The following is a 121,896-nucleotide window of genomic DNA, read 5'->3' as shown; positions in this document are numbered from 1 at the left end:
TTTATGTTTATTGTGATATATAATTTATATTTTTGTACTTTAATGCGTTGTTCTATGTAAAAAAAAAAACTTTAATGCGTTGTTCTATGTAAAAAATATATTTATGAATTCAATATTCATATTAAATGCACATTAATTCTGTCACTAAACCTTAAAATCAAGTTGAAATTTTTGGAAATAATTAAATTTACTTGTAGTAATATATTTTTAGTAATATTTACCAGTTTGCTAATAATGTTTGTAACATTTATACATTATCGCTGGCGAATCTTATGTAACCTAAAACGCCAGCGACTTCCTGTTAACTCGGTGCAGTACATTATGGTTTTTATTTTTGTACTATCTCAGTATGTTTCTCCATAACGTAAGAAAAAGGTGTATACTTCCGTTTGTGTTGTAAGATCTTAGCGTGTCCTGTAAAAAAAATATTTAACATTCCAAATTTAACATCAAGTTTTAGCATTTGCTAGAAACAGCTTACTCATTCTGATAAAGATGGCCGCCATGTACAAAGTTAGTAGAGCGTGAAGTAAAAGAAAAAAAGCAACAAGTTACGCTTGTAACCAGACTTTTTATTTTGAGGAAATTTTTATAACACTAAAAAATAATCATCATTTTAACTTTTAATTTTTTTTTGTTGCTTTTAGGTAATAAACCTTATGTTAAAAAGTAGTTTTTTTTTAACTTAATTTTTTTTTAATTGATTGACTTTTGACTGATTTTTTCTTAGGGGTCTGAAAAATCATATGAACAAACATAATAGTCCTGAGACATAAAAAGTTTGGGAATCTTTGTCTGTCAAAAGGCAATTTTATTTCAAGACTAGCAGTTTGGGTGTGGTTTAAGCAGACAGCTGTAAATGAGATGGAAGACTGTTCATGTTCGTGTGTGTGTGGGGGGGGGGGACTCTTAACCACTAACTCTACAGGTGCAGACTTGGCGCGGATGAGCCGAGGACCCCGAGATGGCCGCGCTTGGGAAGTACAGTGCAGTCATCCATAAAGTAGAAAGCACTACTAAACCCCTCGCCACAGTGTAGTGTTTCCTACTTTATGGATGAGTGTACTGTTGGCTACTGGGAGCACGTTCTCACACTTTACTGACTCAACATGGTGGACGGAGAAAAGAGGAACTGGCTTTGTTTCATAAGACTGTGCACAGCTCACTGTGTAATTTATAGGCCACATGAGCTGCTGAACATGAAGGAACAAAGCCAAGCTAGTTGCTGTTAACATTTTTGATTTGTTCTGGACATATAAGTGTTTGAAACCTGACATTGTTGAATCTGCTTTTACTTTTCATTAATAAAACAAAAATATACATATATTATTTGTTGTGGGATTTTTTTACTTTGTCTCCATGCATACACTGTTTTCACTGAAATTATCATTATTAATTTACACACACACACACACAAAACTTTTCTGTAAAAATAGATTTTATTTCTGTAAAAAGGTCAAACTAAATGACAATGGCCCCTTCAATGAGCAATAATGATCTTACTAGTCATCACTCAAAACTTCACCATGCAAAGAAAAAAAAAAAGACAAAAGAAAAATGTGGAAAAAAAATGACTTATTTACAAGTTTCAAAAAATTGATTACAAAAACCTCAGATTTACAAAACAGGTTCCTGTTCTCTATATGACACTTACAGTATTTCTGAGAGAATGATGAGAGAATTAAAGCTTCTCGCACTGGTTGAAAATACCATACGTTGAAAAGCACAGGCAAAGTGCAAACCATTGACCTGAACACTGTACATCACACATAGACCAAAAGTTCTCAAGATTTTAGGTGATAGCCTCCAGCTTGGCCTTCGCTGTATCCAGTGAAAAAAAAAAAAAAAGAAGTCCTACAAATATATTGTAGAAGTAAAGAAATTTAAGATTTAATATAATAAATATTTCAATATCGATAAATAAGGCCGTGTCTGGGTGCGACACCTTCATGCATGCAGTCAGCAGAAGTAAAGTTAAAGTAAACATTGTAACAAATAAGACTTTTAAAAAAAAGGTTTCGTAAGGCTAGTACTTTACTAGAGTCTAGCTCTGGGTGCAGATTGGCAGAAAGTAGCTTAGCTCTAACGATAGCGCTGGGATCAAAGTCGTGATATAAGCGTGCGATCTATAGTAGCTGGTTGAAAAGCAAGTTTTAGGATTATAACACAGTTTCGCGTCCATTGCTTGCCTATAAACCAGACTTATTTAAAGGCTACAGAGAGAGAAATAGTTTGTTTTATTATACAGAGCTGTTTGTATATATTAAAGATGAATACAGTCAACATTTAGCTTAAAAATATCTTTTGGTTGAATGTGAGCAGAGACCTACAGTAGGCCTGGACTTCAGGTCTGGTGCCAGAACCTCTGCTCTATCATTAACTCCATACTGTCATAGTAACGCAAAGAGCACCAAAAGGTTTGGTAAGAGCGTGTCATGCTCTGGTCTGCAACGTCCACCATGTCCTAGAAGCTGAAGCATGCCATGTTAAGCCAGTTTAAATTTCAGTATCATATATGTCACACTGTATGAAATGATATGAAGTCAATCTAAGCTGTGGAATTTCGATTAGTAATTCCAACGGCTAAGGCTTCTGACTTCAGGACAGGGTTAAGGTTTGGGCAGCGGAGGCTCAATCATTTAAGGCTCTGGGTTACTGATTCAAGCCCCAGCACTGCAAAATTGCCAATGTTGGGCCCTGGAGCAAGGAATCTTCTCCAGTGGTGCTGTATCCTGGCTCACCCTGTGCTATGACCCCAAGCTTTATGACGACATTTTAAGACAAATAATTGAATCTTAAGTGTTTACTCGTTCTAAGCATTTACTAAAATAGAGTATAACTTTTTAGACATGCGCAAAGTGGTTCTTTCCTCTGAGGAGTGGTAATTTGTGAGATATATAAAAGAAAAAGAAGAACTTTCCTCCAACTTAGAGGTTAGGTTAGGCTTCCAATCTTTACTGATAAATCCCACCTTCTGTGGTATGACTGGTTACAAGAATGCTGTGATTAATTTTGTAATCTCATCTGTAATTAGTTGTATATTTATACATGCTGTATGTGATATAGTGTATATAATGGCAAGCCAACCATTGCCCCAGGAAAATACTTTTGTGATTGAGGTATTTACACATTATTAGTTCAATATTAGGGTCCATGTAAACACACTTATTGTAAAATGGCCTGGAAGTGTAACTTTATATGAAGTAATTTAAGAAAGTCAGTAATTTTTTTTTTTTTACATTGCGACTATTGTAGCTGTCGCTGTCTGTTAGCTTTATATAATTCGATGTTGTTTTGATAAACACTGTAGCACAGCTCACATTTTAAGATCCTAACAAAATCATTTCTGTCAGTCTCTGTCTTTGGTTGCAGTGGTACGAAACTGGTCACATTATGCATTCTAAGACCATCACTTTCATCTCACGACTGCAGAATTCTTGCACGTGTACTTTTGCAGCCTGAGAAAGAAAAAAAACAGCCTTCGCCATCATGTGACACAGGAAACAAGATCGTTCTATGCTTTATACTTGAAAGCACAGCTAGATGATAACTGCATATTGGACAAGACTTACTCTGTGTAATGTGAATCTATCTTTACACTCATTTTTTAAAAATGTTATTTAGACAAGCAGGAATCATGAAATCCCCTGTTACACTGACACACACACACACACCTTTTGGTGCTACTTGAGTCATATGAGCAAGGCAAAGACTGGAAACCAGAGGAAACCTCCAGCACCAACATTTGTCCATAGGTGCTGAAGGAACTTACACACTGTACACACAGCAGCTGAGTGATGTGCCAGTACAAACACAAAATGTTACATAACTTCATGCCTAATACGTAACTGGATTTAACCTTATTGCCATATAATACACGTACAGCAATGAGACAAGCTTAAAGGCTGAAAGCGAAAAAAAAAAAAGAACACATCTACCTGATCTAATCTGATCTAATGATTTTACTCAGGGACTGATAAAAATCATTTTACGTCATTATTTGCGGTCTTATAGTGCATTGGAATGGCAATAATTACAAGATGACTCCTCTGACATTCTACTCTGAGCTGTTTTGATTTCCAGACTTGGAAGATGACACAGACAACCTTTTAATGTCTTTTAGATAAATATTTTTCTTGTGGTCAGTATCAGGAAACGATAAATAAGGTCTGATAGACATTCGGGCATATCGAAGTATGACGGATTGCCAGTTATTGTAGATATAAGCTCAGTAGCATGTCTCGTCTGAGTCTGGAGTTTAATGATTATGCAAGTTGTGGCATTTTTATGTACAAGTGCACTACAAGGAAAAGTCAATGCAAATCGATTTATATGGTGTCTTTGATATTTGCAAAAGTCATCGCAGGGACTCGGTTTATATGCGTAAACTAACACTTGAATGTCATTCATGGAAGCGTCCTTAGAACTTTTTTTTTTTAACCATATAATTGTTTTTTTTTTTTAGCTGCCGTTGAACTTTACGTATGCGCATACTAGCAACGTTTACAGCTGACATTTAGTGTTCCACTTTACACATGATGTACAGTAATTTACACAATTATTCCTGGTGTGTAAATCATGACTATTTGGAAACATTTATTTATGCCATATCTAAGTTAGTGCATGTATTTTTGAATCCTAATAACTCTGGTCTGTCCAGTTAAAGCCTGAACAAATATTTTACCTTAAAAGGCAACTTTTTTTGGTTTAGACTTTGTTTCTAATTTGATGTCACCCACTGTTAAGTCAGAGCTTTCAGGATATGTTGTGTATTTCTCACTTTGAAGAAGATGTGAATGTTTTTTTTTACATGTCAGAAGATATACTCTTTGTAGCAAAGTATCATAGTGGAAAAGTGAGACAAAACAAGGAAAATAAGCATCAAATGGTCACAGAGCATGACACCTGTGTCACACACTAAATCTACCAATGAAATCACGAAATGCATGCAGACAGCTTAACATCGACATGGAGAAAGTGCAATCAGCGTATTAGTCAACGTAACAGTCTTCGGGTTTTATTCCTTCTTGCTGGAGCCCAGCTTCTTGAAAAGCTTCTTTCCTTTTGAGAAGAAGCCTTTTTTCTTTTTGCCAGGTGGAGAGGCATCAGTGACAGCATGGTCCTCTGGGGGATGAACGGCAGGAGGAGGAGCAGGAGGAGGAGCAGGATTGCCTGAGAATGGAGAGGGACCCGGCTGGAGTTCAGGCTGCTGGTGTAGAAGGTGGTTCTTGTGTGAATCGGGTTCAGACCGGGTCTCGTCTGGGGGGCTTGCCGTTAGGGGTTCCGTCTGCTCTACAGACGCAGCGTGACTCACCTTTTGGGCAAAACATGCAAGTGTCTGTGAGGGCTTTTCAATGAAATAGATGACTGAAATGTCTAAGCCACCAGACTAGATTGCAATGTATTAATGAAGATGTTTTATATATTTATTTCAGTAGACAAAGAAGATGGTGGTTTTGTAGCTCAGGTCGCTTGACCCATACAAAAGGAACAGAAGTCAATGATAAATCGTGCACGTTAGAGACTTTACTAGGACTAGTTTTTAAGGGCTTTAGGTAGTTAAGGAAGAAGCGTGAGGGCCGTCTGGGGGACGGTTGGGTATAAAAAGGAAAACAAAGACGGAGTCAACATGAGACTTACTGTTTACTGTTTAAAGTGCACACCTCGCCTGTGCCTCTGTACACAGACATGCGGGAATAAACACACACAAAACAGAAAAAACACTAAGCCATTAACATGCATTAATAAAGGACAGGACAGGACAGGACAGGCAAAGACAAGATGTGATGTGCGTAAACCGAGAAGTGAATCATGATAAGATGGAGAACAGCATGCTGTGGTGTAGTGTCTCGTGCTGGGACGTTGTGTAGGGAAAAAAAAAAACATTCTTTATTTATCATGTGACACTGGTTGATATAAAGGGCACAGTTGTGCACACGCATACAGTCACGTACACTTCGCCAACAAACCGTTTTAATACGCCCCCACATGCACGCTTCTACCTGTGAGTCTCTCCGGGTGCTGGCTGTAGTTTGTTCGGGTTCTGCTGACTCATTTCTGTTCTCTGGAACAGCCTGAAGGAAGTTGGAAGGTACCAACCCTTTCTGTCCATTTAAATCCCCCTGTTGTGGAAGGAACAACAAATCCCATCATGTAGCAAAGTTCAGAAAGTAAGTCTTGACTATACCCTTAACTATAACCTATATACTATACTATATTACAACAATAATAAGAACGAGTAGAGAGAAAACGCCCGGTTTAAAAATGCATGTGAACATCTATACATCTTTAACCTCATTAGAGCAGAAAAACAACTGAATTTATGAATTATGCAAAACAGAAACACCCACATGTTCCCTTTTCATCCTGCTAGTTACTGTAGCTAACCAGAGGTGGAAGTTGTAACTGGTATCTACTGTAAGTCTTAATGTGCACTGTTACAGTATATTCTCAGTCATTTATATAGTGAAATAAATCCCCAGCACGTGCTGTTAGCTTACACACAATTTTAGCGGATGATTGTTATCAGGTACTATGATATCCCCCGTAAACAGATATGATCATTATTATAAAGCCATTGAACATTTTTGGTGTCATTACTAACCAGCCTCATACCTATACGAATCTCTCCCCAAATCAGAGTAATTCAAGAATACTGATACAGACGTCTCTGTGGTGAATGGAAAATAGTCAACCAAGCTGACTAATAAACTGACCTATATCATCTGAATCAGTAATCCAGGAATTATAACCCTTCATAAAGCATGGTTTAGAATTCAGACGGCAAAACAAAAAGTCCAGTCCTTAAGGTCTCACGTTTCTTTTTTTTTTTTTAAGTTGACTACTCACATAAAAGAAGCCATCGTCATCCATGTCTCCAAACACATAGATGATGTCCCCGGCGTTAAAAGTCAGCTCAGCCTGAGGAAGGCAAGAAAAGGAGCATTTACACAAATCTCTGTGTTAACAATGCTACACTGGGTCATGTTTATCAAAGTGGAGATGAACCCTTTTATTTTTTGCAATTTGGCAGCATTGCTGGGTGATAGGAGCAATCAATCAATATCAAAACTAATGGAACTTTTTTTTTTTATTATGATTAATGAACTATCACTTTGTTTTTGTTTTTTGCCCTCATTGTTCACGAATAAAATAAAATCAAGAAAAAAAATATTCCAGCTTTAATAAGGATCTTTTTTCTAATAAAAGACTAATCCTTCATAATGCTTCAATATCGCAAGCTGGAGTCATGTGACTACACATGCAGTAGTTTAATTCAAATTATTTGTATAGCGTTTTTAACATTGGTCATTGTCACAAAGCAGCTTCACAGAACTAAAAGAACAAGTAGTATGTTTTTAAGGACACATAATAAGGGAGGGTAGTAACAGATTTGGTATAAAAAATGACCTGGGTAAGATTCCGCTGTTTAGAAATTTGTCAGTTTTAATTAGTTTTTGATGAACTGCCCAGGCCTATTTGGTATCTTTGAAAATCTTGTTAATTGTGTAAATTAATGATGAGCCGCACTAACATAATACTGTACTTGGCTCATTTGTTTATTTATTTCGATTCAAAATGCTACAGTTAAAAGCAAACCAATATGGAGATATACACTGTATAGACATAAAAATGTATTTGGCCCAAACTGCAATGAGATATTATCCTAATACATATTGTATACTCCAATGTGGAGTTGGTTCCCCCTTTTGCAAGCTTCCACCCTTCTTGGAAGGCTGTCCGTAAAATTTTGGAGTGTTCGTGCGGGAATGCATTCATTCTGTAGAGCAATTGTAAGGTCAGGCGTTGACGTTGGATAAGAAGGCCTGGCTCGCAATTTCTGTTCCAGCTCATCTCAAAGGTGTTTGATGGGGTTGCGGTTAGGCCAGGCAAGTTGTACCACACCGAATTCATCAAACTATGTCTTTATAGTCGTTGCTTTGTGCATTGGGCCACAGTCATGTTGGAATAGAAAAGGGCTTTCCCCAAACTGTTCCCACAACTTTGGAGGCATAGCATTGTCCAAGATGTCTTGGTTTGCTGAACCATTAAGGTTGCCCTTCATTTGGGTTAAGGGAACTGATAGAAACACCTGAATTCAATAATTAACAAGCTTGGCCGATTACATAGAGTGGGGCAAAAAAGTATTTAGTCAGCCACTAATTGTGCAAGTTTTCCCACTTAAAAAGATGAGAGAGGCCTGTAATATTCATCATAGGTATGCTATGAGAGACAAAATAAGAAAAATGAAATCCAAAAAAAAATCACATTGTAGGAATTTTAAAGAATTTATATGCAAATTATTGTGGAAAATAAGTACTTGGTCAATAACAAAATTTCATCTCAATACTTTGTTACATACCCTTTTTTGGTAAAGACAGAGGTCAAACCTTTTCTGTAAGTCTTCACAAGGTTTTCACACACTGTTGCTGGTATTTTGGCCCATTCCTCCATGCGGATCTCCTCTAGAGCAGTAATGTTTTGGGGCTGTTGCAGGACAACACGGACTTTCAATTCCTTCCAAAGATTTTCTATCGGGTTGAGATCTGGGGACTGGCTAGGCCACTCCAGGACCCTAAAATGCTTCTTAGGAAGCCACTCCTTCATTGCCTGGGTGGTGTGTTTGGGATTGTTGTCATGCTGAAAGACCCAGCCACGTTTCATCTTCAATGCCCTTGCTGATGGAAGGAGGTTTTCACTCAAACTCTCACGATGGAATGGCCTCATTCACTCTTTTCTTTACACGGATCAGTCGTCCTGGTCCTTTTGCAGAAAACCCCAAAGAGTTACGTTTCCACCCCCATGCTCCTCCAAACACGACAAGTTGAGTTTTTACCAAAAAGTTTTATTGTGGTTTCATTTGATATGACATTCTCCCAATCCTCTTTTGGATCATCCTAAAGTTCTCTAGCAAACTTCAGACGGCCTGGACAGAAACCGTCTTAAGCAGGGGGACACGTCTGGCATTGCAGGATTTGAGTCCCTGGCGGCGCAGTGTGTTATTGATGGTAGCCTTTGTTACTTTGGTCCCAGCTCTCTGTAGGTCTATCACTACAGTAGGTCCCCCGTGTGGTTTTGGGATTTTTGCTCACAGTTCTTGTGATCATTTTGTCCCCACAGGGTGAGATCTTGCATGGAGCCCAATATGGAGGGAGATTATCAGTGGTCTTGTATGTCTTCCATTTTCTAATAATTGCTCAGTTGACTTGTACACACAAAGCTGCTTACTTATTGCAGATTCAGTCTTTCCAGCCTGGTGCAGGTCTACAATATTGTTTCTGGTGTCCTTTGACAGCTCTTTGGTCTTGGCCATAGTGGAGTTTGGAGTGTGACTGTTTGAGGTTGTGGACAGGTGTCTTTTATACTGATAACAGATGGCATTAATACAGGTAACGAGTGGAGGACAGAGGAGCCTCTTAAAGAAGAAGTTAGAGGTCTGTGAGAGCCAGGAATCTTGCTTATTTGTAGGTGATCAAATACTTACAGTATTTTACCGAGGAATTTACCAATTAATTCATAAAAAATCCTACACTGTGATTTTCTGGATTTTTTTTCTTATTTTCTCTTTCATAGTTGAGGTATACCTACTGTATGATGAAGATTACAGGCCTCTTTCATCTTTTTAAGTGGGAGAACTTGCACAATTGGTGGCTGACTAAATACTTTTTTGCCCCATAGTATAGTGTAGGTACAAGTACAATATATAAGATAAAATCTGATTTAGAAATTCTGTATGCCATGGCATCTTCTTTTAAAGGCCCCATGTTTTACTATTTCCCTCAACGGTCCCCCAAAATGTGTTCTTTAATGGTGCAGCATGCTACCCCAAACTCCCTTTACTTCACTCCTCCTCTAAACACTTCATTTCAGTGTCTATGTATAAGAACTGATGCTGGGCCATGCACCAATCAGGGAAAAGAAAACCCGAGTAACAAGCTAGGGAAGGGTATCTATTGCGTGTAACAATATGGGAAAGAGCTTGTTTAAGTCCTGGCCAATACTATAATGGAAAAAAGGACAACGTCAAAGTGCTGGTACACACTGGAGACTGAATGTCTAACTAACTGAATTTAGCATAACAGATTCCCTTTAATGTTGGGCAGATTTGTTAAGGGGCAAGCAATTATTTGATTGACAAGATGATTTTGTGTCATTCATGTTATACCCGAGTTTTGTCAGTGCCTGAATTTCTTGTAACTGACACTTTTGAAAGAAAGCTGAATAATTTATCTGATACGTCTAACCAACAGCGAGTTGTTTATTCCCTAGTGAGTTTTTTCTCAAACACAGCAGGTTTCCCCTTGACACATGCCATCCTGTTTTGCAACATGGCACAGGGGAGGGTTTACTGATGTGCGACGGCATGTGACCCTAAAAGACTGAAGGGCCTACAGTGACAGACACCCTTAAACACATAAACAATACAGTTTGACTGGGTAACATTTTCTGCGGAGACGTGACTCAAAATACAGTAACTTCCACTTCTACAAATGAAAAAGTTCTTTCAATGGCTAAATGCAAATCAGCTGCAGTACAAACAATTTAAAACATGCATGTAAGAATAAATAAGGCCTGATGCAAGTATAGATTGAGTGTGAATATGATATAATCTTACCTCGATGTCAGCATTAGGTGAGCTTTCTCTTGGGTCGTAATCAAAAACGGCAACCATCCTGCGAGGTACAGCGTTTTCCATGCCAGCGGCTGAGTGTTGCGCTTTATCTGCCAAAAACAGCAATGTACTGTACTTATTCGCTCTTCTTCTAATTGTGCTGTGATAGACTTTTAACATTTAACATGCTCAGTGGTCTGCAGGGTCTGGGATATAGCTCTTGCGTTTTTTTGTGTGTGTATTTTTATAAGCACTGCACGGTCTGAGTTTGTTGTAAATGTGCTGGGATGTCCACGGCTGGGATTGGCACGTCTCGATATGGAAACTATAACCCTGTGTATTATTATTATAATCGTTTCCCACATGTTTTGTTTTCATCGTATTAAATAAATAATGATTTATTTTTCTTTACAATTATTGTGGTTTTACACAAAAAAAACTCCCACAGAATTAACATTTATGGCATTTGGCAGATTCCATTATCCAGAGCAAATAATAAAAAAAATAATAATCTCATTATACATAAAGAGCCTAAAAGTGGTAACTTGGTAGTATTGGGGTTTGAACCGGTGACCTTCCAATGAGTAGTTACTAACTTTTTAAACATGACTGTATTGTAACATCATATTATTACATACTATTGCTCCAAACTGATATGATAAAAAGCTATTGACAGTAAACAAACCACAGAATGGAAAACATGAAGTACACCAAATTCTTTTGGAAATGATGCCCGCTGTGATAGACAAACACACAGCAGACACCAAACATATGGTTATAAAAACACAAGATAAAAGTTCTCAGTTCCAGCTGCAGTGCTTGAATGGGACATTTTTCATGAACTGATGGTGTTAAAGGGGTAAGGAACAATTAATTTGTTTAAAAAAAGCAAAAAACAGAAGAATGCCTATATCTTTACATTCAATCCAAGTGTCAATCCAAATCTAGAATCTATAAAAAAGGAAATTTACTCTGCCTGCAGTTTACAGACAAAGCCACTTCTTGGTAAACCAGCTATACATACTTTAGGTGGAATTTATATTGGCATATTGGGATTTAATTGGCTCTTACATTTTATGATGTAACAGCACTTATTTATCAACAAAGAGAGTAAAAATGCATGAAAATAACATTGCACATTTTTCGCAAAAGTGGAACTGAGAATTGTTGTTAATTCAATTCATAAATCATGCCTGGAACTTGACTGAAATGAAATGGTTAACATGCCAATTCCTGCATCTGTGCACCATGCAAAGCTTAAATCAGTAATGTAGCAGGAAAAAGACGAGGTGAACCATGCATATACAATACATAGACACTTTTGAAAATCATGCAGTCAGCAGGTCACACAAACACTTCAAAAGACTGATTAATGAAATGTCATCTCCAATTCTGCTGAGAAAAAAAAAGACAAAATAAAACAGATTGCGACTGCACACCTTGGTTGGAGAACTCGGTGATGGAAACGTTCTCCAAAACTCCAGCAGATTCCACTGAGGAAGAGGAAGAAATGAAGGATTAGAGTTAATCTTCTGGAGCTGTCATTATTTTAAATTAAGCAAAAAGTGGGTTAGGACACAGGGTGAACAAATCCACCTCAAATGGAACTAAAATGTAAAAAATGATTAGTAAAGCACAGGAGCGTGTACACACACACACACACACACACACACATGTACACACGCACACATGCACAATGATACATGCAGCACTGGAACAGACTGATGGTGGATTCTGTAATCAATCATGGCTATGAATTGTGATAACAGTTATATATAAAATATAAATCTTTAACCCTTTTCTTGCTTACAATGTGCAGAATTTTTGGCACCCTTCACGAACATGGGACAACCATTTTTCCAGTGCAGCTACTTTTTTAAAATGCTAGTTTCAAAATTATTGGCACCCCTAGTTGCCAGTAATTTTAGCGCGATCATGGATTTCAAGCTGATTAATGATGGATGAATGAAGGCCTTTTTTTTTTTTTTTAGCTCAAGAAACACTTGTTTAAAATGTTCTAATGGGAATTATACTGTATGGTTGAAAAAAATACAAAAAATACTATTTGATACATATGACACATTCAAATACATTTGACTCATGTGTTTGAGTTCATTTTATAAATGAAATAATTTTGCTAGTTTTACTAAATGACGATATTAACTCATTGATTTTATTTATACCACAGCAATGCTAAATGTTTGATTCGCATTGGTCAGATGGTGTTGAATGATTGTCAGGCAGGTCTGATATAAATTTTGGCATTAAAGCAAGGTCCTACTTTATATTAGTGTGATTGTCTATAGCAACACAGATTCTTCTAGTGAATGTACCACATTTATTATTATTTTTTGTTATGTAAATATAATTGAATAAAAGCATGACTTGTCATTGTTAATTAATAAAACAAGATAACTGTTGATGAATTGTAACAAACTGACTTTTTGGTAAAAATGTCATTAGTAAACTATATCAGAGGATAGGATTCCCATTGGGTTAGAATTAGAATTCAGTTTCTTTATAAAATAGAAATAAATTAACAAATGAGATGGTTAGAACAAAAGATGGAAAGGGGGGCAACGAAGAGACACGAGACACACCTTTCTTGGAGCGTCTAGGTTTGGGTGGTGGAGCCGGACGGTGCGGAAGCTGAGCGAGTGAGCGTGTGCCTTGATGGAGGTCAAACAGGAAAATGTGGTTTGAAAATGAAACCAGACAACAAGCAGACAGAAAACGAGCATGAAGCCTGGTATAAAGCAGGAAAAAACAACAATAGCACCACCAAGAACAAAAGTCGTGAGAGGACGGGGACTGAATAGAGCAGCAACAGTCAACCAGCACAGTCAGCTAGTGTGAACTGGAAAGAGTTAACCAACTGCTGACAGAGAGCATTCTGGGAAATGGGACCTCAGCTGATGTAGGTTAACTGTAACACGGCTCCTTTTCCTGGGTCACTGCTGAAACTCCATGAATTAAAAATGATGACATAGAGGCAACATCATCATAATCATCAACAACAACAACACAAATCCCATTAATGCGTCGTTTTTGGCACTTCTTTGCACTGTTGTGAATAACACAAACACAAATGTGGTCATGAATGTTTCAGAAAAAAAAAAAGCACACACAGCCAACACATAATAATGCCAAAGCCATGACATGGTGCATAAATAGACCTTAAACACCAGACATACATACTCTCTTATCTTTGGAAACTTAGATGACTGGCTTCCACTCTTACAGAAATCTGGATGTTTTAATTGTGTAAATATTACTGTATTATATACTGTACAGTACCGTACCAGTCACAAGTTTGGACACAAGTTTGGTTTTATTTTCTGCATTCTAGTAACTATAAAATAACACATATGGCATTAGGTAATTAAGTAACAACAACAACAACAGTCAGTTTTTATTTTAAGACATAAAGGTCAGCCTTTCTGGAATAGTTCTTGCAAGAACAGTATTGTTAAGTGCATTTGCAAAACCCATCAAGCACCATGATGAAACTGTCTCTCATGAAGACCTTCCCAGGAAAGCAAGACCAAAACTTACCTCTGCTCCAGAGAAAAATCACCAATTAACAAACAGCACCTCAGATTATAGCTGTTATGAAGGCTTTATTGGGTATAAGTAGCAGATACATCTTTATATCAAAGGAGATTATTGCATATTTTGGACGCCCTTAGCATTGTTTTACAACATCAAAAGAAATTTAATCAGCAAAGACCATGGAATTAGTCCAGTGTCCAAACTGACTGTATATGGATTAAGAACTTATGCATTTAGGAAAAGGATTAGAGTCACCATAAAAAGTTAAAATTCTGTCTTTCTAGAATTCCAGACTTTTTGTTCCAGAGAATTCTGACTTTCTCGACTTGGAAAGTCTAATCACTTTAAACTTTTTCTTCTTCTTCTTTGTCTTTCGGCTATTCCCTTTCAGGGGTCGCATCCATCTAACCCTATCCTCTGCATCCTCTTCTCTAACTCCAACCCCAACTGTAACTTCATGTCCTCTCTCACTGCATCCATAAATCTCCTCCTTGATCTTCCTTTAGACCTCCTGCCTGGAGGTTCCAACCTTAGCCTCCTTCTACCAATGTGCTTACAATCTCTCCTCTGAACACATCCAAACCACCTCAATCTGGCCTCTCTGACTTTATCTCCAAAACATCTAACATGGGTTGTCCCTCTGATGAACTCATTCTTCCTAGATCCTATCTATCCCTGTCACTCCCAAAGAGAACCTCAACATCTTCATCTCTGTTACCTCCAACTCTGCCTCCTGTCTTTTCTTCAGTGCCACTGTCACTTTAAACTAAAGTCTAAATTCTCTGGAACTTTAGTCAGCGCTGTCTGAGACTTATTTCTCAGAATTCTGATATTTTTCTCAGAATTCTGACTCTAATCTCAGGTTAATCACTTTTAACTAAACTTAGAATTTAGAGGAAAAAGTCAGTATTCAGAGGCTTAGAGTAAAGCCTATAAAAATATTATAATAATAGCCTATTAAAAGTATAGCCTATGAAAAAAATATTATAATAACTAAAATTTTTATTTGTGAAATTGGAATATGCAAATTAAAAACGCCCCGATTTCTTTACAGTCTATCCTGTTTCATTGAAACTGATGCTTCTTTAAAAGATTATGCAAATTAAAACTTAACAGGCTTTTTGGAATAAATTGAATAGAATAGAAGAAAAGGAAAAAAAAAATCAGCTGAGATATATTTTCTGTTGTACTAGATATCTGATCTACAGGATGTCCTGCTTCCTGTCACACTGTACACACAACAAGATTAAGCAGCAAATATGCCAAAATTAAACTTAATGATAGCCCGTTACAGATCCAGAACTGCATCTATTCCCCATACCGAGCCCCTGAACAAATGAAGCAGCCGCTCACTTGCTGAGTGTTGAGGAATACCTGGAAAATGAAAAAACGGAGGAATACAGGAAAACATACCCATCTTCTCTATAGATGATTCGGTGGACAGGAAACCCTGCTGTAGCAGCTGATCTCTGGTCTCCTCATCATCCACCTGAATCTCAGAGACCATGTTACAGGGCACATAACCATGACGGCCAGCCGACTCTCCCCGGTAAAACCCATCCGCGTCCTTATCACCATAGACCTGAAAAGAGGTGTAAAAAAAAGAGTAAAAAGGCCTGTTAGATCAAAATATATATAGTGTTTTTTGTAAGTGTTCTGTTGAAAGTTTGCAACTTAAAATCAGGTTTATAAAGGGAAAGGTATGTGTATTCAGAGATGAGTTACATGTGTGTATAAATCGATGCATTCTCTGGATTTTTCTCTAATTTTCTTCCCAATTTAGTCGTGTTCAATTCCTCCGCTATGAGAATTAGGAGGACACTAGGGGGCTCCCACATTAATGCTACTACTACCACTTAGTCGGGATCATGAAGACTATCATGTGTTTCCTCCGAACCCCGTGACACCGGCCACTGCATCTTTTTGAACTGCTTGCCCACGCGGCGTAACACACTCTTAGGACAGCGCTATCTGCTCCTTCCGCTTGCATGAGCTCACAGACACCCCTGATTGGCTGTAGAGCCGTGATTAATGTGGGAGTGGGAGCACTAAGTACCTCTTATCCCTCCCCTCTGAGAGATCGGCCAACTATCCCAGTAAAATTGGTCTTGGTGTCATGTTTAACTAAGACAGGCCTCAGGTTTTCTCCTATTGTGCCTAAATCTTACGCAGGCATCAGAAAAATGCTAAATTTGTAGTTAAATCTGACGTCTGAACATTAATTTTACTCTAGTCTAGTTTGAAACTTGCGCTGCTTCCTTATCTTAACTCTAAACATAAATCGGAAGCTAGACCAGTCTCATGATGAACTTGCCGAAGAACTTTAGAATAAGCTGAAAACTGGGAGAGCTTCAGACATCCAACTGTCAATTTGGGAATGCTAACCAGCCTTATCTGCATGTCTTTGGACTGTGGGAGGAAACCCACCAAGCACGAGGAGAGCATGCAAATTCAGAGACGGAAATCGAATCTGGCCGGGAATAATCAAACCCAGACATTGGAGGTGCAAGGCATCAGTGCTAACCACTACACCACAGTGCAGCCCAATAAACAATGTTGTGTGGGTTAATTACTTTAAAATGCATTTGCATGTTTACATTCACACTGTTGAGAAAAATTGTGAAAAAAAACCACCTTGTGGGTCAGTTCCTAAAACTACAGCATGGCTATAGTTTTTCACATTCCAGAATGTTTTGTACCTTAATGATCTGTCCCTCCATGAAGGGAAGCTCCTCTTCTGCTGCGTCACGATTGGGTGACATTGTTGAAGGATCGTATGGGAAGAGGGCAACGAAAATCCGTACTTCACTGTCACCTCTTGGCCTTGGCTCTGCAACATTGGTACATGCACACACACACATACACATGCACACAGTGTGAGGTCTCTTTCACTGAGGTCAATCCATTAATCGCATGTGACCCAGTCCTAATGACCTATTAAAGCTTCTAATGTGACAGATTGTGAATGCAGGCATCAGGATATAGGTCTCTGTGAGAGTTTCACCAAAGCTCACGCATGTTCCTGATTCGCTGAGGAAAAGGAATAGGAAGTTGAAGCAGGAACTGTGATTGTCCAGGAACCAGCTGGCCCACTGGTTACTGTACTGTTAAAGAAATCATATAACTTTAAAGTTTGCACCAATCGGTTAATCATTCACGGTTAAACGCTAGCTGCTCACACCGGTGTGTCCGATTTTTACTACTGTATATTTGCCGGCTGAGGAATCCCCTCCAAACTAATCAACAATAATTACACTGTATTTGATTAATACAATTTTGGCTGGTTGTGCTCCTCTCATAAAATGTGACTATTTCATCAGGTACTGCTGCATTAACAGAGACCTGATGGTTGCACTGAGGTGTGCTGCCTCTCATTACACAGGATCATGAACATTTTCACTTCCCTCGCACACAGCACACGTGTGGGCATCGTGTACCCTAAATAGATGCTCTGCTGAGACACAGATGCGTGTGAAGGCAGAATGAGAGTGAAGAGTATATATTCGCAAATGAGATACAGACAGTAAGAGACGGAATCCTAGGGATCAATATACAATATGCATTTGTTTTTAAAATATTAATATTACGAAATGTAGTTGTGTGTTTGATTACTTTCTACACTTATGGCATTAGACATAATTTATAGATCTACTATCAACAATCACTACAAATAATATCAATAAGATAAGCAAATGCCATACTATAAGCAGCCATAGCAAGCACATGATGCCAACCATAAACCTTTTGTTTTTAATCTTGAGAAATGCATAACCTGGAGACTGGACGTGAGCGTGGATTGCTGTGAGTTTTAAATGGGTTTAAAGACATCTCCAGAGTAAGTTCTTGATGGTTAAGCGAAACATACATTGCTTACCAAGCCATCTAAGCCTAGACAACCATTTAAATGTAGATGTAATTGAAACCTAGCTACTCTTTTTGCCCCATACATTAAATATGAGTATGGGTTTGAGAAAGTATAATATGAGGAGACCAAATAAGTTACAAGACTAAAGACATAAAAAAAATCAACACAACATAATTAAGAAGAAATTAAAATAGGGGTGATTCTAAGAAAGCATGTGAAGAAGTCAGAGTCAAAAAAAAAAAGACAATGCATGAGAGATGCAGGGGGATGATGCAAACTATGAGAATTACTCAAGAGTGGTTTCATGGAAGGCTAATCTGGGTTACTTGCTGTCATAACCAGACATTTATGGTCTTTCTACATTTATCAAGAAGTTAGAAGGGGGGAGAAGATTAACTTTACCTCGACTCAAGGATGAATATTGATGATGCAGAAGTGAGAAGCAAACGACCCTGAGTGATATTTCTTTATTCATCATAGGACTTAGTTTGCTATTACTAAACTAGCAGGAAGTACTAATTTGGCAACATTATGGACATAGGATAGATATGACGCCAATACAATGTTGACTAGATGACTACATGACCCAAATGTTGACTAGATGACTAAATGACTCCAATATAATGCTGACAAGATGATTACATGACCCCAATACACTTCTGACAAGATGATTACATGACCCCAATACAATGTTGACTAGATGACTACATGACCCCAATATTGACTAGATGACTACATGACCCCAATACAATGTTGACTAGATGACTACATGACCCCAACACAATGTTGACTAGTTGACTACATGACCCCAACACAATGTTGACTAGATGACTACATGACCCCAACATAATGTTGACTAGTTGACTACATGACCCCAACATAATGTTGACTAGTTGACTACATGACCCCAACATAATGTTGACTAGATGACTACATGACCCCAACATGATGTTGACTAGTTGACTACATGACCCCAACATAATGTTGACTAGATGACTACATGACCCCAACATAATGTTGACTAGATGACTACATGACCCCAACATGATGTTGACTAGTTGACTACATGACCCCAACATAATGTTGACTAGATGACTACATGACCCCAACATAATGTTGACTAGATGACTACATGACCCCAACATAATGTTGACTAGTTGACTACATGACCCCAACATAATGTTGACTAGTTGACTACATGACCCCAACATAATGTTGACTAGTTGACTACATGACCCCAACATAATGTTGACTAGATGACTACATGACCCCAACATAATGTTGACTAGTTGACTACATGACCCCAACATAATGTTGACTAGATGACTACATGACCCCAACATGATGTTGACTAGTTGACTACATGACCCCAACATAATGTTGACTAGTTGACTACATGACCCCAACACAATGTTGACTAGTTGACTACATGACCCCAACACAATGTTGACTAGATGACTACATGACCCCAACATAATGTTGACTAGTTGACTACATGACCCCAACATAATGTTGACTAGTTGACTACATGACCCCAACATAATGTTGACTAGATGACTACATGACCCCAACATGATGTTGACTAGTTGACTACATGACCCCAACATAATGTTGACTAGATGACTACATGACCCCAACATAATGTTGACTAGATGACTACATGACCCCAACATAATGTTGACTAGATAACTACATGACCCCAACATAATGACTAGATGATTACATGATCTAATACAACATTGACTAGATGATTACATGACCCCAATACAATGTTAACTAGATGAATACATGACCCCAATATAATGACTAGATGACTACGGGACCCCAACACACTGTTGACTAGATGACTACATGACCTCAACACTATATTGACTACATGACCCCAACATACTATTGACTACATGACTCCAACACAGTGTTGACTACATGACTCCAATATAATGTTGACGACATAACTACATGACTCCAGTGCTGACTATATGAATATATGACCCCAACACAATGTTGACTACACTGCATTGTGATATAGTTGAACCCCAACCCAAGTTTGTAAGTTTAGTGGTACATTTATATTTCTCACCTAAAATACATCTTCAAAAAACTTACTACTACTTACTTTCTACTACTGATGCTATTTTTTTTTTTTTTTTTGGGCTTAAGGTGACGCCCTAACCAGGACTTGAACCCAGGCCCTGGGGTAGGACTGCTAAAGCTACCCTCCAGTCTTTCAGGACCCTGTTGCTAGAAAATGCACATATGAATGCTCTGTCAGACCAAGAGGAGCAGAAAATATCTCTTACAAGTCATCAAACAAACAATCAAATAAATAATTTCCAATTTTTTTTCTAGATTTATCAAAGTAATTTGTACTAATGTGTAATTAAAACTGTTGAGGTTTGGGTAAATGACATGGCAATCTAATTACAACTATTGGTGTTCTACACCTTTGACATGAATATACAGTGTAAAGATGGTGTTATGGCTCCATATTATACTCTGGCGATACGGCGCCTCCAAAACGCGAGGGGAATCCCTGTGCCACAGCGGGGTCAGCTGACCTCGTTTATAGGGAGCCCGGGAAGACGCCGGGGGAAGAGAATGCTACATGGTGTTTACTGTGTGCTAGAACGGACCCCTTTTTGTCTTATGAATGCTTTGTCTCGTTGTGGATTTTTGCAAATTATGATTATTCACCATCGGGATAGTTTTACTGGGGAGCCATTTTCTCCCATTGTGCTCCCAGACTGATTCATTCTGATGAACGAATCTCCACATGCACAAACAACATACGGGACAATATACAATATACCGGACTTTGGACATTTTATACATTTACTTACACACCGAAAATACGGCATATGTGAAAGTTGCCAAAACAAAAACAGACCCACATGCACCAATTATGGTTCACATACAACACATACATGTATATTCACTATATAACCTTGGATTCTTGACAAAGTTTTATTTCAAACCAATTATATCTTTAACACTCAAGTAAAGCAAATATACTAATAAATCAGCAAGACTCTTCTCAAATGTTGGCTGAGTTTATGGCAAACAGAAGGCAGACGCAAGAAGAATTGCGAGCACCCTACCTTTAGGCAATCTGGTCTCCAATTGATTTAATTTAGGAGAGTTGTCTCTGGGGCAGCACCAGGCCGTTCCTGAGTCCGCTAGACCTTCAGCATCCTGAAGCAAGCCATACACATCGATATATATGGTTAGTACTTCACATAGGGTAAATTCAGACTCTTACGGACACTACAAACATGCCGCAGTACAAGGACACACATTTCACGCAAGTGCCTGCACGTACTGCACATAATGACAGGTTGTCTAACAGTTTCAAGCACAACAAAAGCAGCAGTTGGGGTTATTCTGACTAGAGACACATGCAGACCGACACAGCCTTCAAAAGGATGGTAGTCTTTCCATCAGATTAATTAACCAAACAACCTCATAAGACTCTGAGGCTTTAAAAAACAGGACAAGTTGTCAACTTTCTTGGGAAGACAAGAGGAACAACAAGGACACTACAGCAGAGTAAGTCATATATACCGTAGGGGCTCAAACACTGGATGGCTCACAATATGGTTTAAAAGACTGCTTTCCCATTTAAGACACAATACAGACACAGCGCTGGGGACATGGCTGACTATGGGATGAGACGGAGGAAAAAGTATAGGCCTAAACCTTTTGCATAGAATGATCCATGATGGGTAATTGGTAATATCTGCACTACTAAACTACTTAAAATAGTTAAAGCTGCCATAAGAATTTGGGTTTGCCATCACTTTGGGATGCAAAAGGTTTCAGCCATCTCCATAAAGATGGTTTGATCCCAAGCTGAGCTACAGTTGCAGGACAAGTGATGCAACACACCCACTGGTGGTGACCGGATGCCATGATGTTAATTGAATCCAGTTTACATTGTCGTGGAGATAAAGAGTGGTGGTAATCTTGGTTTCCACCCTCCACCCACCACTCGGAGCTCATCTGCTCCACTACGACTTCTCCAGGGTCAAACTGTGAGGAGTCATCATCATTATCTGTCCCGTATTCCACATCTATCTCCATGGCGGGTGTCTTGACGTGACGAACTGTCCTGCTGAGCATGTAAGGCTCATGTGCTTTCTCCCCGGAAGTGTTAATGTGGGAGGTCATGTGGTTGCGAAGTAGGGCTTCTCTACGGAGTCTGTCTCGTTCCTGGCGTGCCCGAAGCGACCGTTGAGGTGTGACGTCCTTGCTGCTGGGACCCAAGTACAGGCTGCTTTCTGAATCAAGGTCCGTCTCTTCATCTTCCTCGTAGTTGCTGGTGTCCACTGTATCAATGTAAGTCAGGCCATGTTGAGGCCGGACCTGCGTGCTCCCTCTGTTCCATGCTACTTTGGCTTTGTCACGGCATGGCTGACACTGTCCAGAGGCAGTCGGACACAGAAAGCACCCTTTGCTTTTAGACAGCATGGAGACAGCCTGGAGCTCTGATTCACTATTATCCTCTTCTTCAGTCACCTCAGGGATACTGAACAGCTGTTTATTAGCAAAAACCTGGGGATGGAGTTTCAGGATCTTCTCCAAGACTTCCTCATCACTGTCTGCCTCCCACCCCTCTGTCTGAGGAGCAGGTCCAGAGCCAAAAACAATCAGGGAGGCAGCATGAGAGAAGAGTGTTTGAGTGTGCAGGCCACATACAGAAACACAGATAGAAAAAGTTGGCATTGGAGAACGTCAAGAGAGAAAATATAGACAAAAAGAAAGCAGAAAAGAAAATTAGAGCAGAAGAATGGAAAGAAGATAAAGATACGGCACAGTAAAGGCTACATAACTGAGATTGCAACTTTCTTTCTAGAGGATTAAATGAGAATGCGCTGTCATTATGTTGTGTGCATGTTTGGATTTCTGCTCACCCTGCCTTCAGGTACAGAGTTCTTCTTGGGTGATACATCAGTGTTAGACTCAGAGTACAGATCTTCTTCCTCCTCTTCCAGGATATCGGATAGGTCTGATCGGCTGCTCTCAACATGGTAGTCAGGAGGAGGGTCCATCACACCTCCTGCATATACCTGCACCAACCCAGAAGATAACATGAATACAGTTACAAACAGACATTTCTAAGTAAAGTTTAAATAGAGTTTTAGCACCAAAACACAGAGCAAAAACTAGCATTAAAGCATTCCTTGTATTTGGCATTTTATTTACAGCCTTTAAACTGCTCATGTCTAGCAGACAAACCTTTGTTCTGGGAACAGGGTCAGGTCGAAGGAAATCTTCAATGGAAACCAAACGAGTGTTCTCTCTGTCCCCCTCCGGCTCCGACTCTACAGGTGAGGAGTTGGGCGGCCGCAGGGGATGTGTATCGGGCATGTCGAGGAGATCTGTTTCAGGGACGATGACTCTGGGTACACTGGGGGTGGGTGATGACTTGTGTGGCAAGGGTGCATCCAGGAAATCAGAGACAGAAGGAACGGAACGTTGCGGACCTGAGTTCCCTGTCTCTTTACTAGGCTCTGGCGTTGTTGCAAGCACTGCATTGGGCTGTGCTGGAGGTACAAGGTCCTTGGTTGTGGGCATGGGCAGTAGGACTGGCACAGGATTGGACACAACTTTTGGTGCAGGCATAGTTTCCTGCCAGAAGAGATGTTTGAAAACATTTAAAAATGGCCTGAATAAATGAAAAAAAGATATACTGTACCTTTGTACTTCATACCCACCTGCGGGTTGGCAATGATTCCAGGAAGTGGCCGTGCCTCCTGTGCAGCCACAGCTGGATTCGCCCATGCTTCTACATATGAGGCAGTGGGCAGAGGGGCATCATTGGTGGCAGCTTTGAGTGTGTTGGCATAATTATCCCTGATGGGAGAAGAAGGGCTTGCATTTATCATGGAGCTGAATGGTATTGTGGACGTTTTGGCAGCAGACAAAGAGGCGGCACGGACACTGGGCTCCTTGTTGGTGGCACTGGCGGTTAGGACACTGGTGTAGGTTGGCACTGGCTGGCAGGGAGGCATGGACGCACCTGCCATGATGGCAGGTAGCTTGGCAGGCACATTCACAGGCGTCGAGTCGGCTGACTCACCATGAGGAGACATGGTGCGCACGGTAAGCTCACGAGCCTCTTGAAGCATTTCCATCTGAGAAAGACCAATAAGAGCACTACCCGCTGTGGGCGACGACACTTCCAGCATCTAGAAGGAGGAAGAAAAGTGTATTTAAACCATTTATCCATTATATTTATACATATTATTTATCCATCTGTTGATTTATTCTATATAATTTCTTATATGTCTATATTCATTCATCCCTGTTCCGCTGTGTATAAATATGCATCATTAGTTAGAACGTTATATACAACTTATCTGATTGAAGAACCTTCTCTTAGCTTATTCAAGACATATACATTTAAAATGTGAATCACCTTCTTTTTGTCAGCATAAATGGTGTAGCCTGTGACACGGACTCCGTTGGAGGTCCCGGCAGCATCAATAGTGACAGGGAGCCAGCTGATCTGAGCGATCCCTGGACTTGGCCCCTGTTCCAGTTGCACATCCAGAGGAGCATCAGGAGGACCTTGAGGGACAAAAGTCAGAGTCAGTGTCAAGTAACGCTTGTTGTTGTTTATTTGACATTTACCCCTCTTGCTATTCCTGTGCCTTACCTGCGATTAGCGTGGTGAAAGAGGTGACAGCACATTTGCGCTCCCTCCGCTCCGACGGCACCTGCGCCTCCACCTCCACATGGTAATGCACACCAGGAATAAGGTCACCAAGGCGCAGTGAGTATTTGCCGGCCTGAACCACCTCGCGCACCTTACCATTTAAAGAGACTGCATGTGCGTAACTGCTGTTGCTAGGCAGCCAGGTAAGACGGGCTGAAGTGGCCATGATGCGTTCTACACGCAGCTCAGTGGGTGCAGCAGACACGTCTTTCCCCACCAGCATGCAGCAGCGCAATGGGTCAGAGGTACCGTGTTCCATCACAGTCTGCACAGCCAAACGGTGAGCCTTGTGGCTCGTATCCATCCGCTCTAGCACAGCCTTGGTCGGGTTTCCTGTGGGGACATTGAGACGGAGTTCCTGGTCCACGTATACGTTGTAGCTCCGCACTATGGCTCCTCCTGGCGGGGCGTCCCAGCCCAGCACTATGCTCTTAGCTAGCTGTTTGATGAGAGTCACCTTGTGGGGAGGTGGCACAATGTAAGCTTCCGTGTCATCCTCTAAGTCCAGATCCATGTCCAAGCCATTCACAAGTGGCACTGTACCAGCTTTGCTTATGTCACCGGCAGCCGAGGCATCTGTCCTGTCTGTAATGCTGTGGCCTAACCGCATGTGGTGTTGGTGCTGATGTGGTCTCTCCGAGGCGCTCTGAAAGCTGCCTTCCAGGAAGGAATTGTGGGAAAAGTCAGCAGCTTCATGTGCCTCATCATCTGAGACACGCTCAACAAAGTTGGATGGAACCAGGCCTCGACGGCCGTCCATCAGTTCACCTACAGCACATCATCGCAGATATCAACATCATAAATGAGTTAAAAATATGTGGACCTCAAAAAAAAAAAAAGGCTATTGTCAGTTCTTACTCAAAAGAAAACCAGCACTATATGCAACATTTAATAGTCTGAATAAGCATTATATACGGTATACACGTGAATGGAAATGTGAGATGTAAAGTCACCTTCATAGAAGCCGTCATCGTCCATGTCTCCGTATACGTAGATGTATTCCCCAGCTGTGAGAGGCAGCTCCACCTCTGGGTTATCGTTTGGACCATCATAAGGGTTGTAACTACATTAGAGGGGAGTTTTTTGGGTTTATCATTAATACATCAGAAACAGAACTAATATACAGCTCAAACTGGTTTCATTGCAATAAAAACCAAAAACGATAAAACAAAATTCCTGCACTGGAACTAAAAAGAACATCATGCAACATATAGCAGGAGAAGCATACCTGTAACGGGCAATAAAAACCTGGAGTTTGGCAGCTCCTCGACTCGCTGGGAAGGGAACAGGGGATACATCGATGTCCAGCTCCTCAACCTCACTGGCAGTGTCCACCTAAAACAAAGACAAAATATATAATATAATAAACGTTTTTAACAGTGCACTTGGTAATAGTTTACCTTTCAACGATATTTTTATTGATTTTAAACAGGGATATAACAGGGTAAACATGTAATGTTTCAATAAACTGTAAATTTTACAACCCCCTTATAACCCCTATAGCATCCACCCACCCCTCCCTGACTCTAAGCCAGCTTTACATGCATAAGAAAGGCTAGACGCCAGGCATTTAAAAAATGGTAGTAGTTTACTATACTAATATCATAAGCCATGTTTAACACTTGGTGATATGAAACTTTTTTGTGCTTTTGAGCACATCGAATGATGGGTTCCATTGATTCTATGCTTAATCATTTATTGAACTCATCAGCGTTCGCTGACGACGGACAAGAGTGCTTTCACTGACAACTCTGGTCTTGTTGCCTTGTGCTGGAATAATCAACCGAGGATCAGATGCTGCAGCTGTGCGTGCTCTGTATTTGCTCAAAGACACAATCATCATGGGAGATTTTCCGTCAGACTCTACTTCCGTTTTTTTTTGCCATGCCGTCTACATCATCATTCAAGCCCCTCGTGCAGAATGTTTGAGCAAAATGTCGACAGTGTGGTCAAAAGTATGCGGACATGCATTATCAAGCAAGATCACAACACCCTTGGATAGCAGTCCTGTGTGTTTAACCCAAAGTTTAGGCTTTAGCTCTTCAATAAGCATCTCACTATAACGAACACTGTTGATGGTTGAATCTTTTCCTGATAATGTTAGAATACTGGCCCTTGAGAATCCCAGAAAACTATTTTTTTAAGTTACATTTTTTTGTGCAGACCACTAGTAAGGGCATTCCCCAAATGATAAATGAACTACTGTAACACGTTCACATCGGCACAGCAGTGACTAGGGGGACAGTAGCCTCAAACGGAAACTACAACAGGAGTTTTAATATAACTGGAACCCTCGTATTAGCCCAAGAGTTCATATACTGTACCACAATATCCAGGTAAAAACCACACCATTATACAACAATAAACAACCGATCATTGACATGAAAGCACAAATTCAGACTGAGATCAGTTGGAGGTTCACCAATATTCTTATCAACAAAACCCAACTGTACAAAACCAAACAAAAACGATTCAACAATGATTGGCAAAATATCATGAGTGTGGGGCGATGACATTGTGTGTGTATGGCTGTGTGTACAGAAAACACAAGCCCTTACAAATGATTGAGGTGTGTGTGAAGCATCAATTCAGACACAGCAAATGAGAATTACTAAAAATAAGCGAGGATGGTTTGTATTCTCTCTACAAACACACTACATGAGCAAAGTTAACCAGAATGTTTGTGTTGGCCATCTGATCCGCACTACTTGGCACAGGTTTTACACCAGAAGTCCTGCCTGATGCAACCCTATGATTTTATCCAGGTTTGGGACCGCCACTACATCTAGTGGCTGGGGTTTGAACATTGGGTGGGAAACGAACCCAGGCCTTCCGCGTGTTAGCCGAGAAACCTCCCATTGGGCCCCCAATGCCCTGTTAGCAAAGATAACCAGAATTTTACATAACCCAAGTAGCTCAAAGCAAACACAGATGTGTCCATGTGAAGGCACATGGATATTTTACAACCTGTGCAAAAGACTAGTCAGACGATCTTCCTTAGATAAGTTTTGGAAAGACTTCCAAAAGACTTCCAGCCTTCCAAAGCCTGTCTCATCCCAGCACCATTACTCTTCTCTGTGGTCATTCAGAAATATTAGAAACATGTTGAAAAACTAACATGCTGTCTCTCTCACCTCGTGAGTGGGGCTGGCTTTGTGCGAGTTTCTGGCAGATTTCGGCGACAGGTGTGTGTTTTCAGATTTGGGTGGAGACGTGCTGGAGGTGGAGGCTGATTTGGGATTTAGGCTGGGGAGCTCGCGGTGTTTGGTGCCGGGCGAGCGCTCGGCTTGAGACGGACCTCCTGAGCACGGCGCCGAGCTGGTCCGGAGCACGGCGGATAAATCTGTCAGGATGTAGATAGGGATAATGAGGAGAAAGAACAGAAGAAAAAGTAGATTGCTGCCACAGATCACCACAGGCTTACATGCTTTTGTAGGGAAAAAAATATTAATATAAATAAAAAGCTTAAAAAAGAAATAGGCGAATAATGGCTACACAAATTGAGCAGCTTTTATTGCATGTGACGTGGAAAATTGGGCACCAAAGCGCTGAATGGCGTTCTTTTTGGACTAACAGTGGATAAAAGAATTGCATTTATTGCATTTAGATATTAAGAATTCTCTAATTTTAGAACTTTATATACTATAGAAGGCAAAAGTTGTGTGAATTATTCAAGAAAATCCAGAAGAGCAGTTTCTTTTTTTAGTCACCTTGGACATACTGTAATTAAGCTTACAGTACAACACAATCCATATACTGTAGCTCACTAGAACAAGATTAGATATTTACTTGGGATGTACGCTCTGACTCAATAGTTTTACTAAGATAAAAGTATTGGCACCCTCTGGATCATGTTGGTAAGCAACAACAAAGTCATAAGGCTTCAGTTCATGCTTGAGAGTTATCCTAATAGTTATTAATCCTAATAGATGCTCTAATACAAGCAAAGAAGGGTTGGTTTGCAAATATTAGGCACCACTAAACGCTGAAAGGGGGTCATACTGCACAACAAGTCCACTGGTGTTCTTCGCTGGTTCTAATCCTATTAAGGACTGAATAGCTGTGACAAAATCATTTTCCTATATTAAAAGATCACAGTTAAGCCAGCTAGTCATCTACTATGACAAACTGTGTATACAAGTGCGTGTGTGTGTGTGTGTGTGAGATAGAGAGAGCAGCAAAGAAAGCATGAGAGAGGTATTGCGCACAAGTTAGGATGCATGTGAGTACAGATGCGTGCGAGAGATGGAGAGATGAGAGAGATGTGTGGCTTAACCCTATAGGTGAACTCACACTCGTGTGGGAGGCAGCGGGTGCGATAAGCGGTAGGTCAAGACAACTACATATTAAATAAACGTCATCTTCTATCCATCTCTTTTAACAGGTCATCCAATAGATGAGTCTCTCACTCTCACTGATCTCTTCTTGAGAAACATTTATTCTCACTGGAGCCATAGTGCATGCGTCTACTGGATGAGCCTTCCATTACCGCATCGCTGATTAGCGGACAGTTGAACGGTGGAATGGAAACTAGACGTCTACAAGCGATATTAGTAGCAGTCGCCCACAAGAGATAAAAACCACAAGGTACACGAGTTACTGGTCGCTTGCTAGTGTGACCACAGTATGAATGCTGACTTCATAGACTTTACTCATTACTCACTCATCTTCTTTACCGCTTTATCCTGTATTCATGGTCGCGGGGACCTGGAGCCTATCCCAGGAGGCTTAGAGCACAAGGCGGGGAACACGCTGGACAGGGTGCCAATCTATTGCAGGGCACACACATACACACACTACGGGCAATTAGGGAACGCCAATTAGCCTAACCTGCATATCTTTGGACTGTGGGAGGAAACCGGAGTACCCGGAGGAAACCCACCAAGCACGGGGAGAACATGCAAAATCCAGGCACACAGACGGGAATCAAGCCTTGGTGAAAACTGAACCTGGACCCTGGAGGTGCAAGGCGACAGTGCTAACCACTGCACCACCGCCTGAAACAATAATATTAGCGCTTGCATCGTTATTACGACTCATGAAGTCAACCTTTATCAGGGTGATCGATTTTAAGCACATGGTAATATACTTTCCACCACATGTTCAAAAAAAAGAAATAATAATAGCATGAACAGCTTAAACAGGAAAGCATCAAATGGTGCGTCTAGACGTATTCCCACATGCAGATGAATGCTTTCAGTGAGGGACAACGTGTACATATCCAAAGCAACAAAAAATGTAAGCCATTTAATCAAAAAAAACAAATTTCTAATTTCTGTGCTGGATGTTTCATTGGAAGCTGAAAGCATCATTGGATTGCAGTGTTAAATGAAAAAAGAAGCGTAAAAGCAGAACCACGATTAATAAATAATAATCCATGATCTAAACAGCCATGCAGGAGTTACAGCCTCCTGGTGAAAAAAAAATGTGGCCATGAGCGGGTACCCTGCTCAGAGACGTCACACAGGGCCTCGTTACCCTCCAGGCTCCAGAAGGCGATGTCATCCCATGAGGCACTATTGCCTGGAGAGTAGAAGAGTCGATGATGGACAGAAAAAAGGAATAAAGAGAGGAGCATACAGTAAGGACAGAGACAGAGAGAAAGAGAGAGAAAGAGACAGCACAGCAGAATCCATTTGCAGGATAAATATAAACACAAGCTCAGAAGAATCGCGACTGAGGAGTCAGTGAGTGTCTAAGGCAACAGCATGTTGCTTAAACACTCACTGATTGAGAGAGAGAAAATGGCGAGAGATTGGGAAAATGTTGAGCGGTTTCAGAAAAGTATAATCAAATGATTATGATCACTGTAGTAATATTTATTACTTTTAGTTCCACTGTCACAATATAACTATAACTACTGTAGCATTTAGTTTTAATTAAGTAAAAACTGAAGTAGCTCAAATTTACATGATTTCCCATGAGTGGTTTAGTCACATGACCAAACGCAGTTATTTCCTGATTAGAAAAAAAACAAAAACACATCTACATCAGATCATTGATGCAAAACATAACGTAATGTATTAATTAATATGGATATAGGACTAGGACTTTATGAACTGGTATATCTTGTATGTTCTAAAATAATTTACTATCATTTTTCCTTAGTAGCTTTGAATGGCAATAGTGTCAAAAGAGGACATTGATCATTTTGTTTTTTCACGAGTGCTTGTGGGCAAAACACCAACATTTAAATTCAACCTAAAATAAACTGTAGCTAATTAAATAGGCCAAGCTGACCCTGGAGTTTCCTATCAGACACGACCAAGAATACAGAATTCATCGTTTTTTTTTAATGTTGCTTGAATTATTTATTTTAATAACAGCACAACGCTGTCAAATATGCTATAGTTTCTACAATAACAATATACACAAAGACTTGTATATAATAACTTGCCATGTAGGCTGATAACATGAGTGAAAATAGGGCAGTATGGTCAGGTGTTATGCTCTAAAATGCCCCCCTGCCACGAATTGCCCCCCCCCTACATAATCTCTTTCAAATAATATATTGGAACTTAAATTTATAGGTTTATGGTTTACAAATGACAAAGTATAACAAACGAATTTAATTATAAAATCAATATACATTTTTTAAAATAAATTATATATTTTTTTCATATACAACATATTTATTTTCATACTACTTATTTTATTTTATTGTCTTATTTAATATGTAAACCATTAACCCAGAAATTTATGTTCTAATACAATATTTGATTGGGATTATGTTGGAGGGGCAATCCATTGCAGGGGGGCATTTTAGCGCATAACACCGGCACCGAGTGTCTGGGTAAGGCTAGCCCACCGGAGCACACCTCTTCTGCGCTTCATGTGTCCAACAGGTTTGCTCTCCTCAGTGATGCACCCACTGAGAAATCTGAAAGAGCTCTAGTTATAGGAGACTCTATACTGAGGCACGTGAAATTAGCTATTTCAAATAGCATGAAAGGAGAGCATCCTGAAATATAGAAAAGCTCTTAGTGTAGCTAGATCAACGTATCTCTCCACTCTTTTAGAAAATAACAAAAATAATCCTAGATTTTTATTTAATACTGTAGCCAAATTAACCAGAAATAAGACCACTGCAGAAATCTCCACAACAACATTGTGTAATACTGAGGACTACATGAACTTTTTTAATAATAAAATTGTAAATATTTGAAGCTTTGAAACCAAACAATGTAAGTTATGCAGATGTTAAACTAGCCATGTCAGATCAGAACCTAAAATACTTTACTCCCCATCTCTTTTGCAAATTTATCAACCTGTATATTAGATTCTGCACCAACACATTTTCTTAAACAGATAGTACCAGCAATAACAGAACCCCTTTTGAGAATAATTAATTTTTCACTCAGCATTGGGTATGTTCCAAAATCTTTTAAATTAGCAGTTATTAAATCAATTATTAAGAAACCTGACCTTGACCCCTGTCAGCTGTCCAATTACAGGCCAATATCAAACCTCCCCTTTATCTTTAAGATTCTGGAAAAGATAGTAGCGGAGCAGCTATGCTCATATCTACATAGAAATAGCATACATGAACTGTATCAGTCAGGATTTAGGCCTCATCACAGTACAGAGACAGCACTCGTTAAAGTAGTAAATGACCTCCTACTGGCCTCTGATCAGGGTTGTGTAACCATGCTTGTATTACTCAACCTCAGTGCAGCTTTTGACACCATTGATCATAGTATTCTTCTTCACAGATTAGAAAATGTAGTAGGAATTAAAGGTACAGCACTCTCCTGGCTCAGATCCTATTTGACCGATCGGTATCAGTATGTAGACTTAAATGGTGATTATTCTGAATGTTCTCTAGTGAAGTTAGGTGTTCCACAGGGTTTAGTTTTAGGCCCACTGCTTTTTTCCCTTTACATGCTTCCTCTGGGCAACATAATCTGTAAGCATGGTATTAGTTTTCACTGTTATGCTGACGACACACAGTTATATGTCTCAGCAAAACCTAATGAGATAAACCAGCTTACTAAAGTTGAGCAATGTGTGCAGGACATAAGAAATTGGATGCTAATTAAGTTCCTTCTGCTTAATCCAGATAAGACAGAAGTTCTAGTCATAGGACCGCATACACCTAGAAATAAGATTCTAGGTCACTCTGTAACTTTAGATGGCCTTTTTGTTCCATCAAGTGCAACAGTAAAAGACCTCAGTGTGATTATAGATTCCAGCCTTTTATTTGAAGCACATGTGGATAATATTACCAGGATAGCATTTTTTCACCTCTTGGAAAGATAATAAATGTATTGTCGCTTAACGATGCAGAAAAACTAGTTCATGCTTTTATCACCTCTAGGTTGGACTATTGTAATGCCTTACTGTCTGGTTGTTCAACTAGGTGCATAAACAAGCTTCAGCTAGTCCAGAATGCAGCAGTGAGAGTCCTTACTAAAACCAGAAGATACGAGCACATCACCCCTATCTTATCTTCACTTCATTGGCTCTACTACTTTTGACATATAAAGCATTAAATGGTCTCGCACCGCAGTATCTAAGTGAACTGCTAGTGTCTTACGATCCGCCACGCCTACTTCGATCAAAGGATGCAGGCTGCTTATCAGTACCACGTATTATGAAACTACAGCTGGGGGCAGAGCTTTTTCTTACAAAGCCCCAAAATTATGGAATAGTCTTCCAAATCAGTGCTTAAGTCCAGGCTAAAAACCTAAGTATTTAATCAAGCATTTTTATAAATAGATTTGCCTTAGGTAAAGGAGCAGATCTGGGGGACTGATGGACGTAGAGTATTATGGGGAAATGTTTAGATGCTGTCCTCCTCACTCTCATTGATCACTCAGGTTTGTTGATGGTGAGGTGATTGGTTGCTTTACATCTCAGAGAGCCCTCATGTCTGTGTTTCCTTCTGGCCCTCCCTTTTAGTTATGCTGTCATAGTTAGTCCTGCCGGAGTCTCTGCTTGCACTCTACAGTAAATATACATTCACATTATACATTATATGATGTGACCAGACCTTACTGTTATCTCTTCTCTTCTGCTCTCTCTCCTGCTCTTTCTTTTCCCTCTCTCCCCCTCTCCCTCCTTCCCTCTCTCTGTTGAGCTACACATGTCGTTCCTAAGCTGCCAGTGATCCAGAATCCCTCTGCCCTCCGAAACCAGTCTGACTCATCCTGGTGCTTGCTCACCAGGGACTATCTGACCATTTTGATTCATACACATTCAAATTCCATACAAACTTAAATAATTCTTTTGATTGTGTAAAGCTGCTTTGGGACAATGCCAATTGTTAAAAGCGCTATACAAATAAAATTGAATTGAATTGAACTTGTCTCCTAATTGTTTACTAGCTTCTAACACATGGCTGATTCCCAAATCTCTCTTATCAAGGGAACTTACTACCAGTAGCTTTCCAATTAATGATATTTGGGATTCAACCTGGAAAATTTAGTTAGCTGAGACTATTTTAAAGCGGAATAGCATTAAAAGAATCCTACGACGTTTATAGGACAAATACCAAATAACAAATACCAAAAACAAATTTATTAAAAAAAAATAAAAAAAAACTACTACTTTTACTCCTGGTTACAACAGATAATAATAATAATAATAATAATAATAATAATAATAATAAACTTTGGATATTTACAATTATTATTAAAAACGTATAATTGGTGATTTGTTGCAATATTCCAGTGCCAGTGTTTGGTAAAAGCCACTAAGGTGGTATTTGTGGTTTTATTAACTTTCAGAGAAGGAAAATGGGAGGGTGACGAGGACCTGACTGTTTACAGCTGCTATAGTATAAGTCATAAAAGCAGCCAACTTGCTTTGTGGATCTTTCCACAACATCAAATGTAACTTAAGTACAACTTTAGGCTGGAAACAGTGACTCCCCTTGCATTGATGATTTTCCTACAACAGCACACCCTGTGATTATACCCTACATATACTATATAAAGTATATAAAGAAAGAAGAAGTGCCAAGTGATGAGATTGCAGCTTTATACAGCTGGTAAATGCCCGAGAGAAAGAATTGTACCTTATTGTCATGCTATGAGCAGCAGTGCTGTGTGTGAACTCCATTAGAATAATGTCATGTTACCGGTGTCTGTGGGCAGACTGAGACCGTTGGGAAGTTGTGTGAAGCCTGAGCACAGCAGTCCAGGAGCCGACAAGTCGATCTTCGAGGCCTGTTGTCGGAATTTGTCCAGCTCCTGAGACAGAAGGCCAAACTGCTCGCTTTGATTACGGCACTTCTGCTCCAGGTCCCGTACCTTTGCCTATAAGGTACACACGACAAAGCGGGAAAAATTAGCCACTCAAATTAATTATGAGATTAAAAATACACCGGAAATTAAGCATTGAGTAAAGTTAGTGACGGTGTGTTGTCGGGGTCTGAGGAAATTAGTCATTTAAAAAAAAACACACAAAAAAAACTGCCATATCTGATCCAAGTAATATTATATAATAATGTAAGTAATATTATGTTCTAAAATGACTGATTGCCAGATGAAAAAGTAGTTTTCATGTGTACAATTATAAAAAAATGTGTTAATTTAGTAATAATAATAATAATAATACTAATAATAATTAGTTAACCGAATCATTTTTTTTAACCTGAGGAGAGAGTTATTAAATATTCATTAGTATAACCTTAAACAGCTTTTAACTATATTAACCATCAGGTTATCAGTAAAATGGGAGCACAAAGAACAGGCCGAAAGTTCTGGGTAGATAATGAACTAAAACAGATGTTGACAAGAATGAATTCTCAGTTAGTGAACTAATCATAAACATTTCTCAGAGATTACTGGGAGAGAGAGAGAGAGAGGTCGAAAGGCGAAGCGGGAAAAACAGGGAGAGGTTTTACAGCCATTTTGCCTTTTTGCTGAGTTTGTATTACGGGGACATAGCAAGTGCGGATATCTCAGACCGAGAGAAACTACAGCTAGTTTCACTTCCGGGACTGCGGTTCAGCTTCCTGGCAGACACTGAGCAAACAGGGCCTCATCACACATATACATACACACGCATGTACGCTTTTACACACAGTTCTAAAAAAACAGCCAGTTTCCTGTAAAATATCACACCTAAGTGCGTCTCACTACGAAAAAGACATCATCACAAAGAAACCATTTTAATGTGTAGTAGAAACAGAAGTAACGATAGTTAACTTTTAGCTAAAAAAAATTATAGTCATAAAAAAATGAAAATCCCGTAGTAACTTAATTTTGCACGTCTATTTTGCAAATTTACTTTGCAAATTTACAAGAACAAAGCTCTTCCTTTCCCATTATAAGCCCAAATGAATACAATGTTGTTACAGTATATCCATGTTCCTGTAACAGCTTTTAATTCCCCCACTGCCAAAAAAACCCTCTTTTTAAAAATCTGTTTAGAACTGTTCAAAAATGATATTCTTTTATGACTTACACAATCCCACATCATACTTTTTATGCATCTATAGTTTGCTATAATGACGTGGAATGTCTGTGAAACAGTTTAGTTCAGGATATCACTTATGCATTAGCAGCTATGAATGTTATTTTTATGTTTAGAAGCCTCTCTTTATCTCTGTCCAGAAATTAAGACAAAAGTCATTAAATAAATAAATAGCGTTGACACGTTACTGACAACTTAAAAACCGCTAGACTTTCCCATAGAGGAAAACGTGTGCTTTTCATCTATTACATTTATATTTACATTTAGGCATTTGGCAGACGCTCTTATCCAGAGCGACTTACAAAAAGTGCTTTAAAGTTATCTATTAAGGTCTGACCCGGGAGACTCCTTCCATAAATGTTAAATAAAAGTCTCCTTTAAAAAAAAAAAAAAACTGATCATGCGCTTTTATTTGTTAAACAGTGGCATATTTTTAAACAGTTTATTAGGCGACTTAGATTACACGCGCATTCGCTATTCTGTCCCCTGTTCAAATTGTTACTGTAAAAATGATAATATATAATCTTATCATTTTCATTCATACACATTTAAATTTCATACAAACTTAGTTAATTCTTTTGATTGATTCTTTTGATTGATGGTGTAAAGCTGCTTTGCGACAATGTTAATTGTTTAAAACGCTATACAAATAAAATTGAACTAAGTTAAATTGAATGTTACAATCAGCACGTTCATGTAAATAATGCTTTACTTTCAAAGCTCCTGTTATAGAAAATCTGTGATAGTGTAAATAACAACCTGCAAAAAGTGTATCGGCTCAGGCTTTCTTTCTTATTTGACGAGACACATATAAAGTTACATAGACATGACTAGGAAGCTAAGGATTAAGAAGGCATTGCTTAGTATCAATACCTGCATGCAGTCCAATGTGTTCTGCTTGGCACACATCAGACAGAGAGAAAAAGAAGGGGGGGAGAGAGAGAGAGAGGGGGGAAGGGAGAGAGGCAGAGATTCAGAATCCACATGCATGAACAGTATGTCATGTCAAAGGTCAACCATATAAAAATGGCTTATGGTTAGTAGACACTGCAATCAGATTCCAACTTTTGAAAACAGACCTGCTGAGTAATAAGTTTATGTACAGTATCAAAATCTCTCCAGAAAGCCACGTCAGACATCTGTATCAATCCTTTCCAGTCAAAAATCGATTATGGTTTTGGACAACCGTGAGTCAGTTTGCTTGTTCTTTTTTTCTTATAAAGATTAGCCAAATTTATAGAGAGACAGAGCCCTCTGGAGGGGAGAGATACTACACTCAGTCATTTAGTTTACAGCAAGAAAGTAGATATGAAAGAAAACGAGAGAGAGAGAGAGAGAGAGAGAGAGAGAGAGAGATAGAATGATGGAGAACGATTACCAGCTCTCTCAGCTTTACAAACTGGATCAAGCCCTACATAGGACACAAACCTTATTTAGACAATGAACAATAACAAGGTTTACATCATGCACAGTATTCCAACATGTACACACATCATGTGCATACAGGGTTTCCCCTAAAATATTCAATTCGACTCTGAATCTTATTAAACAGACTAGCTGACTAAATCCAAGCATGTGATACTGTATTCCCTTAAGATTTAGCCATACTTACATCAAGTTACTTACTCATACTGTATACTGTATATGCGGGCTTGGTACACGTTCACGAATAAAACAACATTATTACTCCCTTTACTCATAGTTTGACTCATAGATTATTAAATCAAACATAAATTATTTAATAAAACATGACTGTTTTTATTTACATAATGAATTTCTACTTTTTTTAGAAAAGAAAAAGTAGTTGAAATTTTGGTTCATAAAAAAAAAGAAAAAATCATCTTTTTCATAAGAGAAGGAAACCCAAGCTGTGGTACATTTTTATATTGGACAGTTAAGGGTGTTTGTCAAAAAAACATTTAAGAGCCCAACTCTCAACATAAAACTACTACCACCACCATGCTTCACTGTTTCACTAATGAATTATTGTGGTCTACATTAAAGCCAGGCGTTTCAGTTTCATTGTCCAACCACTGTATCTACACAGTGTATATACACCCACTACACAAGTGACACTTGGAAATATTTTAGAGTCGTCAATGTGCATGAGCCATTATTGTTAAAAAATAGCTGGCAACAAAGGTGAGCGACCTAAGTGATAAGACTGATAAGAGCTGTACATCTTTAACCATGCAAAGTCACACGTCTTATAACAGGAATAACATGGATTTTGTGTAATTGTAGGAGAAACACTGTGTACAAAACTGTTTTATTCAACAACACATAAACTAAAAATCCTATGATTTTTTTGACAGCACGGCCACAATACAAAATTTGACACATATAGATGGTCACAATACAAGCAATCAATTATGCTTATGAACTGATATAGAACTGGCTGCAAGAAAAGTCTTTCATGTGTGAAATACCGTGTACAACAGAAGAAAGAATACATTAACTCTGTATATACTTTCTGCATACCGAAATATAGTGAAAATTGAGAAAGATCATTTGATCCTTTATTCATCAGCAGAAATAATAATGTCATTTATACAAACAGACACACATTTCAAAATCTAAACATTGAGATCTGGAAAAAAAACAGGGTTTGGAGTTTAAATTCTCACCTCCAGCATTTGCACAACTCCTTCATGTTCCCTTTTTGCAAATAACTGAGCCTGATGGAAAAAGGGAGCACTCAATATTAATAAAGAAGAACAACAAAAAAAGGAAAAGTATAAAGTGTTAGGATGTCGAAAATGTACAGGCTAATGATGAGTGAAGGCTGTTTTCATACAGATAATTAAACCAGATTATTTGGGCCATTTGACATGAATTGCATAAAATGTATTTGGATCACATCTGATTCATTTCTTATCATTTTGTGACAATAAAAACAGCATGGAGAGAAAATGGTGAAGCTCAGACTGAAGTGACATACTGTAAATGGTGAAAATGCATTGTCTCCTATTATTTATTTATGACTTTTTATTATTATTATTATTATTAATATTAAGTGTAGTGTGGGATATTTTGTGACAGACCCGCTGAAGTCGTTTGATTTCATCTTGTTTGAACTTGAGAATAGCCAGTGCCTGCTCATGTTCCAGTTCCAGCTGCTGCCTGCGCTCAGCGACCTCTCGCATATGCTGCACACACACACACACACACACACACACACACACACACACACACACACACACACACATAGTTAAAGGCTAATGCAGGCCAAAATTGAAAGACACCAGAACCACCCACTGCACCACAGCCCACCATACAAGTGCATAGTAGGTAAAGAGCCCAAGGTGGCATAATGGGACCCCAGAACTAGGTGGTTTTAATGTTAATGGTTTTAATGTTATGGCTGATCAGTGTAAAGTACTGTATGTATACTGTATATATAGATAATTCTATATAATCAACAGTGGTTACATTTACTGTATATGCAAACATGTTACATGTACCATAAACTCCTTTAATTTACGCACATACGTACATGCCATGTGTGATATAAACCAAAGTTCACAGTTTGTGATGTCATTTACGTTGGTATTAATATTGTTTGTGTCTTAAATGATTTTCAGCTAAATTTCTATTGAACCAAACTTTTATTCTGGTGTTGAAATATCACTAGGATGTAATTAAAATGATATCATAGGCATTAAACCTTTATAGCACAGACATTGCCAGGTTGTCATACCCAGTCAGGTGGTGATAATTTACTGTTACTAAATATTTAACAGATGGCGAAAGTGATTATTCGCCTTCAATCAGACTGGTTTACTGAATTTGATTTAAACATTAAACTCAGGGGAGGGGGCCAATCGCATCGCAGGGCACAAACACGTACTGTACACACACATACACACACTATGGGCAATTTGGAAACGCCAATTACCACCAAGCACGAGAAGAACATGCAAACTCCATGCACACAGAGGCGGGAATCGAACACGGACCCTGGAGGTGCAAGGTGACATTGCAGACCACTTAGCCACCAGCCTTTAAACACTACGTGCTTTACTTGCTTCATTTCAGCTCTTAGCACTTCGTTGTAATTTTTTATTAACAGATTATTAGGCTGTAAGGAAATATAGGTTAGGATTCCAACTCACAACTTTCTCATCCTACCTGCCAACCACTAAGATTTACCTTTAGGACCTGCTCTAGGTTCTCCAGCTTGGCACGGAGTCTCTGGTTCTCCTCGAGAACTGAACTATACCGAGCGCTCACTGCAGAGAGCTCCTGCTTCAGCTCTTCATTCTCAACCTGCGACTGGACACGACGGGGAAAGAGATATAAAAAGAAAGACAGACAGAAGAAGTATAAAACATAAGTGTGATGTTAATGGTTTTAGTGATACACAGCATTCATGATGTGGATGTAAGGACACGCATTAGCCCTAACACTGACCTGCTCAAGCAGCTGAGCCTTCCTCCTGAGGAGTTCCGCTTCATCTGTTAAGCGCTCATTTTTGCTGCGCTCATCCTCAAGCTGGCTCTCCTGCATACACACGCAGACACACGAAATGATCAGCCGGCTATTGGGAAATAGTGTCATTTAATGTGAAAATTTTACTGATGTTTCTTAAAACCTAATACAAATTCTATAAGGAATTCTAGCTTGTACTGTACTTTTGAATAAGCTCACTGTAACGGGTTTGACACATAAACACAGACACAAGGCGAGGTCTTATGGAAAACAGGTAATTTTATTGGAATAATGGGGAAGGAAAGAGTTAAATGGGGGGAGGAAGGTAAAAAAAAGGCAAGAAAAGATGCACATGCAGATATGTGGGAAATGCCCCGCTGGCATATGGGCACAGGCTGGTGAGAAGAGTGGCAGAGTACAACCACGTGGGCAGCAGCTCCTACAGCAGCTCCTGATATAATGTGGGAAGAAGCCCGAGATCTATTAGTGCGGATTAACCACCAGCCGGTGCCCATTCCCGCGGCCCCGCCCCCTTCGCACACCTGCAGAAAGGGGAGGCTGTCTACCTAGTGAACTCCGGAGTGAGCGAGGAGCGATAGGAGATTTAGGCGCACACCACACTCACCAAATCGAGACATCTCTTCTGCCTCTTTCTTACTTCATGCTCGAGACCCTCACATTCTTTTCTCTTCCTGCTTAACTCACTTTCCTGTAGCAACAATAAAAGTACCTTAACATAAGGCATACTGTATAAAATCATATCATAAATAAAAAAATTAACACGTCATCAAATCATTTTTAAATCATATGCTTATTTGTCGCATTTTTTCACGTTGATGAAACATTTGCTTAATTTCCAGTGGCATGAATTGAAATGATTGACAGGTACATTGCAATATGGACAAATTCAAGTGGATAAATAAAGCTTTTAATTCTCTACCTCTAATTTATACACTGACCCTCGAGCTTAGCCGTGTTTAATTATCCTAATTGCAGCTTACACGGTACTGGGTATTGGGAAACTCGGATTGTAGGAACAGTCCAACAGTTTGGACATATTATATGACCTAACCTTGTCAAACGTACTCTCGTAACCTTGTCCTCTCCCTCTCTCTCTTTCCCTCTACCTGTCTCTCTGTCGAGATATACATGTCGCTCCTGAGCTGCCAGTGATCCAGACCCCCTCTGCCCCCTGGAGCTGTCTGACTTGTCCTCTTGTCCTGCTTCTGGTTGGAGATCTGGTCACATGGATGCCTGGGATGTGTGTGGTGACTGGGGACAGTTTCACTTTTCCACGAAGACGATCCTGTCCTCGGCTGATGCTGACAGCTGTTTTCTAAGGACTTGTAACTTCAGTCGCTCGATTGTTCAGGACTGGGGTTTCCTACAATCTACCTGAACCTACAATAACGAACTGGACTTCATTTTAACTTTAACACATCTCCTGTTATACTGAACTTCCAGTCTCACACAGTATGATGTAGATCAATCCCTGCTATCTGTTTTCATCCATGAAGTTGATGGTTCAGCACTATGCTTCTCGGTTTTATTAGTGCATTGGACAGTTCTTAACCCAGTTCCAGTAATTTTAACATTTTCTTTGCTTGATATGGGCAAATAATTTGTCCCTTTTGAAAAAGCAACTTTTTTTGGTCAGGCAGTGCATATTATTAGAATCGGCCATGCAAGCTAAGGAAACTGCTTTTTACTAAGTACAGGATATTTTTAAACCCGTGCTCCACATTTCTCTTACCAGAAAGTCTATACGATGCTTTTGTGTGTCTTCTTCCTGGCGGGGTGAGCTTCTGTCTTGCTCTGTGGTTATTTGCGCTCTGGACTCCTCCTCTTCTCCATGAGGTTCTTTCCCCTTAACATGAACTTCATTAACTACAGGCTGTGGGGTTTCACATATGACCTAGGAGAAATAAAAACATTAAAAAAAAAAGAAAAGAAAAATCCAAAAGCTATAAAAGATAGAATACAAGAACACAATAGTTTCTTGGAATCAGAGTCATACTGGAGGTCATCTGATGACCAGCACTGATTGGGGGGGAAAAAGTAAAGGGACCTTCCCATACCAAAGCAATTCCAGTACTGATTTTAGCAAATCATAGGAGGCATGTATTGACTAAAAAGTGGTTTAGCCATAATAGATCCTTTTCGATAAAGAAAATTGCATATAACATGCAATACACAACTGAAATGCATTAGTTCTGACTGAGTAATCTGATTGGACGAGAGGCATTCAAACGAGTGGTGATATAGACCATAACAGTAGTGTGACTTTAACTATACAAATAACCATAGGTGATCATTCCATGTCTAACCAGCATGAGCTGCAAGCATGGGTGAAAGTAGGTCGGAACTGTCCATAGTACTGGAAAGAGGGAAAAACGGCTGCCTGCCAAAAACACACATTCAAAATCAATCATGGAAGCACTTTCAGCAAGAAAACTCATCTGACAATGTTATGCCATCCTAAATAACACTTTGTCTCATTAGTATTTGCTTCTAAGTCATTCCGAGTCGCCTTTGAACCGTCCATGTTTTTCAATTCATGCTAACACAAGCTAAAAAGTCAGCAATTCCAACGGCTGCATTCCAAAACCCACTCCAGCCCCTGTTCAAGGGCACTATTTGGTGTGTGGAAGAAGGTATTATACCATATACAGTACCAGCACACTACATTTCTAGTGTACATTCCCATAGAAAAGCCAGTGCAGTAGAATCCACCAAAATGTAAATGCTGGCCATTTCAGAAAGGCATCAGAACATCGAACACAAAACAGCCTCTATTGCGCCAGCTGACCAGGCTGATTTCAATCCAAACCATGCACCTGTGAGATGTGCTCGACCAAGCATCTCAAAACATTTAAAGGATCCACTGCTATTGCAAACCACCCGCAGGCTCGTGAAGCCACGCCCTGATGGCACACCTAAAATCTGGGTTGTTTTAACGTTAATGGTTTAAAAGTTAAGGCTGGTTAATTACTATTTGCAAAGGTTATTTCTGTCTTAACAAAAACTATTTACTGCTTTTTCAATTCCGTTTTTTTCTTTTCTCTCTCTCTCTCTCTCTCTCTCACACACACACACATAATGGAAGCGTTATATAGAGCTAAAGCTAAACTCAAGGATCATGCATTAAACTATTATGAGATGGTTGGATAATAGAGAAGCTAAATGCTTTCACTTTCAACTCCAGCTCACAGTTTAGCCTCCCAAACATCCAGTTTCACAGCTAACGCATTTCTAAGAGTTTAGGATAATTGTGTAGCGACATCATTAGCTGTGCTAGCTAACATTACGCTGAGTAATGCTAAGGCCAGTAGATCAGGTGCAGTAGGCCTTGTTTGCCATAAGTACATTGCTGTAATCCCTGTAGACTAACGAAACGGGTAACTGGATCATTTCCTTTAAAAGCACCTTAATGGATTGGCCCGAGTGCTGTTTCCTTTTTTAAATACATATTGATGTGCTGATACTGAGTGCCACATGTGTGCCTGTTGTTGATTGTTGTCACGACCTGGTGTACAAATTCCTCAGACCTGTCTAAGCTTAAAATCTCGGAGGGTTACAAAGCAGAGATTCAGATCTTCCCTGCTGAATTTAACATATGGTACTTTCCAGAGAACACGTACTGTACACATGTAGATAACCTTACTAGTCACAAGTGTCTGTGCAGAGAATCATAAATCTATAAGAACTGAAAGATACTGTAAATCCATTAAGAGAAGAGCAGATAACTAAACAACAAGGTTTAAGAACACACACTATTAGCACATCATTCATACATATGCATCCTGGCTTACTTGCAAAAACCTGACTAGCATGCAGAACACCAATTACGCATAAACACATGTAACCTGCAATGCAACCATGCAAACCAGTGACACATGCAATCCACACATACCCCTTATCCGCGTGCTGAGAATGCTGGGAGTACAGTAAGTTAGACCCTGAGCACGTACAGTATAGTTGATGAAATCTTTAGTCTGTGCACCAGTTCCGAGTCCAAGCCATCCAAAACCCTATCACCGCTACCACTGCAACAACCAGGGGATTACTGGACCGTACCATTCCCCTGTCACAGGGGATTAAAGTACATGCAACCTGGCCCCTTTCTGCACAGGGCATAAGTGTGTGTGTGTGCCTGTCACAGATGACCAGATTACCAGTTCTGTCATTCTCATCCAGGCTTTACAGCAACACTAGGGACATGCCTACAGTATTTAAAAAGGAAAGTCATTAAATTGGGGAGCCCACGATTACTTGTAAACATTCAACCCCTAAAGCATGTGCTGGATGTTATCAGAGTGAAAGCCTCAGGGTTTTTAACAAGGGAAGGGAAGTAAATTGTATATGTCTAAATCATCATGTTACATAAGACTTGAAACACTATATGGACAAAAGTATTTGGCCAAACCTGCAATGATGCAGTGACATTGTATCCATGGTGTTGGTCCCCTTGTTGCAGCTATAACAGCTTCCACTTTCTTGGAAGGCTCTCCAGAAGATTTTGAAAAGTTTCTGTGGAAATTCATGCCCATTCAATCCGTAGAGCATTAAGGTCAGGCACTGATGTTGGCCCACTGGAGCATGGTATGCTGAAGCATTATGATTGCCCCTTTGCTGGGGATGAGGGGACTGACTGAAACACCTGAATTCAATAATTAACAGGTTTGGCCAAACTACTTTTTAGTATTATACACTCACTCACTAACTTATCATCTTTACCGCTTTATCCTGTATTCAGAGTTACAGAGACCTGGAGCCTATCCCAGGAGGCTTAGGGCACGAGGCAGGGTACACCCTGGACAGGGTGCCAATCCATCTCAGGGCACACACACATACTCACATTAGCCTAACCTGAATATCTTTGGACTGTGGGAGGAAACCGGAGTACCCAGAGGAAACACACTAAGCCGGGGAGAACATGCAAACTACATGCACACGGAGACGGGAATCGAGCCTGGCCGGGATTGAACCCGGACCCTGGAGGTGCAAGGCGACAGTGCTAACCACTACACCACCATATAGTCCATATAGTGTATATTCAATCGCTGTGAATTACAGTCGCATTTCATTGCTCAGATTTGGTTGGAGGTGTTAAAATCTAGGGTTAAAACGGCAAATAAAAAATTATCCAATTATATTAAAGAAGGCTTTGAGACTCTTTGGTTGTAGTGATGGGAATTTTGAATTATTTTAGTGACTCGGTTCTTTGAATCTCGTTCATCAAAATTAACGATTTTTTTTTGGAGTCATTTTTTCAATAAACAGTCCCCCAATACAGCTACATACACAAATTTTGGCTATAGTTTTATTAATAAAACTATTACAATGCAGCTAAGGACATATTATAATAAACAGAATGTTACATAATGTTCACCTCTTATATCTTCCAGTCCAAATCGTTCGTTCTTTTGGATCTATTGCACCGCATAGCGTCTAAGGGAGTCACGTGACAAAAGAATGAACGACTATGACTATGAAGAATGAAGACTCGTTGTGAACCGTTTAATTCTGTTTCCTGTACATAACCTACAGAGGTTTTGCTACGAGACTACTCGTTCTTCTGAGTCACGTTAAGACTCGATCAAAAAGAAGAAATCGGTCATGAACGACCCATCACTACTTAGTTGCTGGCTGTGGCACAACATCTGATCATTGGCTGTTATCAATCACAAATTATTTTTATTAGTGTTTTTTTTGTGCTTTATTAAACTGTGTTCCTGCTTTATTTAACATTTAATGCTTCGTAATAATCCAAGCTTATCATTACGTCTATATAAGTATAGAATAGTATCCACAGTAGTATTGACAGCAGAGACTTAAACAGATGATTTACCAATGAAATACAGTACACATCCAATTTTATTCTAATGCTCTTACTCTAACACATTATCATTGTATAAGTAACAGCTAATTCAAAGAGACTTCGAATAAACTCTGTAATAAGAAACATAAAATAATGCGCTGTTATTTAATTAATTGCTTATATGGTGACGTTTTCTCTAAAAAGATGTCTATTCCACATTTTTTGTGGAAGGCTGTTATACCTTAAATAAAAATGATAGCACTGTTTAATATTATAATGTGCCATTCTGTAGTTAATACATGTTGGCAAGTCGATGTGTTATAAACAAGAGAAACAGGAAAACAATGAACATTTCCAGTTATAACAGTACCTCCACCTTATTTCAGGTCACACCGCACTACCTTGTCATTACCTTGTATTTTCCTATAACTGCACACCCTGTTGTGTTTATTTTCCACATTTAGTGAATGCGAGTACAGCTAGTTTCCAGTCTCATAATTTGTGGTTTATAAATGTCACCTGACAAGCATATGGAAAAAAAATAACAATGTATATGCATGCTGTGGTTAAAACTGTGGTAAGATCGTGTTTTTAACAGTTATGTAGCGAATCTCAATTCTTTTACTTTAGCCCACACACCTCTTTATCATCTCTGTCGTTCTCTGGCTTAAGTTCAACAGTCAGCTCATTAGGTGGGGTAGCAGAAGATGGCCCAGTCCGTTATGTAAAAACAGCATGCAGCATTTATGTATATCAGTTTAAACACACTAAGCTCTAAACCCGCTGCCACACACACACACATGCTTTATGACTGTCGCGTGCTCATTAACACTGACTCATTAATACTAAGAACAAACATGCTGTGAAATAATCGCACTGTAAAGGTGTGAGACTTTATCGTTAGGGTAAAACTGCTTGGTAATAATCACATTATTATTGGGAATTTATACAACATTCACATACTGTACACACATCAAACCGGGACTTGTAATGAAAGGCATAAAATAGAATTACAGAAGAATTCAAGCACGGTTATGAGACTCTTAGCTGCAGTAAAACATTTAAATGGTGTAAACATTATTATATCATATATAGTTTATTATTATTGCCACACTCCCTGTGTAGTCCTGACCTCGCTCCAAGCCATTTCCACATGTTTGGACCATTAAAGGAGATCCTGGGAGGCCAGCGTTTCAGCCGTGAGTCCGATCATTATGGCTCCAGCATATTGAGAAAATGTTCTATCTATCTATCTATCTATCTATCTATCTATCTATCTATGTAATGTTCACAACTTGTGAAAGATCAATATTTTAAATGGCATTCCAATAACTGTCCAAAACACAATTTAAATTATATACATTAACAGATGCAATCCCGTCAGCTTAATATTTGATTACATTTATTTTTATTAGTAAAGATGTACAAACTATAAATTCACTATGTAACTTCTGTTCCAAAAGCAAATGAGCTAACAGGAGATGATGGAGAAACCCAAAACTCCCTGAGTTGATAAATAAGAAACCTTGAAAAAAAAAACACATACACGTCATACTTTATAGCGTGACCATAAACTTTCCATGACTTCCCTAATAATTCCGGGACATTACATCCCTTTTTGACGGTTTTTTGTTTCCCAGTGACTCATGAAACTACCCCTCCTTCCAAAAGTTGTTTCCAGATAAACTGATAACACTGAGGGCTACGTACAGTACAGTAGGACTAAAACAGTGCTATGAGAAGCCACATGGGGGAGCTGGAAAGTAAGAAACCGCTCTTACTGGTGCTTCTTTTTGTTCTCGCTCTTTCTCGGCTCCTCCAGCTCCAGAGTTCTGATCCTGAGCTGAGCTGACGGAGAGCTGCCTCTGCAGACGCAGCACCTCTTTCTGAGATTCCTTTAGCAGCCGCTCAAACTCCACTGCTCCTGAAGGACCATGAGCTCCCTGCTGAGAGAGAGAGACGGAGAGAGACAGAGAAAGAGACAGATGGTTACAGACAGACAGATAATCAGACACAACAGAGACATAGATAGATAGATAGATATATAGATAGATAGATAGATAGATAGATAGATAGATAGATAGATAGGGGGAGGGAGGGAAGGAAAAATCATTGCACTACTAAATCAATGCACTAATTAGTGTCATACTGATACAGAACCATATAGTGTAACTCAAAAAGTGAAATCATTTTCTACTTTCACAAAACATTGTTTATAGGCATGTGCTTGTGAACTCCAGACAAAACGTTCTAAATTATATGAATCATATAAGTCCGATTAAGCTGTCCTTAGATTGACACAGTGTTTATTTTTTAAACCTATTTCCTGTAAAATAAGTTTTATCTCTAAAACTCTCGCCATCTTGTGGTCACAATTCTCTTTATCCCTCTGAGGTCATGCAGCCTGGGAACTTCAAAAACCTTTTCATAAAATTAACAGGAGTCAGAATAAGTTCAAGTTTTGTTACAGATATATATATATAATGTATATGGAAATGCATGTCGGAAGTGATCGCAAATAGCTTGAAATCTTTATTGCCACCTTTAACAGGATCGATAATGTGGAACATACTGTACAGCCTCACACAGTATGGTAGAGTATGTGTAGTGCCAAATAATGCCACCAGGGGGCAAAGTTAAGCCAGGCCATAGAATAAAGGTTAGAAATTACTGTAAAAAAGAATTACAATATATAAAAATAACTATGCTAAAGATTAATATATTGTATAGTGCATAGTGGCAAAAGTAGTTATAGTAACACTATGAAACGTTACCATGATGACCAAACAAACAGGTTCATTTCCATACAGGCTGTGTGAAGGAATTATCTACATGACATACTTTGTCCTGTCCTATTCTGGCCTCTAGCTGTCGACACTCGTTCTGCAGTGCGGCGATCTCCTTGTCTTTGGAAAGGAGTGTGTCTGCGTGCTGTGCCAAGTCTCGTGCCCTCTGCCGTGCAAACGCTCTCTTATATTGCTCAACTGTGCCAGGCTTTATGGGGATTGGGGCATTTACCTGCACACACAAACAAAGACAGAGAGAAAGAGACAGAGAAATTAAAACAGGTCTGCATCATGTCAATACAGTGTCACTAAAATATTTTAACAAATGATTTAAACAACTACTTTTATTCATTGAGCTAACATCTATGAGCATAAAAACTGTCCTACTTCCGACATTTAAAGCATCCCAGAGGACCTAATCACAACCTAGTCCTTGAGCCAGGTTTTTAAAACTAAAGACTCACTAAAGATTTCATATTTTACCATTTCTGTAGCGAGTTTACACCAGGTTAGGGCTCCTCCAAAGAGTTCAGCTGAAATACCCATGACAAAATGTTTTTTTATACCTAGACTCCCTCTGTTTCACCCCCTTTCCAAGCATGCTGTTTCAGTGCTTATGTAAATGACCTCTTTAGGTAAATGAAAAGCAGTCAGAGAAAAGCAGCAGAGCTGAACAACAAGCCAAGGGAGTGTTGCCCTTATATGATGTCACATTAGGGGGAAAATCTCTCTCACTTTCAGTCATTCTCTATGACCCCGGTCAAAAAGCAGGGATAACAGCATAGAGATGCCTTAGGTAAAATTGACTAATTGTTTACACTGTAAAAAAAAAAAAATCCAACTAGATAAATGTTAAATGAATTAATACTGTATAATTGGCCAAACTACTTACAGTGGTATATATTGGGACAACAGGAAACACTGTGTTTTTTAAAAAAAGGTTTAAAGACACAGAATGAATAAATGTAAAAAAAAAAATTCTAGGTGAGCGTGAATCTACGTGATTTATAAAAAATCAGACTAGAAGAACGCGTATAAAGCCATCCGAACGATTATTATTGGACTTGGAGAGACACAATTCACATTCTGGGAAACAAACTTTTGTTGCCTTAGAGACTCTTTTTTGTGTTTGATGCATTGGGAAAAATAGTCTTCAGAAGTCAAATGTTAGCTAGTTCATGTAAAAGTATCAGTAAGATACCGATAAGCATCTGGTGGTCTCCAGGTATTTTGTTGACATTTTAAGCCAAATAGATATAAAAATGTGTATTCCACTGTTTTATGTAGATCACTGTTTTAACTTTTTGTTTTAAAGGAATAAAGTTTTTTAAAGTAATGTTTGTGCGTTGTAATTGTCGGAGTATTGTTAGGCCAACCTGTTTTGATAGAAAAACAATTACTTTAACAAACTATATCAATGGGAGACAACTTACAGTAACTTTTAGAGTAGATGAAAAGTTGGGCAAAGTCAAACCCAGAGAAATATAATTAATCGAGTCCACAAACAATACTACTTGAGCTGACTTTAATATATAAAATCCAAGTTGAGTCAACTTTTTTAAAGATTTTGAACTGGGTACACAATGCCAACTAAACAGCAATGGGAAATATTTAGTCCCCCACATACTTAAGTTTAATAGACTAATTGTTTAAGTTTAAGTGTAAATGTTTAACTAAGTGTTTAAGTGTTTATACAGAAAGTCCCCTAAATACGAACATTCAAGTATACAAACATGCGTTTATGCATGTTCAAATGCACACGTCCGGCGTACATTGTCACGTGCGTGCAGCCTCCACCCCAAAACGTCCTGGAGCAAACGTAAAAGCAGCGGCGATGAAGCTGGTCCTGCTAAGAAGTGCCAAGCAATAATGATAAGGACAAAACTGAAAATAATTGAGAGAATGGAGCGGGATAAAAAGATGGAAAAAAATTCCTCGTTCTTTTAACATGAATCGTTCAACCATCGGCACGGGGACGAGATAATGGAACCTGTTAGTTTTATACCGTGTCTTGCCAATTGTGTTAGTATCCTAGTACCTACTCTAGATAATGTTTGCTGGACTTACGAACGAATTGGATTCTCGGAACGAAAATCGTTCGTATGTAGGAGACGTACTGTACTGGATGTGAATATTGGTGATCTAAATATTTATCAGAAATATATGTGAAGAAACAAAAGAAGGAAATCAGCTAGCTAGCTAATCTTATATAAAGCTATAACTCAATTTTAGTACCACATACAGTCAAACTTCACAAATAAATACATGCATCAGCTGGGTCACACAACTGCTAAAGATTTTTACTTTACTAAGTTAAAGGGTTTAACGTAAAAGGGTTATTAGAATTATTACCCCTTGACTGTTGCTGAAGCTAACAGTCAAATTAGACGAGTGTGTGTGTGTGTGTGTAACAGGTGCTGTGTGATAACAGGCCACTAATCTGCACGGCCACCAGAGAGTAGACAGGTGGCCATTCAGGACAAGAGGCCTTTTGGAACACACACACACACACACACACACACACACACACACACACACACACACACACACACACACAGCCTGTCTCATTCACGCCATCTCCTGTACCTGTCTCTGTCTTTCATCACATTTCTCTCCTTTCCCACACACACACACACACACACACACAATGGCGCAGATGTCCGTCCCCTGCAGAGAAGGCAGGTGATGACATCTGACAGGAAGCCAACCTCTAACATTGACAATAATTCTATTAGGGTTGATCAGTATATAAAAATAATAAATCGTAAATGATTACATGCGTTCAGTAATAAATGCATGTAAACAAATGGCCTGAAAAATATCCACCTTATTAAAAGAGCAAACTGATGGGGGTATTTCACTGTTTCATGACTGCAGGAATCTTCAGGCTGGGCTAGAAAGGAATCAGCCAAAAGATTACCTCACCTCTTCATTCCATTATGTGTAGTTTATGTTCCAACCACTAGCAGTGCTGTTGAGCTGGTTTTCGTTTTGGACTGCAAATAATCTGATTTGTATAGCAAAAATTAAAGTGAATATTGCTGTATTTATACAGTATTTTAACCCGTCCAACCCTAAGTCTCTAGTCTCCTCTGAAATTGGGCTGTGTGAAATAACAGCTAATATTAACTCACAGCAGCAGACCTTTACTTGGCTGTTAGAAATTACTCAACAACCATATGAAATGACTGTATAGCCGGCCCTATAACTAGCAAGGAATTAATAAATGACTGCTTTTGGAAATAAGCAGTTGTTTTTCGGCTCAACGAGCACAACTCTCTGAACAATCAAGTTGAGCACATAAATGACTCAATAACCACTGCACTATTGCACTCTCGTTATGTACAGTATACAGTATTACACTGCTTTGTCCACTGTGCATCTTTGCACCAGCCATAATGCATAATGCTTTCACTTGCACTACTGGCAAAAAAAAAAAAAAAAAAAAGTATGTGCATATGGCAAGGTTTTATTGACCGCATTTAGCTTTGATTACGGTTCCCAGTGTGGTGCCGAATTCATGTAGGAAAATCACTTCTCATGGTCCGGGAACCAGACTTTTACATCAGGAAAGAAAAACTCCATTGATGTGATAACCTGGTTATTTAGTACGTTCAGCTCATCACGTGACTTTATTTTTTTGACATATAAAGTTGCTGACCCCAGACCTGACCAACTGAAGCAAATCAAACATCTAATCTAATCTAATCTAATCTAATCTAATCTAATGAAGAACAGTGCAGGCGTTTGGATGGTTGTGCAATTATTTTAATAATTTAAAATAGTTTGTATTTTTAATTGCCTCTTGCTTAATTTGATTGCAGTCCCAGTCCAAAACACATTGCTCTTGTGTTCAGTCTTAATTGTTTGAATTAGTAGATTGTACGTATCTTTCTGGATGTGATCATAACAAATGGTAACGTCATAATGATTTCACAACCTTACTCTGTGCAGAGCTTCACATTTTGTCCGCATGTCCGTGTAGTTGTCCTCAGGGTTCTTCTTAGGAAGGGTGAATTATACAAAATTCACTTGATTATTTTGGACAGGCTTATGAATCTCTATTGTGTATATACCTCCAAAAATATAACCTACAAAAAATACATCTTCTCCTTAAAATTCTTCGTTTTCTTGTATTTGCCTTTTTTTAAATCCAGTTTTATATCACCGAAACTCAAAAATATACAAAGAAATAAATCAGTAGTTACTGAAAATCCCTTTTCCATGTTAGTTTGTCAGATTACGCTGTTGGAATTGGCTTATAATGTCCCTAACATAAGTAGGTAAAAGGGGGTATTTTAGTCTCAGCCGCCATTTCACGTTTTTGCATTTGGATTGGCTAGAAAAATGCACTTTGTCAATATCATTATCAGAGCGGTATCGTGAACAGGGCCTCCTGAAAAACCTTATTAAAAAGCTGCAGCTTCTTTAGAACAAGTGAAGAGACAGATCAAGACATGAATCTGAATTTGGATCCTTAGAATGGTTTCCAGTTAGGGCATTGGTGGCTCAGTGGTAGGTTTCTCGCCTGCCATGCAGGTTCGATTTCCAGCCAGTGCCCAAACTGCAGTCACTGAATGCAGTGCCGGTCCCAAGCCCAGATAAAAAGGGTTTGAGGGTTGCGTCAGGAATGGCATCCGGCGTACGCCAAGCTCGTGTGCGGTGGCGATTCCTCCAACATCCCTAAATTCCTATACTGTATTTATTCTAGTTATTTATATTTATTTTTTAATAAATAATCTTTTATATGTGTTTTAATCTAAGCTTGACGGATTCCTTTTGTATTAAACAGTTTAGGGTTCTAAGACAGGTATCTTAGAGTTACAGCACAGGCGCTTGTGTGTATGTGTACTGTATGTGTGTGTATACCACTTTAAGATTGGCCTCCTGCAGTTTGTGTGCCCTTTCTTCCAGACGCTTAGCGATGACAGCCAGCTCGGCATTTTTCCGCCTCAGCCTCTTCACCTTGTCCTCCGTCTCGGGACAACTGCTCCTACGCTATAAGAGTGAGAGAGAAAGAGAGAAACAGGAAGAGAACGAGAAGACAGCAGACATAGCGAGGACAAAACAATCAAACAAAAAAATCTATTTATTTGTGCTTTGTCTAAGATAGGCTAAGAAAGGCTAAACATCCATTCTGACTAAACTGTCCAAACTTCCCGGAGATCAGCAGACGCTTACCAGGAGGCTGTTCTCCTCTCGGAGTGTGGAGACGGTCTTCTCCAAATCCTCCAGTGCTCTCAGGAGCTCTGAGTTCTGCCGCACTAGATAGTCATAATCTGCTCCGTTCTGGATGAGAAAAGAAAAGACAATGCACTTAAGTCATTTTATGCAAAGCTGTACCAGCTTTTACATGTTACTTACTTGCTTGCTGACAGTTTTAATACCTTTTTTTTCCCTCCACTTTGTTCTACTAAAGCATTTGTAAGATTTACATCAATAAATTGGACAGCTATCACACTTCTGCTTCCAGAACCATGGTGTGTATGCATCTGTGTGTCTGTTTACATGTTCATGTGTACTGTATATTAGCCAGTGCCAGCTGGACCAGAGGGATACCCCTGCCCTCTATCTCCCCAGCGGGCAACGAAATGGAGAATGAACTTACCCAGATACATTTACACACTTTAGAGCAGCCCAGCCAAAAAAAGGGCTATTGGGACACATTTAAGTGTTGAAATATAGCACTGTTTGTAATATATACACATAAAAATATATAATAATAATAATAATAATAAAACATTTTTAAGCTTTTGTGCATCTACACATTCATGCACTTTGTACACTATGTGGTCATTCCTATTTAACTCTACTACAATCCAGTTCTTCTTCAGTGTATAGTACAATCCATTTTTCCCTCCTCAATGTACATAATGTGTATACTTACTGTATATTTACAACAAAGTTTAAATTAAACTAGTATAAGGTATTCCATAGTTTTCTATATTTCAAACTATATTGTATAGCTAAGTTTTCTATATTTTATTTTTTTATACACTTTGTTCTAATTTTAATAGTTATGTTTTTTTATAGCTACATTTCTTATTTTATTCCATAATTTATTCTTTATTTGAACCTTTATATTTTAAAGTCACGGGTGATTATATAAGCATTTCACTGCATATCATACTGTGTATGTGACACAAATGTTCCTCAGTACCATTGAATATCACAAACTCATCAAGTTTTTATTTTTCGTATACTTTGGGAGCCTGAGGTTTAAAAATAAATAAATAAAATAAAATAAACTCCAGAGTGTGCCCCAAAGTCTGTCCATACAGCATAATGAGATTTTTCAGCATCAAGCTCAAGTTATTCCAGAGCAAAATTCTTTCACGATTTTGAAATCATGCTTCATTATTTATTTCTTTTTATAGGCAAAAGTTGATGATGGAAAAAGCATTAACTGGGCTTTGTTCAAACTTTAACTAACCAGTTTCAGTAAGTAAGTTTCATTTTGTTTTGTTTTTGCTCAATACATTTGTCCATCCATCCATCCATCCATCCAACTTCTGAGGCCCATTTTACACCATTTTATACATTGCTGTAGGGAAGGTTACATTGCTAGGAACCACAACCTGTCACAATGTATCTAATCATACATTATGAGCAACTTGGAAACATCAATTAGCCTAAAATGCATGTCATTAGACTGTGAGAGGAAACCAGAGTACCTGTAGAAACCACACTAAACAAGGGAGAACATGGAAACCCCACACACACGGAAACAGAAGGACAGAGATGGATGGTGAGTAAGTATATTCACTTCATTATTGTGCTTACGTATAGTTTTTTATGTACTTTACTTGAGTAGTTATTTTAGTGAATATTTTTTACCTTCACTCCACTACATCCTACAACAGAGCTCTGTACTTTCTACTTCACTACATTTGTGCACTGTGTTGCATCACAGAATCACAATGGTAAATATCTTTTGAAGCGAGAGAGAGAGAGAGAAATAAGGTTGTTTACTTTGTAAGCATTTTTGTACTTCTTCTCAAGTAGAAATGTAAATTTGGGGACATCTACTTTTACTTGATTAATATCTCTACTGCGATATCTTTACTACAGCAATTGTGTATTTTACCCACCATTGTCGGAGGTGAGATTTGAACCCCTACCTCTGAAGAAGTGAGGTGACAATACTAACTACTTGCGACAGTGCTGCAAACACCATGCACACATACAGAACTCTAGCTGTTTTTAGGTTGTTTTCATTCTGTGAAACTTTAGAGACTATAGATTCGAACCAACCCATCTGGAACCAACAACCATAGAACTTCCCAAGTCACAGAAATTATTTTCTTTTTGATGTTTATTATACACATTATCTACATGCTGAATAAGGGGGCCATGTCGGATTCAGATTTAGAGGATTTAAATAAATAAGCAGATACAAAACATTATCTCTGATAACATTAGATTATCATGATCCGTCCATGTTTTTTTTAGATGATAAAGCGACAATATTTGCACCATCATTTATGTTACATTTTTATACTATAGCTAATATTCTTTAAGTCTGTAAAAGTATACAGTATAATCATAGGCTCAATAATATCTGAATGCATTTGAAAAATAAGGCTGCTGAATAAAAAACACTGTTTTTTTAATTTAAAAAGACGGCAAAACCTGGAAGCATCTACTTATCTATGGAACAGATTGCGGTACCTCTCTTGCTCACAGTGAGCCAAATCAAGGGCCGTATCAGAAACCCAATTAATTAAACACACTGAAGTCCTTGAACACATGCCCACAATGGCAGACTTCTGCTTGTGATAGCCATTGTGTCTGGTCTGGAGGTCATTAGGAACCCTAACATCTGCCTCTTCCAGTCTAACGATCAACCAACAGCCGTGCTGCCTAATAAACCTGTAGCCAAAGAATACAAAAAAACACCCAGACTCAATCCTCTCGGGCCACAACCCAGCCAAGGTAGAGGATTGAGATGGAGAAAAAGACAGAGATAGAGACAGGGAGTGTCGGCAGATGCAACCTGGCAGGGATGCCACTGTGCAATCAGAATCAACCACCAGGGCTCACTTTTCCCGATGATTAATTTGATTATGACTATGTGAAGCTGCATAATTAGACTGAATTGGTAAACATAGTATTTATCTATTATCGAGTGTAGTCTTGTCTTCTTAGTTACCACAGAAAATACAAATTACTGTAGCTAGTTTTTGTTCCTACCGTGGGTCCCAAACATATTTGTAATGCTTGTATTAATTAAGTAACCAAGATTACACAAACACGGGACTTTTATCACATCTACCGGTGTTAACAAAACCCAAGAACACGAATGACAAACAAACAACACTCAATGATCCGAACCCAAATATTATACCCATGTATAGTACAGTATTATACAAATCAGACAGTGCAGTGCATAAATAAACTATCTACCATATTTTGGTGTCATACTGACCTTGCACTACTGTGAGCGGCATTAAATCTGTTTTCACCTCCTTCGTTAAGTCTTTAATCAGGAAATTCTTTCTTAGCAAGACAGCATATTAAATACTGTAAATCTTATAATATGCAGCTGTCTGTAGCTGTCGGCCTAGAGCAGACAGTCTGTGCTTTTTAAGAGGGTTGGATGCCAGGGGAAGCTCAGTGGTTAAGGCATTGGACCATGATTCGGACGGTCCCAGGTTCAAACCCCACAACCACCAAATTGCCACTGTTGGTCCCTTGAGCAAGGGCGCCCTGGATAAGGGCGTCCGCTAGATGTAGTGCAAGTTATAGTGTTTTTTTAGAAATAGTGAAATGGACACCAAGACATGAGAAAAGCTACTCTCATCTAGCAGCGAGGACATGGATGGTGCCAAAGGCATGAAGACAAAAGTATATCTTTCTTGTCCTTCAAGGAGAAAAAGGAAGCAGGGAAAGAGAAAGACAGAACACACGGAAATAGAAACGTTGCCATGTAACAGTGCTCATGCAAGCGGAAGGGGTGAATAGTGTGTTAAGCTGTTCCCAATATGGCATAAGCACTGTTCCGGTCTAATTGTGGAACGTGCCTCGAAGAGAGCACATGATAGCCTTCGTTTGCCCTCTCTGGTCGGTAGCTATCGCCTTGATAAGACGGAGAAATAAATGGATGACGTGAACCAAACCATAAAACCGATTGACATTTACAGCTCTGATGAGACGCTTAGCCGTAGTAAAACATTTACATGTTTTAAAGAAAGCTGTACAAACTGTGAATGCTGAGGCGGCTCTGAGCCCGCTGCGGTCGTTCCTGTTAAGGCGAGTAAAACACCTGAGAAAGATACGCGTCTCTAGGCGATGCTTTAATGAACTACCATTTAGGAGCACAAACCTTTCCTCTCAGGACTAAGTTGGATCTGTTTCGGACATCTGGGAAATCTAGTTAGCAACACACAGTCTTCTGAACTGGAGCTGTTGGATGAGCGTAATGTATTGTATAATCCAGAATCGCACCGAGCTGCTCATACAGGAATCATAAGGAGCTGGAGGAGGTTCAGGTATGGACAAGTGAAGTGAATAGTCCATGTTACTCACTCTGTGTAACGACTTTGCTTTAAGAAATACTTGTGATACAGTGACTAAGAAGAAAATGCATTTAAGGACGAAAGGACGCTGTATTTGGAACAGATGAGGAACAATGACAGCATCTGCACATAGGGCCTGTTCATTTGCATATTCCATTACACACAGATTTAATTTGGTCGATATCAAGACTCCCCACATATTAAGGTTTAGGAAACACACACACACACAGTCTTAATTTACCAAAAAACTCAACTTGGCTAGTTACTTTTCTGTCTTTAACCCTGTGAAAGATTTGTGTTCCTGCGGCAACGTGTGAAACAGAAGCGATTTCTTTTAACGAGGATAAATTCGTTATTTTATAGACAGAGAAAAAGCTAGTCTTGCAGTAGACACAACACACACTCACGCCTCAATTACAGCCCGGGTGTCATTAATCCCCCTGAATGCTTAGCACACAGCTTCTTAATGACTCAGGAGGGGAAACACATTTTGTCCTTCAGCTCTCAGGGGGGCCATCAGTCACAGAAAACACTAACACACTGCCCCTGACTAACACACACACACACACACAAGATTGTGAAACCTGCGCTGTCTAAAAAAAAAAAAAAGACAAGGATCTTCACACTCACACTAACCTCTGATGTTCGAAATGGAATTCACGTGAGAACACCATTTCCAAGACTGACACCTCAACCCTATATTCCAGTTTTGTGTCGAACTACAGTACTTCTGCATCCGTGGCCTCGAGCTACATTCGCTTTCTCTAACAGTGCGGCTCGGAGGGAGACAGAGAGAGTTCGGCTACAAGGCCGTTTCCATAGTAACCACTCACTCACATGTGAACGTAAGGCTAATAATAAGAATAATTATGCTGCATTCAAGTTAACACAGTAGGGACTTTAACTCAGTGGGAAGCAAGAACACCAAGGTTTGTTTTTCGTCAGCGACAACCTAGCCGGCAATGAGTGATGCTGATTTATATCCTTAAGACAGTGACCTGTTATAGAGTTAACAAGTAAACATATCTGGATGCCGACTGATCTAAAGCAAGTGCTAGTAAACACTATACTGTGATCCATTTAATAAGTAGGTCCAAGTTCATTTACTAGAAAGGTTTTGAGTATCCGAGAAGTCGAGGAGGTCTTTATTCACGATAGGGGTTGGAATTCTTTTTGGTTTGTTCCTATTCAGTTGGAGTTTAATTAGCACTGACGCCTTACACCTCCAGGGACGAGGGTGACCAATCATGGCTCTGGCGTAATTTCAAATTAAAATTAAAATTTTATTTGTCACATACACAGTACGATATGCAGTGAAATGCTTAGACGACTGCCTGTGCCCTTAAAATAAAAGATTATTAATAGGAAATAAATATCAAAAAGAAAATAGAAGGTAAATGAAACTGAGAAAGAATAAAATAACTGTACAGTACAAAATATAGGAAAAAATATAGAAAAATATGAAAAACAGCTGTACAATATGGAAATATAGAATGTATGTATGATTTTCTTGTGTGGTAATAAAGTTGACTATAAATAAAAATGTCCAAGGGGGTGTGCAAATAAACTCTCTACCTTGATGATATCCAAGCATTAGTAAAATTACCCGGGATAAGTGGATTACTGTAACAGAGTGTATAAAGATATAGATTTTAACTCTCATACCTGTGTTCTGGTTTTAAAAGTCCCAGTTTGACTTGAACACCCCTTGTGTTTGACATGTTTCTCGTTAACAAATAAAAGAAAGATTGGCTATGGAATTGGGATGATGATGTCCTCGCACAACCACATCGCTGCGTCCTCTAACAGCATGTCCAGCTTAATATTAATAATAATAATAATAAAAAAAAGGAAACCTTGGCATAGCTTTCGGTATGATGTCATTGTGTATGCTACTTATTATTTGAGCGTCTTAGTTTATACACACTCCTGGGTCTGCTCTATACACACCCTCTTAATTCATATTCAAATGGCACTGGTGTGTACCCATGTGTTGTTAATAGCTACTCGCAGAGTCTATCCAGTCTATTCACTGCTGGTGCTTTACACAAAGAAACAACACAGAGAGGAAGAAAACATTGAGAAAAAAAACGTAGGACTGGATTTATTTTCTAATCACTGTCTTTAAGATGTATTCAATCCCATCTCTCTCTCTCCATATATTCTCCTTCATCATTCGGTTTCCTTCATCACCCTATTTCTCTCTCTTAGGGCAGAGGTACAGTAATTGCACCGGCTCTCATCGCGCACATCGACCCTGCGACCGAAGACGGCGTACTTTACAGAGCATCCCGTAGTACTAAGCGGAGAAAGAGCAGAGACTTAGTCAAGTCACGTTTCTCAAACATTTCGCTAATGAAGTGCAGATGGACGCACACACATACACAAACATTACAGCAGAAAACACAACGACTGCAATCAAAGCGGAACTATGGGGCTCTAATCAACGCAGCAGTCACAGCTGGAGGTTTCTCCACATAATAAGAAAGACTGTCAGTTTAGACGTGAGTTGGTTTGATCTAACTTGGATCTGAGAACAAGAAAAAGGAATAGATTTCCTGCCAAAAGATTAAGAAATTGGATAATTCATACTGCATGAGACACAAAGCAATAGGATGAACACCTTTGTGCAAAGTTTGGACACACATTCTAATTCCATAGAACTTTTCAGATTTCTATTTCTTTCTACATTGCAAACCAAATCCAATATAAGCAATAATAATAATAAAAAGCATAAGATAATAATAAATATAAAAATAATAATAATAATCTCCTTTGAACAGTTGATATTAAGATCTGTCTGCTAGGAGGTCAAAGCTTTCATAACGGCTCTAATCTGAGGTGCTGTTTGTTAATTTGTTCATTTGGTCTTGCTTTCCTGGGACGGTCTTCATGAGAGCCAGGTTCATCATGGTGCTTAATGGGTTTTTGCAAACACACTTACTATACAATACAGTTCTTGCAAGAACTGTTCCAGAACAGCTGACCTTCATGTCTTAAAATAACAACTAAACGTTGTTGTCTTGTTGTTGTTAATTAATGAATTCATGGCATATGTGTTATTGCATAGATTATTATTTTTTTTTAATCCAATATTATTTTGGAATGTAGAAAATAAATCCAGACTGAAGCTTTAGCTGAAAGACACCGGTCACGGTCACTGAGCTCTCTGTCTCAGCTCAGTCCTGCACTGAAGCTTCTGAGGCCTGGTGATGGATTGTGTGTGTGTGTGTGTGTGTGTGAGACATAGATGACATGTTGACTGTCAAAAGCACTAGAACCTCTTTGCCCACAGAAGTCATACCCCAAAAGACTCTCTCTCTCTCTCTCTCTCGCTCCCTTTCTCTTTGACACACAATTTTTTAAACTATAACAAATTATCAAAAAAAGTTTTTACTCTTATAGTACTAACTTTAATTTTGTCCTTATTATTTTCTTTTTTATTATTTTTCTCCTTTTCCTTCATCCAGTCTGGCCTTTCTTTTCCCTTCCTTTAAAAATTTCCTTTCCCTTACTTACTATCTCCTCCTTTTTTCTTCCTTTATTCACTTTCTTTCTTCTTCTTCCTTATTTTTACCTGCTTTCCTTTCTGTTATTCATCCCATCCTTGCCTTCGTTCCTCACCTCATTTTCCTTCAGTCATTTTATATACTGTACCTCTTTATTTCCTGCATTCCCACTCTCGCCCTTTCTTCCGTTCAATTATACATAGTTTCTCCTTTTCCTATTCTTTCCTACGAAGCCCCTAAAGAGACATGGGTAAAAAAAATAATCTGAGGAACAACAACTAAAAAAAACATGACATGGAACCCGAGGCAAGTTTTGCGAGATCTTGCAAACATTTTGCGAGATCTCGCAAAACTTGACTTTTCAGCTTTACCAATGTTCAGTAGTTTAGCAGGTGGCAGTAATGCCAAACTTGATTAATGACCGGGAAGGGGAGTGTTACCAATCCAGTCCAGTGATCAGTGGCGGACTGGCCATCTGGAGCACCGGGCGTTTTCCCCGTGGGCCGCCGGTCAGTACATAAATATATGTAACGGCCACCACTATGATTTTTTTTCCTCCGATGAATTCCTTAATTTTTTCCCTTTAGGGGCTCCTTACTTCCCTTATTTTATTTCTTTATTAATTCTGATTTCTCTTTTCTTTTCTTTTCTTTTGCCTTTAATCATTTCTCTTTATACCTTTATCCTCTTTTCTTACAGTACAAAACATAATAAAGTCATCCAGACGTCCATGAGTTAAAACCGGACAACTAATCAGGCATAGATTTTAAGTAGACTCTGGATGTGGTGTGTAAGTGTGTGTGGTGTGTGTGTGTGTGTGTGTGTGTGTGTGTGTGTGTGTGTGTGTGTGTGTGTGGAGGACAAGGCGTAAATTGTCCCATAGCACCTGCAAATCCGCTCCGCATCCATTTTTAATGTGCTGTCTAAAAACTGCTGAAGCTAACACACATTTGCACACACACACACACACACACACACACACACACACACACACACACACACACACACACACACACACGCATGCTGCCTGTGTTATTATGTATTATGGGAGCATATGGAAAGCATCATGAAGATGGAGACAGTGCTGAACAACATACAAATTAATCCATGTGTCAGTAAGTGTTACTAATGAGCCTTAGATAAAACACACAGGTGGTAGATATGATTAAAAAAGTCAAGAAAAAAGAATTGTATTAAAATAAATAACACAACCAGTGGTGAAAAACATTGACCCCATTAGGACTTTTTGGGACAACCTCAGTATCAGGTTGTTTTTGAAAGTTAGAATAATGTTGTTGACATGACATTGGAATAAATGAGATAAAGAGACAATGGTCGAAAAAAAATGAATTAATACCATTAATATTGTTAATACCAGACCGATGGCCTGAGTGTGACTGGAACTCCAGTCACTGTGGTGAGAGCGCTGCATGCTTACGACTGGACCAATAGACAACATGCTGATGATGCTAATGAGGTGTTAACAAGTTCTGTGATGCGGTTTGGACGCTGTGCAAACACCATTTCACAGTAGAGTGATTTAAAAGCTAAGATGCAAAGAAAATAAAACCGAGAGGTAACATTACAACACTAAGATATGCGTGACATGAGATAGACGTGCTGTGTGCTTTAGGATGGTAAAAGTTTTTTAAAGAGAATCATGACGGGTAACGTTTTCCAGAGGTCATTCCTATATTCTGGTAGTAATAAAAATCATTTCCCTGACAGATCCGAAAACCTGAATAAACAGTTTGATGTCTGAAGCCTGCCTGTTAACACAATCTGATCATTTTTAGTCATACACATTCACATTTCATACAAACGTAAATAATTTTTTGGGTTGTGTAAAGTTGCTTTGCGACAATGTCAACTGTTAAAAGCGCTATACAAATAAAACCGAATTGAATTGAATATACAGGTTAATCCACGACTTACGAATGAGTTTCGTTCTGTGAGGACGTTCGTAAGTCGGATGCGTTGGGTTGCCCACTAGAGGGCACTGTTTGTGTTGTAGTTTTTGTTGGTAGACTCAGTTTCCCTGAAGGCACCTCGGTCAGGTGATGCGGGTGCTCACCTGAACGAGGTAGCTCATTAGTCACGTCACAAATAGCTGGTTGTTCTGGGAAACTGGGTCGAGCAATAATTTCAGTTCTGGTAAGTGGGCCTTTGTTTTCTCTGATTATGTTCTGTTTTAGTTTGTTAAATTATAGTTGGCCTTTTGGTTTCTGGAGCTTTAAGTTAAGTTTATATTACATGACAAGGTCTGACAAAGTAAGTTTTATACGCCTTTGACACAAATACATTTTACAGTACATACTGTATCATTCCACTTCCCCACACTGCCTAAGGAAAGGAGTCTTGCGGTAAAGTTGTTTCTGCGCCTTTGAATCTCGAAGGGAATCCCTTCTTGTCTCTATTTTGAACTGTTTCCTACTGTATTACACTGAACGTTTTGTTTAGGATTTTCCAAAAATAAGATTGTTCACCATCAAAACAGCTTTACAGGATTGGCATTTTCTTTTATCGTGCTTCTGGACTGATTTATTCACACTGCCACACGCACACATACAGTATATGTACATGCAATATACTGGATTTAAGACATTTTATACACAAAGAAAATATTGTATATAATTGCAAATATTGGTTTCTGGTGCACTGCAGTGTCTATTTTTAGTACAATACATGTGAGCTACTTTCATGATTGAACTGGAATCACTATCCTTTGGTGTGTTGCCGGCACAGATCTGTGCTGCTTGAAGTTTAAGGATTTATATAAATGATTTTACTTATTTGTATGTATATTTATTAATGATGGCTTAAGAAAGCAAACTTTAGTTTAGGAAAAAATTGCTTAACCTTTTCCATTTTTACTCTTATTTTGCTTTATGTAAGAATTTATCTATTATTTTAAAATTAAAGGTACCCTATATGACGAACAAGTTAACACAGGTTTCACAGCTAACGGCTCAGTCTAAATTGTGTGTGTTAATGCACCAGCTGAAGTAACCCTCAAATATTAACATTTTTCATTCATCAAAGTTACACTCCTTTTCTGAACATGCCGTTTCAGTGTCTATGTAAATAAGATACAGCTGATTAGGGTACAGCAGAGCACAGCAAAATGCCATTTGCTTCTATGAGGTCAAATTAGGTAGGAAATTGTAATTGGCTCATTTAAGCCCCGGGATTACATGATTAAATATTGTACTTCAATAAAAGCATACCAAACCTTTGTATGACCTGGTGATTTTACAGTCGAGTAATGTACCGAACCATGAGTTTTGCATACTGTCAAGCCGCCACTGGTGACCCATTTAAATATGTAAAAATGACATAAAGCTAGATTTTGCTAAATAGAGTAGGTCACTTTTAAACATGCACTGCAACGCAGGTCAGTTTTACTTATGATGTATGTAAGAACCCACAATAATAATAATATCATGCCTGCTGGCTGAACAACATATTATACAAGGCTAAACCAATAGAAAAGAGATGTACAATAAACACACAATTATTTTTTTCCCCTGATCAAATACCGCAATAATGGTGCTTAAAAGCAAAAACACCACGGTTGAGGAATATCACAGCTGGCTGCTTTGTTCTCTGAAAGCCACTGCCAAATCAGCGAAAACAGAAACATGGAGTAGTAAATCAAAAGTGATAAGGGTATTGTTCAAGGGCTGAGAAAGAAATGGAGAAATGAACGATAGTACCACTAAAAAAAAAATGGATGTCTGTGGTGTAATATCATAAAGGATAATAAATTCCAGGCACATACAAAGTATCTTCATAATCTAAAGCGTTTCTGTTTAAAAGAAATAGAACATAAATGTAAAAAATGGCTCTTTACAGACACTGCTGTAGATTAAGGGACAGATCCAATGGGGGACGTTTATATCAGACATGCAGTAAAAAAAAAGGAAAACCTTCCCCACATCAGCAGGTTCACTTGGTCTGCAGACAAAACCCCTCACGGAGATCTCCTCGGGTTGGGCTGTCTGGTGAGCGAATTGTTTTCATTAAGCGAAGTGTCATAGTGAAAAATCGGCCTTTACGGTGGAGCAAGACTAATGGAGAATAAAGTCCTGCTTTATTCTGCTGTGTCAATAAATGTATCGTAAAAAGCGGTTTTGCGAGTTACGGTATTCTTGTGATATATGGAATAAATAAATGAATAAACAATGTTGGTCATAATAATCCAGTCTACATGCATGATGCATAAAGTCTTTTACTTAAATAAATGTTCATATAAGGTATATAAACAATAATATACTGTACACTGCATTAAATAAAATATTTTATCCATATTGTGCAGCCATGATGTACACTTTACTCACATCTGGGCCATTTTTCAAAATCTAACACTGTTTAGTGGCAAATAACATAAAGATAAATAACATAAAGATAAATAACATAAAGATAAATAACATAAAGATGTTCCTGTTTACAGTTTGACTTTGGAAAGGAGATGTCATGATCAGAAAAGGTAAAGTGGAATGCCTTATTTGCATTATGAGCTACCTCAGGATATTTTTGAGCAGATTTGGTTAACTGGATTGGTTGATGACCAAATTATTTGCCATTAATCTAACTGTCGATTAGTTGCGATCGTGCATGTTTTTTCTCACTTGTGAACTAATCAGAGGCTAAGTTCCGTCTTGGTCAACCAATCAAGTTGACTTAACGCCTACATTTCTGCTAGCATCAAGAAATAAGATAACGTCTCAGTTGTCTAAATATTTTAACGTAACACCCATAATAATCGCCATCTTTTAACTAATTAATTGTTATAATTTATAGCTGAACCCTTCCTAATCCTTGGTTTTAGATTATGACAGATAGGAAAATTGTTGATTTTTTTGGAAATATTTTTTTTGTATTTCGAGGAAAGTTAAATAAAAGACATTTTAATGGAGTGTTTAGCTTCATTTTCTTTATTGTTAGTTTGCGCATACCTAAAAAAAACTTGTGCTGCTGTGTCATTGTTTGATTAATATTCAAAATAGTCGATTAATCGTTTCAGTGATCAATAGATTACTTTACTATCAAGAAAAAAAAATGTAGTTGCTGCCCTAGAACAAATAAAAAATTAGGAGATTTTACTTTTGTCAAATATTTGCCGAAACAGGAGAGAACCCATCAAGCAAAGTATCAATTAAGATTGACTTCAGAGCTGATCCGGGGTATTGGGTATTCGGGATAATGTTGAGCCAAGACAATAAAGTAATTTGAAAAGTATGCTGATGTTCCAATTTCCAAACATTAACTGGATATAGTTAACTAAGTTAGTCCAGCATTGATTGCAGTAGCTAAAGTAATTGGCTAGAAAGTAAGTCAAGTTCTGTTCGATAGTAAATATTGCAAAATTAAATGTACTGAATCATTAGCTTCCTTTTAATTGTGACAGACTTCTTTAGTTTACGTCTCTACATAGTAGCACACCATACAGTCTGCCTTCATTTAAATTCTTGGGCGTGATTAAAGTCAATTATATAGCTATTGATTTGCTTTGGGCAATGGAATACCAGTAATGTCTCTGTTTTAAGTTTAAAGGAATGGTCTGCCATTAAACCAATCTAATTTATTTTAACTCTTAGAAACCCTGACCTTGCTAGCATTGAACCTACAGGATTTCCATTGAAGAGAGAAAGAATAGAAATACGTCCATTAAGCAGTAGACTGATTTGGCAATTTCAACTATCAGTAGATAAACAGATGGTCATTGGAATTGCAAGCATTTTTGGTAAGGTGGTTTATTGGAATCAGGTCCACCAAATAGCATTAAGGCACAAGTACCAAGCAGTAAGAAATATACTTTCAGCATTCCTGATGCAGTAAAGACAGTAGAACATTGTATGAGTAAGAAACAGTGAGACCATGAGCCTTGTGTAAATTGCCACACTTTACTTAATGGACCGTTCTAATATGGACTGATGGATGGCTTTAATCATGGGATGAATAGATGACTGCTAGGAAAGGCTGTGCATGAAAGCTAAGATGAATGTATGTGAGAAGGTACATGCATTAAATATAGTCTGCCTACTTACTTTATTTAGACAGCTACCTGTTCCAAGAGTGCAACACTTTCATTCAGGTTACACCAACGACCTAACTCTGATTCGCATTAACAAATGGAAGGTTTTACGTGATGCAATGTTTATAACATAGCTAAGATATTGAAGGCCACAGTGTACAGTATGTCTTATTTATCCAATCAGGAACGCCTAAAATGAACAAAGAAGCACTGCTCGTGCTCTCCATTATGCCTGACGTTCACCCAGAAATCCCAGATTTCCATTTTGTTAACTTCCCCACCATTCTATTTCCCTCCCCCTCCTCCTCCAGAGACATCTGAGACGGGACTGGGAAAGAGGGCGAATTTCATTTTAACGGTATAAATTGGATTTTGGGGGGTGGCAAGAGCGACAGAGCTGGGAGGGATTCGATTTCTCACCTGGACAGGATGTTGGCGGGAAGATTAGCCTAAGGCGACACGGCATCAGATTTTAATAAAGAGAAAATCGCCGTCTATGGCAGCCGCCACCCGTCTCTTTGTTTCTCGCAGTCTTTTGAACTTAATGGTAAAGTAATCGTATTATTTTTGGCCACATACATAATTGAACACATAATCAGTTTACTTAATGAGATAAATCAGTCAGGTATTTCTGGTTGGAGTTGTACAAGAAGGTGCATTACAATACATTACAACAAGGTGGATTACAGATCCAGATGTTAGCTAAATACTGTAGGTATGCATGTCCTTGAAGAGGATTCTGAAATGTACAAGTTTTTGACACCCCTGTAAAAGATAGAAAAGGATTCTAATTGTAGCTTTTATCTAATTTCTCTTCCACATAGACATTGGGCCTCATCTAATACTTGGAACTCTGTAAGAGTACAATGTACATATACGGAGACTCCATCACTCAACATTTACGTGAGCTTCAAAACGTATCAGCAGTTACTGCAGTTTTATGTGAGGGTTATGCCGCAGTGTTTGCTTATTTATTTCAATCTCACTCACAAATGATTCATATAAATAAAAAGAATGCAATCCAAAAGAACTTCATAACTAATGACAGACAAGACTAGTTATTCGATTATGATGAAAGATGGAACGAGATAAACGGAAGAAGAGTTAGTGGAATGATGGTAGCTGACATGCCGCAGTAGCTGAGCTCAATGACTAAATTTAGATTTATTGCATGGCATGCTTAGGAGGAGCGTTTTGGCCGTTTAATCGCCTTTTCCTTTATTTTGCAGCTTTCTGTGAACTTTTGTGGGTATTAATGAAAACAAGTCAGATGTAGCATGGATGCAAATGTGAGTAATGTGAATAAAATAAAATAAAAAGTTACTAAAACTTTTGCAATTATCTGGTAATAAGTGTAGTTCAGTTTGACATACTCAGACATGTACAATATTTCATAAAAATTAACATTTACTTGCCCTAATTGCAAAAATGGCACTGTTCCCATTTCTAAATGCCACTGCATATCCTGTTAAAAAAGTTAGGGGGGATAAAAACTGTGCTTTAACCTTTATTTTAAAATAATATTTTTCCTCTATGGCCTATCATTTTACATATTACCATAAATATCATTGTCATGGCGTGTGCCTGTGATGGGCGTGCATCCAAATCAATATCGCTTCTCGCTCACTAGATAGGCAGCCTCCCCAATCTGCAGGTGTTCAAAGGAGCGGGGCCAAAGAGACGAGTACGCCTTTGAACTCCACGACGAGGACAGCCTTGAGCTTACTGCCGGAACCGCGGCTCATCAACTCTCGCACAGAGCCGGATTATGGTGACCCTGCCACCGAGGAGGAAAAGGCCGCAAGGAGGATCACGTCACTGCCCTTGTTGACCGCTCACGAGCCTTAGCCCGCCTGCCAGCAGAGCACTGCCCACCAGACCTGCACATGCACATTCATTCCTTCCCTTTCTTTCCGTCCTTCTTCCTTTAACCCTTTCCTACCCTATTTATCCTAAATAAATTACCCTTTTTCCCATAAGACCTCGCCTCGTGTTCGTACTTTATGGTGCTGCCAGCGCAAAAGAGGGTCAAACGCGCTACAATCGTATACATAATAAGGCTTATGTAATGAAGGTGACCCCTAAATTGTTTATTCTGAAAAAATATGTATTTGTAAAGCCAGTAATCGTGCCACTCAGGCTACTAGGAAATATTAACATATTACGGATTATTACTAGGGAATGTCAGGGCAATGTATGTATAATTATGTTACTACTCATGACAGCAGGACATCAGTCAGAATTATCAGAATATGAGCTACAGCAACACATCTGTAAAAGGATAGTTTGTGGTTTTTCAGGTTTGCCTTCGATTAAACTCGATGTGTATGTAAGTTCATTATAATAGGTCTTACTCGTTAAACGTTTTCCTGCTCTGCACAGTGCACCGTTTGTCACCTGGCATGCAAGGATCTTGTATGTAAACAGGGCGAAGTTTCGCAACCCTCGTTCCATGTAGAAATGCATTCCAAAGATCAGCTGAGACTCATGTGAAGCTTCTGCAGTCCCAATCGAGTTGGTATTGTTCAAAGTTATAAAATATTTAGTACAAATGTAACTCCTTTCTTTTACAGGAACTAGTCGTATGGCTAAATGAAGTGTTCTGAATCACGAACAGGAACATTTATAATGATGACCAAGACCGGTAATTTTGATTTAAGACAAACTTCTCAAGACAAAATCCTAACCTATCCCTTTAAGACCACTCTCTACAGTATAAGGAATAAGTGTTCCCTTACTTCATCGTGGCCCATTACAGGAAGAGAGAATGTCTGACACTCCTTGTTAGTCTCTAAAGAGATCAGTTTTCTTCCTGAATCCAAAATAGGAAGCTAGACCTCCTTTCTCCAAACACTCGCTTCCTTTACCCACAATGGGTCCATGTCAAAAATAGAGCGGTTTGTTTAATCACTGACTTCGCTTAAACACACATTCCAGTACTAATTTTAGAATTTCTCTGCCTACTATTCCTCTTTTCTCCTGGTAGGACAACCTTCAACTTAAATGTTGCTTTTTAGATGAGCCTCTTGGTGGCAGGAGGGACCGAGTCAGGGTAACAATTTAAACGCATTGCATACTGTCGCTCCTCGCTATACAATCCCTTGCTACATTACATGGACATACTGTAAAGTGCTCTTCTGAGTCATGACTATTGTGTCGAGTTTACAACAGGGTGTTGTCCATTTCCACCAGTTTATACACCAATCCTGTTCTTGCCGATTAACCATTAATTAGTTGAGTCCGTTCAAGCATGGAATTGTAATGAAATCATCTCAAGTTTCAACTTGAGTAAGACCCTTTCATTTTGAAAAGGTATCTTTCGAAACGATTTAGGTATCTCAAGTCAATACACCAATTATAGAACTCATTTGAGGAACAGAAAACCAAACTGCTCTGTGCTGTAGCATGCCATCCAGGGAAAAAGCAATAATCAGGGCTAATAGCCGACTTTGTTTCCTATTAAGCACAACATGACTAATTTGCTGAAATAAGCACTGAGCATTGCTCTACTGTCAGACTTCTCTTAATTTTTGCTCCCCATCTATTAATTTCCTGTCTTGGGTTTAATTAGTAGCCAGATACCATGAGAAGTATCCAGCGTTGACTCGTTGAGATTTGTGATTTGGAATTACATTCCTGGAAGACATCATTAAAAGTAAGAAAAAGCGCTTAAGCAGATGCCTTGTTGGAATATAATATTATACCCAAGAAAATTTTTAATAATCCTGAATTGTATTTCTGATCTAAGAGAGACCACTAGAAAAGCCCTTGAGGCAAGGAAAGGCCTTGATTGGAAAAGTAACCACCGTTGTTGGGCTTTTCTTATACCGTTAGGTTAAGGCAAGACGGATAAATAAGAAATTTGCCAAGATGTGTTTGTATTTAACCTCGTCAGAGGTCAAACTAGCTTGATTTATTCATTAGAAGCAATGTTCTGGCTATTTATTAGAGCCATCGAGTTGACCGTTCCACTAGCGAAAAGTAAACCAATTAGGTCAAAATTGACGTCATTTATAAATCTACCATTTTTTCACAAGGTTCACAAGGTTTGGATAAAACGCATTCAAGTCAGATGGGCAGTAAAATAGGCTATTGACTATAAGAACCCACTGATAATTGTAATAGCTTTCATAATTATGGGTTGTTATTTCCAATGCTGTACAAAAAAACGTGTCAATCACACCCTCTGGATATGCTTCACTTAAATAAAAAATAAATAAAAAAAAATCCCTGGTCTAGACTTCTAATGATCTTCACCTTGATGCGAAATAAAAAGCACCAAGCTGGATTGCATTTGAGGCTCATCTTATAATATAAGACTGTGGATTAAACTCTGCATTGTGCTGAAACATTTGTGCCAAACCTACACTCTCAAATAACTCCCTGCCATGCCGCTTTTTCCCAAAATAGGCCCTGCACATGCAGATCCGTGAAAAAAGAGTGCCGAGCCTTTTTACTTAATCCTAAGGATGTGAAACGCAGCATTTTTTCAACCACTTTCATCTTAACGCTGAAATCTGGGTCATGAATCTACTCGACAGCTACCGTAGTGCTGCTGATCCCTGCCGCCTGATTGAAAATGGAAATGTATGGAAATGTGTAAAATGCGTACATGCGGTAAAAAAACTAAATAAAACAGTAAAAGCGCCGCTTAAAGGGCATATTTTCCAAATTCACAACTTCTTCAAGAATCTTATTATTATCTAACATACCTTAATATGCAGAGTACAAGCCTAAAGGTTATACCTCTCTCTCTGCTCAAAGCACTTCTACAGTAAGATTAACCTTCTTCTCTTTAAATCAAAGTCTTCATTACGGGTGCGAATGTCATCGAAATGAAGTGCAATCAACATATTAGGACAGAAAATACCTAAACGTTGTGTGCCAGGCATAAAGATGTAATAAACTGTAAGAGAAATGAAATGCAGAAGGCAACGGAGGACGCTTTGCAGCACAGCGGGCGTTGATGACGGCAGTCAAGAACCGCGCGCTCATCTACGTATAAATCACAAAATGGATAACTTGAGTGTTTACCTTTTCTGTGTGACTAGTTATGGTTTTACACCTGCAGGTGATGAATTAATTCATGTTCAGAAGAAGAGGAATGTGAAAGTGCGCATGTAAAAATTTTCTCCGGAGAATGGCCAAAACCTGAAAACCATCATGGCCTCTTGCAGTATAATAAGAGGTTTAAGGTGAAGGTGTAAAACGGTGATGAGCCACATCCCCTGTACTGTCCGAGCCATTTCTACATGTTTGGACCATTAAAGGAGTTCCTGGGAGGCCAGCATTTCAGACGTGAAGCAGATCACGGCTCCGGCGAACTGGGAAAACTGCCTACCTTGATGGTATTCAACCGCTGAGATAAGTGCATTAGTATAGCAGGGGATTATATAGAGAAATAAAGGGAGTTTTTTACTCTCATAACATCTAAATGTTTAATTTCCTGTCTTGGGGTTTAATTAGTGTGTTCTGTTATTCGGTTCCGATTTGAATCAAACAACATTGTCAAAAAAACAGAAGTACTTCTGTTTGTGCACTAATCTAATTTTTTTTTTTTTTCTATAGTGCTGGGACAGATTGTAATATTTAAGACTGAACAGTTACAAAAGGTGAGTTAATTTAAGCAATGCAATATCGCTTTTAACATATTAATATTAATTTAATATAAGCATTTCCGGGGGAAATATGCCATATCTAACATATAGCCATGGAGTAATGTATTACATCACTCTTAAACTCCATGCTGGCTCTGGTCAATCAGAAGGTGAGTCAATCCAGCTGATCGATCAGATGTCCCGGTGGCACCCCGGCAATAAATCTTCACTTGCACAGAAGTATGAACATTACGGGTAGCCTGCGCTAGATCAGTGCCTGCCAGATCTCTGTGATAAAATGGAGACATGTTCAATTAGTGTGCTCCAGAGAAAGATAGACTTGAGTGTGTGTGTGTATATAATAGATGCATGGCGATAATTAAAAGACTCTTAGAGGACCTGAAAGAAATTAGAACATCAAATTACCGCGGCTAAAGAGGATGAATCAGGCTCTTCTTTTTAAGCAAAGAGATCCGTTTAGTAGCCTGGAAACCATCATCAGAGTGAAAGGCATGTAAATATTTTTATCAATTCTTTTCTTAAGCATCAATGAAACTGCTATAGAGTCAGCTCAAAGCCCATCGAGTACATTCAGTCCATTCATTTTAGCCCTGAGGTAATAACTGACGTATTTTCCATGACCCCTGACGCAGTTGTGCAGCATAATTCAGGCAGCAAGCCTCTGTAATGTGGTTGTTACTGCTGGCCTTCTCTTACACACGCCTTAATGACATGCAAATGAAGACGAGAACAATGAGGTCAGAGCTTCGCTAATGATTGGCTAAGGACGTGACTTTTATTTAAAATTCTGTAAAAACAGAGCAATTAGTTGCTGTCGCTTATGCATGCTTGGTTACACCCACGAAGCTCTAAGAGCAAATGAGCAACATTAGTCAATGGAAGTGGTGTCAGCTGTAAATTTTTCACTCACTCATCGTCTATACTGTACCACCTTATCCTGTATGCAGGTCTGCGGGGGACCTGGAGCCTATCCCAGGAGACTTAGGGCATGAGGTGGGTGGGGTACACTCTGGACGGGATGCCCATCCTTCGCAAGGTACAGTACATGCTTATGCACTTATCCCAGAGTATCACTAATGCTTGGATATCATCAAGGTAGAAAGTTTTCTCAGTATGCAGGAACTCCTTTAATGGCCCAAACATGTGGAAATGGCTTGGCGTGAGGTCAGGACTGTACGGGTTGATGTGGCAATAACTCCCAGGAACCATCCATGTAGTCCAACTCGGGATCATGAAGGCCAACGGTGTCCGTTGTATTTATTCCTGTGGTAGGACCTCCAGTCAACATTTACACGCGCATTCACACGCATTCATGAACAATTTTGGAAAGGCCAATTAACCGATTCTCCACGTCTTGGTCTGTGGGAGGAAACCAGAGTACCTGGAGGAAACACACCAATCAAACCATGGGGAGGACATGCAAACTTCATGCACGCAGACCCCGAGGCGGGAATCGAACTCTCGACCCTGGAGGTGTAAGACGTGTAAGGCAACAGTGCTGACCACTAAGTCCCTGTGCAGCCAAAAAGGTCATCAATTTGTACGAAATGTGACATTTATAATTCAATCAGCAAGAGAAGTTACATAGCATTTAAATGCTTATTAGAACATTTCTGTAGGTTTTTAATGCTTTAAATGTTACACACTAAGTGGTGCACGGATGCCTCGATCACATGACTACATCAATCTAATTTTGATAATGAATTCTTCAGATCTGTGATTAAAGTTGCTGTTCTTTTGCATTTAGGCTGAGATGATTATTAAGCATGGTAGGGAGTGGGTGTCAGGAGGGCAACTTGTCATTGATTCAAGCAATAAATAGTGCAACGACTGACCTCTCACATCCGACCCCATTACTTTCCGAACAACTGCATCTCCACGAGTTTTCCAACAGTTAATGAGTACCTCTAAAAACGGCTGCGCTACAGATGATGCTAATCTCTGCTTCTGAATTGCGGCTTACAGCAGCGTGGAGGATTTAACAAACGTGCAGCCTCTGTATAATTAATACTCATTTCAGCCTACGCGTTGCCACACTGCTGTTGCCTTGCCTTTTGGGCTGAACGTGAGGTCAGTTTACCCTCTTTTTTGTAAAGTCAGTGTTAAAAATTCAACTGCGACCTTTCCAGTTTCAAATGATACGAGCTGAAACAAAATCCTGCGGAGGAAAGCTAGTGCATGGTTTCATTCTGTACAGCTCACTGGATTAGCGTCTTTCAAATCGAAATGTGTTAATTCGGCTCTAAGCAATTACCCCCTTCCCCCATACACACACACACACACTGCGGTCTGCTTCCACTTCAAATGGAAATAGATCTTTGAAGATGTGTATCCTACCACCTCCTCTTCATCATTCTTCTTCATCACTCCTCTGCAATGCTAGCACTCCTACATGATGCAAACAACAATTGCAGTGCTTATACTCGTCCTCTAATTCTTTTTAACACGCAGCAGTTGACTACAGTTCGGCACAGGCGGCTGGAGTGTTATAAAAAGGCAATGTCTCACCCAAGCCTCTTCTAAAAGCATGAAAAATCCTCACCCCATCCAAAATCATCAAAACCCCTACTGGTATAACTACTAATAGGCACTGCTATCCTTTAAATATTTTTAGAGTTCCTAAAAGAGGTCGCTAACCTGCACTAAGGCTTTGAGTGTTCATCGTACATGTTACACCGTCTCCACACTGAATGGAAAATCTCCTGTATGTGTACAGTACATACTGTACATTTACCAGTTTACGTTCATAGGAACACCTGTACTGTACATCTGCTCATCAAAGCCAAGACCTTGGGTTAATGTTCACATCAAAATGAGGGGAGAAAAAGATGCAGTCTCTGTGAATTTCCTGGAGACAGAGTTGTCAGAGACAGATGGGCAGCTTAAAGTATTTCAGAAACTGCTGATCACGACAGTATCTGGAAAAATTAAACTAACTGGCTTTAAAGAACATTTTGAGAGTGGCATTTTGGGGGTGAAAAAAAAATCTTCTTATCTTCACTTCCCTCCCTATGAAATTTCGCATCGATTTTAAAATACTACTTTTGACATATAAAGCATTAAATGGTCTCGCACCGCAGTATGAGTGAACTGCTAGTGTCTTACGATCCGCCACGTCTACTTCGAACAAAGGATGCAGGCTGCTTGTCAGTACCGCGTATTATAAAAAACTACAGCTGGGGGCAGAGCTTTTTCTTACAGCCCCAAAGTTATGAAATAGTGTTCCAAATAGTGTTCGGGACTCAGACAGTTTAAGTCCAGGCTAAAAACCTATTTATTTAGCCAAGCATTTTTATAAATACTGTAGATTTGTCTTGGGTGAAGAAACAGATCTGGGGGACTCATGGACGTAGAGTATTATGGTGAACTGGTATGTTTAGATGCTGTCTTCCCCACTCTCATTGATCACTCAGGTTTGTTGGTAGTAAGTTGATTGGTTGCTTTACATCTCAGGGAGCCCTCATGTCTGTGTTTCCTTCTGGCTCTATTTCTAGTTATGCTGTTATAGTTAGTTCAGCCAGATTCCCTGCTTGCACTCTACACTAAATATACATTCACCTTATACTGTCCATTATGTGACTGTGACGATACTTAACTGTTCTCTCTCCTCTTCTGCTCTCCCCTCTCCTGTTCTCTCTCCCCCTCTCTCTCTTCTCTCTCTCTGTTGAGCTACACATGTTGCTCCTGAGCTGCCAGTGATCCAGACCCCCTCTGCCCTCCGGACCTGTCTGACCCATCCCGGTGGCCCGCTTCTGGGTGGAGATCTCGTTACATGGATGCCCACATGTGCCTATTTGGGATGCGTCTGGTGTCTGGGGACGGTTTCATTTTACCATGAAGATGCTTCGGGCCTCAACTGTGTCGACAGCTGTTTCTTTGAGGACTTGACTTGGCTGCAGTCGCTCGATAGTTCAGGATTGGAATTTCCTAAAAGTCTACCTGATCCTCCAATAACTACCTGGACTCCATATTAACATCAATTAACATCAACTGTTATAGCTGAACTGCCTGCCACCTAACACACAGTATGAATGCAGATCAATTACTGCTCTCTGTTTTACCCAAATGGGGATGGGTTCCCTGTTGAGTCTGGTTCTTCTTAAGGTCTCTTTCTATTGCCATCTCAGGAGGTTTTACCTTTTGCCACTAAGGCCCTCGGCTTGCTCACCAGGGACTATCTGACCATTTTGATTCATACACATTCACATTCCATACAACCTAAATAATTCTTTTGATTGTATAAAGGTGCTTTGCGATAATGACAATTGTTAAAAGCACTATGCAAATAAAATTGAATTGAATGAGAAAGGTCAAAGGGGAATGGCTCGAAATCAGTCAAAACAGGAATCTAAGGCTATATTGAGAACAGGCTCACCGCAACTGGACAGCTAAAAATTGGAAATAGACATTTTTCTAATGTTTAACTTTCCAGTACAACTGTAGGTTAAAGATAAAGCCAGATCTGAGCATAGAGAATGACACATCCTAGAAGGAAATTGTTTTAATGATGTTAATTGGGCAATGTTACACACGTTATGGGATTTTTGGGGCACTGGTGGCTCTGACATGAGGAACCCAGGTTCAATTTCCAGCCAATGCCCAAACTTCAGGGACTGGATACAGTGCCGGACCCAAGCCCGAATAAAATGGGAGGGTTGCATCCGGCGTAAAACCTGTGCCAAGTTGTGTGCGGACCGGATCGCCCACTGTAGCGACCCCTTGCCGGAAGCAGCCAAAACAACGGACTATAGGATTTTGGGATGGTGGTTGTTTTTAAAACTTAGAATTAATTGGATGAAATGATGTCAGAACAATGTTCTGGCCCGCGATGGTACAGACGATGAGTGAGTGAGTAACGTGGGCTAAAATGGTTTGTACTAAGAAAAAAAAACAATCTTTACCTTATCTTTAAATTTCTAACATTTTTAGACGATTTATAATTTAGTTTTTCTTTTGGCAATTTCAGATGCATCCTTTCTTCAGACAATACGTTTGTACTGTATACTACAATATTATGACAGTGCTTTGCACCTTTCAGACAGATTTTACAATTTTTTTACCACAGATCTACCAGTACAACATTGACAAAAAAGAAAAAAAAAAACCTATACAGACAGGAACCCTGCTGATCTCCTGTGCATCAAGTCCAGATTGCTGATTAGGCATCTCCACCTCTCTGTCAGGACTATGAACGACCACCGCTGTAAATGACAGGTGGCAGATTGCCCAGGCCTGACCCAGACATTTTGCATTACCGCATCAGATGGTGTTGTCAACCTGGTGTTTATACAAACTTTAATTATAGGGGCTATATCGCCGTGGCACAGATTGCCTTAGCCTATATATACAATTTTAGATACAGTGCCGGGAGCTACAACATGCATCTCGGCGATAAAACCTGGTGGCAACCAAAAAAAAAAATCACATTCAAAACCTTAAAAAAATATTTTCATAGGCAATATCAGTTAAACAAGTGAAGTACAAAAAATTATTTGTTTTTACTGACTGCTTTGGGAAAGTTTACAGGATGGTGTACGGTTTGGAGATGTTGACGTTGACAAAAAAACAGGAAGCAGAGCTGGAGGTGGCAGGGCTGAAAATGCCCTGAATACGTTTAGGAGTGACAAACATGGACAGGATTAGGAATGAGTATATTAGAGGGACAGTGCAGGTAGGAGGGTTTGGGTACAAAGTTAAAAAGGCCAGATTAAGATGGTTTGGACACGTGTAAAGGAGGGATGAGGGGTATCTCGGGAGGAGAATGTTAGACATGGAGCTGCCGGACAAGAGGAGGAGAAGAAGGCCCAAGAGGAGGTTTATGGATGTGGTGAGGGAGGACATGCAAGAGGTTGAAGTGACAAAGGAAGATGTGGAAGACAATGATAGATGGAGACAAATGGTCCGCTGTGGCAACCCCTAACGGGAGCAGCCGCAAGGATAAGAACTTTACCTCTATAAATGCCAAAGTACACAAAGACATACCCTGAGAATCTGTTTATTTAAATGAGAGTTTAATTTTATTTTTGTCCACTGGACCACTGTTTATAGCCAAAAATTGACCAGTATGAACATGTAAAAATCAACTCTATCCATCTGTTGCTACTGGTCGTCACAACCACTGTTAGCTAGCATCATTAACTGCACAAGAGCTAGTTAGCATGATGCACATTTCTATTTCTATATTTATATTCTAGGCCAATGTTTTATACAGACTGCATTTAAATATACAGTATGTCCAGAAACAATGCTGATTATTCCATGGATAATTTCATTCCATTCACCAGTAAACAATTCTTCTATCTTCGGAAAAAATCAAAAAAAGCGTTGAAACTATGTTTCCTGTCATTACATTTCCTTGGAAACATAATATGTTCTTTTGCTTGCAGTAAAAGGATCTATCTCTACTGGATCCTTACCGGTTCTGCAATGCTTTCCTTTCTAAACTTTTTTCTAAACTTGGCAATATCCATAAAAAGTCAGCGGTGATACGCAGTCCGCCTATTGTCACAGTTTTTCTAATCGGGTTTCTCGGTCATACTCTCTTTATCTGTTTCCCAGGATTTTTGTATAAGCTAGAAAAAAAAAACACAATATAAAACAATGAAGTTAAAATGGAGCAGGACGGATGATGTAATCACAATATATTGACTGACACATTTAGGACAAACCTCTCGCAACATCCGGTCGTTTTTCCCCCAACCTCACTCGGCTCACACATATCCTCTGTAATAATGCTTATTAAATAAATAAATAAATAAATATATATCAACTCAGCATACTGGATCAGCCACCACCTAAAACTCATCAACGCCCCAAGACCGGGGTGACCTCGTCTCGCTTCCTCACACTTCCTCATGGGGTTTTTCGAGTTTGCACATTTTGTCGTCCATCACTGTCAGAGACCGGGCCTCCGAGACGACGGCTGTCATTTATCACACTCGCTTCATAAAAGGACTAACAAATTTACATAAGAAACTTGTTTAGAGTCGAGGCGGATTGATGTCAGAAATTGTCCACGTCTGGCCGACTGAGACTTTTGCAAGGATTTGGGATGGTATTTGGATCCCGTGGATGTTTTTTACTTCATGGGCACAGGTGGCTCACACAGGCTGTGATTTCCCAACAGGGTTCGCCTGAGGCACTGAGATTTCATAATGAGCGGTTGATGAGGGGATTGGGTGAGGGGTGTTCTTTGGCTAATGATGAATAATGTACTGTACCGTTCGATCTATTGCACTGTGATTACTATGATATGTAGGGCGGGGAAAAACAACAATGCAGTATTGACAATGGAGTAAATGATGTCACCTTTCTGAAATATCATAATATTAAATATTTTCTTATTTAACATTTTTAAGCAACTGTAAAAATGATGATTTGAAGCAAATGAATTGAGTTAAACCATGACTGTATAATCGTACATGCTAAATATAATTATTAGCAAATTTATTCATATTTGTAATAAATCAAATATTTTTCATTGAGCACTACTGTTTTGCTTTTTTCTAAAATCCAATATAATGTGATACATAACCTGTATGACAAAAAGTCACATTTCTTGCATTCAATCCCATTAGTTATAGGCGGACATTATTTATTACAGTGCTCAGTTAATACTGCTGTAGTGGAAACTGTTGATTATTAAATATCAGTTGCAATCCAGAGGGACATACAGTAATTCACGTTTCCGCTCAGTATCCATCAACATCCTTGGCCCTGCATTCATTTTTCCTCACTCTTCATTTTTAAAGCATCTGATGTGGCCACATGCCAAATAGAGCCTACTTGGCTGCTGCTAATCATAATTAGTAATTATTAATTAGGGGTAATTAATTTCCATTTCCATCCACACCTGAGGACTTTGTTACAGGGCTAGAATAATAATGATCCATTCCATTAATGCACTGCGATTCTCTTTTAAACTGTGTTGAAGCACAAATCATAATCATCATAATCACATTTTTATATTGGCTTTTCTAATCATTAAAACTTATTTTTGTTACATAACATTTCTGCTAAAATTCAAATTGAGATTGTAATGTCAAGTTCCTGAACTAAAATTTTAATTATTCAAAGGATTTAGTCTGAAAATGTCTTTAATAAGTTGATGCCATAAAGTCATCACAAAACAGACATTATAAATTCTTTGGGTCAAGCACTGACAGTTGTTACATAATTGCCTAAATATGGAATGAAACATGATGGAGCATGCTGTTTTCGAAAAATATTGTAATCAATAACAATGCAAGGGCTGGGAAATCATTACTACCCACAAAGTGAATCAGTTTTCTTTAAAAGCAGGCCCTGGGGTGTTTTGAATTGCCTCTGAACTGCCTGAACAGTGCTGTTCTGTTCAAGGCTACCTCTAGCTTTTAAACCAAGGCTGAATCCCAAATCCCTCTCTAATCCCTGATCAAGAGCACTACTTGGTGTCTAGTCCAGGACTATACACCGTGCATAGCGTACTAGCTTTTCATTTAACGCTATTTGGGACCCAACCCTGGAAGTTATAAAAACCCTGGAATATAAAGTAAATCTCGTCAGTGTCTCAGGATTTTAAAAGATTTGCCCTAGGTGACTAAAAGTAAACTATGAAATATAAACGTTAAAATATGAATTTTTTTCTTTTTTAACTTTTTTCACTATTCTGAAAGCCTGAATAATGTTATAACCAGTGTTGGGTGTAATGCGTTACAAAGTAATGCTTGGCTTACTTTTTTGATGTAACGAGTAATCTAACTCGGAAGGTTCGCCATTTAAGCACTCACTTATTTAATTATATTTTCAAAAATGTAATCCGCTATTCAGATAATTTATGCAATCCGTGAGCCAGACAGCAGTGATTTCGTTAGTGTGTATGTGTGAGAAAGTCTTCCCACAAGCCCCGCCCCTATAACTCGCCCCCCTCTGTTATTCCTGACAATGTTGACCCCCAACACTGCTTATAACTATAAAATTCATTCTGACAACCTACAGTAATATTATGTCGGAAAAAATGGTGGATAAAAAACGACTTCTGTTCAGGAAGTTACATACTGGGTCAGACTGGGAGAAAAAAACAAAACATAACGGAATAGAAAAATAAAAATAAAAAAGTGAAAAGATTTGAATCGTCAGATCGGTCTTATCTCCGGTTGCACTAGTAATATGTTTTGTTCGTGCGAACGTGTGTGTGAAATAATGTAGGACAAGTAGGAGTTGAGTGAAATGCCACCCAAATGTCAAAAGGTCCTCTGAGCTTCTGTGCGCCTGTTTGTGTGTGTGTGTATGTGTGTGCGCACCGTTCTGAACACTGCCGCATTATGGGAATTGATGAACGGTTGAACGAAACACTAATGAGCCAAATGAGAGGCAGAGGAGGAAAAAAAAGAATGCGAGAGACAAAGAGTAAGCAAACAAAGAATACATTAGCTGTGAGAATAAGAAGACAAATCGCTAGGTTCTGAGCACAGTGCGTTAGACACGAGAAGACTACAGCTTTTATAGAGCTTTGTGATTTTTTTTATGTTATGTTATTTTTGCCATCGGTATAATGCTTTCTTATTAAAAAAAAAAATCTTTAATTTAGGGATGATGGCACTGCATGCATGGTGATAGTCATGATGTCATCCATGTCAAAATCTGACGAGAGATAATGCAATTTCAGGTGGACATCATCTATCATCATCTATCATCCTGGACAAGGTTGAAATGCTGGATCTCCGGAATCTATCCCTGAATGTGAAGACAGGAACACAGCTGGATCTACAGTTTCCTTCCACAGATCAAAGACATGCATGTGTGTGTGTGCCCTGCAAAGACATGCTTGTGTGCCCTGCGATTGATTGGCAGCCCACCATGGGTCTCCTCGTGCCACCAGTCCCCTGGAATAGCGATATAGAGAGTGAGTGAGAGACTGTTTGTGTCTGTCTCTTTCCATGCTTTTATCCGCCAAGCCGAAAGAAGACACGGCACACTGAGGGAGGGGAGACCTCCTTCTGATTAATAATTCATAACTCGGTCTGCAGCCTGTCCCATGAGATGTGCTGTAGTTGAATGTATAAAGTGTCTCCACACAACACAAGGTGGCATGAGAAAATCTATATTCAGTACCATGCATGGGATTCCTGTTTTTGACTACAAAAGGAAAAAGAAAACATGTATGGGAAATATACATTCAGCGTACATACATCCTGCTCATGAATGCTGTTTTCCAATGTGCCAGTCGTGTGAAAGCTGCACAATGTGTAAAAAAAGCAGGCAGGTCTTTTTATACAGTCGAGAGCTACAGGTATATCAGAATGAAGAATAAAATGCTGGTTTAAGCAGACTGTGCTCCACTCCAGTAAGTCTAGAACAGGAATAAAACTAAAGTTTTAAAGTGAGTAAAGAAGTACAGTTTGTAAGATATGAGAAAATGTTGATGAAAATTTAAAAGGGGACACTTATGTAATATCCAGAAATGGACATCATTATGTATGCAAGTTCTAAAATGAGCTGCCAGGAGCAACACTGCATGCATTAAAAAAAAAAACATTATGTGGAAAATGATGAAATAAAATGAATAAGCGAACATACAGTACAGTAAATGCAGTCCTCATACAATAAAAATTCAATGCTTTCCACAAAACAATGTACAAAAACATGTGTGTGTGAGTAATGGCTAAGGGACAGAAAAAGACAGGTCATTCTTTTAGGAGATGCAGCATGTCACTAGACCGCCTCTCTCAATTTCAGGAGGACAAAATTGCTTGTGTAAATGCTTGTGGGTGTTCAGCTTCAGAGGGCTTTGCATCGTGGCGTTCTCATCTTCTATTCATATATTATGCTTTGAGCAACATTAAAAGCGATCAGGCAAGAAAGCTAACTTTAATACAGTATCAACATTTCCCTTAACTTTGTTGGCAAAAAAAATAATTCTGGAATTGCGGTCATCTTTAAACCTCCTGGGTTCTGTGATATTATAATAAATTATACTGCAAACTATAACCTCTGACATTAAGATTTATTATGGAATCCTTTCAATACGGAGAGCTAACAGCACTGTACAGTATAATGCATGTTAGAAGATACAGTACGTGAGGAACTATTAAGTATGTACGAGGGGTGTTCGAGTCAAACCGGGACTTGTGATGAATGAAGGCGTGAGACTCTGACATTTACGGAAGATTTCAAGCATAGTCCGATGATGAGTCTCTTCATCACAGTAAAACACTCGAATGATGCAAACATTCTAAGGAAAACAGTATGTCCGAGAACGATGAATATTCAGAGAGTGGAATGTCTGATGCTTAAAAAATCGACAGATAACTTGTCAACACCTTATGAAAGAAACGCATCTGTCTGTGCGGACTGTACACACAATCACTCATAAACGCCACGTGCACATTACATTACAGGAACTCATCTGGGAGTTATTGCCACATCCCCCGTACAGTCATGACCTCGCGCCAAGTTATTTCCATGTGTTAGGGCTATTAAAGGATTTCCTGGGAGGCCAGTGTTTCAGACACAAAGCAGGCAGACGTAGGAAACGTTCTACCTTGATGGTATCCAAACGCTAGAGAAACCCTGGGGTTAGTGAATTAGTGTACTAGGTGGATTATATAGAGATGTAAAGGAAGTTTTTACTCTTAAATCAATGTGTTTTGTTTTTCTGCACAATCGGAAGTCATGGTTTATATATTCAGATTTTTGTGTTTGTAGATACGTCATGCTCTTCTGTTGTTTGCTCTCAAAGGTGAATCCTCAGAGCTGAATCACGATGTAAGCAACGCCGTCATTCATTCGTTCATTCATCTTAACCACTTAAAAAGAGATGAGAAAAAAAAATCCATTCAGTAATGATATCTTTTGTATTCTTTTGTGTGCCAATTCTGCTAGTCAGAATGTCCAGTTTAGAGCGCTTGGAAGCTGAAAGAGTCGACTCATGCCAGTGGGTTAATCTAAATGAACTGTATTAAGGGCATACAGTAGGAAGTTGGAAGCACATGTTCAGGAGAAAAAAAACAAAACAAAAAACAAAAACGTTAAGACCTTTTAACCAAAAATGAACACAAGTATCTCTCGTACATCTCGAACAAGAGTAAAGAACACTGTGCTGTAAATTCGTTAAGTGTTCAAAGAGCTTAAGACTAACAACGAGGCAGGAAAACAGCAAGTCTTTCCTCCCACTGTGCACAAAGAGGAGCAAACTGAACTGATCTGATAACAGGCTTGACATCCTGAGGCCTGTGTGTGTGAGTGGGTGGGAGATAAGAATCGGAGAAGCCCCATTTCCAGTCTACATCAATACACAAGCACAGAAAATAAATAAATAACAAGAATTGCAATTTTGTTTGCTTGCTGTCATCTTTATTCGAGATTTAACTCGAATCATTTTTTTTGGCATTTTTGCACAAACATCACAAATCTGCTATAAAAAATAAACATGCAATATGATAATGTCTGTGTGTGCAGGATTAATACAGAAGCAGCGCTATTCCTTCCTTCCCACTTCCTTAATATAATATTCATGCTTTGGAATTCTGATGAGGCCCATAAATAAATAAAATTACACACTACAAGTGTTGCTCCTCTATTACTATTAATGAAAAAAAAAGAAGAAAAAAAAAAGGTTTATAGCTCGGAAAAAGCACGATAATTAATAGCGAGCGTGTGTGCCCATAAAACCTTTGAAAACTGATTTCTTTTCCTGGATAAAAGCAGAAGAGCCGATTCCTGAGGTTTCACTCATAAGGAAATGTGTGTTTCCTAAAGTTCTTTTACACTGAGTGGTCAAATAAAATAAAATCAGGCTGTATGATATCAGACGCATAGTGGCAAGTGTTCAGTCAAAGGGGATCAGAGGAACGGAGTTATGCCTAAGGAGGTAACAAGCATGTGTGTGAGTATGTGTGTGTGTGTGTGTGTGTGTGTGTGTGTGTGTGTGTGTGTGTGTGTGCGTACCTTTGATTGGCAATTCTCACTGACAGGCCATGCAACGATGGTAGAATAAGGTTTAGAGGAACAGAAGGCACACATGTGCACATGAACACACACACACACATCATCTGGATGAAAGCAGACACATGGTAGAAGGCATTGCTTCACTTTTTCGTCTGCTTTGTGAACTCAGAATGATGAAACCCTGCAAAACTGTCTGATCAGACAACCGTAACAATTCCTCTATCTGATACAGTCGAACCTTGAATCGCAAGTAACTCGGTTTCTAATGTAATTTTTAATACATTCTGATTTGAAAAATGAGCAAGTCTTGGTTCACGAGTACTGAGTATCATGCGATTCTTGTTTGAGCACAACTGATCTAAAGGTTTTGCTCTCTCGCACTGCAGAATTGTGGGTAATCGTCTCCCCTGCTCTGTCTTAGTGCGAGTCTCTCACTCTTATAATTAACATTGTGTAAAGCCTCTTTTATTTTGTGTTTGTATGCGTGTGCGTGAAAATCGTCCTTTCACGCGCACGTGTACTGTTTATTATAACGATGTGCGTATGCACGTGTAAAACTAAAGCAGGTGTCATTAGAGAGGATAAAGATCCATTTTCTCTTTCCTTTTGCCCCTTCCCTCCTCCTCTCACCGTCTCACACACACACACACTCTAACGGAAACACTGCTTTGTCTCGATTCTTTTCAAAGGTAAAGTGCAGTGTGTAAAGTTCATTTGTTTTATTTTTACTTTATAGCAGTAAATCCGTTAGTGTGTGTGCGCACTCGAGTGTCATTAGAGATGTTTCTTGTTCATTTTCCCGATGAGCCAGTGTTTCCGTTAGTATGTGTGTGTTTTAGGTGTAATAAATAACACTTATCGTCAATCACCAGTCTGCAGTAGTGGAAAGAGGAGAGAGCAGCTACCTGCCAAAACCTACTGTACATTTAATACCAGTCCAGGAAGCACTTTTAGCAAGAAAACACACCTGATAACATTATGTCATCTTAAACAACACTTGGTCTCTTTAGGAATTCATTCAGAATTTCAAAATGGTGTTTGTACAACTGTTGTATAAAAGCAATCCTTGGTTCTAATTGTCAGTCAGACATAATGAAATCCCTGATCGACCCATAGACATTTATTAATATTCTAGTACTGGACTATACCTAATAGTACATTGAACATTTAAATAAAATAAAAACATTATGATTGTGTGTGTCCTCCCAGGCATTGCCCAGACTAAAAGGCTGAGACTCAATTATTCTTTTTCACATAAAAAACATCAAAAAACACTTCAGGGAAAGGTCACAACACCCACCCATCATTTTAGAAAAAAAAAAATTGAACGAAGTTTGTTCCTGTGAAGTGGAACACAAGCGTAAAGTGTGCACTGAGTTACAAAGTGCTGGAGCTTCGATCGGTATCTGTTTTCCTGCCAAGCCTGGAGAGACAGACAACCTCCAACACTCGCGCACACACACACACCAAGACTCCGGAAAGAGTTTGATCATATAACACGATTAATTCTGTTTATGGACAAAACAGCGTGACTCGACTCACTAGGGCAACTTCCTTTTGAGCCTTTTAAATAAAATGATAATCACGCTTTCTGGGAATTCAATTATTGTACAATCATCAGCTGTTTAGATTTTTCAGGATGCTAAATGATTCAATGAATCCACTCTGAAAAATGAAGTGAGAACGATGAAGCACAGTTATTTTCTATAGTACTATCAAATTACTCCCTCACTCCATCCATCTACTGTAGGAACCATTGTAATCCAACTAGGGACTGTGGAGGCCAATATGGACCAATAGTTTCCAATTTACAGCGTGGTAGGAGCTCTCTGGTCAAAATTTACACTTTAGGGGCAATTTGGAAACGCCATTAGTCTAATCTTCATGTCTTTGGACTGTGGGAGGAAACCGGAGAACCCGGAGAAAACCCACCAAACACAGGTAAAACCTGCAAACTGCATGCACACAGACCCGACACGGTAATCAAACCCGGGACCTGGAGGTGCTTAATTTTGTAGCAGAAAGCACTAGCAAAGATGTGTTAGTGGAAACAAGTGGAAGAAACGCTTGTACCTGGTTGATAAAAAAACTCCATTTATTAAATTGTTGAAATATTTTATTCTTCTAATGCTAAACAAAATAAGAAGCAAAACTGTGCATTTAATCAGATTTTTTAACATTCAAAACTGGCTAATTTCGGCCATGTACTGCATCTGTAAATAAATCTGCACATCTGGTCATTATTACCAACTATAATGTAATTTGTCATTGATTTATGTACAAGATGTGCCAAACATTGCACACTAACAAACTATGTATCTGGGTGCACTTTGGTTATCATGGTGTTTTGGCTCAAATATGTAACATCTGGGTAGTTGCTAAAGTAGACTGTTACCCCTTAGCTCATCAATACCTCATCGCTGATGCATGAAACAGATGTGCAACATCCAAGACTAAAACACAGCAGCTTCCTAAAGCTTAAAACATGAAGTGCAATCTTTACACACCATGTGCTTAGTTTAAACCCATTTAAGCGTCTAATAGTGATTATTATTATCGTGTGAAAAAAAACAGGAGATACCAGAAGGATTATTTATTTATACTAGAAGTATTATTATTTAGATGGATGAATTATGGAAAAAAGAGCATCAATAAAGAAAGATTAAAAAAAATTCTGTGAGCGAGCTCATTAGATTATCAGAATGCAACAAGAGTTTTAATTAGGCAATGAATTCGTACTCAAATTCTAAAACTATCCTCTGATAAAAAAAAAAGAAATAAATAAAGCATTTGTTTACTCTGCAGCGCTGGGATATTAAATATTCATTACTGGAACACTGACATGCTGGGATAAGGAGCATTACCAAGTTGGTCAGATTTCAGATGGACTTTGTTTGTTTTACTGGACAATGAGGACATCAGATCTTACCTGGACAATATGAACTGTATGGTCCCCTTGATCACACAGCTATTTGGATCACTATAGAACTTCACAAACACCATGTTAAGCTAAAATACAGTGAGATGCTGGGTAGCCAGTTTAATGAGTCTATAATGATATATCACATATAATATTATATTTCTTTCTAAAGTGTAAAACAATACTGAAGACATCCAAAATATGCAATAATCTTCTTTCACAGCTGATATTGAGACGTATCTGCTACTTATGCTTTATGTAAATTCTTCATTACGGCTCTAATCTGAGGTGATGTTTGTTAATTGGTGATTTCGGAGACTGGTAACTCTAAATGAACTTCTCCTCTGCAGCAGAGGTCACTTTTGCTCTTATTTCTAGGGGTAAGGGATGGTCCTTATGAGAGCTGTTTTTTATTATGGTGCTTGATGTGTTTTGCAAATGCACAATACTGCTCTTGCAAGAAAAAAGTACTGTATTTTTTCAATCTACTACGGTAAATGCTGACCTCATAAAAAAAAAACATATGGTTTATTAAATGTAAAAAAACATGTCCCTCAATACCTACAACTCACCATTTATTTATTTCTTCCAAGTTTTTTGCCACAACTGACATTTTTTTAACTAATAAAAGGCTTTTTGGTGATTTTGTGGATAAGAGTCTTCATGCTGTATTAATGCACTACTTTTGTTTCAAGCCATGTACGTGTACTGCATACAAAAATGTTATCTGCTCCATAAGCAGAATATAAAAAAAGAAGAAGAAGAAGAAGAAGAAAACTCCACTGCGGGCTTTATCTGCTATTTGAGAGTGTCAGCTTCATTAGTTCAAACAATGAAGGTTATCTCAGGGCTCGATTGAGTATTAAAAAAAAAAAGCCAATAAAGTCAATAAAATAGCTCCGGCATTTAATAACCCGAGTGAGTAAAGAGAATAATATTCACCTGCTCATAAAAGTATAATTCCCTCTCAGTCTGAGAGAGGAGCCAACTTCATAAAGAAGGGAAGCTGAAAGCAAATTATTTGAATAGAAAAGCAAGAAAAAATAAATTAGGAGAACATAAAAAACAAAAGACCTGATAAGGTTCAGGAAGAATTGCAATACGCTGCAACATAGACAAAGACAGAGTTCGGATGAGACACAAGACAGAACTTGTGATTTTGAGATATGTTTCGCAGTCTGTAAAGAGAGGGGGAAAAAACTTTCATTCTATTTAAACTAATTCCATCTCACCATTCACCACTTAATACACTTTTACATTTTTTTAATTGTCCTGAAACCTGCAGTGGGTGAATTTACCACTCTGGCAGGAGTGGCGTCAGGACGTCCGGCTCCGTGGGGTTCATTGGTTTAAGTAAAGTCTTGGCTGAGCTTTAGCACTGCAGAGTTTTAGTTAATGAAAAGTCTTGGGTCATGCTTCCATTAAAAATGCTTCAGAGGAGGAAGACAAATGAATAAAAGGGCTACATACAGTGCCTTGCAAAAGTATTCATACCCCTTGAATTTTCCACACTTGTCACGTACAGTAAATGATTTTTATTGGGATATATGCTAGACCAACACAAAGTGGTACAGTACAGTACATAATGGTGAGGTGTAGGAAAAAAGAATACATGGTTTTCTACATTTTTACAAATAAATATCTGAAAGGTGTGGCATGCATTTGTATTCAGCCCCTCTGAGTCAATACTTTGTAGAACCACCTTTGACTGCAATTACAGCTTAAAGTCTTTTCGGGTATGTCTCTTCCAGCTTTGCACATCTAGAGAGTGAATTTTATGCCCATTCTTCTTTGCAAAATAATAAAAAAAAATATTTAAAATATTAAATGCTTTGTTTGTTAGTTTTTTTTTTTTTACTTTAAACAGGAGATATCATTCAAAATTCACTTTTTAGTCATTTGTAGGCATTCAGATTAGTGAACACACAAAAAAACAAAACAATTTTTCCATTTCTGTTTTGGGCAGGCCTTAAACAAGCAAATCGGATTTTCTCCCCTATTATGACTTCATATAAGAAGAGAATCCCCCCCAGTTCTGACCAACTCTACCATTCTTTGGGCGTCATTTTTTAAAGCTACAGTAAGTAAATAAGGCTTGGATGGCTGGCAGCGGCTTAAGAAGGGCTAGGTTAGCCATTAATGGTTAGCGATCTTTAGCAATCACACAAAAAAAATCTTTAGTTCTTAAGAAGGGCTGCGTTAGCCGTTAGCAATGGTAGCAGCAAACCACCAATCTCTTTAACGCTCTTTGTGTTTTAGCTCCTATCACTAAATATTGATTACGACATAGTGAATTGATGCTCTTGCATTATTTTCCCTTTGTTCTGTTTATCAGAGGAAATGTTTGATAAGGTCCCAAACACTGACGTTTCCGGTCCCTGTGTTCTGATTGACAAGAAAAAGGCACTTTATCGAAAGGGAATTCGGAAGCGGTTTATTTAAAGCTACAGACACTGAAACAGCACGCTTGGAAAAGGAGCAAAAAAAAAAAAAAGTATGCTGAGATATATATTTAGAGACCTCTAAAACGTATATTAACTTGTTGAAGAAAAGCATATAAGATCTGAGCTTTAAGCGCACTTTCACATAAACATGTCAGTAAAACCTCCACCAGTCTGATCGTGAGTACCAGTACTACACTCACACTGGAAGTCATATTCAGCATCATACAACATGGCATTAGTATTTAAGGTTCCCTGATGATTTTGTATTTTGTTTCTTATAGCTCCATTAAACTCTTAAAAAAAATATTGGCACCCTTACTGCAATACCTAGCTTTACAATAACATCCTTTATTAGTTATTTATAAGTAGCATTATTAGTATTTAGGCTCTAAGAACAATAATCAATTTTTTCCAAAAAACAAAGAAAAAAGACCAAAGGTTGGCACCACCCTACCCATTACCGCTCCCACAACCATAAAAATAACACCGCCAGCTCACAACCCCAAACACATAAAACCACACACATGACAGCAGTATAAGGATGTGCTTTGCTTCCACTTTCACGGAAACTCATTATTTCTTATTACTCCTTGGAGGGTATGTGCGCACACGCACACACACACACACTACTTTCTGCTTCCTGCTGAGACCAGTGCTCCATATGATAATCTCAGATGCTTCATTTGAAGCATCTTCTTTGAAATAACACAGAATTCTCTTTGGTTTAGCTAAGACGAATTTGTTTCTTGAGCATATTGCCAAACAATATCTACTGATGATTAACCCTTAAGTAGGCGTCTGAGTCACCCAACCGATGTAGCAATTAACAGGCTAAACACATTATCAACAAGATAACATGGTTAAAATAAATTGCCCAATAAACACCTCACATTGCTTTCAAGTATGTGGAACAAATGATTAATGGGCTGCAATGATCTTCTCCGTAATATGGCCAACACCTTGAAGCCTGCTGATTTTTATAGTACATGGATCTGGAGGAGAGGTCTCACCATGCTTCATGTTGACACGTTATGTTGACTCGACTGGCCTCCACACGAATACTACGAATACACACACATCATGTACAAGTCGGGGTGTTTCGGGAGCATACTGGAGTAGCCATGGAAACCCTGCATACAGTATAAACACGCCTTGTGACAATCTCTGTGATTATTAATATTACGCATTGCATACTGTACATGTTTCACTAATATGCCTAATCCATTATCCTTAACCCTGGATTTATTGTATGGTTAGCCGTAATACGTGCACATTATTTTTCAAATATGCAGTTCCTTCACAGTTCCTACATGCCCTCAGTTTGTCGCTAATGCTGCATTCTGTTCCACAGTGTACCTTAAAGTTTACTCGGTGCTCTTACTCAGCACCCTGTTGATGGAACTTTCCTGGATAAAATTCCTCAATTCAGAACACACTGCAACATCACCAGCCCAGACATCACTTCCTCTGTGCGTTACCCTGGGAACCAAAGCACCTTGGATACCGGTGCTGTGACAAAATAAATTCCACACTGCTGAAATTAAATAGTAGATATATATTGAGACAAAAACGTATAATATTAAAATATACATAAATTGTGAATAAATGTCATTTGTTTAAATTACAAGATGGATGCTGTTACTTCTAAAGAGATTAATATTATATAGATTAATAGCTTATGCAATATATTAACAAATGAAAAAAAAATGCTGTAAACAAAGAAGCATTTTCTACTTTTAAACTCAACAGTATATGTGATGGAAGGCGGCACAGTGGTGTAGTGGTTAGCACTGTCACCTTGCAACTCCAGGGTCTGGGTTCGATTCCTGTCTCTGTGTGCATGGAGTTTGCATGTTCTCCCCGTGCTGGGCGGGTTTTCCTCTGGGTACAGTACTCCGGTTTCCTCCCACAGTCCAAAGATATGCAGCTTAGGCTAATTGGCGTTTCCAAATTGCCTGTAGTGTGTCAATGGGTGTATCAGTGTGTGTATGTGTGTGTGCCATGTGATGGATTGGCACCCTATTTAGGGTGTACCCTGCCTCGTGCCCTTAGGCTCCAGGTCCCCGCGACCCTGAATACAGGATAAAGCGGTATAGAAGATAAGTGAGTGAGAGTACATATAAGGGGTGTTTAAAACAAACCAGGACTTTTGATGAGAGTAGACACTACGTACCTTTATTTCGCTATATAATCCCTTGCTACACTAATGCACTTATCCCACCGTTTCACTAGCATACATCTCAGTACGCCTGAGCCATGATCAGACTACCTGCTTCATATCATTGTCACATCTGAAAAAGGAGAAAAAAAATAAGACTGGTCTGATCGCCAAATGCGTTTGGTCTTTTTGCAGGACAAAGCACAACCTCATGCAGCCCAACACACCACTTGCACAGTACAGAAAGTTGAGAGATACTGCCACATCCCCTGTACATTCATGACCTCATCAAGAGATTTCCTCATGTTTGGGAAATTGAAGGAGTTCCTACTGTAGGAGGCCAGGGTTCTACACCTAAAGTACAGCATTCGATCATGGTTCTGGCATACTTAAATCAAAGTTCTGATGTTTCAATTATGGGTTTAGTCAAGCCCGGCTTTTTCCCTGCAGTCATGGAGAAAGTCATGAATTTTAATCAGGTCTGCATGCAGTACAGCCAGAGTGAACCTGTGAAGACATTGTAATCTCGCAGAAGTGTTTTTTTGTTTTGTTTGTTTTTTGCATGTCTTCCAAGCATTGAGGACGACACTAACACATACGTACAGTATGTGAAATGACATTTTCTTTTTGTTGGAGGATGGGTCCCAAGGGAAGTCCTCTCTGGTCTGCAGTACTGGTCTTTTCTCTGGGCACTTTCACACTATGCACTATTGATTTGTACCGTAACTGAACATCTAAATTGTGCGGGAGCTGTCTAATCAGTGACAAATGATAAATGAGATTATGTTAGAATGTACCACTGAACCTATAAATATCATTGAGCATAAAAGGTCAAACAAAGCCTGGGGGCAAATTCTAATTTATAGATGATGAAACGTGGTTCCAATTGGTTTGTGTAGGATTTATATCTGATATTTCATATGTGGCAAGATATGTAAAGTGAAGGTTTACCATCCAACATGAAAAGTGTAATACTGGCTTCGAGTCAGGCCTCAGAGTATAAATATTAACTCACGGTGTAGTGTGTGTTGCACGTGTCTCATCGCCTCCAGGATGCTCGTATATAAGTGTCACTGTAGCGCCGTATTGAATTGAAAGTACTGTACATGGAATGATGTGAAACCTCCACTGTCCCTTTCCTTTTCAAAAGCAGTAAAATATGGGTTGAGGTCGTCTAATGTGTCTGAATATAGCTCCTGCTAAACGCATTACCCCTGTGCCACTGCTAACTGGCCCACATTCGGCTCGTCTGGGAGACAGACAGGCTGGTCGGCGCTATTTTGGAATGTACGTGTGTGTGTTAAGATGGCAGTGAAAGACAAAATAGAGGCCAAAATCACAAGGGAAAACTTTCAAAGCATAACAGACAAAGCACAGAGAAAGTGAGAATTTAAAGCGTAACAGCGTCCATGTACATGTGTAAAAGATTAAAAGTCCACTAAAAGTCCGGTCACGTTACAAAGAGTACCTTGATTACTTTTTTGATGTAATGGGTAGTCAAACGCATTAGGTGCGCCATTTAAGTACTCAGTTATTTAGTTACTTTTTCAAAAATGTAATTCGTTATTTAGACGTTTTATGTAATCCGTGATCCAGACAGCAGTCATTCCCAATCCCTTAGTGTGTGTCAAAGTTGTAGCCCACCCCCGAAAACCCGCCCCCCTCTGTTATACCCCTATCTCACCTATGCAGTTTGACTATGCGAGAACTGACACACGGAAAGATGGAAACCTAATCACAGCGCCAAAACTCATAATGAATCATAATGAACCGTACTCACGGCCACCGCGCGAAACCATGTTGGTGAGATAGTGGTATTAGTAGTTAACAGATTATGTGCCAATGATAATTATGAGTGATGATGGTAGAGTAATTATAAAGGTCTTGACTAAAACAACATGCATGAGGAATGACAGTCATTTTGTAATGTAATACGTTACTTTAAAAGTAACAACCCCCAACACTGGATTTGAAACATTACAAACATTCGGAACAAACCGAACAGCTGACGGGTTTCAATGCCGGCCCATAAGATGTCAGTGTCTTCACACCAAATATTCCAGGACTCGCTGTGGTGCAGCAGGAAGATATTTTACCCAGAAATGGACAAGCTCTGTTTCTCTGAGTGTCATTTTTGTGGTTGGTGTCACCCACTATGACTTCATACTTAATACAGTATAATACAACATTACTGAATGCACTGTTCTGATTGGTCAGAATCATAAGGTGGTGACCTTACTTTCATCTGGAGGCTGTGGAGGCACATGCAGTTGAGACTCTAGGCTGCTGATCTGAGGGTCAGGGGTTTCAACACCACCACCGCCACTGTTGAGCCCTTGGGTAAGGCCTTAACCCTACAGTATGTCCGTGTATAATAACCAACTACTGAGAAGACATCTACGGTATACTGCTTATCCTGCGTAGGGTCACAGGAGGCTGGAGCCTGTCCTGCACAAGGCAGGGTACACCTTAGATGAGCACAAGGTATGGGGTACATCGCAAGGCACAAGCACATATACACTCACATACAGTACTTAATCACACACTACAGATTTTGTTCATGCCTGCATGTCTTTGGACTGTGGAAGAAAACCAGAGACCTTGGAGAAAACCAACCACAAGAAGAACATGAAAACCAGTGTTATGTCATATTATACCAGTCGGTTCCCGCTGTTATATGTTGGCTTAACATTCATTTCTAACCAATCGACTTACCCGTCTGAACCCTTGCTCCTCATGGTTGTTAAAATCCTCGTATAAAGAATGGTGACGTTTTCCGAGCATGCTGCCGTTCCCGTTGGTTAAGGTACCATGACCCAGGTTTGCCATGTTCACACTATCTGACGTTCCCCTCTCCTGTTCTGGTTTCTCTCGCTCTAGGAGTTCTGGTCCAGTTTGAGGTTCAGGTTCACCTACACTGGAGGCTGTCATAGGAGAGAAGTGCTGCAAGGGTTCGGGGGGTTCCGGTCTGGTGCATAGGTCATGCATTGCTCCCTCTCACTGCACGCTGAGTAAAACAGGGGGGGGAGTCAATACTGCCACCGGAGTAGCACATTAAACAGCAAGGCAACAGGAGGGCAGTGTTGGTACTTGTTTCACCTCCAGGAGTCATGCAGGAAAGCGAAAAATGCACAGTCACAGTACAGCACAGTCAACCTGGTGCTTATTCATAGAAAAGCAAGAACTGCATCACGTCAGAGTGCGACAACGTCTCTCTATCTCTATATATATAAAATGTATAGTATGGTAAATTATACAGGGTTGAGCAGTCAACTGCGCAAAAACGTACCCTGCAGAAACATGCTCACGTAAAAACTGACGTGATGTTACGTGGTTTAAGGTCCTCGTGAGGTGTGCATTGCTGTAAAGATTCCATTCTAAACATGCAGCTCTAAAGCTGTCTGCAACATCTATCTCTCCATCTCTATGCGTTCCTCCATTAGATAAGGATTCCTGCTACTGTGTATCTTCACCAGATCTGAAGATTCAACAGAATGTCTATTTTCTTTCAGCAAAAAGTGTCTCTATGTGAATGTACATTTGTACATTATGTATCCTTCTTCTCCTCTCTCTCTCTCTCTCTCTCTCACCTCTTCTGCAATCGTTCCATTTGAAGGATAAGACGGAGCATTGGCTCTGCCGCTACGCCGCTGCCTAATCCGTGCTCTCTGAGACGACGTTACATCCAAAAGGATCTTGAAAGGAGGGAGAACGCTCGGCTGTAAACTGGCTGAAAAAGCCAGTGCGTGTTTGTGTGCATCTATATGATAAAGAGGCAGAATGGGGGTGGGACGGCTGCGTTCGGCTCACCAATCGCGAGCAGGCAGTGTCACAGGCAGAGCCAATCCTGAATGCGGAGGGAGCTGGTTTCCATGGAGATGACGCTGGAATGATGGTGCTGCCTATTGATCGCTCAAGAGGCAACACAGTGGGCTGTGGGACAGGCACACCAGAGTGGACACACACACTCTGCAGACATTAGCACTAAAAGAGACGATGTTGCCGATGACGTATGCAAACGTGCTCGTTTAATGCAACCACGGGATGCAGACATAACAGGAAATTACATCATGTCACCAAACGTCAAGAGACACAATATATCTCCTAATCAGGTTACACACGCAAATAGAACTGCCACACAACATTCACAATTAATCACATTTACTGTAAATAAACATGACATGCAAGCGTGTGGGTGAGTGTCGAGTAAATGAAGTTTATTAAATCAGAACCCCTTCTCAGGGATTGCATCAGATCGCAGATCTTTATTACTTTCTCAAACACTCCAAGAGTTTAATTCCAGAGTTATTAACTTTGTCTCAGAGCCTGTGTGTGTTTTGCATCTCTAGTGCACACTGTGTGAGAGCAGTCAGTGTGATAGGAGGTTGCACATCACATATTTACCTATTAAATGAGTAAAAATTTGATGATATAGAGTAGCCTTAAATGAGCTGGTAGATAATTCATGTTACTCATATGAGGTCATAAATGTATCCGTGTGTATACTATTCTGCATTCGGGAAAGTATCTGCAATATAAACATCAAAAACTATTAAAATGACACAGTGTTGTCTTGTAATACTAGAATGACCCACTCAGGACTAGGAATATCCAAATACATTCAAGATTTGGCTTGTGAATTCAATTGAACTCCATCCAAATGGTTGATTTGATTTGATGAGTCTAAGAACGGCTCCTGGTAGACCTGCATCCATACGCCGACATCCATGCAGTATATCTCAGTGAAAGAAATGGTGGAAGGAGGCCAATTTCTTTTCACCACACATTATCTGGAGGCAGGGATGAAATAAAAGAGAACCCTAGCAGTGCATATCATGCATCCTATTTATTTATTATGTATGAAAGAATTTCTTGCTGCTCCTTTGCGGGAATAAAAAATATGAGATGCAGAAATCAGATTTATGGCACCGTCCGTGTCGGAAAGCAGCTTAAGCCGAGATCAGGGCCATTCCCTCCATCATGCTGAGCGCCAGGACACGCCTGCAATGTGTTAGACTACAGGGAACACCTAAGGATGAGGAGAGAGAAACTGAGATGTACAGTACATCACCTGGAGTAAAAGGATTTTTGTGTTGACGTTTAAATTCATACAGTACAGAGTCAAGGGCAGTTGACAAGATTAATGCGATCAGATTCAGATGTTTTGGACAAACTGAAGAGATCAAGAAATTACAAGTAGGGTGAAGGACAGAGAAAATTGCATGTGTCTCAGACGGCCTGAGCAGACAATTGGCTTCTGGTTGGCCCTTACAGTCTGAGTGATTCGCCTTTCTATGACCAACAAAATAGATGCAGGTCCTGATTTCAAAATACCAATGGCCTTTCAGTCCAGCCTTTCACTATCGCTCATGAAAATTAGATTGGTTTCAGTTTCAATTTTATTTATGACCAGTTCTTTTAGTTTTGGAATCCAGTAGTCAACACAAGATGGATTAAATATTATTAACCATCCCAAGCTGCTCTTTCCCAGGTGAGCTGAATGATGAGTCTCAATGGGACGCAGTTAAAAAAATTAAAAAGTGGTTTGATGACATATGAGATGAGGGCATAACCAAGTTTTGTAAACTTGAGAGTTTTTTTTTATATGTACTATATGGGTTTTAGAGTGCTTGTGCTAATCCAAAAGCGGTCAGCATCCATTCGTCCCACTCTCTGTGTACGCCCTGGATGGCCAGAGCATCTGTAAGCAGACTGTAGGTCAAGCATCCAAGCATACGTACAAGAGTTTTTATAGTCTTAAATGGGATTAGTTGGCCAACTGTATCACTTTACCCCCCAAATGAAATGATCCGTTTATTATCATTTCTCTAAAACATTTAATAATCTAAATTTGTTTCTGACAAATTTTGAAACTATTACTTTTAAAATCATGCATCAGACAAACAACATGCAGACTGAGAAAACTGAAGTTTTTTGCTTATCTTGGTAAGAGTGTTCTTGAACACTTGTAAAAGTTTCTCTTATGCAGGAGAAGAATAAGGCAAAAGAAAATAAGAATTGTGGTTACAATGAAAAAATAAGAGAAAATTTTGCTTCTTGTTCTTTAAATCTGTCCATAACTTCCTCAAATCCCAAATGAAGCTCACAGGTTAATTTTATCCTCACGGTTTATCCTGCATAGGTTCTCATCAAGTGTGCATGTAAAACTAGTATTAGGTTTGTCCAACCCACATGTATGCACAACAAAATCAGTAATTATCACTTGCATACTCGCACAGCTGTACATCATGGCCATAGCTAAAACCCCTTTGAAACAGGCATCATATAAAACTATACTGGGTTAAAACTGATGATGCGACAAACACATTGCTTCCATCTGCAAAAAGCTGCATGAGCCAAAAGCATGATTCTAATCAATTTTTAAATATGCCCTTCATACAATTGTACTTTACATTCCATCTGTGCCGTCTGTCTGCTTTCTGTGAGCAGCGAAATCAGTCATTACTCTCTGTTATGTTGACATGTTAGACAGTATTGTTATTACAGCTATTACATGTTTTGACTCTATTTTTTAGAGTTTTTATTACATAGAAACATGTGAACACATGATTTGCACTATATATCCAGCTGAAACCTAGCTGGGATGTCCAAGCAAATCAAGCAAGTTTGAGTTTTTTTTGCATTTTACCTTCACATTGTAACAATGCCAATCCCAGAATAACCATTGGAACTTGTATGAAGTGGGTTGTTACTCAAAGGTGCACAATCCTGGCGGTTCTGTGTTTTCATGGCATGAGTCCTGAAATGGAAACTGAAATGGTGTGATATGCTTAAAGATAAAACAGCATAATTGGGCTAGAGGGATTTTTGTTTTATTAATCAATTTGACTGGCGTATGAAAAGTGCATATGCCAAAACAAACATGGTGTCAGATCTAAATGAGAACCTGAAAGAAACAGTAAAGAGCCATGCTCATTCTGTTAGAGACCTCGCCAAGAGCCAGGGTCTATTTAAACCATTCTGAGAGGAAATTTACCATGAATAATTATTTTCCCAGCCATTAGCATGACTGGTGTCCTGTTGTCTAAGGATATCTGAAGACATTCATTACGGGAAGGTGACATGCTCAGCCGTTTGTTTAACAATTAATAAACACCCCATGAGTAAAACAATAGAATTATACATGATCTAGCCCCCCCAAAAAAGTCGCACAATCAAATATTTCATTAGACCGCATTTTGCTTTGATTATGGGTGTGGCATTGTTTATGATAAGCTAATGCAAAGTCGCAACATTTTTTTCCGTCCAGAGTCGCATTCATTTCTCTCCAACATCTTATATTGGTGATGGGAGAGTCGAACCTCTGCGTAAAGTAAACTTCTCCAGCACATCCCAAAGATCCTCAATAGGGTTAATGTCTGGACTCTGTGGTGGCCAATCCATGTGTCAAGATGATGTCTCCTGCTCCCTGAACCACTATTTCACAATTTCAGCCGGATGAATCCCGGTATCGTCATCCTGGAATATGACCCATGCTGAACTATTTTAATCACTTAACTATTTGCTTAGTTAATTCCACGTTTGAACTTTATATATGGCTGTAACTCATTAGTTGATGACAAGTTATCCATCAATTTTTAAGGATTGGGCATTCTACTTTGTCTATCTGCTGAATGAACACAGGAAGGACTGCAGTGGGCTGCGAACCAAACCTCCTGGGATCTTCATTTACAGACATATGGCCTTCTTTATAACATTTGCAGCATTCAAATATCCTACTGCGACAAAGAGTCTCATCACTAAGAGTCTGTCAGTTTTTCACCTTCATTCATAATAAATTTCATCGCAAATCCAGATATGACCTTAGATATATGTTATTTATATATATACTGTATAGGACCTGTATATAAGGTAAAGAATGTGACCTACAAAGCATGAATAGAACAGAAACACTGCCTTGTTTTCACTTTTCCTTTTATATTAAGCTTTCAGCAATTCAGTTATATTTCCTTTCTTTTAAAAACAGCAGCAATAAAAGGACTTAAGACTGTTAAACAAAAGAAGACCACAAACAGTGACTCAAAATGGATAGAAGCCAAAAAAAGGATTGTCTGATAGAAGAAAGAAGAATTTTGTGCCTCACAAAATGACAGACAAATCCTAATTTCAAAAGCATGAAATATAAATCAAAGGCAATAGACTGACCATCTATTTTAAAGATTGCAGAAACTGCAATAATGTAACTGTGGTCAGGCGCCACGCCTTCAAAGAGAGTGAATGACATAAATAAGTTTAATCTTAAAGCCTTTAGTTTATGCTTTAATGTACGCAAGAAGAAGAAGAAAACTTTTCCCAAAGTTCCTATAAATTTTAGATCAAATTTGGGTTTAGTCAATAATTTAATACGCTTTCAGTCTTTCACTTCCTTTCAACGCTGTCTCAATGCCGGTTTTTGGGATATGAGGGGAGGGGGCTCCCAGGCGTGACCTAGTTATGCCACCATCTCACAAAAATAAAAAGACACGCAGACTCTCACTCCCAAGCTCTGCCAAACCCGATCCTCCAGGGACCGAGACTTCAAATGAATCCTGAATATTTCCCTGTTTCCAAAACACCTAGACAGACAAGTCTGTCTCATTCTGACATAATTCAGATATGAATCCGTGATGTGAAATAAACCACCCTGGCTGTACAAATATGGCATACACAACAAGTATGCCAAGAGGAGAAAAAAGTAATGTTAAAGTACTGTTAACAAAAAGATGAAGAAAAAGTTCAAAAGCCAACAGTCAGCTGGAAAATTGATGCTTACAGTTTTCTGGGATTCTCAAGGGCCAAATTACTTACCCTTGCAATTTTTCAGTGACAGAGAAATGTCTTGCCAATGATTAAACTCTAGGATCAAGTTTTCTATAAGCTTTCACATCAATGGAGTAAGAATATATTTGTACTGTACATAATAAAAAAAAAGGACAGTTAGTTCAAATCCCACAATGGCACAGCTTTCCATGGCCGCTAAAGAGTCTAAAAGAGCTAAATTGACCGTGTTCCCTGTGTGGAAGAGATAGTGTTTAATCATTCCCATATCAATCAGAAAGACAATAAACAATCACAGACAAGACTGTGAGCTGTATGCACAAGAGGAGTGTATTCTGCTGCCATGTAATATAGCATGACTGGTAGTTTAAAAAAAAAACTGCCTTTTCATTTGCAGGTTGCTAACTGTATTCTCGTGGGGTGGAATAGTTAGCGGCCCACGAGAATACAAAAAGACTGAAAGTGTATATCAACATAAAGATGATTCCTGTAGTTATTGCAATACAGTAATTGGTCATTAATTTATAGAACTATTACATGTAATAGAACAAAGTAAAATCACCAGGTAGCACCTATAAAAAAAAATCCATTATTAAAGTGCATCCTGTCCGAACTGGGCTATCAAAGACTAAACTGCACTCTTCAGCTTTCTGAACCCTGATTGCTCTTTCTTCTGTCCATTTATTTTCTTTCTCAAACACAGTAAAAAAATTACACTGTATCCTACTTTCCTCCAGAAAGCTGTCACTTTTCCTGCGGCTGAATCTCAAATACCGTACTGAAAATATAGTCTATAAATGCATGTACTACAACGCCACTTACAATAACTTACACTATAGTGTACATAGTGAGCATATACACCGAACAGTCATAATATTAACACCACATAACATTAACAACGATTATCAATTATATAAAAAATGAATGGGTGACAGGATCATGGTCTGGGCTGGCCTGTCCTTTCTGATCCCAAAGAAAAGCTAATGTGGCACAATTTGTTGAAAAAAGTCACTGCTGCCTGTGATATAAAAGTATCAAAACAGTCAGTGCATCACAGCTTGCATGTGTATGGGTCTTAGGATCTAGATCAAAGGTTGTTGATGTGGCCACCAAATTTACCTCAAATATGGATATCTCAATCCAATCAAGCATCCATGCAATGTGCTGGACAAACAAGACTGATCCATGGAGGCATCATCTTGCAACTTACAATACTTAAAAGTTTTGCTGCTAGCATCCTGGTGCCAGAAACCACAGAACACCTTTAAAGGTCTTGAGGAGCAAACTGTACCTTGAGGGGTCAAGCTGTTGTCGTGGAACAAAGAAAACCCACAAAATATTGAACATATTGTTTTAAGGTTTTAACATTATGATTTATTGGTATATATTATACAGTATATACCAGTTTGATAGTTGCCTATTTGTAAAGATGGCACAGTTTAAAAAAAAATCGTAAATGTGTAATTATAAGAGCCTTTTAAAAAAATATTATTTTATGTTGCATTATTTAAAAATGTTTTTTATTATGATGTTTAATATTGCATAATAAAAACAATCTGTCACATTAAACAAATTTTGTTAAATACATTTTGTTGCATGCATATCAGACTGCTAATTCACTCCACTGAGTACTCAGTCACTCATTTTAAATGTGCTTTTGTTTATTCAAATACATAATGACTAAAACAGACCGCCATTAGTCTGTAGTGTGTTTTTTTTTTAGTGTTAACTACTTCACGTTTTAGTTTCATGTTTGTGCATGTGTAATAACGCACCTGACTGTTCAGCCAGAATACTTTTTATTGCTTTTGATTACTTTTTATTGCTTTTTATTGTAATACTGATACAAATATAGAATCAAACTATAATCAGATATTTTGTTACATAGTCTGGACACAAAGGCAACGACTAATTATTGTTCACACAAATCAAGTGTGCAGCCAAACGAATATGAGAGATGGTGTGTTAGATTATTAATAATTAGACTATTAATAATCAGAATACTTTATGTTCTCTAGCCTTACAAAACAATAAGAACAGCCTAGCACAATTCCATTGCCTTTATTACTACTGCAATATATTGTCAGTATTACAAGTCTCACATAATTAGCTGTTTACAAACCAAAATAAATCTACATTATTTTCAGCATAAAGTACTATTTCACCGGTCCTCTCTCTAAAATCATAAATCCATCTTTTCGGTTTATAAAAGAGGTGTTGAAAAAAATTCTTCATCAATGCTGCATGAGAGCAGAGAGTTTATAGAGAGGAAAACTGAGGCCATGACGTTAAAAGTCCAGAAAAGCTTAATAAGAGATGATCATAACCTGCTACATGATTATAGTGGAAAATAGGAAAATATTAAAGTAAAATTTTTTAAATTAACTTATAGAAGAAATAATGTATGTATGGACAGAGTATATGAAAGAAACAGAACTGAAAGCATGACAGAGCAGGGCTTCAAGAAAAGAAAACTGACTATAAAAACCAAACCTTCTATGAACGGACAGTTCAATGTTTGTTTATTCCTTCAGCGGAAAGTTTGAAACCAGTTTGTCTTATACGGTGTAAGATAAATGATAATAAACAGCAATAATGTAAAGCGTCACTATGAGATAAAACATGGGTCATTAGAACAAACATATCCACAGCAGTCCAAGGTGAGGGCGGGTCCTTGCACATCAATTTACATCTTTTCGACGTTCGAATGAAGAATCACTAAAGAATGATTAAAGTTAGTTGTTTGTATTCCATACAAATACAAAGAAAAATATAGGGACATCAAAGATCAAACTGTCCACATGGTTAACATATTGCAGTTACTGAAAACTGACAATAGATCTTATTGAAATGCTATGGAAATTTTAGATTGCTTATTTTTATACATTTTTTAAACACACAATGATTGCATATATAGAGATTTGAATGTCGGGGAGGACATGCAAATTCCATGCACGCAAAGACGGGAATCAAGCCTGGCCAGAAATCGAACCCAGACATTGGAGGTCCAAGGCAACAGCGCTAACCACTACACCACCGTGCCGCTGAATTATGGAACTCAACAGTAAAAATTATATTAAGGATTAACCATTGTAGTTTAACTTACCATGTAGGAAGTGTAGGGTATGGCAGAGTTCAAATTTAATGTAATGTAACATTAAATAAATTAACATCAGGCGCTTTAGCTTTTTAGCCAGCTTGTTATAACTGAGGTAAGTAGTCATGTTTCCAACAACAGCTAGGTTCTGTTCGCTCCGCCCGTTAATTTACGGAACAACCGGGGCGATGACCAGAGCTCCCACAGTTGAGCTTCAAAACTGCTCTTTAGAGAACGTAAGGGTGATGCCACAGAGGGTTTGTCCAGCTCTTTTTATATACAGTGGAACCTCGGATTACAAGCACAATTCATTCCGGAAGTGGGCTCGTATTCCAAAACACTTGTAAACCAAATTTAATTTTCCCATAAACAATAATGGAAATCACTCGTTCTACAGCCCAAAAAAATAAGTTCATAAAAATAGTTAATACAAAATATAAAGTAAAAATAAAACAAATTTACCTGCACTTTACCTTTCAAAAAAGTAAAAAATAAATCCTGGCAGATAAGTGTTTCCTTTTGTGCACGCAGGCACTGTGTATGTGTGTGTGTGTGAGGCTAGAGTAAGTGGAGACTCTTGCTTTCAGCCGCCTTTTTATCTTACACATTAAAACTTTCTCCTATCGTTTAAACACTGTTGGAAAGACTGTTGTTCTCTTCTAAATTATTAAAGCTTCTCCGCTTTATTTTTATGTTGCTCACGACAGCGTAACAGCCCGTTAATTCATGCTCGTGTAATGATGAGATGGAGAAACCGGTCAATGCGCGTTCTTTTATTTGCTGCATTTTCAGGTTATAGTATAAACTTTCGGGTGGATCCTGCACTTAAATTCATCTCAAAAAAATTACTGAAGAACAAAACTTAGGCTCTATATCCTAGCTTACATCTCCTATTTGCGTTCACACACACCGGACTGCATTACCCACAATGCATCTCCCGCACTGGACTACACTTCCGTAAACAGCGGTCATAAATCAACATCTCTCCCGCTACACTGTTTTATCTGAAAATTAGCAATAAACATCACTAATGACACTCGTGTGAGCGCAAACTAACAGAACCACTGCTGTAAAGTAAAACAAATGAACCAGCACCTTACTTCTGAAAAGATCTGCGACAGAGCAGAGTTTCTTCTGAGAGCAGAGTGTGTGTTTGTCCTTTGCCTTAATTTGTAAAGGAGGTTTCACACACACACACATAGCCGGCACAGTGTCAAATTACACTCGCACGCGCGCACACGCACACACACCGCAATAAGAAAGAAAAAAAAAATTTTAACCTCTGTATTGAAAATTTCTTTTGCTTTACTCGCGTGCACACACGTGTTATAAGAAACTGTACACGCACTGTACACACGTGCTTCCGAACGCAAAATAAAATATGTTTTACAAACACACGGGGTCACAGTGTTATAGTAAACAGCACACACGTGCACAGATATTGATTATACCAGTAAGAGACGAGCACTAAGACCCAGCAGGATAGACGATTCCGCAGCGCGAGAGAGAAAAAACTTTAGCTCAGTTGTGATCATGTGACGCTTGACGTCAAAACAGTAAGCGCATGCGTGAAACATGATACTCGGTGCTCGTAAACCAGGACAATGCTCGTTTTTCAAGTCAAAATTTATTAAAAATCTTTGCTCGTCTTGCGGAACACTCATAAACTGCGTTACTTGTAATCCAAGGCTCCACTATAGTTTATGGTAGGAACACCATATGTTTTGTTACCTCTCACACAAGAATGGGTAGCTAGTGGACACTAAGGAAACATTAATCCGGCAAAAAGTGTACTTAATTAGAATCATCCTTTTGCATAATATGTAATGTAATATATCAGTTGCTCAGACCAAAAGAAAAAATACACAAGGTCTGATATACTATTTTTCATTCCATATTACGTAACCCTTATTTGAGTTCCTGATGAAGTGAATGAATATTTGGTGTAGTTTGATTAAGAGAACCCCTAAATAACTATCTGTGCTTGGTGGTTGCAACCATCAACTTTATATCTTCTTGTTTCTACTGTGATATACTCGAAACAGGGCTGGAACAATAGAAAAGATAAGAAAGACTGCTCTCTGATTATGCTATATAACAATATACTACATTGATGTCCCACTATGGATCTATTTGTATATATGGATTTATTTTTCGAGGAACCTAAATTAATGGCTTGGGACTGAAATAGTGACTAAGACTGTGCAATTTAGTTAATTATGCAATTTAATCAAACTTTTGTTTGTCAATTCAAATGACTGAATTAGTGGAAATTGATGAGCAAGATTATCACTTTGTGCTAGACATGACAATCAAGTCACAGGATTTCCATTCTTAATCTTATTATATTTACGTTAGTAGTAGTTAATATCACTAAAATGCTGTTGAATTAAATAAAAAGAAAATTCCAATGCCCTAAAAAAGGTTTACCTATGATTCAGGGACACACTGGAGCAGTCTGTTGGCTTTTCCAGAACAATGACATGACTTGTTATTCCTTGGCCTGCATGCTCTGGCAGTGATAAATTATTTAACAATACTGGCAAAGAGGTAGAAGAGCAGTAACACATGGACTCCATACACACCTAAGGTTACTAAATAAAATATTATGGACCTCCACTTTAGAGTCTGATGATCTCCTTTAGATCACGCGAACATTCCCACATAACTTCCTTCAATTATTTTTGTAGATTTTTATTATAAAACCAGGAATATTTGAACATAAATCTTAACTTTTGACAGCAAGGTGATGGAACTGATCTATTTAGCTTGATGTGGTCAGAAAGTGGGTGATGACTCAGCAGGTCAGACTAGAGCTATGGCAAGCACTTCTGTTTTGAGGTTCAGAAAAGGACGGTTAGAAAGTGCACAGGGAATATATGAAGTTCCTTCTTCACTTACTGTATCTAAAAATACCTGCTGTTATGACATTTTTTTAATCACCTAAAAAAGATAGGAGTGTTACTGCTACCACCTTCTGGCTCCTTGCTTTTTTTCTGTGTGTGTGTGTGTGTGTGTGTGTGTGTGTGTGTGTGTGTGTGTTTTGTTGAACTGGAAAGGGAGCCCAATGATGTAAAAGTGCATCGGCACAAAAACACCCCACACACAGCATCTCATCGCAAGACACACTGTTGTTGCTAAGTAACCAGCCTTTTAAAAGAGCACGCAGAACACCAGAACTTACCGTGTCGTCCATGTTGTCCTCTGAACATCTGGTGGATGACAACTTTTCCAGAGATGCACCAAAACTCTGGAGTTCCCAATCCACATCAGGTAAAGTCTGATAAACATCCCCTTTGCTGGTCTTTCCATGCCCTAGGGAAGACCTCAGTGGGCTTTTCTCTACATTCTCATTTTCAGATAAACTTTCCACACCATGCTTGCTCTTCCTTATAGGTGGACACTTCTGAGAATCTGCGTAGCAGTGGGTGAGGTTTTGATTTCTGTCCTTGAATGACTCTGGCATGTCTTTGCTCCTTAAGTTTACCGATCGCCACTTGGCTGGCCCTTTTGTAACGTTGTCCCCCTTTTTTTCTACTACTAGAGATGGATGCCCATGTACTTCTAGCAAGTGGCAAAAGAAGTAGCTCTTCTCCAGCTCCACTTCCTCCCAGAGGCACTGCAGAAGCCTGGCCTGCTCCTTGCCTGCCTCCCCATTGAGCGTCTTCAAAAGCTCCTCCAGTTTACGGTAAGTTGCCCCATTGCCATTACACCCTGAGTCAATTCCTGGCTGCTTATTGCCTGCTTGTGTTGTCTTGCCTGGTCTTATGATGCCAGTGATCTCATCAGCCAGCTTTTGCCGCAGCTCACCAGCTTGCCTGAGGGTAGCATATTCAAGATGTTGGTGATTTAACCAAGTCCAGTGCAGCTCCAGAGCCTTTTCCCTCTCACATCTAGACCTGTTTTCAGGTCTGTTGTAGTACGGCGAGACGTTCTTGGACTTCTTTTCCGAAAGTGGATGACTCCTTGATTGCAGGATTCCTTTTTTGAAGAAGAGATATTGATGGTTACTGTCAGCTTCATTCCTGTCCATAGTGATGTAATGTTACTGGTACGAAGGTGAAAGAGACCTGGTCAGACCAGGATGGAAGGGATGCACTAGGAAAGTTTAAGCATGAGCCGTGAAGACATGCAATAGTGAATGTATTCGTGTAGAAAAGAGGCATTTGCAAGCATGCATTGCAATCTACTCCATATGGCCACTGAAATGAGCAAAGATGAGCACAGGTGAGAATGCCATGCACAAATAAAAAATTAATAAGATTAACTTAAAAGAGGAGGTCAACTGAGGGCAACTGAGGGTTTAGAGAGAATGACAGAGTACATTCAGTGATTAATAGCGAGTAACCACACTTCCTGTAAATGAAAAAGCCATTACTGAAAACCAGGAAGCCGTTTTCATTGTGTGTGATTTAGCAAGCTCTAATATTCACAACAAATAGAATAAAATGTACATAAAATAAAATAAATAAAAAGTGCAAACAAAGAATCTTTCCAAAGTCTTATTATTTAAAATTAAGTAATGTATAATATTCTTGCCTTAAAGTTTATAAGCATTGATATTTTTGTTTTGTGATAATAAAATGGAAAAAATATATTCATATTAACAAATATATAAATAAATTAGAATTATAATCACTTAATAAATTAAAGTAAACAATTAATTAAACATAATCAATTAATGAACTTAATAACAACAACAATAATAATTATTATCATTATTATTATTATTATTATAAATTGTGCCTTTGATTTAAGGTTCACTTTTGAGAAATGGGCTATATTATATTATAGTATATTATATTACGCATTCATTCATCTTCTTTACCATTTTATCCTGTATACACGGTCGAGAGGGCCCTAGAGGGCACAAGGCAGGGTACTCCCTGGACAGGGTGTCAATCCATCGCAGAGCACACGCACATTCGGTTTGACACATTCACACACTACGGGCAATTTGGAAATGCCAATTAGCCTAAGCTGTATGTCTTTGGACTGTGGGAGAAAACCAGAGTACCCAGTTGAATCCCTGCCAAGCATGAGGAAAACATGCAAACTCCATGCACACAGACCCCAAGGCGGGAATCGAACACGAACCCTGGCGGTGCGAGACCACAGTGCTAACCACTAACCATTGTGTCGCCTCATTAAATTTAGAATACAATAATAATAATAATAATAATAATAATAACAACAACACTACTAATAATAATTACTATTATTATTGTTGTTGTTATTAAAGTATCAATAATTAATTGTCGTTAATGAGTGTTTATTAATAAAAAAAAAATGCCTTTTATTTCAGGTTTATTTTCGAGAAAAAGATAATATATTACATTATATTGTATTATATTATATTGTATTATATTATAGTATATCATATTATATTATATTAGACCAATGATTGAATTGGTATAGGATATAATAGGTTTGAACTTCTAAATTATCACTAATGTAAATAAATGTAAATTTTGAATTTAAAATAAACGTCATTAATGTTTAGTTTCAGGTCTCTACCATATATATCATTACCTTGTTACCGTTTGTCCAGACCGTTATACGGCAGATCAAACGTTTATTATTTATACCAGTATTCCGACAAGCCCCGCCTTCTATGTTCTGATTGGTCAGTCTTATCGAATTGTCCAATTGACTGGGGATCCCCGCCCACACAGGAGGCGGGATTCACCGGAATTGTGAGGAAGTAATCGGAAAACGGGTAGGACATAAACAAGCTCAGGTTTCCGCGACACTTACAACGTATACAGCAGATAAATGCACACCGTCAAAGTTAACACACAGACTGTGTACCGCGTAGTCAGTCCCAGCACTTGGTTACACGCTGATCTTTAGTGTGTAGAATGCGTCTCCAGACTTAAAGATGAGCACGCTTACCTCTGACACAATGTCCAGCAGCTCCTTAATTTATTTCCCAGTCTTCTCCTGGCCGCGGATTAACGGGTTATAACAATACGCAAAACCCGGATAAATTGTTACAGCGACGAAGCAACGTCATGTTTTTGTGTATTTTGTTTTCGATACACAATTCCGAAGTGCATCCGCAAAAGCACCAGTTGCTTCCAGCTCAATCCAAACGTCCGGCTCCTGGAAACCCCTTGAACCAGTGGGCAGCCCGTTACCGAACACGGCGGAGCCGTTAATAAAACTACAATGACATCTAGCGGTCAGTACTGGGTACTACATGGCGCTTTATTCACTCTCCCACGAGGGGTTTTAATATAGGGCTATTATTTGTGTCTGTTTGTCCTACACCACTTACCATGAGGATTATTTACCATTTACAATTTGTAATAATACAATAAAAACTGTGAGAAAATTTATAGCCCCGTAAAAAGTACTGATAGGTACTTATAAATAGGAGATAAATTAGTAGATAATGAATTAAGTAAGTTTCTAGGTAAATAAGTTAGCATGTAAGCAATAAGGTAATGAGGTAGCAAAATAGGTAAATAAGTAAGTAAAAAAAAAGGTAGGTACGAAGATAAATATGTAAGTAAACAGCAAATAAGTAGTACATAAGCAGTTAGGTAATTAGATACATAAGCAAACAATTAAATTAATATGTAAGTAAGTAGGTAAGAAAATAAGTAACTAAGTAGATAGATTGGTAAATGACTAACTAGGTAAGTAAATTACTGCATACATTTGACTGTGAAAGTGGTTGGAGGGAAATAAATAAATAAATAAATCAGTGGGTTTAAGTAAATAAATGGGTAAGTCAGTAGTTATATAAATAAGTAGATATGTAAATATTTACATAGGTATTTAAGTCAACACATAAGCTAGTAGGAAGTCCTACCTTGGTAGGTACAGTAGGTACAGTAGGTATGCAAGTAAGTGAGTAAGCAATTGGGGACTGTAAGTACAATAATAAGTATGTAAATAACTAGACAGGTAAATAAGTATGCAGGCAAATAAGCTGATAGTTAATGTAAGTAGATAAATAAACAAGCACATATATAGATTTAAAAAAATGATAATTAACTGCATGCATAAGTATTGTGGGTAGGTTAATAGGTAGTTACATACATTGTCTAGCCAAAAAAAAGTCCAGGGCCCGATTTCCCCATAACACACACTCTTAGCGTGCTAAGAAGACTCTTAAGATTTATCTCACGTAAGTTGTTCACTTTTCTAAGTGTGTTTCTCGAACTGTCCCTTAGGAGTCTTTATAAGTCCCACGTTACAAGGCGCTGTCTACAGTGAAGGTACTGAATTAGCTGACATCTGCTGCTCAGGAATCGATTTTTTACTTATTTTGCATGACAGCGTTAAGAAAGACGGCACTTTCTATGCAAATTTAACATTGCACAACATTCTTCCACTAACGCTTACTTCGACATGGGTTAACTTATCAATAGCATGCCATAATAGACAAATATATAAATTAAATCACCAAACTGTCGCTAATATTTTCATGTAATCTGTAGTGGCGGTGAAACGAACCGGGTATACAATCATACTGTGTGACAAACAGCTGACAACACTTCGCAAACAATGTGAAGCATGTCAGAGGTTGGGGTTGTATAGCGCGCTTTTACCCCTATCTCACTTATGCGGTTTGCAAGCAATATAGCTTTTCTCAAATGAAAATGATTTTTATTGTTCATTGAATATTATACTTCAGTCGGTATATCTTTTTTATATGCCAAATTATTGTTAATCCGTATATTCTATTATATACAAACACATTGTAATAAAATAACAATTTAACAGTTACATTAAATACCACATTAGCATCTTTGCTGTGGAATGCTTGTTGTAAAATTACTGACACCCATCAATGTTATTCCTAAGATTTAAGAAGACGTGTTATTAGAGAAGAAGACCTTTAAAGACTTAAGGATTGAAATGAAAGACTTCGTTAGCTGTGAACAGAATGACACGGCTGGTTCAGAGGCGATTCAGAACGACTTAGAAGCAATTACTGCAGAGACAGTGTGTTGTTTAAGATGACATAACTTTATCAGTGTTCTTGCTGAAAGTGCCTCTGTGACTGGTTGTGAATGTGGGTTTTGGCAGGCACCTGCTCTCTCCTTAGTACTACGGACCGTACAGATCTCTCACCCATGTACAATGCCTGGGACACCCAGTTATATAGTTACATGTCACAGTACAGTTACTGCCTGTTATCAGCCTCCTGTCCAATCAGATTACTCGGTTGGAACTTACTGCCAGAGGCGGCGTTACCATAAGGCAAAAGTAGGCGAGCGCCTAGAGCTCCGAACTGTCAGGGCCCCAAGACTTAAGCCTAACTAAGTAGCACTTACATCTAACATTTAAAAATGATTAAAATCCACTTGCTAAAATAGTATTAGAATGCCATCACGATAGGCGAGTTGTGTTGAAGTGCAAGCCCCAAACACACACTACAATGGCACATTCCGTGTGACGAAATCTACATCCACGAAAAAGTTACCCAAGTGGTGAAGAACAGACTATTAATAGAATCTTTGGCAAAGGTAACAATTTTTTACACCTGTGCATCAGACGTCACCTAAGGTCAACAATGTCAAAACAGGGCTCTCCATTGAGCACAAAGTCAGAAAATAAGTGGACATGGAGTCAGGAAAAACAATGTGTGTTGAAGATTTTAGTGTCCTGACCTACATTATTTACCCCAGCCATGCACACAATAAGACTCGTTATTTTAAATATTTTTTAATTAACATTATTTTCATTTTATTTTTAATCCAACACTCAAATATTTGTGTGTTTTTCCAACCCACTAAATCTCATTTGATGAAGGAAGACTAAGCTATTGTAAAAAAAAAGTAAATAATAATAAAAAACAGGGAGAAAGAATAAAAGGTAGAGAAATACTATAGAGAAAATGAATTTGGAATTCATTTTGTTCATTTTGTCATGCACTTGTTTCTGTATCACAAAATAAATGCTGATCCGTCCATGACAATCTTATATCTGGATTCTGTAGCTGCACTTCCTGTGGATCAACCCCATAAAGCCAATTTTAATGTAGTGAAAGATTGTTTAAGAGAGTTTAACTAAGTGCATTGTGGGCCATTAGAACCTTAACATGAACTCTACAGCTTACTTTGTCCTGAATACGTGACTTGTTTGTACAAACTGTAGCTTTAATATGGCTTGCTTTTCTGACCTTGAACTGCTCGTCCACTAAGAATGGCTTTTTAATTTCTTTAAACGAAAAAAAATAAATCCTCCCATTCAGGCTAAGGCCAGGCTACTAACGAACTTCACGTCAATCGTGTTAGTCAAAATGTATTTTTTTTAAACATTTAAGCAACAATACGTATAAAAATAACCGTAGAAGAGCAGTGAGAGAGCCGCAACCGGCTCGCAAGCCGCGGGTTCGCCACCCCTGCCTTAGCCCATACATTTTTCGTGAGTGATGCTAAATGTGAATTGTTATTGTTATTATTAGTAGTTTATTATTGTTAACATTTAACAGCATAAGCATGTGTTTCTCTGAGGAGGTACTTCACTGTTGGATAAAAGGTGGATTCTGAATCACTCTTAGTCATACACTATGTAACCCAAAGGCCCAAATCTTTCTATTCTATTAAGCTTTCTTACCTTTACCCAATGCCACATGAGGGGTGCCCCTGCGAATGACACAAGTGTGATGCTTTCTCATGTGCACACTGCTTATATCTACACATCTGTGCTTATATCTAATGATCATCTGTGTGGATGGCATCACACGCATCTCTTATTGCCTGGACCAGTGCCAGTGCTCTCTCTCTCTCTTTCTTCCTTCTCTTCTCCCCTTTTGGAATTGTATTTCTCTAGCTTTTATTCTTTCTCCCTGTTCTTTTATTATTTACTTTTTTCAAATTGCTTAGTCTTCCTTTATCAAATGAGATTTAGTGGGTGGGGAAAACATGAATATTGGGGTGTGGATTAAGAATAATATGAAAATAATGTTAATTTTAAAGATATTTAGTCTCTTTGTGTGCATGGCTGGGGTAAATAGTTCAGAGGTCAATCGTCAACTATGAATCCGCTGATCATGTTGAAATACGAAGGTATCTGTATCAGATATGTAAACTGACAATAAGTTAAATTAATTGTTGAAAATTGTTTGTGCATTAGTTAACCTGTTAATGTTTTGTTGTTGTTGTTGTTTTCTACAGGGCTGTTTTAGACATCTGGATGATGACATCTGAAAGATCCTATTAATTGTCTGATTTTATCTTGTGGGAACGAGTGATTTGCCAGGCTTTTGCATGAAAACTACAGGGGTCAATTACACTTACATCAACACTGATGTGAGTCTGTTTTGAAGGCCTTCATTGCTTTCTTTAATTTGCTTTGTGGTTAAAGTGAGCTGCATGCACACTCTGGTGTCTTCTGGCCTTCTTTGAGGTTTGGCATGATTTTAGATCTGTTTTCTCACACACCAGCCCTTTACTTCGAAATGTGACTTGTGGGTTGTGTGTGGAAAATTTTTTAATCGGAATATAATAATGATTAACTGAGTGACAAGTGTAACCGATCATGTTATTCACCACTGATCACATTATCAGCAAAGTTCTCTCACGCGTCCTGTACGAGGGCCGTTCAAGTCAAACCGGGACCCCAGAGTGCACAACAACACATTTAAAGATGAGTTGATATGTTTAAAATAACCCTAAATAGTCATAGTCAACACTCATTGCTTTATAAAACATTCAGTCTATTTAATTTGAATCCAGTGATGATTTTATTTTGGCCTTACTTGGGACATTCTGATCAATCAGAACTGGACATTTATTAGCGATGTGATTACGTTACACGCTGCAACTACAGGCTATGCGACGCTGGCTTATCAGGATTTTTTTTTCCATTGCACAATGGCTAATTTTGTGTTAGGGCCACATTATCTCAGCCCCCATACAGAAAGTTCCAGACGATTCAGTTACTTTGTATATCTGATCATCAGCCAGTATATAACCAAGACTTTTCTGTCTGAGCAATTCTGTTCGTCGTCGTTACAATCCCTTTTACAATCCCTGGTAAGGTAATTTTCATTTCATGTTTTTTTAATAAGCATTGTTCTGTAAAACTGTAATTTGAAGTGATATTTTCATTGTAAATGCCATAGGATCACTGGAAAAAAGGTTGTGTCAGTTCATAGCTAACTTAACAGAGATGGCCATCTGGATCACCCTCTTTATGGCCTTTGTGGTTATGAACCTCTCTCTGTCTGTTAGAGGTACAGATTTCACTCACTCTTTCACTGAGTAACAAATTCCAGATTTGTTCTGTTATAATGTGAAAGCATTTATAGATAAAGGAATGTATGACAAACACACAGTGGTGTAACCCCACATTTCTTTCTGCAGGAATTAATTATCCCTTTCCACAAAGCTGCAAAGAGGTCAAAGAAAGATTTAACCAAATCGTACAAGGTATGTGCTGAAACAACACACGGAACAATATTTTATGTAAAAAGCAACGTTCAAAGCAATAGTTACAACGTTCTGGTTTCAGCTATTCCAGTTGAAAGAATTCGGCGAATCAGGCTGCCCTGCTAACAATGGCCCCTTTGTTCCTGTAATGTACGACACGGGGAACGCTACATTCAACCAGAAGCTGTACGGACCCCACGCCGTAGGTCTGTAAGGAAACTAATAAGAAGCACACAAGTCATTATTCAATATTTTTAGAATTTTAATGATGTAAAATAAATATACTGTATATATCTTACTTTGTCTCTCCAGGCAACACTGAACCCGGATACATCGTGTTCCGAGCCACTAACTTGGCCGAGAACCCAACTGCGATCTGCTTAGGGGTCAAACCGAAAGACTGTAATCCGGAACGCGTGAGCATGAAATCTGTTCTGTTCACACAGAAATTAAAACTTGACTCTAAATCAGGAGACTGCTGTTTATTAGACTTTTAATAGAAGTTCATTAGACATTTTTAGTCTGTTTGTCTACTTTCCTGCTTCTGCTTGCTGAGACGTGAAGCTTGAGAATTAATGAGCTGCTCTCTGTCTGTGTGTGTGTGTGTGTGTGTGTGTGTGTAAATAGTACTATATTGGAGGACATGTGAATTTTTCAGGTTACTCTACAACTGAGTGCGGTGACTTTGCTGCTTTAGCCTGGGATGATACCTGGGGAGTCAGTGAGCAGATGATCGAGGCGGCGGTGCTCATCTTCTACCGCTGAGAGAGAACATTCCAAAACGAACAGCACATGATTCACAAATCAGTATGCATGCATGATTACTGGTCAGTGTGTGTGTGTCAGAGGACAGCAAGTTTATAATCAGTGTGTGTGTCCTCAATCCTGATTTTTATGACACATTAAAGTTATAAGCATTCTCTTGTGTCAGTGTATGGTTCATTTACACACTGATTTAACTGCTAAAAGTTTTTGGGGTCTTTCCCACGTTCCTGGTTAAATTCTTAGTTGTGGCTATGCTGAGATAGACGAGATGAAGTTTAGGACTTTTTTATGATAATAATTTAGCATTCTTTTCTTTTGCAAAAAATTTTTATTGCTTCAAAACATTAGGAAAAAAAAATGTGTTACATATATACTGTATTAGTAACCAAACACCAACCAAAGAACACCCACCCTATCCCGACAGAGCAATAGGAATATATACACATATGCAAAAATTAATAATAATAATAATAATAATAATAATAACAAATAATAATAAATAATAATAATAAAATGAAAATATATTTTATAAAATACATTAAGACTAACAGTTCAACAGATATAAATTCCAATGAAAGTGAAAAATATATTAAAATAAGTCTTAACAAACATAATTCTTGTATTAAGACGGTCAATACGTGAGCAAGGCCCTCAACTGCTTAGATATATCATAAGCTAAAAATGTAAGTCGATCTGGATAAGGGTGTCTGCCAAATGCCTAAATGTTTTTTTCCTTTTATTTATTAATAAACAAGAGGAAAATACAAATATACCTATCTCATTACACTGGAAACAAAACAATACTAAACCATTCTTCTGCCAAATAGGTAAAAATTTTGTGATGTACAACAACAGCAAATGGGCAAAAATGTTCATTTAGTGCTAGTAAATGTTCATTTGGTAATAGTAAATTAGCTATTATTAAGCAACATAAGGCTGACCTAACACTTTATACACCCTTACAAGCTTTTTACAGTCAGTTACCTCACAACCATTCCCAGACATAACATATGACAAACCCTCCGGGCCTTAATATTTATATTTGCTGCAAATGAATCTTCTACCACTAGGTGACAGAGTAAACTCATTTTAGCAGAGTTTGACATTTCTCTCAATTTTGCTACACAGACACATCAGGTCATGAGATGCTTTGGCAGATGGCCATAACATCTGCATATGTAAAATAAATCTAACTCATCTCTCCATCAGCTTAATCTCTTGTTCACACAGCTCATGGGAATAGACCAACATCCTATTTTATTACCAAACAGAAGGTCAAAGTGTCCTAAAAGCACAGTCACTGGCTTCACAAATCCCGTCCCAGAACCTCTGAACAGGCGGACAAAACCATAGAGCGTGGATGTGGATTGCTTTGACAGTGTAAGCAGTTGTTGGAAGCTGTAAAACCCATCCTGAGCATCCTATGACCTGTATAGTACGCTCTATTGTATTGTATTAATTGTAAACTAGGATTTCTAATCAGTTTAAAGGTTTTTAAACATATCTGAGACCAGAAATTATGATCCCAGCTGACTGATAGATCTGCCCCCCATTTTGAATAGGAAGCGATACTGATTGATCTATTTTGGAAAGTCTTCTGTATATTTTAGACAGTAATTTGGGGGTTTTGAAATTAAGAAAATCTGCCACACTTGGTGGTATTTGTAATTTTATATGATTAGACTTGAATTTCCTTTTTACTATAGATTTAATTTGTTGATATTCTAAAAATCTGTTCTTTATAATCCTATATTGTTTAACTAATATGGAAAAAAAGGGAATAAAGTCTGTCCCTTTATATATATATGTTCCAGGTATTTAATACCTTTATAACTCCAATCTGTCAAGTTCAAATTCAAATTTTATTTGTCACATACACAGTCATACACAGTACGATATGCAGTGAAATGCTTATACGACCGCCAGTAACCTTAAAAAAGAGAATTAAAGCTTATACAGTAGATAAGAAATAAATATAAATAAAAAAAATACGATGGAAAATAAATGTAACTTGGATTAAATTAGAAATAGAAATAGAAATATACTGTATAATTGAACATTCACAAAATAGCAAATATATAAAATAAAGAGAAAAAATATCAACTTGTAAAAATTTTGAAATTTGGTGTAAAAAAGACTGAGGGTGTGCAAATATGCATAAAAAGTGTCTTATTAAAGTGACTTATCAAAGTGTCTTGTGCAACGGTCCAAAATAAAAACATAAATATTGTACGGGTAACGGGTGTAGGTGTGCGTGAATGTGTCCATAGTGTCGCCTGCAGGAAGAAGCTTCTCTTCAGTCTCTCTGTGTTGGCCTTTAGGGAGCGGAATCGCTTCCCAGACCGCAACAGAAAGAACAGTTCATTGCTGTAGATTGAGTGCAGGTCAGGGAGCTCGGTGCGGATGATGCGCTCAGCTGACCGCACCACCTTTTGTAGAGCTCGTCTGTCCTGCATGGTGCTGTTCCCGAACCAGGTCGTGATGTTTCCCGTCAGGATGCTCTCTATGGTGCAGGAGTAAAAGTTCCTGAGCACCTTGGAGGGCAGTCTGAAGTCTCTCATGCATCTGAGGTGGTAGAGACGCTGTCGGGCCTTTTTCACCACGTTGTTGATGTGACAGGACCATGACAGGTCCTGCGTGATGTGGACACTGAGGTATCTGAAGCTGTCCACTCTCTACACTGGGCTCCTGTTGATGACGGGGGTCTGGTAGTTCTTTTCCTGCTTTGTACTGAAGTCCACTATCAGCTCCTTTGTCTTGCTGACATTCAGGAGGAGATTGTTTCTCTGGCACCAGTTCTCCAGATTTCCAATCTCCTCTAGGTAGGCCGTCTCGTCGTTGTTCGTGATCAGGCCGACCACAACAGTTTATTATAATATCGTTTAGTAATATGTCAGGATTGTTCCAGATGTGGGTATGTTTGCATGGAATTAGTGAAAACTCATTTTTAGAAACTCCCACCATGCTGTCAGAGAAGAACTGATACTGATGCTTTTGAAGCATACAGTACATGTCGTTTGATGGTCGAGCTAATGAATGGCAGATCTGAAATCTCTATATTATTGCATAATGCCTGTTCTACATCTAACCAAGGCTTATCTAAGAGGGTGTGTTTTAACCACCCTAAAATGTATTGAAGCCTATTGGCTAAGAAATAGTGGTGAAAATTAGGTCCAGTCCTCCTTTATCCTTGGTCTTTTACAGTGTTTTTAAACTAATGCACAAGGGTTTACCTTTTCAAAGGAATTTAGAGATGGAGGAGTCCAGAGATCTAAACCAGACAGATGATGGTTTGCTTGGGTTCATTGCAAATAAATAATTAATTCTTGGCAGAACCATCATTTTTACTGAGGCGACTCTTCCCATGAGTGATATGGGCAGAGACTTCCATCTGGTTAGATCATCTTCTACCGTCTTTAAAAGAGGGATGTGATTTAATTTGATTAAATCTGCCAACCAAGGAACTGTAGATTTTAACCATTTTACTGAATAATCTGAGACTCTTGAGAACGAAATTATTAATTTA

The 121,896-nt window shown here is 38.7% G+C and overlaps 1 protein-coding gene and 1 long non-coding RNA gene across 7 annotated transcripts; one reads left to right on the top strand and one right to left on the bottom strand.

The window, feature by feature from the left end:
* Window positions 1-1,170: 1,170 nt before the first annotated feature.
* LOC128511897 (peripheral-type benzodiazepine receptor-associated protein 1) lies at window positions 1,171-112,309 on the bottom strand. Of its 6 annotated transcripts, XM_053484919.1 has the most exons (33): window positions 112,108-112,309; window positions 109,397-110,414; window positions 54,388-54,495; window positions 54,076-54,204; window positions 49,262-49,438; window positions 48,202-48,366; window positions 42,353-42,514; window positions 41,225-41,308; window positions 40,582-40,671; window positions 40,321-40,443; window positions 39,213-39,317; window positions 38,796-38,846; window positions 37,547-37,579; window positions 37,042-37,062; window positions 34,829-35,006; window positions 27,882-28,090; window positions 25,976-26,082; window positions 25,701-25,810; window positions 24,688-25,515; window positions 24,448-24,599; window positions 23,744-24,217; window positions 23,265-23,657; window positions 22,940-23,095; window positions 21,915-22,646; window positions 21,128-21,221; window positions 16,864-16,994; window positions 15,578-15,746; window positions 13,213-13,281; window positions 12,052-12,105; window positions 10,616-10,722; window positions 6,850-6,921; window positions 6,003-6,122; window positions 1,171-5,314 (listed from the first exon to the last, which is right to left on the bottom strand). In XM_053484919.1, exons 2-33 carry the CDS (start codon window positions 110,243-110,245, stop codon window positions 5,018-5,020), a joined length of 6,549 nt encoding a protein of 2,182 aa, XP_053340894.1. In that variant the 5' UTR covers window positions 110,246-110,414; window positions 112,108-112,309; the 3' UTR covers window positions 1,171-5,017. The 6 variants fall into 6 exon arrangements, with proteins under 6 accessions (XP_053340894.1, XP_053340898.1, XP_053340895.1 ...); XM_053484923.1 differs by lacking the exon at window positions 21,915-22,646; XM_053484920.1 differs by lacking the exon at window positions 37,042-37,062.
* A 5,219-nt stretch (window positions 112,310-117,528) lies between these two features.
* On the top strand, window positions 117,529-118,070 carry LOC128511904 (uncharacterized). Its single transcript, XR_008356223.1, has 3 exons — window positions 117,529-117,605; window positions 117,688-117,811; window positions 117,918-118,070. It is a non-coding gene; the product is annotated as an uncharacterized LOC128511904 (long non-coding RNA).
* The last annotated feature ends 3,826 nt before the right edge of the window (window positions 118,071-121,896 follow it).

The sequence above is a fragment of the Clarias gariepinus genome, chromosome 24, assembly GCF_024256425.1.
Source record: "Clarias gariepinus isolate MV-2021 ecotype Netherlands chromosome 24, CGAR_prim_01v2, whole genome shotgun sequence".
Classification (NCBI taxonomy): domain Eukaryota; kingdom Metazoa; phylum Chordata; class Actinopteri; order Siluriformes; family Clariidae; genus Clarias; species Clarias gariepinus.
This window is presented reverse-complemented; position numbering and strand designations above follow the sequence as displayed.

Bases quoted from the DNA above. Each gene is read 5' to 3' on its own strand.
- LOC128511897 (XM_053484919.1), bottom strand. From the start codon at position 110,245: ATGGACAGGAATGAAGCTGACAGTAACCATCAATATCTCTTCTTCAAA. The intron at 22,647-22,939 runs GTGAGCAGAAAT...CCTGCTCCTCAG, and splicing joins ACTCTGTACCTGAAGGCAGG to ACAGAGGGGTGGGAGGCAGA. The intron at 12,106-13,212 runs GTGTGTCTCGTG...CCTCTTCCTCAG, and splicing joins ACCTAGACGCTCCAAGAAAG to TGGAATCTGCTGGAGTTTTG.